Source organism: Lynx rufus, unplaced genomic scaffold (genome assembly GCF_022079265.1).
Source record: "Lynx rufus isolate CCGP_SWC_20201006 ecotype Redwood Valley unplaced genomic scaffold, mLynRuf1.p SCAF_5, whole genome shotgun sequence".
NCBI lineage: Eukaryota > Metazoa > Chordata > Mammalia > Carnivora > Felidae > Lynx > Lynx rufus.
Genome location: NW_025814867.1, coordinates 100,037,004 through 100,156,051, shown reverse-complemented (window position 1 = coordinate 100,156,051; position 119,048 = coordinate 100,037,004). Strand labels below are relative to the sequence as shown.

General features: G+C 38.6%; 1 protein-coding gene and 1 long non-coding RNA gene across 10 annotated transcripts; both read left to right on the top strand.

Annotated features, from left to right (window-relative positions):
• The first annotated feature begins 12,339 nt into the window (after positions 1-12,339).
• Positions 12,340-38,192, top strand: CD200 (CD200 molecule). 6 transcript variants are annotated; one of them, XM_047099575.1, is made up of 6 exons: positions 12,340-12,803; positions 16,046-16,130; positions 26,742-27,062; positions 29,544-29,816; positions 32,056-32,163; positions 37,113-38,192. In XM_047099575.1, the coding sequence occupies exons 1-6, from the start codon at positions 12,792-12,794 to the stop codon at positions 37,118-37,120; spliced, it is 807 nt and encodes a 268-aa protein (XP_046955531.1). In that variant the 5' UTR covers positions 12,340-12,791; the 3' UTR covers positions 37,121-38,192. The 6 variants fall into 6 exon arrangements, with proteins under 6 accessions (XP_046955531.1, XP_046955534.1, XP_046955533.1 ...); XM_047099578.1 differs by lacking the exon at positions 16,046-16,130; XM_047099577.1 differs by lacking the exon at positions 32,056-32,163.
• An 8,132-nt stretch (positions 38,193-46,324) lies between these two features.
• LOC124526918 (uncharacterized) lies at positions 46,325-61,662 on the top strand. Of its 4 annotated transcripts, none has more exons than XR_006965768.1 (5): positions 46,325-46,590; positions 48,055-48,212; positions 53,645-53,885; positions 61,250-61,432; positions 61,623-61,662. It is a non-coding gene; the product is annotated as an uncharacterized LOC124526918 (long non-coding RNA). The 4 variants fall into 4 exon arrangements; XR_006965766.1 differs by having other exon boundaries at positions 61,250-61,381; positions 61,623-61,658; XR_006965767.1 differs by lacking the exon at positions 61,623-61,662 and having other exon boundaries at positions 46,325-46,541; positions 61,250-61,568.
• Positions 61,663-119,048: the final 57,386 nt, after the last annotated feature.

Genomic DNA, 119,048 nt, shown 5'->3' with positions numbered 1-119,048 from the left:
AAACCTCAATTAATTGGGCACGAAAACATTTACATTGAATCTTATTTTCATCTTTTAAAAAATATGTCTTTTCTTCCCTTCATAGTATCTGGGAGACTTAAAAAAATATCTTTAAACTTTTTCATTCAAGTTTTTCTTTTTTTGACAATCAGGCTTATAATTTTGAATTGCTTTTATAATTTAAGATTAATTTTATAAATTAAAGTTGATTTACTTTTTTCATACCCTTCTCTTCCTGCTTTAAGAAAGTAATATCTTGTCAAATCTTGTAATTATCTTCTGTTTCTTTAATTATCTCCTCCACTGCCCACCCTTGGGACACTACCACCATTTTAATTTTATTTATGCTTCCTTTACTCAATCTTTCTCACTTTGATTACAGGTTTTATTCAAACTCTGATGAGCCCTGACTGCAGCTTTACAGATTTTTTGTGTATTTTTTTACATCAAAGAGACAGACTTTTGTTTGTAGAAAGGAGGCAGCAGAAGACTCTAAAAGCCAGAATGGAGGGGCCTATACTCAAGGTGTCTGACCCCCTACCCTAAGTATTCCTAGTCTATATTCATTATATTCAATGAATTACTTAACTATTCCTTCTCCCTCTTCCCCTTGTCGTCGTCGTCCTCCTCCTCCTCCTCCTCCTCCTCCTCCTGCTTCTTCTTCTTCTTCTTCTTGCTGAAGGATCAGAGTACCTGGCTGTCCAGAACTGAACTTTTGGATATGGAAATGGGTGCTTTTGAGTGTAAGTTTCATTCTGTGATTAATCCCTCCTTCTTTTGTCATCTGAGTTCTAATGCTGTCCAGTTTCTGTGGGGCTCTCTCTGCAGGTATAGTCTGTTCTGTGCATACATGAGCCTGCAGCTTCTCTCACCCTGCACCTTCAGAGGCCATTCCTCTATCCACTTCACATCTGTTGTAAATTTGTTTAAATCTCTTGCCAATGAAGATCATTCTTCTGTCTGCTGTTTTTCGCTGAATCAGTTTATTTTTGTTACTATAATTTTAATGGAGTCTTAGGAAGGGTAGAGGTAAATATTTTTGTTACATGTGTTTCTTGAAGCTGAAGTTAATCAGGTCCTCTTTCTGTAAAAATTCCTTAAGTCATGAGATTGGAACATGCCCATTGAATAGCATATGTATATATCTCTCATCAATCTATTGGCTGGATTATTATGGTTAATTTCACTTCTCACTAAAATGCAAATGTCTGTAAAGAAGTAACTTGTCAATTCAGAAGATAATTCTTCCTTGCTTAGCTTTGCAACAAATAGTAGGGATATAAATTCCTGATTTTTTTTTTTTTTTTTGAGAGAGAGAAAGCATGTCAGCAGGAGAGGGGCAGAGAGAAAGAGGGAGAGAATCTCAAGCAAGCTCTGCACTGAGCATGATGTGGGGGCTCGATCCCACGATCCTGAGATCATGACCTGAGCCGAAATCAAGAGTCGGACCTGCAACTGACTAAGCCACCCAGGTGCCCCCTATAAATTTCTGGTTTTACTGAAATCTCATAGAAAGCCTTTTTTTCCCCATGCTTTATTATTGCTGACTTTAGTGCTGTGTTCACATTTTAGTGCCAATTTCAGGGCTGTATTCACATTTTATGCCCATTCAGCCTTCTTTGCCCAGTTTGAATGAGCTATGTAGTATCTCATTGAAAAAGAATATAGTTAAAACTAGAACCTGAGACCAAGTGACATCTGAACAGTCAAAAATAAATAGCACAGAGTTTCTCACATGGATTTTCCTAACAGTATCAACAAAGAAGTAATCGCTAACAAAAATTTCTCAAAAAAAGGACTCAAAAACTCTACCACAAGCAGACCTAAGAATGCAAAATGCACAATAATTCATGCCATTTACTGTAAGCACAATTTCCTCACAAGGTCCATCCACAAAGTGTATTGGTTCATTTTTATATTATATCTAAGAACTAGCATTGATAATCATGATGATCTTCGGTTAAATTTAAGTTGTAATGAAAAATGTAATTATATTCAGAAGATAGAATATACATATCTATACACAGATAGAAGTGGATTTGTAAGGGGCGCCTGGGTGGCTCAGTCATTTAAGCGTCCGACTTCGGCTCAGGTCATGATTTTGCGGTCCATGAGTTTGAGCCCTGTGTCGGGCTCTGTGCTGAACGCTCAGAGCCTGGAGCTTTTTTTGGATTCTGTGTCTCCCTCTCTCTCTGACCCTCCCCCATTCATGCTCTGTTTCTCTCTGTCTCAAAAATAAATAAACGTTAAAAAAAAAAAAAGAAGTGGATTTGTAATACAATTTAGGAATACTATGGCCAAAATAGTTACTATAAAGAGTGTTGATAGGGCGCCTGGGTGGCTCAGTTGGTTAGGTATCAGACTCTTGATTTTGGCTCAGGTCATGGTCTCATGGTTTGTGAGACTGGATTCTCTCACTCCCTCTCTATCTGCCCCTCCTCTACTTGTGCTCTTTTTCTCTAAAAATGCATTTTAAAAAACTTAAAAAAAAGAACTTATCCAACTCAACACTCGAAAAACAGCTAATCCAGTTAAGAAATGGTCAGAAGACATGCATGAACAGACATTTCTCCAAAGAAGGGATACAAATGCCTAACAGACACATAAAAAAATGCTCAACATCACTCATCATCAGGTAAATACAAATCAAAACCACAATGAGATACCACCTCACACCTGTCAGAATGGCTAACATTAACAACTCAGGAATCAACAGATGTTGGCAAAGATGCAGAGAAAGGGAAACCCTCTTACACTGTTGGTAGGACTGCAAACTGGTGCAGCCACTCTGGAAAACAGTGGGGAAGTTCCTCAAAAAATTAAAAATAGATCTACCCTGTGACCCAGCAATTGCACTGCTAGGTCTTTATCCAAAGGAAACCAAAATGCTGATTTGAAGGGGCACATGCCCCATTGTTTACAGCAGCGCTATCAACAATAGCCAAATTATGGAAAGAGTCCAAGTATCCATCAACAGATGAGTGGATAAAGAAGATGTGATAAATATATAGACAAAGGAATATTACTCAGCCATCAAAAAGAATGAAGTCTTGCCATTTGTATCAATGCGGATGGAACTAGAGTGTGTTATGCTAAATGAAAAAAGTCGATCAGAGAAAGACAAATACCATATGATTTCACACGTGTGTGGTATTTAAGAAACAAAACAGATGAACATAGGGGAAGGAAAGGAAAAATAAAATAAGATAAAAACAGAGAGGGCGGCAAACCACAAGAGAGTGTTAAAAAGAGAACAAGCTGAAGGTTCCTAGAGGGGCAGTTAGTGGGGTGATGAGCTAAATGGCTGATGGGCATTAAGGAGGGCACTTGTGATGAGCACTGGGTGCTGTATGTAAGTGATGAATCACCAAATTCTATTCCTGAAACCAATACTATACTATATGTTAGCTAACTTGAATTTAAATAAAATCTTGGAAGAAAATTTAAAAAAAGTGTTGATACTCAAAGTTTTACAATATTCTTTTTCATAAGACTGCAGGCTCTGGAATCAGACAATACTGAACTTGCTTCCCAATTTTGCCACTTAACCAATATGTATCTTTGGCCAATTTTCTTAACATCTCAGAGCCTCTATTTTGCCATCTGTATCTAATAATGTACTCCCCTGGTTAATGCAAATAATCCTTATAAGATGCTTATCACATTGCTTAACACATTAATCTTAAGTACTAATTATCATTATAAATTTATTTTCTGGGGCTTTTGCAGATACATTTTAATAATTGAATAATATTTCATTGTGACTACATTATGTTTTTCTTATACATTTTCTTGTGATTGTTCTTTTGGTGGTTATATCTTTTTTTCTTATTCTTGAGTGTGGTAAAATGGTATTAAATATTATCTGTCTTCAATTTGAAAATGCGTTAGTATATTCTTTTACAAAATTGAATACGGTAAATAATATTAAAGTATCAATTTGATTATCAACAAAGCAATGGTAAATCAAAAGAGCATTGAAGATTTAAAGTACCGTGTATAGAAATGACATACAGTCACAAAGAATATGTTTCTGCTTGTGTCTTTCAGGTACTTCTGGTTCTCCTTATATTTTGTTGTATGCATTTGGTTCATTCATAATTTTTCTATGTATTGTATTTATCATTTTCCATCTTGTTCAGAGAAAGAAAAAGTAAGTTATATTACTCCCTGTCTATGATAGGGAAGGTGGGTAAAATAGGTCTAGTTTTAAATCTAAAAAAATTTTTTTTCATGGAAAAATTCATCATGGAAAGAATGATGATGGAAAACTCTTTTCCCTATATTTAATAATTCTTGCAGTCAAAGGTTTATTCTTATTAAAATGATACCCTACTTGGGATTGTTACAAAGGTAGGCTGTTAGTAATTTATGCTATGGTAAATTGAGTTTAAGATTCTTTCTTGAGGGCAGATTTTGACAGGACAGAGCATATGGACTTCAGGTGACTGGTGGGAGGGGATCCACTGAGTGGTGAAAAAGGCTGAATGTGAACAGTTTTTAGGATTCAAGAATGAACGAAAGGAGGTTTTTAAAAGAGGTGATTGCCATAGTCAAAATGGGAATCAACAGTGGTCTGGACTAGGGTGGTAGCAGTGGCAGTTGAGGGAATTAGGGATAGGTTTAGGATGACAAGATTTGCTGCTGGAGAAGATGTGGATAAAGGGTAAAAGGGGGAAATTATCTTGATGATTCTAAATGTTTTGCCATGGAGTGAAGAAGTCTTTTACAAATGGGGAATTATTAGAGGAAGAACAAATTTGGAGGGAGGATCAAGAGTTCTATTTTGAACATATTTGTTTTCACATGTTTATTTGACAACCAAGAGAATGTCAATTATCTCTATATATGAATCTGGAATTTACAGAGCAGATAAGGATCAGAGGCACAAATTTGGGAGAGTAGAAGGTATGCTCTTTAACAGGACAGATCCTAAGTTATGACTCCACTACAATAGAGTGGAAATAACCTGCAAGTTCTGTTAATGGAGTATATTTATGCTGAACTCAGCATTGAAAAGATATTTTGATCAATCTCTAAAGAGATCTGAATCTCCCTTTTTTTTTTTTTTTTAATTCATAGTGTACTCTCACAATATACTGCCATTAGGGGGAGTGTTTGGACTGTATTCTTCTAATGAATATATCAATGTCATCATACCTGTAGGTCAGAGAATGTGCCTGAAACCACACCCCAGCTGAGACATCCTGAGGGGGAGTCCTTAGTAACCCGATGTTTTCCTGCTCACAGGTAATTAAATTGTCAGGTGTGTGATTTTTGCTGTCACTGTGTATACTTCAGATTTAAGACTTAACCTTCCATATTAAATCATCCATTTGGTAGCAACAATTATCATTTAAAAAATAAATGGAAACAAAGATTTGTTTATATAATCCAGTTGCATGAACTAGTGGGTTCAAGTGAAATTGTATTAATGTTAATGACTTTGAATGTTCCTATTCATCTCCTGATTCAGGATCCCTCCAATCAACACCAATTGAATGGTTTCTTTGATTTGTGTGATTGTGTGTGTGTGTGTGTGTGTGTTTTCTGATTATTAGTAAGTATGAGAATGTCTTCATGTATTTGTTAGACATTCAGGTTTCCCCTTCTGTGAGGTTCTTGTCTACATCTTCATGTAATTCCTGGTTGTTTGTCTATATTTGCAGAAATTCTTTATATTTTAGATTCTTTGCATACTAGACATTGATTACTTCTCCCTATTTGGCACCACTGTATCTCAGTTACATCATTAAAAGAACAGAAATATTTAATGCTTTAATGTTGTTAAATTCATCAATTTTCACCTAACAGTTTGAGTTTGGGGAATTATTTAAGAAGTCATTATCCACCTAAATTCACAAAAATATGATCATATTTATTGGCTTCATATTTTTCTATTTTATGTTTAGATTTTTATTTATCTACTTATTTTTTTAAATGTTTATTTATTTTAAGAGAAAGAGCATGCACACACACAAGCTGGGGAGGGGCAGAGAGAGAGGGAGACAGAGGATCTGAAGCAAGACTCTGCACTGTTATCAGAGTTCAAACTCACACACTATGAGATCGTGACCTGAGCCACCCAGGCACCCAGAATTTCCTTCTTATTATTTAATTTTATTTTTTTAATTTTATTTTTTTTAATTTACATCCAAATTAGTTAGCATATAGTGCAACAATAATTTAAGGAGTAGATTCCTTAGTGTCCCTTACCCATTTAGCTCATCCCCCCTCCCACAACCCCTCCAGTAACCCTCAGTTTGTTCTCCGTATTTATGTGTCTCTTCTGTTTTGTCCCTCCCTGTTTTTATATTATTTTTGTTTCCCTTCCCTTATGTTCATCTGTTTTGTCTCTTAAAGTCCTCATATGAGTGAAGTCGTGTGATTTTTGTCTTTCTCTGACTGACTAATTTCACTTAGCATAATACCCTCCAGTTCCATCCATGTAGTTGCAAATGGCAAGATTTCATTCTTTTTGATTGCCGAGTAATACTCCATTGTGTATATATATCACATCTTCTTTATCCACAGAATTTCCTTTTTTTTTTAAGTTGAGTAGTATTCTGTTGTTTGTGTGTACCATATTTTCTTTATCCATTCATCTGTTGATCAACATTTAGGTTGTTTCTGCATCTTGGCTGTTGTGCACAGTGCCACAAGGAACATGGAAGTACTAATATCTCTTTGAGATTCTGATTTCACTTCTTTTCCATAAATACCCAAAAGTGGGATTGCATCATATGTACTTTTATTTTTATTTTTTGAGAGGTGGGGAGGGGTTGCGGAAGAGGGGGAGAGAGAAAAAATCTTTTTCCCTCTCTGGGTGTGGAGCCCAACACGGGGCTCGATCTTACAACCATGAGATAATGACCTGAGCTGAAATCAAGAGTTGGTTGCTTAACTGACTGAGCCACTCAAGTGCCCCTATTTTTAATTTTTAAAGAAATCTCCATACTGTTTTCCACATTGGCTGTACCATTTTGCAACTCCACCAATAGCAAGCAAGGGTTTCAATTTCTACACATCCTCATCAACCTATGCTGTCTTTTGTTTCTTGTTTTATTAGTTTTGGGTTTTTTTGTTTCTTTCTAGTTATTAGCAAGTTGTTTAATTGAAGTAAGTTAACATACAATATTATATATTAGTTTCAAGTGTACAACATAGTGATTTGATAATTATATATGTTACATATGCTCACCACAATAAATGTAGTTACTATCCGGCATGATACAAAGTTATTACCATATTATTTACCCTATTCCCTATGCTGTACTTTTCATCCCTGTGACTTAATTATTTTATAACTGGAAGTTTGTACTTCGTAATTCCCTTCATCTATTTTGTCCATTTCCCCACCTTCTTCCCCTCCGGTAACCATTAGTTTGTTCTCAGTATTTATGAGTCTTTCTGCTTTTTGTTGGTTCATTGGTTTGTTGGTTTGTTGATTTGTTTTGTTTTTTAGATTCCACATATAACGGCAATCATATGGTATTTGTCTTTCTCTGTCTGACTTATTTCACGTGGCATAATACCCTCTAGGTCTATTCATGTTGTTGTGAATGGCAAGATTTCATTCTTTCCTGTGGCTGAAAAATATATATATCTCACATCTTCTTTATCCATTCATTTAGTGGTGGATACTTAAGTTGATTCCATATCTTGGTTATTGTAAATAGTGAGCAATAAACACAGGGGTGCATATATCTTTTTGAATTAGTGTTTCCATTTTCTTTGGGTAAATACCCAGAAGTGGAATTACTTAATCATACAGTATTTCTAATTTTTAATTTTTTGAGGAACCTCCATACTGTTTTCCACAGTGGCTGCATCAGTTTACATTCCTACCAACAGTGCACATGGTTTCTCTTTTCTCCATATCCTCTCTGACACTCGTTTTATTTTTTGATACTAGCCATTCTGACAGGTGGAAGATGACATGTTAACAATATTAATTCACAAATATCCTAAATTTGGTCAGTAAATCTCCCTCATCGATAGCCCAGGTGCTTTCCAAGAGGCTGCTTCTGTGCTGGGTCTCAGACGGAGTGATATACTGTGCTGGCCCTTTGAGAGTCTCAATTTCTTATGGCTCTCTGGCTCTCCCCAAATTAAGCCCCTCTGGTTTTCAAAAGCTCCTGGAGTTAAGCCCTGATGACTTTCAAGGCCAGATGTTGTGGGGCTTTATGTTCCCTTTCCTGTTCAGGTTCCCAGAGCCAGTGGTGCCTGATATGGGTCTTGGTCCCCTTGCTCCTCAGGGAGGACCTCCGCACCTGTGATATCCCTTCTGCCTGTAGGTCACCATGTTGGAGGTTTGGTTCCTGGCTGCATCTCTGCCCTTCCTACCCTTCTCACTGGGACTTCTATTTATGTCTTCAGCTGTGAAAAATCCGTTCACCAGGCCCAAGTTTTTTTCAGAGAGAGCTGTATTACATGTACTTGTTGCCTTGGTGAGCTCATGGGAGGAGGTGAACTCAAAATCCTTCTATGCTGCCATTTTCCCCACTTTCCTGTCTCATTATCTTGATAACAGCCATCCTGGCATGTGTCAAATAATATCTCACTGAGGTACTGATTTGCATTTCCCTGACAATTAACAACATCGAGCACTTCTTCACATGCCTGTTGGCCATTTATATCTTCTTTGAGAAATATCTGTGCAGATTTCAAATCCTTAGTCTATTTTTTTTTCAGCTGGGTTATTGGGGTTTTTTTGCTATTGAGTTGCAGTTCTTTATGTGCTTTGGAGATTAACCTCTTATCAGTCACATGGTTTGAAACTATTTTTTTTCCAGAGGTCAGGTTGTCTTTTATCACTAGCACTGATTAATTTAAAAACACACCTGGAAACATGCCCTAAATAAAATGAAAACTCGTTTTAGCAACTCATTAGGCCAGATGATGTGACTGAAATTGAGAAATGGATACATTCCTAGAAACACAATAACCACCATAATGAAATCTTGAAGAAGTAGAAAAGTGTGAACAGACCTATATCTAGTACGGAGAGTAAATCAGAAATCAAAAACTTTCAACAGAGAAAAGGCCAGGACTGTTTGGCTTCACTAGTGAATTCAACCAACACTTAAGAGTTGGGGCGCCTGGGTGGCTCAGTCAGTTATGCATCCGACTTTGGCTCAGGTCATGATCTCACTGTTCCTGCTTCAGGCTCTGTGCTAACTCCTCAGAGCCTGCAGCCTGTTTCAGATTCTGTGTCTCCCTCTCTCTCTTGGCCCCTCCCCTGCTCGTGCTCTGTCTCTCTCTCTCAAAAATAAAGACAATATTTAAAAAAATTTTTAAACAAGAGTTAATGTCAATGCTTCTCAAACTCCTTTAAACAATTGAAGGGGAGGGAACACTTCCCAACTCATTTGTTGAAGCCAAGGGTACCTTGATACCAAAGTCAAAGACATCACAAGAAAACAAAAACAAAACAAAAACAAAAACAAAAACAAAACTCCCAGCCAATATTCCTACAAATATAGATGCAAAAATCTTTAACAAAATACTAGCAAACTGAATCCAGCAGCATATTAAAAGGCACACACACCATGACCAAGTGGATTTATCTCTGGGGTGCAAGGATAATTCAACATCTGCAAATTAATTAATGTGATACACCATATTAACGCAATAAAGGATAAAAGTCACATGATCATCTCAATACATGTAGAAAAAGCATTTGAAAAAATTCAAGATACTTTCACGATGAAAATTTTGAACAAAGTAGGAATAGAAGGAAAGTATCTCAACATAATAAATGTCATATTTGAAAAAACCATAGCTAACAACACCCTCAACAGTGAAACACTGAAAGCTTGACCTCTATGATCAGGAACAAAGCATGAGTGCACACTCTTAACACTTGTATCTAACATAGTACTGGAAGTCTTAGCCAGAGGAATTAATCAGGAAGAAAAAAACAAAAAGGTTAGAAATCAGTAAGGAAGAGGTAAAACTGTCCTTGTTTGCAGATGCCATGATCTTATATATACAAAATCCCACAGACGCCATAAAAAACTTAGAATAAATAAATGAATTCAGGAAAGTTACAATTTAAAAAGCCAACATACAAAAATCAGTTGTGTTTCTACACTAACAATGAACTGTCTAAAAAGGAAATTAGGGAAAGCAATTCCATTTACAGTAACACCAAAAGAAATAAAATACTTAGGAATAAAACTAACAAAGGAGGTAAAAGACTTGTATACTGATAACTATAAAACATTAATGAGGGGTGTCTGGCTGGCTCACTCAGAAGACCATGCGACTCTTGATCTCATCATGAGTTCGAGACCCACGTTGGGTGTAGAGATTACTAAAAATAAATTAATTAAAAAAACATTAATTAACAAAATTAGACAAGACAGCAAATGGGACAATATCCCAAATTCATGTACTGGAAGCCTTAATATTGTTAAAGTGTCAGTAATTAAATTTTTGTGACCAATTTGGCACTTTCAGAATTTTGTCCATTTTGTGTTTTCGAATTGATATGAATGTTCATAATATTGTCTTATTTTTTTCTATTTGTTATATCAATGCTAGTTCTCATTTTTCATTCTATATTTCTTTTTATTTTTAATTTTCTTAGCCATTTTTGCCACAGATGTGTTCAATTAATTTCTAGACAAAAGCCCTTTTTTTGTTCATTCAATTTTGTTCCTTCTAATTGATTTTTGTCTTTAGTTTTATCAGCAGGCTCCACTGTCAGAGCAGAGCCCAACACAGAACTCAATCCATGACCTTGGGATCATGACCTAAGCTGAAATCAAGAGTCAGATGCTCAACTGACACTGAGTCACCCAGGCACCCCTGTCCAAGACTTTTAAATGTCATATTTCCCTTTTTTTGCAAAATGTTAATTTTATGTAAGCACATTTCTTCTTTTCCAAAGAACTTTTAAAGCAATAGTTATGCTTCATAATGGCAGGGATTTTTTCCCCCTCATTCACTCTTCTGTGTCCTAAGTTTCTATCTTTTGTGTTTTTAACCTACTTGTATATGTTGCAGTTACTGATATATATAATAGGACATTTTTTCCATTTTATTTTTAAATTTATATTTTACTTTAGTGATAGTCTTTTTTTCTCCCATACTGTCTGTCATTGGGTTAAATATTCTTTTGTTACTTTGAGTTATATTTCATGCTTAGTCTTCTGATGTTCTTTCCTAACTTACTAAGGACAATACTTGTATTTATTTTATAATGTCAATTTCTTAAACATATACAACTTGCCATAATTCTCACCTACCTCCCATGATCTCCTTTCCTCCTTCCATGTAGGTTTGAATTATTCAATTATTTTATATAGGGAGACAAGTTGGGGGAATTTGCTTTATGGAGGCAATTCATCAATTTTTATGAATTATTTATCCTTTCTATATATCTTTCTGTTTGTCTGGAAAAATCCAGTCATTATGTTATTATTTACAGCCCTCAGATTTGCAGCCACATGGATGCTTAAGTAAAAGCTTTTTCCCAGCACCTTGTCAAAGGGTGGTCCTAGGAAAACATAAAGGCTTCAGAAGATGAACAGTTCATTGATTTCTCCCTCTCTCTCTCTCTCTCTCTCTCCCCCTAAGAGCCAAGAACTCTGGAATGTGTTAAAATAAGAAGACTCCTCATCATTAACTCAAGTGGAAAAAAAAAATCACATCATGAAAGAAGAGATCATTACAGAATTGGTTGCTTGAATATATAATTTGATACTAGATACATTGATTGCTTGAATATATAATTTGATTCTGGATAAAAAATAAATGTACAATTGTTTTTTATTTTTTTTAGTGTTTATTTATTTTTTAGAGATAGAGTGGGGGAAGGGCAGAGGGAGGGAGACACAAAATCCGAAGCAGGCTCCAGGCTCTGAGCTGTCAGCACAGAGCCAGATGCGAGGCTTGAACCCATGAGGCGGAAGACCGTGACCTGAGCTGAAGTCAGATGCTTAACCAACTGAGCCACCCAAGCACCCCATGTACATTTGTTTTTTAGTGTCTATTGGTGAAATTCAGCGACAATAGTTTTGCACGCAGTTAAATTTCAACAGAGAAACTGGCGTTCAGGTCATATGAGGACAGTGAAGTTAATAAACACATAGTAGGGGCAGTTTAATCTGACGGCAGCAAGAAAATAATAAGATAGTTATCAGAAGTGGCTCGACGGGTCAGCACCAGATTAGCATCTTTTCCCCTTATCTTCTTTGTCTACAACATACAATTACCCCTTCTTCTTTCTCATACCCCTCCCCCCTTTGCTTTCCCTACCAGAGCAACACTTTTTTGGTTTCCTGAAACCTGTGCTCCCCCGAATTGCAATTCCGAGACCCCAAATAACAAACCTTTGTTCTTTTTCAGTTTCACCTCCTTCTGTGGATTAACACCTGCTGAGCAATGCAGACAGCCATACCTCTGAGCGAGAGCTCAAACGATTGAGGTCTCCCCACCTCCCCCCATTTCCTTTTTCTCTGGGTCCTTGTAGCGTGGAAATGGAAAGAGTGCATGTTTTTCCCAACACTTTCTCAAAGTGTTTCCAAAACGGCCACCTCTGACAAATGCACCGTGTTTCAGATGGGGAATTTACCCACGAGACTGGAAACCCCAACCGCTGGCTCCCGCGAGTGGGTGTAGCGGTGAGGACTCCAGCGGGGGAGGCGGGGGGCGGCGAGGAGAGCCACTGCAGCAGCTCCTGGGGCGGGGACCGGCCGCGCCTTCTAGGCTTCTAGCTCCTTTAGCGAGAACCCTCGGGCTTTCCAGCTGAGGCCGGCCATCCCGCGCGGCAGGGAGCGACCATGCAGAGGCTGGTGAGCCGGGCCGGGCGGGACGCGGGACGGCGGGCGCGGGGTGGGCGATGCGGCGCGAGTGGCCCCGGGCTGGCGGCGGGCAGAGCTGTCTGTGGCTTCGGTGTCTGTCGGCGCTGGCCCCGCGACGCTTCACCTGGGAGGAGAGGATTTTGCCTCCGGAAGGGAGGTCTTCAGGCCGTTCCTGGCGGCCCGGGTCCCTGTCCCAGTGTCCTGGAAAAAGGATGCTGCCGGGAGACGCTTCTCCCGGGCTCTTTCGGAGGGGAGCTGGGCGGGGAGGCGCGCTGGCGGCCGGCGGGCCCTCTGGGCAGTCCGGCGGCCTGGCTTACTGGCCGGGGCTCGAGGGCGGCAGAGCGCGTTCTGTTGTACCCTGTCCCAAGGAGGGGATGGCGGTGCTGTTCTGGCTCCGTCGTGGCACCCAAAGCTGGGGTGGGGCTGCAGGATTCAGGGCTCGCTCTCTCCGGGGGAGCTCGCTCCCTCCTGGGATACACCGGCCTCTTTTTCCATCCTCCGGTCCCTTTGTCTTGAGAGCCATAAAGGATTTGCCTTGAGAGCCTATAAATCCGGGTTAAACCCCAGGATATCCAAGAGAGACAGACCCTTTGTTTATTCAGGACCTGTTTACTAACTGAATGGGAGCCTTTTTATTTACGCTGCTGTAATGAAAAGAAATAATAACAATGAATAAAACAGTTAAAATCCAAATGCAAGTAATACCTCAAGGTAATTTTTTTCAGATGTATTTTACTGGCGACACCACACAGCCAGTCATTCGGCATCTTAACAAAGGAGTATGGTGGCCTGCGAGCTAGTGTTTCCTTGCGCTGGACGCTTCTGATCTTCACAGCCTTCAGAGAAGGAATTTTACAAATAAGGAAACAAGCAGAGAGGTTAATTTTTACATGTCCATGTGACTGCATGTGATGGGATCAGGATTTGGACCCAGACACTCAGGGGAAGAGGCTCTGAGCAGTTCGTTGCCAGAGGCACAGGTCTCTGTGAACCTTGGCCTTGTCGGCAAAGAGCTCCTGGATTTCTCCATTTAATATTTGTACTCCCTGTATATGATGTGATTCGTGGACTTTTTTAGTTACCTAACATGTCTTGGTATTTACTGCATCTTAGGCGCTGTATTAAGTATTTTAAATGCTGAGTTCTTACAGCAACCCGATGAAATAATAACGATATTCATTCACCGCTGATCTGTGTCACTCACTATTCTGGGATCCTTACATGTACTACTTTGTTTAGTCTTTTTAATAAAAGAGTTCGGTGCTGTTATTTTGCGCACATCTTGGAGAGGTAGAGTCATTTGTCCTGGCTCACGCATCCTGTGTTTGTGCTAACCCGACTCATCACCCAGGATAATTATGTATATATTTAATAGCAAGGCTTCCCTCCGAATTTCCTAGTCTCAGTCACTGTGTTTTGCTTCTTAAAAACATTGTCGGCTCCCAGCTTACACACTGCGTTTTGGTGTGCATCTGTTTTCTCTGTTATCCTAAAACACAGATTTTCACTACGAGAACCAATCCATTCTGCATTTCTCATCATCTTTGCTTTTGGATTTCCACATAAGAGAGGGGCATATGGTTTTTTAAAAAAATACCATGGAATTAGAATGCCAAAGAAGACTTTTTGGTTTCAGAAGCCAAGGTGTTGATATAGCAAAAGCCTAAGCATTTGAGTTTTAAAAGCCTAAATATGCTGAAAAACCCACGACATATGTTATTCCAGATGGGAGAAACGCAGGGTGATGGAGGAACCAGCTTTCCCAACCCTAGCGGAAGTAAATGTTTTCTAGGCTACGAGAGCAAAGAGGGTCTGTCTGAAGTCTATATTCAGACACAAATTTGTGCTCTGAAAAGGTGGCCCTGTGCCTGGTGCCCATGAGTGGGGAGTTCAGGGAGGATGATAAATAGAACTTACAGGGAGGTGTTGAAATCCAAGAACAGAAAACACCTGTGCCTTGCTTTCTTGGGGGCGACTGTGGAAAGAGACTGGCCTCCCCATCATGATAAGTGAACAGTAAGACAAGAGATGGATAGGCAGAGAACACGCAGAACGTCCCTTTGCTGAACACAGGGAGAATCCAGGAGCACGGAATCAGGAGAACAAAAGAGAAGAAGAGAAGACACTGTAAGCACAAGGTTTAATTGTTTAATTGCTATGACCATGATGTCTTGAGGGGAACACGGCCATCTTAGAGAATGCCACCGTGGAGAGATGGTTGTAACCGAGGATTAGCAGCCCTGCCCCGTGGCTTGGCATTGTGTGAGCCTCTAGGAATGGAGACGCAATGCAATGCCAGAGACTGGAACAGTTGTGAAGTGCTGGGGTGGCAGGGGGCTGAATTGACAGAGATTATGTGACATTGACTGCAATGAAGTCTCTACCTCTAGTTGGAATGGCAACATGAAATAACAATGAAATTTAGTTAAAGAAAAATACAGAGAAACCCACATTTCTTATGTATCTCTATTATAGAAGAATGTAGGGAAAAGTTACATTTCTGGCCTGTACCCCTTACAATGAACACACATGTAGACCAAATGAATGGATCTATGGGGCTACTGTAGAGAGAGGTTAATCTGTCTACATCCCATCCTCTCATCTTATAGTAAAATCATACCCAGAATAACATTTCATTAAATATCACCATGTAAAATGCCAGGGGTTTCTGCCCGGTCACTTTAAGCATTGAAGAAAAAAAAAAAAGGACATTACTGTTTTTTCAAAAGGTGCGATTCATGTAAAATTTGCAGAATTCGCAGGGAAAAATACTTCAGCAAACTTCAAGGCAGTCACATCTTTCTGAAAGATGGTTACCCCTGAGTTACATTTTTAATGTTAATAGATGTGGATTATTTGGGATGTAAATGCTTTCTAACGTTTGCAGTCTCTGTGTTTTCTGTATGTATTTATGGCAGTTTTTTTTTCCCCCTGACCATCCTACGTCTTTGAGACCTTGCTGTTTACAGTAGTGGCTTTGAGAGCAAGGCCTCCAATTGCTAGGGATTGCCATAATGGATGAGCCACACGGTTGCTTTTCCCTTCCCGTATCCTGAGCACAGTCTTTTATTTCTTCCATTTATAGTCCCTGGTTCTACATCCAAAGAACCAAAGTTCTCTGGTGGTTAAAACTTCAGCTGCAGCATTTCTGGAGGTAGCAATGAGATGGAAGCTTCTTGAGCTTTTTGTCCACATCCAAATGCCCATTTCTCTGCTTTGCTTTCTGTCTTCAGGTGTTCGTTGGGCTCTTGTGTCATCTGTCTGCCTACAGACTGATTTGGTTCTTCGCAGCAGTGAGGCTCTGCAGGGCGGCCCAAGGTAAAAAGTTATGCAATTCCCCTGTGTGGAGTCTAGGAAACAAAATTTCTGGGATGGAAACATTTGGCCACTGTTGGTTGGCCTGTGCTAGTTCATTTGTCTGCGTGAATTATTTAAATGTGTAATTTGCTTGGAGGAATGGGAGTGGTTCTTTCTGCTTTCCACATTTTTGTTTTCAAAGTGGAAAAAGACATTGGATACTTACAAACTGTTTTCATAGATTATACCAGACGTAAAAAAAAATTCTTCCTAATTTAAGATGTTTTTTACCTATCAAATCGAGTAACTTCTAAATATCATTTAAACATAATTCCCTGTTTGTAAAGATAGGGAAATGCTTGGGGAGTATAAATTAATATACCCTTTTTAGAAGGTATTCTAGCAGTAAGCTTTTTAAATGGGGTTGCCCCTTTTTATAGAAAACTATGGAAAATAACGAAATATTGAGGTTCCGTAGGTTCACAGTCTGTTATGTAACACATGCTTGTGCTGTCCACTTATCTGCTGAATTTCCTGATTGGGCCAGACCTGTCTGCTCTGTTTCATAGGAAATCACACCTCACTTTGCTGCTGGCCTGTTATCACCTTCCATGTGATGTGCCTTTACGACAGCCTTTACAGCTGGGGGCAGGGCAGGTTTCACACCATCCACAGCACAGGCTTCACCAACTGACTGGGAGAATCTAAATGGAATTCTATAGAAGCATCAAAGAATCGTAAACGTTCTCACCAAATTATTTCTTCCATAGTCAAAAGAGAAAAATCACCTAAGAAGTTAAAACTCTAGCTTTGATTCCTTTTCTACTCTCCATTCTAAAAGCAGCAGTTTCTTCAAATCTCTGCTCTGCAAAATCTCAAGGAACTTTCAGAAAACCCCAATCCCAACGGCAGGTATTGCTTCTAGAACTTTTCACATCTACCAAGAATATGCCTCCCTAAAACTATATATGTATAACATCTATATTAACTCACTGCTTTTATTTTTGGGAGGCAGTGTGGGATTCTAGATATATGTGTGTATTCATTTTTCATTCTCTTGTTTCCTAATGAAATTAGGATTAAATATTTCCCTCTGAAAACTGCTTTATCAGTTTCTTTGGATTTCAATACATTATATTCTCCTTGTCACGCATAGTAATTGATTATTCTTCCTATGGTTTCTGGTGTAATTAGAGTTAAAAGAAGCATGTAAATTTCCTGTTTTATTGCATTGTGGACAGTGTTCAGGATCATAAAGTAGCAGCTTTTTTTCGTCCTTTTTTTTTTTAATTTTTAATCTTTATTCATTTTTGAGAGAGAAACAGAGTGTGAGCAGGGAAGGAGCAGAGACAGAGGGAGACACAGAATCTGAAGCAGGCTCCAGGTCCCGAGCCATCGGCACAGAGCCGGACGCGGGGCTCAAACCCACAAACTGTGAGATCATGACCTGAGCTGAAGTCGGATGCTCAACCGACTGACCACCCAGGCGCCCCATTTTGCGTCCTTTTTCAAGTTCAATTTTGGGGAATGTTTGTAGAGATTGTATGTTCTCTTTATTTTTTCTTAAATATTTATTTTTGAGAGAGAGAGAGAGAGAGAAACAGAGCGCACACAAGTGGGGGAGGGGCAAAGAGAGAGGGGGACAGAGGATCTTAAGTAGGCTCTACACTGACCACAGCAAGCCTGATGTGGGGCTCAAACTTGTGAACCATGAGATCATGACCTGAGCCGAAGTCGGATGCTCAACTGACTGAGCTACCCAGCTGCCCCTATATGTTCTATTTGGATAAAAGTTTATAAATACATACCTATATGCATATACATATATAATTTATATATAATGATTCATATATAAATATTCAGTTTTCAAATCGTCTCTATCCATATATATATATATATATATATACATATATATATATACACATATATATATATATATAAACTTTATTCAAGAGAGACAGAGAGAGTAAATGGGGGAGGGGCAGAGAGAGAGGGAGAGAGAGAATCCCAAGCAGGCTCCGCACTGCCAGCACAGAGTCCAATGTGGGGCTCGAACTCACGAAACTGTGACATCATGACCTGAGCTGAAACCAAGAGTCTGACGCTTAACCGACTGAGCACCCAGGTGTCCCTTCTCTATCCTTATATTTGACTTTTTTGCTTTATATATATTTTTTAATATATGGAAGTGAAACTCTCCCATTATCTCTGTGGGTTTAAAATTTTTTCTTTGCGGTTCTATTGGCTTTTGTATGTGTTGCTTATGTTGTTAGGCATATAAAGGTTTATAATTAATATATCTTATTTTAGATTGCTCCTTTTGTCATTTTGAAATGTCCCTTACAGTGTTTTTATCTTCTATTCTTTCTTTTCCCCTTTTTTTAAAGTTTTGATGGACTACCGGTGAAACATTCTAGGTCTTTGAATTTTTCTTTAATTTTTCCCATATCTTTATCCCTTTGTGCTATATTCTGAAAGAATTTCATTATCTGGTCTTCCTACTTAACTAATTGACTCTTCAGCAATGTCCGTTTTGCTAAGTGAGCCAAGTTAAGATTTTATAGATGTCATTTGCTACACCTCTAATTTCTACTATTTACAATGCTGGCTTCTTTTTACACGTAAGATATGACATTTATTCACGTCAAAGTGTTTCTTGATTTATGATATCTTTATTCGTTTGGTAGGAGGTCTTAGGTTTTATAGAGTTCATTTTCCTTCTTTCATTGTGTCAGCTTTCTCACACCTGTGCCTGTTTGTTTTTATATTGCAGTTTCCTATGGAATCATCTATCATATCAACATGAGTAGCCAGCATTGTGGGGGAAGAAGTTATTGTCATGCCTTATGCTCTGCATTGCATTAAGTAAAAATGTGGGGGTGTGTAGATTCTTATTTGGCTGCCAAAGCCATCTGTTACGATGCAGCCTCCTGAAGCACTGTCCTGAATATTTCTCTACCTTACGTTCCCGTATTCAGCACTCCTTTCTGGAGGCAGACGCCACTGTTGCTGCCCCTTCTTTTGCAGGGTGTGTGTGTGTGGAATGTGTGGGGCTGCTGTATCTTCTTCACTTAAACTCATCACTCTGCCAGTTGTCCGTTGGCCCTTTCCCTGCTTCTGCCTCTCTGGGCATGAACACATTCTATTCTATTCTGACAGTGTTTATCTTCAACCTCATTCTACCTACTTTCAGTTTCCAGGGATTCTTTACACAATATTTGTTCAGTGGGAGTTTGCTTCCTTGTTTTTCTACTCTGTTACTCTTAAAGATTGAATATACGTATTTGAACGTATATTTCTCTAACAGCATCAGGCATGTACATAAATGTTTTCTTTGCATTTTTCTCTATTTTTTCTTTTTTTTCACTAGTAAAAGAATTTTACGTATTATTTATTTATTTATTTAATTCAATTTAATTTAAATTCAGGAGAGTTAACATACAGTGTACTCTTGGCTTCAGGAGTAGAACCCAGTGATTCATCTCTTACATATGACACCCGGTGCTCGCCCCAAAAAGTGCCCTCCTTAATGTCCATCAACCATTTAGCCCATCCCCCCACTGCCCTCCCCTCCAGCAACCCTCAGTTTGTTCTCTGTATTTAAGAGTCTCTCACGGTTTGCCTCCCTCTTTGTTTTAATCTTATTTTTCCCTCCCTTCCCCTATGTTCATCTGTTGTGTTTCTCAAATTCCACATATGAGTGAGATCATATGATATCTTTCTCTGACTGACTTATTTCACTTAGCATAATACACTCTAGTTCCATCCACATTGTTGCAAATGGCAAGATTTCATTATTTTGATTGCCAAGTAATATTCCATTGCATATATATACAACATCTTCTGTATCTATTCATCAGTCGATGGACATTTTTGCTCTTTCTATAATTTGGTTATTGTAGATAGTGCTGCTATAAACATTGGGGTGCATGTATCCCTTCGAAATAGCACACCTGTATCCCGTGGATAAATGCCTAGTAGTGCAATTGCTGGATCATAGGGTAGTTCTGTTTTTAACTTTTTGAGGAACCTCCCTACTGTTTTCCAGAGTGGCTGCACCAGTTTGCATTCCCGCCAACAGTGCAAAAGGGTTCTCCTTTCTCCACATCCTCACCAACATCTGTTGTTTGCTGACTGGTTAATGTTAGCCATTCTGAAAGGTATGAAGTGGTATCTCATTGTGGTTTTGATTTGTGTTTCCCTGATGATGAGTGATGTTGAGCATCTTTTCATGTGTCAGCCATCTGGATGCCTTCTTTGGAAAAGTGTCTATTCATGTCTTCTTCTCATTTCTTCACTGGATTATTATTATTATTATTATTATTATGTGTTGGGGGGTGTTGAGTTTGGTAAGTTCTTTATAGATTTTGGATATGAATCCTTTATCTGATATGCCACTTACAAATATCCTCTCCCATTCCATCGGTTGCCTTTTAGTTTTGCTGACAGTTTCCTTCACTGTGCAGAAGATTTTTATCTTGATGAGGTCCCAATAGTTCAGTTTTGCTTTTATTTCCTTTGCCTCCAGAGTCATGTCTAGTAAGAAGTTGCTGTGGCTGAGGTCAAAAAGGTTGCTGCCTGTTTTCTCCTGTAGGATTTTGATGGTTTCCTGCCTCACCTTTAGGTCTTTCATCCATTTTGAATTTATTTTTGTCTATGGTGTAAGAAAATGGTCCAGTTTCATTCTTCGGTGTGTCGCTGTCCAGTTTTCCCAGCACATTTGCTGAAGAGATGTCTTTTTGCCATTGGATAATCTTTCCTACTTTGTCAAAAAATAGTTGGCCGTATATTTGTGGGTTAATTTTGGGTTCTCTATTCTATTCCATCGACCTATGTGTCTGTTTTTGTGCCTGTACTATACTGTCTTGATGATTACAGCTTTGTAATACAGCTTAAAGTCCGAAATTGTGATGCCTTCACCTCTGGTTTTCTCTTCCAAATTAATTTGAGTTTTAGAGCTCTTTTCTGGTTCCATACAAATTTTAGGATTGTTTCTTCTAGCTCTGTGAGGAGTACTGCTGTTATTTTGATAAGGATTCCATTGAATGTTGTAGATTGCTTTGGGTAGTATCAACATTTTAACAATATTTGTTATTCCAATCCATGAGCATGGAATGTTTTTCCATTTCTTTGTGTCTGCTTCAATTTCCTTCGTAGGCTTTCTATAGTTTTCAATTGCTTTCATAAGCTTTCTATAGTTTTCTATAGCATACAGTTCTTTTCCTATTAGGTTAGATTTATTCCTAGGTATCTTATGGTTTTTGGTGCAATTGTCAATGGGCTCAATTCCTTGATTTCTCTTTCTGCTTTTTCATTATTGATGTATAGAAATGCAACCAATTTCTGTACATTGACTTTATATCCTATAACTTTGCTGAATTCATGTATCAGTTCTAGCAGTTTTTTTTGGTGGAATCTTTTGGGTTTTCCACGTAGAGTATCTTATATATCATCTATGAAGAGTGAAAGTTTGACTTTTAACTTGTCAGTTTGGATGCCTTTTATTTCTTTGTGTTGTCTGATAGCTGAGGCTAGGACTTCCAGGGCTATGTTGAACAATAGTGGTGACAGTGAACATCCCTGTCATGTTTCTGGTCTTAGGGGGAAATCTCTCAGTGCTTTCCCATTCAGGATGATATTAGTGGTGGGCCTTTCATATATGGCTTTTATGATGTTAAGGTATGATCCTTCTATCCCTACTTTCTTGAGGGTTTGTATCAAGAAAGGATGCTGTATTTTGTCAAATGCTTTCTCTGCATCCATTGAAGGGATCTTATCCTCTCTTTTATTAATGTGGTGTATCACATTGATGGATTTGTGAATATTGAACGAGCCTTGCAACCCAGGAATGAATCCCACTTGATCATGGTAAATAATTATTTTAATGTACTGTTGGATTCGATTTACCAGTATCTCTTGAGAAATTTTGCATCCAGGTTCATCAAGGATATTGATCTGTAATTCTTTTTAGTGCTGTCTTTGTCTTGTTTTGGAATCAAGGTTTTGCTGGCTCCAAGAATGAGTTTGGAAGCTTTCTTTCCCTTTGTATTTTTAGAACAGTTTGAGGAGAATAGGTATTAACTCTTCTTTAAATGTCTAATAGAATTCCCCTGGGAAGTTATCTGGCCCAGAACTCTTGTTTTTTGGGAGCTTTTTGATTATAGATTTGATTTCTTTACTGGTTATGGGCCTGTTCAAATTTTCTATTTCTTCCTGTTTCAGTTTTGGTAGCGTGTGTCTAGGAATTTGTCCATTTCTTCCAGACAGTCCAGTTTTACGGCATATGATTTTCATAGTATTATCTTATAATTGCATTTCTGTGGTGTTGGTTGTGATCGTTCCTCTTTCATTCATGATTTTATCTCTGTGGGTCCTCTCTCATTTATTTTTGAGAGGTCTTGCTAGGGGTTTATCAATTTTGTTTATTCTTTCAAAAGACCAGCTCTTAGTTTCATTGATCTGTTCTACTGTATTTTTTTTTATGTTTTATTTATTTTTGAGAGCAAGAGAGAGAGAGAGAGCACAAGCGGGGAAGGAGCAGAAAGAGAGGAAGACACAGAATCTGAAGCAGGCTCCAGGCACTGAAGTTGTCAGCTCAGAGCCCGATGCAGGGCTGGAACTCACAGACCTCGAGATCATGACCTGAGCCGAAGTCGGACACGTAATCGACTGAGCCACCAGGCGCCCATCTACTGGATTTTTTTATTCTATATTGTTTATTTCTGCTGTAGGATTTATTATTTCCCTTCTTTTGTTAGCTTTGGGCTTTATTTGGTGCTCCTTTTCTAACTCCTATAGGTATAAGTTTAGGTTGTTTATTTGGGACCTTTCTACCTTTCTTGCTTCTTAAGATAACCCTGAATTGCAATGTATTTTCCTTTTAGGACTGCCTTTCGTGCATCCCAAAAGGTTTGGACTGTTGTGTTTCATTTTAATTTGCTTCCATGTATTTTTTAACTTTGTCTTTAATTTTCTGGTCATCCCATTCGTTCTTTAGTAGGATGTTCTCTACCCTCCATGTATTTGAGGGCATTCCACCTTTTCTTTTATGGTTGATTTCAAGTTTGATAGTGTGATCTGAAAATATGCATGATATTATCTCAGTCTTTTGGTACCTGATGAGGACTGATTTGTGACCCAATATGTGATCTATTCTGGAGAATGTTCCATGTGCACTCTAGAAGAATGTGTATTCTGCTGCTTTAGGATGAGATGTTCTGAACTTCTCTGTTAAGTCCATCTGGTCAGTGTGTCATTCAGAACCTTTGTTCCCTTGTTGATTTTCTGCTTAAATGATCTGTCCATTGTTGTAAATGGAGTACTAAAGTCTCCTACTATTATGGTATTAGCAGTGAGTTTGCTTAGGTTGTGATTAATTGATTTATATATTTGGGTGCTTTTATGTTGGGTGCTACAATTGTTAGCTCTTCTTGTTGGATATACCCCTTAAATATAATATAATGACCTTCTTCATGTCTTGTTACAGTCTTTGTTTTAAAATCTAGTTGGTCTGTTATAAGTGTGGTACTCTGGCTTTCTTTTGATATCCATTGGCATGATAGATGGTTCTCCATCTCTTCACTTTCTTTTTTTTTTTTAATTTTTTTAATGTTTATTTATTTTTGACAGAGACAGCAAGCAAGGGAGAGGCAGAGAGAGAGGGAGACAGAGAATTGAAGCAAACTGTGCACTATCAGCACAAAGTCCAATGTGGGGGTCAAACTCACAACTGTGAGATTTTGACCCGAGCTAAAGTCAGATGCTCAACTGACTGAGACACCCAGGCGCCCCTCCATCCCCTCACTTTCAATCTGCAGGTGTCCTCAGGTCTAAAATGAGTCTGTTGTAGGCAGCATATAGATGTATCTTGTTGTTTGTTGTTTTTTTTTTTATCCATTCTGATACTCTATGTCTTTATAGTAGGACATTTAATTCATTTACATTCGGAGTGCTTATTGAAAGATACGAACTTAGGGCCATTGTGTTACCTGTAGATTTTGTGTTTCTGGTAATGTTCTCTGGTCCTTTGTAGTCTTTGCTGCTTTCTACTCAGAGAGTCCCCCTTAGAATTTTTGCTGGACTGGTTTAGTGGTCACAATTTCCCTTAGTTTTTGTTTGCCTGGGAAACTTTATCTCTCTTTCTATTCTGAATGACAGCCTCATTGGATAAAGGATTCTTGACTGCATATTTTTCTTATTTAGCACATTGAATATTTCCTGCCATTCTCTTCTGGTCTGTCAAGTTTCAATGGACAGGTCTGCCTCTAACCTTATGTGTCTACCCTCGTAGGTTAAGGACCTTTTGTCCCTAGCTCCTTTCAGAATTCTTTCTTTGCCTTTGTATTTTGCAAGTTACTTTATGATATGTCATGGTGTTGACCTGTTTTTGTTGATTTTGAAGGGAGTTCTCTGTGCTCTTGGACTTGGATGCCTGTTTCCTTCCCCAGATTAGGGAAGTTCTCAGCTATAATTTATTTAAATAAGCCTTTGCCCCTTTTCTTGCTCTTCTTCTGGGACTCAATGATATGGATATTATTTCATTTTATAGAATTACTTAGTTCTCTAATTCTCCCCTCATGGTCTAGTAATTTCCTTTCCCTCTTTTTCAGCTTCATTATATTCCATCATTTTATCTTCTATTTCACCTATTCTCTCCTTGGCCTCTTCGGTCCTCACTGTCACTATATCTAGTTTATTTTGTGTCTCATCTATAGCATTCTTTAAAATTCATCTCGGCGAGTTCTCAGGTCTTTGATCTCTACAGCAAGGGTTTCTCTGGTGTTTTCTATGCTTTTTTCAAGCCCAGCTATTAGGCTTATGACTATTGTTCTGAATATATTTATATTGTTTATATCTGTTTGGAGCAAGTCTCTGGCTCTGATTTCTTCTTGATCTTTCCTTTGGAGAGAATTCCTCCATCTTGTCATTTTGGCTAAGTTTCTGTCTTTTGTGTATTTTAAAAGCATATTATGTGTCCTATACCTAAGAGTAATGCTATATTAAAAAAGGGTCATACACTGTTGAGGGCCTGGCACTCTGGGAAGTGTTTCTGGTGTTTTGTTGAGTGTACTCTCCTCTTGCATTTTGGCTGCTTTATGCCACTGGTCAGTCCTCCGCAGAGCTCCTCCTTGCTTGTAGTGGGGAGTGTTTGAACCTTTAACTAGGTGTGCTTTGATTTGTTTGTTGAAGCAACCCTGGGGGAAGAAAGGAAGGGGAGGGGAGCCGGATCCCATTAAAAGAGAAAAAAGAAAGGGGAGAAAAGAAAACCAAATAGAAAATCAAAAACTATAAGGCCGATTCCAAGGAAAGTGAAAGGAAAAGAAATTGGGGGGGGGGGGGGGGTGGGAGGGGAGGAAAGCAGAAGGAAAAAAAAGGATTTAAAAAAACAAATAAAAAAATATGTAATAAGAAATGACAAAAAACAAATCAGAAAGTCTGAGCCTGATTCCAAAAGAAAAAAAGAAGAGGGATGAAAAAAATGAAAAAAGAAACCAGAGTTGTCTGTTGGTGTGTGTTTGGGGGGTGGCTGTGCTGGTCTGGAAGCAAGGCCGGCTGTGTTGGGTCAGTCTTGTTTCAGTAAATAAGCAGTTGCTAGGCATGGAGAGGAGGGGTTAGGTGTAAGTGTGTCCAGCCTCCACTGGGGGCAGCTGTGCTGCTCTCTGAAGTCCCACCGCATTGTTGTTAGGGGGGAAAAAGGGACGTCCTCCCAATCTAGGGGTCTCAGATTGGGATCTCAGCTAGGGATCTCAACCCACGCTGTTCAGGCAGTCCTCACAGAATAGCGAGGGCAGTCAGCTTGCCCTGCGCCACAATTCTCCTGTGCCTTCTCCTTGGCACTCAGTTGGGATTCAAAACCCAAAGTCTTAAAGGACTGGCATGACAGTGATCTGCTCTCCTGCTCCAGAGTAGAGCCTTTCCACCCGGCTGATGAAAGACCTTTGGCTCACACCTGCGGGGTCTTTTGTCCTTGCGGAGGCAATAAACTCTCTTTCTAAAGTAGTCCAGGAAGGGGATTGTTCTCTTCCATTGTGCCCCAAAGATCACTACATCATGCTGTGCACTCTGGGACCAGCTCCCTCCTCCCCGGGATTGCATGCCACAGCTCTGCTCCAAAGAAACTCGTGCACTTCTAGAACCTGAGAGTTTCAGCTCCAAAGACTGCAAAAATAAATTAGTACACTCAGTACTTTTCGCTCCCTAGTCCATGGTCCAGAGAGGTTTTCCTCTTGTGCTAACTCACTGCTGTGCTTTCACAACCCCTCTTTGTTTCCCTTTTGTCTCTTCACAGAAGGGGTTCCCACTTCTCCATAACAGTACTATTTTATCTCCCACAACTCACACACACATGCATCTCAATCCTGCCAGGCTGTCTCCTTCCAACCATGGAGATCCTTCTGTCGCTCCGCAGATCTATTTCCTGGGTGTTCCAAGTATTCTGACCTCAATAAGGCTATGTTTGAAGGACAAGGAAAATCCAGATCCCCCTTCTTCTCCACTATCCCCCTTCCTCCAGCATTTTCCCCTATGTTTTCTATATTTAACTTTGAACATGCATTTTTAATCAGAAAAATGTGTACTTGTATGTATTAAATTTTAAAATATAAATGTTCTTTTATGATTCTATGATAAAAGTGGTGACCCAAGATGAAGAAGAGCTGCTGAACACACCTGCTTCCTTAAGATGCTCTCTGCAAAATTCCGAGGAAGTCTTGATTGTGACATGGCAGAAAATCAAGGCTGAAAGCCCAGAAAACATGGTCACCTTCAGCAAGAACCATGGGGTTGTAGTCCAGCCTGCCTATAAGGACAAGATAAACATCACCCAGCTGGAACTCAAGAACTCAACCATTACGTTCTGGAATACCACCCTGGAGGATGAAGGGTGTTACAAGTGCCTCTTCAATACTTTTGGTTCCGGGAAGATCTCAGGAAAAGCCTGCCTCACCCTCTCTGGTGAGAATCTCTGATAATACATTGTCTCTGGCTAGAAATGTTGTTTTCAAGAATGTTTGGAACATGGTGGTGGTGCCTAGTTTTTCAGGATCTTAACCTCAGAAAGGTTTATGAGAAGATGCTTAGCCTCTCATGTCTACCATAACTTAGTTATGGTTATTGGAAGAGTTCGTGGGGCCACATTGAATCTCTGCCTGGAGTTATCTTTGCTCTGAGGAATTGTGTTGTCAGCAAGGGTAAATTAAGGACGATGGTGAGGATAATGGGGTTCTCCTAAGTAGTGATACGATTCTGACCTGGCTTTGCCATTAGCAATCATGTGACCCTGGAAGAGTCCCGTCCACTCTTTGAAGCAGAGTTTATTTATCTACACAATAAGTATAAAATAGATTATCTGTAAAGTCCCTAACAGCATAAACATTTTTGGATCTAAGGAAAGAGCCAGATTGGGATAACCTGAAGCCAGTTATGTGGTACCTCTCATTTTGGTTTAATGTAGTTCTCTCGGGATTGAAAGGGGATGTACCATAAAGGCCTTTCATACCTGAGGCCAACTAGAGATTTAACTGGATAATAAGCATTCTTTTACAATCCAATAGGGTTAGTTTGACAAGATTCCTCTCCTTTTAACTGACACATAACTGAGATCAAGAATTAAGAAGTGGGAATGAGGCATAACTTTGAAGCATAGCACAGTTGGTGGTAGGTTTAGAAGGGAAAAGACAAATTTAGACATAGTTATCAGGAATGTTAAAGTGAGAGTTTGAACACACTAAGAATATTGGACCTGGGGTAAGAGGATGCTCAGTAGACAAGAGTGCGAGGGACATATGGCAACACCAAAAAAAAATATATATATATATATATATATATATATTTCTTTCACTTATTTTTGCCTATAGTGAATCCTCTCTGCAGAATCTTATGTCAGATTTTCTTCTTGATTCTATGTCTTCTGTTCTGTCTCTTTGTATCCTTTTTTTCTCTCCCCCTGCCTCCAATCTTTCTTCCTTCTTTCCTTTCCTTTTTCTCTCTCTCCTTCCCTTCTTCCTTCCTTCTTTCCCCCTTCCTCACCACTTTTCATCTTTTTCCTTCTTGTGTCATTCTCATTTCTGTTACTTTTTCTTGTTCCCCTTCTCCCTCCATCCTACTCCTTCTCCTCCCCCTGCCACTTCTTCCTCCTCCTCACCTCCTCCTCCTCCTCCTTCTTCCTTCTTCTTCCCTCTTCCTTCTTCCTTCTTCTCCTCCTCTTCCTCCTCCTCCTTCTTCTTCTTCTTCTTCTCCTCCTCCTCCTCCTTCTTCTTCTTCCCCCCATACTTTACCCTTAATATTTTGTAATAGTTTTTGCCTGAAAACCACACTCCCCTGAGTCTTCCGGGTAGTAACCCCATTCTTTTCCATTCTGACCCTTTCTAGCTACACCTTACAGCCTTCATCTAAGTCATCCTTGGATATACCAGAGCACCTTGCCACCCAGTCTCACCATGTCAACCCTACTCATCTTCCCTCACTTTTATCTGTCTTCCCCCAGTGCCCCTTGACATTAGTATCTGGGTACTCTTTGGAAAAAGCCACAGCCTTTGGCCCCATTTCCTCCAGCCCACTGTCACCCTCCCACCTCTTGAACCTCTAAGCACAGACCAGGCTTTCATTTAGTTACTGCCCTTTAATTATCTTGAGGGCTCTGAAGCAACCACAGGAAAGCAAAACTGCATTTGCTCAGCAGAGATAAACTGCACATTGAAAAATATACGATGGCAATGAATTCATCAGTCAAGGGACTTTTGGAAGGGAACAGGATTACAGCTGGACTAAAATAATATCCTTTTCTCATTAACTAGTTGTTTTAACTCCCTTCAGGTGATCTCCAAGGTCTTTCCAACTGTCATTCTGTGATTTTCTAGTTCTGGGCATGTGAATTTCTAATTTACATTTTTTATGGATATTCCAAGCAGGGACTTTCCAAGTCTCCTCCATGCATCTCATTCCCTGGTCCAGCTCCAAGCAGAGAAAGGCCATCCCTAAGCAGCAGCCCCTCTACGGGCTCTCTGTTCTGAAACTGCCCTGGTACTTCTGAGAAGTGCAAGCTACCTGTATGGAAGTGCTGATTGGTGACTATTGTCAGACTATGAGAGGGATACCCAGAAGAAGGCAGAGGTGCTGCATTGCCCATGGAAAAAGAGAACAGAATAATTAAGCTCTGGACTGTACGGGAAAGAAGATGCCCTTTATCCATTCAGCTAATTCCCCTGCAGAGAAACGACAGAGAGGATTTTTCTTGTTGCAGGGTTGTACTAGGCCAGTTTCCATCCTGCCAGCCAGAGAATTAGACACAGGAAGAACTGAGATGCCCCAGTTTGGGTTGGGTGTGCCATCTTATGTCTTGAGCCCCCAGTGTCTTTCTGTACAGATCTTCCTTCATCCTCTGAGGAGAATGTAGTGCTTAACTGATGGCAGACCATCATTTTTTTTTTGTCCCAGTACAGCCCACAGTGTTCCTTCACTATAAATTTTTCGAAGACCACGTAAATATCACTTGCTCTGCCAATGCCCGCCCAGCCCCTGTGATCTCCTGGAAGGTCTCTGGGTCAGGGATTGAAAACAGTACTGAGATTCTCTCACACCCCAATGGGACCACGTCTGTCACGAGTGTCCTCCAGGTCAAAGACCCCAAGAGCCAGGTGGGGAAGGAGGTAATCTGCCAGGTGCTACACCTGGGGACTATGACCAGCGTCAGGCAAACTTTGGACAAAGGTAAGAGAAGGTGGGCAAAGATGTGTCACACACCTGGAAGGTGGTGAATGTTTTGTGAGCCTGTTGGTTTCTTAGCAAAGGAGCTAGTAGGAGAGAGAATGTCATAAGTGGGGAAAGAAAAACAGGGTTGAGGAAGCCAATAAAGCCAATTTTACTTTGGTAAATGTGGTGTGTTGCCCACATACCAAATGCTTTTGCTGAGATCCATCCATTCATTTATTTTTCCACACTGCTGACATTTACTGAGTATCTGTTCTGTGCCAGGCTTTGGGACTGTTGAAATGTGACAGTAAGCAAGGCTCAGTCCCTTTGCTCAGAAAGCTTCTGGTTTACTGGGAATACAGAATGGGCAGTTACAAAACTGTGTGTTAAATGCTTCAATAAGAAAGCTACGGTGCACCCTGAGAGGATTGAGGGCGGGGAGGAGGGACGTCAGCTCAATCTGGAGGGATCAAGGAGATTTCCTGGAAGAAGTGACCTCTCCAATAAAGGCTTTGGTAATCTACGCTGTGGAAAAGGGGCAACAGAGGTTTTAAGAAAGAGGCCTATCGGAAGGTGTTTACCTCACCCCTTTGAAACAAACTGCCTCCTGTTCAAAACCCCTTTTGCTTTCTTGTGTTTTTCTCTAAACTGCTATCTCTGGGTCTCATGGATACAAGAAGTAAAGGTTCTGGGTGGGAGAATGAAGGGAGTGGCCGTTTTAGAGGCAAGACACTTTGCGAATAGTCACGGTTTTCTTTCTGTCTGTGGTTCTGAGGCACCAACTCTGGATGAGGCTGTCTGTAATAAGCCTCCTAAAAAGGTATTGATGGGTTTTGATTTTTTTTTTCTGGGAGGATTTTAAGCAACAGAGCTTGGAAAAGCTTTTTCCTGTGTATGCCTTATTGGCGTGGTGGCCTCTAAGCAAAATTTCCTGTAGTCATTTTTGGGGTCCTTGTAAAAAACAGACGAATCAAAAAGTCGACATTTAGGTAAATTTGATCAAAAGATATGCAGTGTTAGATTTGGATACTTGTGAAGAGATCCTCATTTTCAGCCAAGGCAAAGGTTCAATTTCCCTGAAAAACAAGAAGTTGAAAAGGAACTGGTCTTCTTTCCTAAGAATGCTAAAATCGACTTATGTCATGTATAATGTGTGAACATCATCTTTGTAATGTTTGTTTGTTCTGTGAATGCTTACTAAAAGTCTCCCGCGCTTTGAGCATGTGTCAAGCACAGAAACTGTTGAACTTAGACACATCTCTGTCTGAAGGTGCCCGATTCAATTATGATGTAACAAATCCCTTTACGGAGGTATGGGGAAGATGCTGGAAACTCCCAAATCAGGAGGCTCTTCCTCCCGTCTTTGTATTGCAGAGCGATGCAGAGGAACTTTGTTTGTTGGGCAGTGGAAAGAGCTTTAATAACAAAGATGCAGATTAGAAGACCTACAGTAAAAGCATTGAGATGAGTTACTCCTGGGATCGGAATCATGAGATGAATGATTTTTTTTTTCTTTCTATTACTCTGTATTTTCCAAAGCGCCCTCAATAAATATATGACTTTCACGGGCTGTAAGGCAAAGAATATGCACTTTATTTATTTATTTATTTTTTTTTTAATTTTTTTTCAACGTTTATTTATTTTTGGGACAGAGAGAGACAGAGCATGAACGGGGGAGGGGCAGAGAGAGAGGGAGACACAGAATCGGAAACAGGCTCCAGGCTCCGAGCCATCAGCCCAGAGCCCGACGCGGGGCTCGAACTCACGGACCGCGAGATCGTGACCTGGCTGAAGTCGGACGCTTAACTGACTGTGCCACCCAGGCGCCCAAGAATATGCACTTTAGAGGCAAACCAAACTCTGACCAAGCCCTGGTTCTGCTGCTTACTACTCTGATTCTGGGCTTGCTTAACTTCTCTCAGCCTCAGTTTTTTGTTCTATTGTTGTTGTTTGTATATGTGAGATAATAATAATAATACCTAACTCTTGGGCTGTTTTGAGGACTAAATGAAACCACACATTCAAAGGTCTTAAGAGATAGCAACCACATGAACCGTGTCGTTAGATTATTATTAACTAAATGCTATCGAAATAATATAAAGCCATGAATGTAAACTTCAATAGGTATATATTTAAGGGTAGTTTTCATTTTAAGCTCAGTTCTAGGAAAAACTAATCACAACTGTTTCTCTATCCTTTTTTGCCTCAACAGCTTCTTATGACTTTGTGTCTCCTTTTTCCCCCTCAACATCTATAGGCTTTTGGTTTTCAGTTCCACTATTGTTAAGTATTGTTTCCCTGGTCATTCTCCTGGTCTTAATCTCAATCTTATTATACTGGAAACGTCGTCGGAACCAAGACCGAGGTGAGTGATCACGAGAAATACACAGAAGGAAACAAATGACTTTTTAATAGCAATTTGGGGGGGGTCGCGTGAAGACGTAAATAAGGGGTGGCAACAATGTGTTTTGTTCGCTGTTTCCAAAATACCTAAATGTTTCTGGTATTTTAGAACACGTCAGCGTCATTTTCTTGCAATTGGACGTTAAAACTGGATGCTTCTGCTTTTTGTTTCCTAAGATCATTTAGTGGCTAATTATTTGTAACTTGAGAGTAAGTGTTGATGAGAGGAAATGTGGAAAATGTTGATCCAACCATTGTTGAATCAGCTGATGGCAAAACCAGGGAGAGAAGTCTCAGCGTCCACACTGTGTTCTTCCACTTATTACTGAGAAGGACAATCTCTTTTCTTTTTACAGCGCTCCCCAGGGCCAGCTACTCCATGTAACAGACTCTGAAATTATCCAATATACTCACTAATTAAATAGTATTTTCTCTGTTATACTCTTACTATGTCTCAAACACTATAGGCAACATGTAGGCAATCTTCTAACTACATTATGTCATTCTGTCCTTATAGACTGCACATTTTCTCTCTGTCCCCTACAACATCTATCACATCTTATGTATATTATTAGGTGCTCAATAGTTGTTCATTGAAATAGTGAATGAATCAATGGATGAATGGATGGGTGGATGGCCGGCTGGCTGGATGGAAGGATAGATTTTGAAACTGATGTTTTCAATTCTCCTTTTCTTATTGTAATTTCAGTACCTCATGAATGCTGAGTCTAAAGCATTGTGAGATATTATAAAATGAGACGCTGTAAAACGAGGAGTCAGCTAGAGAGAATTAAATTTTTTTGTTTTCTGAAGACAGTGCATAATTTATTAAAGTTAATGCAAAGCTGCAGTTTATGGCATGTTGATGGGGATTTCCAAGGGTGAAAGGCTGATATGGGAGTTTTCACCATCTCAGATAACTGTAAGGGAAGGAAGAAAATGTTGGTTTAGAGTGTTGTTTTAAATTTCTATTAAAAACTTCACTTAAGCGCTACTTTTCCCCCTTTTTCTTTTATGTCTCATGAGCTATCTCTCATGTGCTAGGTTTTTCAAACACTTAATTCTGCATAAACCTTATATAAACACCAGATTAATGTCGTTTTATAAAAAACAACAAATCTTCAGTGCCAGTGACCCCTTTGCAAAAGTAGTCAAAAGAATGTGTTCTGTGGGGAGAGGGGATTACATATCAGATAATTTTATTGCATATAAACATAAACCCATAGAATTCATTAGTGCTCTGCAGAATGTCAAAGGCAGAAGGCTGTTTGACTCTATCCAAACGTTTCGTTTTTCCAGTTAGGAACTGAAGCCAGAGAGGGAAATTGACTTTTTTCCTAAGGTCACACAGCTAGTTAACAACAGGTTTAGGACGAGAACCATGGCCTTGGTCCCCTGACCTCTGCCAGAATGTTCTTCCAGCTGTGATACCCTGGAGTTCTGACTTGAAAGGCACTATTGGGTTGCATTTATTTTAGTCTTAGCTTGCTGTTACTGCTGTATTCTTTTGGAAAGTACGAAGAAAAAAAGTATGAAGTGTTCAAATTTGTTTTAAAAAGTCCCTGTTGGACAAGAATCTTACAATGCAATCTATTCAAGCCCAAGGTAAATTCCACTAGAATGGGGCATTTGAAGAATAATTGTCCTTTGTTCATTAACTCTTAGGTTTTCTGGGAAAAAGAATTGTTCAAGGCCTTTTCCAATTCCTGAAGCAAAGGGAGTCAGCTTATCTTTGTACCCAGGCTTTTCTCATTTATGAAATAAACACTTGCACCTCTCTAGGATCTTGTAAGCACTAGAATTGCTATTTACTGATGATATCTTCATGACATATGGCCAACTCAGTTAATTACACTGAATGTGAAGTGGCATATTTTGGGTGGCTGAATTGTTTTGTGGGTTTCAAAAATGTTAGTAGGTCCCATACACTGAAATAGCTAGTAAAACCAAGTGTTTGTTATGCTGGAGACTTAAACACTCAGGACCAAAACTTAGTTATACAAAAAGTTGGCAGAAAGGGATGAAAACCATCGGAAATACTGACGTTTAAAATTTCTTTAAGTAACAAATTTTGATTATCAATTTGTGATGAAAGTGAACAGGCCTACTACATTTGCTTCCTACTTTTTCCCTACCCTTGCTTTGGGTTTTCCTTTTCTCTTCTCTTTGCTTTCCATCATCTGAAAACATAAAACTTTTGGATGGGCAGGGGAACATGATGATCAGTCAAAAATGACACCAAATTTCTGGACCTGGTTACTGGAAAAAATGGCAACTGTTCAGAAATAAGGAAGTGAAGAGGGGGAACTAAATGTGTGTGTGTGTGTGTGTGTGTGTGTGTGTGTATGTGTGTGTTCATAGTTCATGGAGAAAGAAAGAGGAAAGAAAGGATGAATTAATTCTTGCACTAGTTGAATGTGGGCAAAGAAATCATCTCTGAGAAGCTGCTGGGTGGTAAGACAAATCTAGTTAAGTAAGGGTTTGACTCTTTGTTAGGTCCATAACAAACGCAACAAAAAAGCTTATTTTAGACCAAAATCACTTATTCATTGCTCACAAAAGCACAGCAAACTTACAGTTTCAGGATAGAGGGGTAATCTGTAATGATGATGTTATTTTTGTACAAATTAGGATCTATTTTTCTTGTGATCCTGTTTAACACCAGAGAGAATGTTGTTCTTTTCACCAGGAAAGGTGTCCTCTGGAGGAAGGTATGGTGAGTTAGAGGCAGTTTCTCTTTGTTGCATTCCTGATAGGATCAGATCACAGTTACTTCCCATGAGACTACAACAACCAGATAATAATAGATTGATAGGTTTTCAAAAAAAAATCCCTTTTATTTTCTTTCATGAATGTAGTGCTTTATTACTGAAATAGAAAGTGAAAAAAAATAAAATTTCCTAGGGAAAATTTCCCCTATTCTATAATATTCTATTAAAACCCAATTGAGGTCATAAATTTTTCCCTTCCACATATACTACAATGAAGTTAAATTTGGGATTGAAAATAACCTCTTATTTCTCGTTAGTCAACCCACCAATGATTACGTGCTTCTCAGTAACAAAAACCTCACGTGGGGGCAGATCTGAACAGATAATCATCTCACTTTTTGAAATGTTTGAGTAGCAGTTTTCTTTTGTTTAATTGAGTCAAAGTATAAGTGGAAAACAGTAAAAAATTTACACAACCGTAGGAAATGCCTGTTCCAAACTTCACTTTTCCTTCAAATCATCCAGCTATTTTGTAACAAAGTGGTTTTTCCTTCACCAACATTATCTGTATAATTACCTTGAATTCTTTCACTTCACTTCATAATAACCTGACCTTTAAATGGGCTGTCTTTTCATTGATAACAATGGAGGTGTTGATAAAACACTGTGTCCTCAGTGGAATCATGTCACTTTCTCTTATTTTAAGCTTAGTACTATGTCAAATACCAGAAGTGCTCAATAATTTTGATGGTGAAATAGTGATTAGTTGTAAGGGCAATACAAAAAAATATTTGTTTCCAAAAACAAATGCAAATCTTTGCTTTGCGTAATAATTGTACCTATGTCTCCCTAATGCAGAGTGGTTGTGGGGGCGGGGGTGGTCCTTACCCCTACTCCAGTTTCCTCAGAGCTCCAAGCAGAAGAGATGTGGCACTTTTTTATGAGAGAAGTGTTAAGCAACCTTTACTGAACTGCTTAGGTCAATACCGCCGGGAGAAATCTTGCCTTCCAACTGATTTTTCTACAAAAGTTTACACTCCAATGGGTGCAGATGCCATCCATCATCTCAAAATGGCAGGGCATGATCTGATTACAGAGTCATTGGCCAACAGAATCTTAAGCCCGGGCATTCTTGCCTGAGCTGCTTTATGTCTTTTACCACAGATAGTGGATACTGGGCATCTTGGCAAGTTTAAAACATTGCAGTTTCTGGTGAAGAGTTACTTACGATACTTACGATTTACATAGAGAATGAGAGGTGGCACCGAGATAAAATCCTAGGCCTTTTACTTCACTAACTACACGCCTTGAGGGGAGGCCCACATCCTTTCAGTTTATGTTCTAGAAATCTGATAGCCCTTGAAAGGCCCTCCATGTGTCTTCTTTGTGACACATGAATGCCACCCAATATCTAGCAAGTTAATATCCACAGGAAGCAAAGCTCAAGGTCTTATAAATAAAATACACATAGATCATTTAAAATTCTTTAAAAAAAAAAGTTTTTTTTCTATGTTTATTTATTTTTGAGAAAGAGAGAGAGAGACAGAGCTTGAGTGGGGGAGGGCAGAGAGAGAGGGAGACTGAGAGTCCGAAGCAGGCCCCAGGCTCTGAGCTGTCAGCACAGAGCCCAACATGGGGCTCAAACTCACGAACTGAGAGATCATGACCTGAGCTGAAGTCAGACGCCTAACCAACTGAGCCACCCAGGTGCCCCAGATCATTTGGAATTCTTTAATGTTTTTTTCACTTGTAGTCTTAAGTGATTCTGCAGAACATTTTTTCCTAGAATTACCTGTCCTTTTATTTTTAAGCAATTACATTTTTTTTTAATGTTTATTTTTGAGAGAGAGTGGGGGAAGGGCATGGAGAGAGAGGTGGACAGAGGATCTGAAGCTGGCTCTATTCTGACAGCAGAGAGACCGATACGAGGCTCAAATGCATGAACTGTAAGATCATGACCTGAACCAAAGTCAGTCACTTAACCGACTGAGCCTCCCAGGAGTCCCTACCTATGTCCTTTTAAAGAGTCACAGTGTCCTTGTGTCACATTGGATCAAGAAATGTCCTTATCTTTGCCAATTAAATATGCACAGGAGTATTCTGTGTTTAGTGACCCTTTTGTTATTTATAGAAATACATACCACTATGTATAGAAATTATACATGTTTGAAGTTAATATCTTGTTCTTTCTTTTATCTAGAGCCCTAGAAGACTCACACAGAACCCTGAATATTATGTCCTGGTCTACTTGAATCTGATTCATGAGAAAGGCAGGAGGAAAAGGGTCATTCTCCAAGAACAAAAGAGGTAGGGGTAAAAGACCTAAGAATTTCAAGATTTCCTTCTGCCGTGTAAGCGACCCAGTGCTGGTGAGTGTTCCAAAAGGAAGTCATTTCACCTCTCAAGTCTGTTGTAGGACTTGATTTTGTGAAGTAGGGCAGTGTTGTCCTGTTGAATGGACTCTGGATCAGTAGCCACAACTCAGAGACTGACTCTGGCTCCAGCTGATGGCAGCCCCACGTTCATCACTTTATCTCAATGAGCTTCCACATCTGCATCCAGAAAATTAAGAAGTTGGACCAGATAATTTGCCATTCTGCTCTAAAAACTGATGTAATTCCAGGAAAGAAAATGAATAATGAAATGAAAAAGAGAAAGGAGAATACAGAAAGGTGTTGAGGACCAAAGAACTTTTCTGAGACTACCTTTAACCTTTCTGTTGATGTTCCTTCTCTTCTTCCATATTGTTCTTGGGTCCATGAGTCTGTTTTTTCATGTGTTTCTTCACTGCATTGTTAATAGCTGGTCTTTCTAAAGTCCTTGGTTTCACTGCTATATTTCATGTTCTTTTGTGACGTTTACCACAATGAATGTGGGACTGAATTTATTGCAAAATAACATCGGCAACCTTAACTTTACTTATCTATTTTTATAGAAGAATAAGTATTGTTAGTCCAACAGCTCGCATATTTAAAAAAGTTTGCATTTCCTGTCCCATTTGACTCATAAGATGTCAGTCCTATTTTAGTCGTTGTGAATTCAAACTTGTGTAATGAAAACATAGGATAAGAATAGGCATTTAGGAAGTTTTGTAAATAACAGTCAGTCAATTCAAATGCTTTTCTCTCCTGTCTTCTTTTCTCATGAGTTAACTTCTCATAATAGCAGAGAAGGCATGTATGGGTTTATAGATCCCTTTGGTCTAAATATATTTCCCTTTCCTTTCCTTTCCTTTCCTTTTTATTTATTTATTTTGAGGGGGGATGGGACAGAGAGAGAGACAGAGAGAGAGAGAGAGAGAGAGAGAGAGAGAGAAACTCAAGCAGGCTTCATGCCCACCACCCTAGGATCATGACCCAAGCTGAAATCAAGAGTCAGACACTCAACCAACTGAGCCACCCACGTGACCCCTAAATAGATTTTTCGAACTAGTGGAACAATTTTGAACTCTTATTACTCACAAGACCAAATTAGTGACTTTTTCAGTATTGCCTGCTTCCTTCTCTCTACTCCGTGACTAAAACTTAACTTGTTTTCACTGTTGAATTGGATATTTGTATATTTAAGCCTTTCATATGTTATTTAATTCTGTATTATTTCATATATTTGTATTAAAATACTGAATGATTAAAAGTAAAAGTGTCAAGGCTAAATATTTGGTTCATGATACTCTTTTGGGGAATGTGGTAGACATTAGTGATAATCTTTATACTTTCCCTCTGTGTGTGAAACCCTCCCCTCCCATCTATCTCTCACCCACTAGAAGATGCCACTAACATTTCTGATTAGTCACAAAGTCACAAATCAGATATCCCTGATCTAGCCAGAGGGAGCTCTGTCAGTTTGGTAACTGTGTCCATTTGATGTGATATGGTCAATTTTGGAGCACTTCCTTGCATGTGCTCTTTTGATGTTGCTTTTTGACACCAACCTTTGCAAACTGATTAGCTTACACAGTTTTGAATTGAATAGGAGCCACCACCCTGCCTCTCGTTTTGTTGCTTTACTGTATCTTTGTATCTCAACTGCCAGATCAGGCAGGATAGCTAAAGCAGCAGTTCTCAAAAGTTCAGAACATCCCTAAAAACATTATTGAGGACTCCAAAGAACTTTCTGGTAAAGAGAAGTGTTTGCCAATATTTACCACATTTGAAATTAAAACTTACATATTTGAAAAAAATATACAAGCATGTATTCTATTAGCCATCAGAATGATGTCAACATTACACATCGTGTAGCTTCTGGAAAATTCCACAGCACATTTGAGAGAATGAAAGTGAAATCGGCAAATGATGTTTTTGTATGATGGTGACAATAGTTTTGACCTTGTGGGCCCCCTGAAATGGTCTCAGGGACAATATTAAAGACTGATCCTGTAAAGTATATGCAAAGACGGAGACCACCTGATGAGAAGATTCTGTGAGTCCTTCCCAAGGAAACTCCTTGTTAAACAGGTATCTTCACAGTGCCTAAACATTTCATAATTTCATCCTAACTTAGTGCAGAGAACCCTAGGACGAATCCTTCTTTGTCACTAATCCAGGAGTACCTCAGAGATATTGTGGTTTGGTTTCAGACCTCTGCAAAAAAGCAAATATCATTAAAAAAGGGCTCAGATGAATTTCTTGTTTTCCCAGTACCTATAAAAGTTACGTTGACACTATACTGTAATCTATTAAGTGTGCATTAACGTTATGTCTGAAAAACAATGTGCATATCTCAGTTAAAGAATACTTTATTGCTAAAAAGTGCTGACCATCCTCTGAGCTTTCATCGAGTCATACTCACTGATCACAGATCACCTAACAAATAGAATAATAATGAAAACGTTTGAAATATTGCAAGAATTACCACAATGTGACACAGACACACGAATGACAAAATGCTTCTGGAAAAAAGACACCCATGGACTTGCGTGAGGAAGGGTTGCCCCAAACTGTCAATTTGTAAAAAAAAACACAGTATCTGTGAAGTGAAATAAAGCAAGGTACCCATGTAATTCAATTAAATTGGCTTATAAAGTGGCTTATCAGTTACCTTGGAGGATATTGAGGGACTTGGACTTAGACTAGTAGGCTGTGATGGAAAAAACCCCGGGAAGGTCATAGCCAATGAAGACAGGAGGAGGAAGGGGTAGCCCAGAGCACACGGCTGAGAAGGCCGATGCATGTGGAACACCTGTCTTGCCCTCTGATTCCTGCCTGGTCACCCCTGGGAGGAGCTCTCCAACATCCCATACTTATCCTGAAAGTTTCAATTAGGAGTGCTTTTTCTGAATTTGTGAATTGGAAAGAGGCAGCTTGGGCTTTGTATGCTTAAGTAATGCTGGGAAAGTTGTCAGCACTTGAGTCATTTAGAATAACTCAGTCACATAGTTCTCTTGTTGGTAAAAATTTAGAAAAATTCCAAGGTGGTGATAAACCTGGTCAGAGATAGGGGAAAGCAAAACAAGCCTTTTGGGTTTAAAATAAAACTAAAACTGAAGATGAGAATTTGGGGGAGGATGTAAAAATGTATTAATCACCAACGAGGTAACATTTATAAATACAGGTTCAAAGAGTACAAAATCCATACAGTAACTAGGGATCATAAAGCTTTGGTTAAAACAGCTTCCTTGAGGGGTGCCTGGGTGGCTCAGTCGGTTAAGCGTCCGACTTTGGCTCAGGTCATGATCTCACGGTTTGTGAGTTCGAGCCCCGCGTCGGGCTCTGTGCTGACAGCTTGGAACCTGCTTCAGATTCTGCGTCTCCCTCTCTCTCTGCCCTTTGCCCCGCTTGTGCTCTCTCAAAACTGAATACGCATTAAAAAAAATTAAATCAGAAAACCCTTATGAGTTAAAAAAAAACAACAGTTTCCTTGAACAGACTTTCTTCTTTGGCTATCCTTAGCCTACCAAGAAAGAGATTTAACTTTTTAAAAGTAAACATCCCTAAATTAATTCCTCACAACTGTAATATCTCTTGGGTTTGGGTTTTTGTAGTTGCTCCCAAGATATTTCAGATTTGACCACAGCCTCCCACCACAGTTGCTCAGGCTAATGAACTTGCATGAGGTCACACAGAACTGTGATTCATTTCTAAGAAAGTCTGCTTTTGCACAGATGTCACATACACTTGAGACTCCTGTGGTCAAGAAGGAGCTAAAGCCATTGTTCTAGAGGTGAAAAATGAGGCCCCAAGCTTTTCAGTGACTTTCCTCAGGTAACATTGTAAATGTGAGATGGACTGAAACTCAACTGAGAAGGCCAGGCTTCTTGCCCAGTGCCCTCTCTCCCCTCCTCTCACCCCGTGATCCAGCCCACACTCTATCAGCATATTCTGTTTATTCTACCAAGACATTCAGAGTCCAACTCCTACCATCTGGCCCCAAACCACCACTGTCTCCTAGACTGTTGTTGTAGCTTTCTTGTTAGTCTCCTTGCTCTGCTCTCTCCCCTGTTCAGTCTATTCTCAGAACTGTTTGAAAATAGGGGTCAATACAAATCATGTCATTCTGCACAAAATGTCCAAATACTTCCGGTGTTATTTAGAGTAGAAGCCAAGGTCTTTACGTGGGCTATAAGGCTGTCCATGATTGGCCCCCCTGATAACTCCCTGAAATCATCTACCCTCTTTCTCCTGATAATGTCCTGCCAGCTACACTAGCCTCCTTACTATTTCACCACTGTTCAGGCATGCTTCTGCCACAGGACTCTGGCACTTACTCTTTTTTTCTGCCTGGAATGTTCTTCCGAAGATTGCCACAATCTGAAGATTTCCCCAACAAATGCTCTTTATCTCCTTTTTATTTGTCTCCATTGCACACACCTCCATCTGGCACACGCTGGGCTTTATTTATTTCATTTATTATCCGTCTTCTCCCATTACATGGTAAGCTTCGTGATGGTGAGCGGAGATTTTTATCTGCTTGCTTGCTTGCTTGCTCTTTTCTAGCACCTAGTACAGACAGGTGGTCGACAAATAGTTTTTGGACAAATTAACTTTATGCTAATATATTTTGGGAGGGAGGAGTAGTTCAAACGACTTTGCACTGGAACATCCCTCCTGCCCTATGGGAAAGCATGATTGGCCAAGACAGCAGAAAAAGCCCTTTTAGAAATTGGCGGTCATGAAGCCTGGGGACAAGCATAATGGATTTAGAGCCGATGGACGGAGTATATCTGAACGGTGTCTGATCTGCCTCACTGACAAACCCTGTCATTCCCAAGAGGCTGTCACTAGTTGGCTAAGTGCTGTGGGCCTCTTAATCTTAAATGTCACCACAGAACCATCGTGCCCCACCACCTTTAAATGAATACGATTCTTGTTCTCAGTCTTGGCTACTTCCTGGGCTTTTTGTTGGCCGTGCTGAGCACTGGAGTCTCCTCAGCTGCCACTGCACAAAAGAGGTACCAGATTCACACTGCATAAGCACACAAATTGGACCGGGAGCAGCAGAAGGAGGTGGCGGTGGTGGAGGAGGGAAGGGGTGTTGGCTTTCTGACTACAGTTTTTCCATCTTGCTCCAGGGTATTAACAGCCAGGACCCTCCATCAGAGATGGTAAAGAGCCCCCCTAAACGCATACAGAGGATGCCCAGATTGACATCCCTGAATTGCCCCCCTAGACTTAATGTTCCTTCACCAGATCTGCTACTGTGTCGTGACAGAAGGACCTTGCCAGCACTTGCAAGGTTCCAGAGAACTCACATAGCTTAAAAGAGATCCTAGAATTGTATTCCCTCTTTCCATTTGTCCCCATGGGTTTCTGAGAAACCAAGCCGGTTCCACAGTGACCTAGACATGGTAGGAACCGCCTGGGGAGAGAAGATGCTTCTCTCTGCTTCATCTTAAAGCTAGCTTTAATTTACAAAGGCAGAACGTAGTCCCCAAGGGAACTCCATGCCTGTCAAGTTGTGTTTGAATATTTTTGACTTGGCCAGGTTCTAGCGCCAAGGTATCATCGGAAGCCACCAACTTGTATAAAAAATAACAACAGTTTGAGACCTAACGTCTCAGGAGTTGATTGGCATATGCTTCCCGGTGAGTTGAAACTTCTTGCCGTATGCAAAGGGACACAGCATCCTGTGAGTCTCTGTACAAAAGACTGAGTAGGAATCACAAAAAGTCAGTATTAGAAGTGATTTCAGAGATGGGGAAACTGAGGCCTGGAGATTTCAAGTGGCTCACTGAAACTTCTTAAGACTCATTCCTTTATCAGGAGAGAGGAAAGAAAGAGGGAGTAGAAATTCCCAACATAGCTCAGGCAAGAGCCTTCTGGGGCCTGATAGAAGCTGGTTAGGGGCACTGACTCAGCCAAGAAAAGACATTTCCTAAGTTTAAATATAGCTTCAGGAGGTCAGGGCTTTACTGGAACCCAAAATTTTCCTGAACTGCCTCTTTCTGCATGTGGTTCAAAGCTGTTCCTATCACTGGTTTTTGATGTACTTCCAATTTCTCTCACAGTGAACAGGTAAACATCTGGCTTGATAGATATTACACACAGTTCTGATTTTACACTTAAATTCTGGAGAATTCTTTCCCTTGGCTGACACAGTCTGAATTGCTTTCAGCAAACATATTTTTTGCCTTGGATCTTGACAATGGTGGGAGGGTGGCACATTCTTGGGTAGGGAGAGGAAAGTTTATATATATCAGGTTAAAAACAAACAAAGAGGGGCGCCTGAGTGGCTCAGTCGGCTAAGCGTCCGACTTCGGCTCAGGTCACGATCTCACAATTCATGAGTTCAACGAGCCCCGTGTTGGGCTCTGTGCTGACAACTCAGAGCCCGGAGCCTGCTTTGGATTCTGTGTCTCCCTCTCTCTCTGCCCCTCCCTCGCTCATTCTGTGTCTCTCTCTGTCTCTCCAAAATGAATAAACGTTAAAACAAAGAAAACCAAGAGTCACTTATGAAGTGAACACTTACAAGCCAGACTTGAATTTACATTCACTTTCATCAAGTTTCAAAAGGTAAATGTTTCAGAGAGAACATTTCAACAGCGGTGAAAGATGAATAGAAAGAAAACGAATGATTTCACATTCAAGCGCTTGGCTTGGCATTTTGAAGAAAGGGATGGAGGTAATGATGTCATTGGACGAAGTTCATGATAATAGGTTTTTAGAACAATTAAGTGTAGAATACGTTCTCTCTTTTTTAAGTTTATTTTGAGAAAGAGAGAGAAAGCGCGTGGGCACGAGTGGGGGAGGGGCAGAGAGAGAAAGAGGATCCCAAGGGGGCTCAGCACTGTCAGTGTAAAGCCTACCTCAAGGCTGGATCTCACAACCTTGAGATCATGACCTGAGCTAAAATCAAGAGCCGGACACTTAACTGAGCCACCCAGGCGCTCCAAGTATAGATTACTTTCTGACCATACAATTATTAGGAAGTGGCATTGCATTTCTTTTTATTATTTTACATACTTCCTTCTGCTAGTTGCGTTTCTGGTGATCAGCACGTATCTCAAAGCGGGTAGCATTTATCAAGTACCGTTCCAGCTGCTCCGCTGCACTGGGTCCTGAGAGATAGTTACAGAGGGAGGCACCAATAAAACCCTTTTTCTGGAGGAATTTAACCCTTAATGACAGGAAAATGAACCTATCTGTGTGTATTAAAAGCAACTTGTGAAGGGGCGCCTGGGTGGCTCAGTCGGTTGAGTGTCCGACTTCAGCTCAGGTCACAATCTCACGGTCCGTGAGTTCGAGCCCCGCGTTGGGCTCTGGGCTGATGGCTCGGAGCCTGGAGCCTGCTTCTGATTCTGTGTCTCCCTCTCTCTCTGCCCCTCCCCTGTTCATGCTCTGTCTCTCTCTGTCTCAAAAATAAATAAACGTAAAAAAAATTTTTTTTAAAAATAAAAAATAAATAAAATAAAAGCAACTTGTGAAATATGAAGTAATGTCACGAAGGGGAAATAAAATTTTAGAAATGCACTTATTATAATTCAGTTTATATTTTGATTACATATGTAATGGCAGGATGTCTTGGATATGGACGAGAGGGAACGAGATTGGCCGCATGTTGGTCAGTGTTGAAACTGAGGTTCGTTACAGTCTTCTCTCTAGTTTTGCGTATTTGAAAATCTCTTAATCCAAACTTTAAAACAAAGAACTGAGCTCCAACTTTGCGATTAACTGGCTGCTTGAGGGTGGGTGGCCTTTCATATAAGTGAGAACATTCTCTCTTCTATGTTCACAATCTAGTCATCTCCTGCCTCCTTTTCATGCGTCTTCCAAATAAAATCTTTCTTCAGTCAATAACCTTGAATTCCATTACTCTAGGCCTTTATCAACAAAAATATAATCCTAATACAGTATTATTACAAAACTTTAAACACATATTTTATCATCCTCAGATAGTCAAAGCTGTTACAGCCAGCTCGGAGCACACTTCCAAACTCAGTGCTGATGAACCAGATCCAGGAATCATGCCTTTCTACTTGCTCATGGGCTCATTTCACAGCGATCTTTAGGAGTAATTGACTAAGGACACATAGTTCGTTTACTGGGCATGTCTTCTCAGACCACATAATCTTAGGCCATTACAATATCACAGCTTCTGCTGTTTTTGAACAAGGCTGCAAGAAGCATTTTCAGGAATTTGTGAGAAATGAGGGCATTGTATGACCTAGTGTTTTGAGTAAAAGCCAGTACTAGAAAAACTATTACTTTCCCCGAAGGAATTGACCTACTACCTCCTCTCGGATTCTAATTATCTAAATGACTGATTTCCCCTTTTTACCTTGACTATCAAGAAGGCAAAGTCCAATTAAGAAGTCACTTTCCAATTATGAAAATAATAAATATTACATGCCCATGATAGAAAAGTTGTAAAATACCCAAGGAGCAAAAACAAGGAAAAGAGAGACATAAAAAAATTAACCCATGATCCCGTCATCCAGAAAAGCCACTGTTAATGTTTTTTGTAAGAGACAAATATGAGACTCAGTTAATGGAATTAAATTTACCATTAGGGTTGATATGAGTGCTTACCTTTTACTTGGTTCTGATTTTCTCAATTTCCTACCTTTTAAGCATATGCATGTTGAAACTGTTTCAAGCCATTTGGGGGAAGAAGAGGTGCCAACAAAAATTTATCCTTAAACTAATATGGTGGCAATATGAGGCAACTATTGTCAAGTTTGGGTCTCCTGATACAATACCTGCTTATTATGGGATTATGAGGACAAGTGAGTCACCGGTTACACATTGAAAATTCCAAAGTACTATAAAATAATGATAATAAAACGAGCTAACACTATTTGAGTTCTTTGCTATGTTTCCCGGCACAACAACCCTACAAAATGGTACTGTTTTAGCATTTCAGTCTTTGGTGTTATTAAATACTTCACTTCACTCTTTTGTAGAGTAATGAGGTATAAACCTTAATCCCTATAACCTCAGAATGTTATCTTCTCTGAAAATAAGTCTGTGCAGATGTAATTTAAAATAATGACATTGAGGTGAAATCATCCTGGATTTCCACAGGATGCCCTAAGTCCAATGAAAAGTGTCTTTATAAGACACACCTCAGAGGAAAAGTAATGTGACCATGGAAGAAAAGATATGAGTGCTGTGACATCAAGCCAAGGAAGGCCTGGAGCCACCAAAAACTAGACAAGGCAAATGACCAATTGCCCATAAAGCCTTCAGAGGGGGTAAGCCATGTGGACAACCTTGATTTTGGACTTCTATCTTCCAGAACTGGTAAAGAATATGTTTCTGTTGTTTAAAGCCATAAAATTTGTGGTAACTTTTTACGATGGCCCTAGGAAGATAATACAGAGATCCAGAAAGCAGAACCAGAATAAGTTGAAAGTTTAAAACAAAACAAAAAAAAGAACTTTCTAATTATTGGAATTGTTCGAGATTGTGAGAGGCTAAGTTATGAAATCATGGGCCTCTGGAAATTGGAGTAGTGGTTTCGAGGTTGAATGGCCAGGAGGGAAGGGTTTAAGACTCCTTTACACTTTGTTTCCCTCAGATTTACATATTTCTGATTACAGTTTTCTGGAATCACTTCTCAGAAATCCCCAGATTTTATTCACATCATTGGCCAAAATCCCTGGTTGGGTTAAAAATAATACAGTTAGATCCAAACAGGAAGGTTAGTTTCCAGGGCAGGAAGAAGCCAATGTTGACCATGCCTGGCAAATAGATTGGGAATACCTGGCAGAGCTTCATAACTGTGCAACCATGTACCTGAAGTGGATTCATCTGATGCTTTCCTCATTTGCAGAGGAACAGACTTTCCCATAGGCTCTAGCACAAAATGGTGAATGATGCCTGCAGGCAGATTAGGTCTCACCCTCTTAGAGTGTGCCTCTCCTGGCATATGCTACAGTATACTTCCAGAATGCTCTTTAATTTGTCATTTCTTTGGCCAAGTCTACTGTCTCCTGGGTTTCCACTTGGAGGATTGCTAGTGGGGCTACAATTAGGTAGCCAACAACAAGATAATTCCACATAAACAAAATATTTCTCCCACAATTCCAAGACTGGGAAAAGTGGTAAAGTGCTGTTCATGTAATCCCAAACCCTGTAATTTGGAACAACCATTTGGAACAGAATATAAGTCTTCACGGTATATTTTCTTTGTCTAAACAAATCCTGCTTCCCCTTCAAGACACAGTTTAAGTGCTCCGCTCCTCTTGAAGAATGTTCTCAGATTTCCCAGACTAAGATCCCAGAGCACTTTTATAGATTTATATTTTAGTTTTTAGTATAGTAATTGATATTTTTTCTTCACTGTCCTGTGGAACAAAATTTACATCTTATTTTTCTCATCTCCAGTGGCCATCAGAACTAGGCACATAGAAGGTGCTCAGTAAATGTTTGTGAAATACATTAAAGTTGCTTCACATTTGGGATCATGAAATGGACTTAAGTTGTTTCTCTTTGAAACAATGGGGGCAAAAAAGGAAATTGTTAGAATGTATCACATGTGATAAGGCTAAATGCTCATGGGTCTGAATTCTGGGTCAGGGCGTTAGATGTATTTCTTCTTGTGTGTTAATTGAAAATGTGAAAAACTTGAATTAAAGTATGATTGAGTTATTAATACCCACACAACTCAGCAGATATTTTTTAGCATATATTTTGGTAATTTTTTGGTTAAAAATCCAAGTGTGCCTGTTATTTTTTGACCAATACAGCTATCCTTCTCCCTAGGAAATTTCAGATAACTTGCTGAGATCCTCCTGTGACCAGGTGATTATATGGACACGATCAACTTCTGGGGGCTAATGAAGACAAACACATGGCGGCTGAGATCAATGAGACAAAAGTCACTCCTCTTTCTTAGTAGCAGAGCTGGGATACAAACCCAGGTGAGCAGGCTCCAAAGCCCAAGCTCATTTTTCTGTCTTGTTATGGAAATGACTCCCTGCAGAAGCAGAAGCTTTCCTGAGAGCTGCCAGTCAGAGCCTTGTGAGCAATGATGCTGAATATCCATCCTCAGGGATCAAGAGGAAGTCCTAAACATTTATGTACTCCTCACAGGACCTCACGCCCCACATTTCTCAAGAACACGATCTTTGTCACCACTACCTAACTTGTCTTTATCCCTGTTTATGGCAGTCACTACAAGAAGCCCAGGAAAGAGCTCATTCCTCCAGGCACTGTGGTCCCCTTTCCTGACTCTGTCTCCCACCAACCCCTAAATCCTGAAATCCTTCACCTCTATTCCCTGGAATTCAGGGCCAGTCATCAGCAAACTCCCCTGTGTTCACACCTTTTTCTTTCTATCTTTTTTTTTTACATTGATTTATTGCTTGGAGTATAATTTATAAACAATATTATATTAGTTTCAGGTGCACAACATATTGATTCAACAATTCTATACATTACTCAGTGCTCACCATGCTTAAGTGTGGTTACCATATAATGTTATTACAGTGTTAATGACTATATTCTTTATGGTGGACTTTTCACCCGTGACTTACCTATTTTATAACTGCAGGTTTGTATCTTTTAATTCCCTTTATCTATTTGAACATTTTTTCTAAATGTTTCCGTTCATCTTTGCGATAACTGAACCCATGCCCCCCTGAGGACAGAGTCCTGCAGCCCCTGCAGGGGGTTGGCTGTACCTAGTTATGGCATGAGGAGGCACTTTTTTTGCCCCTCTATGACACTTCTAGGCCATTTTCCTTTCTGACTCCATGAAAAGCCCTTTCTTTGAATCTCAAATCTTCAAATAATTTACTGTCCCCTCCTCTTTCTTACAGTCACCCAGCTTCCCAGGTCTTTATTTCTTGACAATGTTAGTCCTGACTAACTGCTATCATCTCCAAAACTACTTCTGTCATAATTTTTGGTGATATGTGCATAGATGGTGTTTCAATTCCTTTGCCTCTTCCCCTCCACTAACCTAATCCTAGTCCTCACCCTACCTCACGCACTTACTTCTATGCCCATGTTCTAATTGTTGTTCTCACAGAAACTTCTACTCATTCATGATCTCATTTCACACTTTTCACTGCTGTAAGGCAACCTCCCTATTTTTCCTGTTTATTTCCTCAAGTACTCCAACTCCAGCTAACCTTTACCTGTGGTTTTCTTTAGTCTCTACCTGTTGTTCTGGACCAAAGGCAATTTTGACCCTCAACCCCAACCCTAGGAGACACATGGAAATGTTTGAAGACATGTATGGTTGTCACAGCTGGATGCTAAATGCTATTAACATTTACCAGATAGAAGCCAGGATTTCTGCCAAATATTCTACAATGCACAAGACAGCCCTCCGCAGCCAAACATTATCCAGTCCCCACTGTCAATAGTGCCAAGGTTGAGAAACTCTGCGTAACGTGAACAGGATCCTCAATATATTGATTCTTCCATGGCTTATGGTTTGAATTGTTTCTTTGTAAAAAGGGAATATTGAAATCCTAACCTCCAGTTCCTCAGAATGTGAACTTGTTTGGAGATAAAGTCATTGCAGGTATAATTAGTTAAGAAGGGGTCATGCCGGAGCAGGATGGGCCTCTCTAATCTAACGACTGGTATTCTTATAAAGAGAATGCCATGTGTGGATAGATACAGAAACACAGGGAGAATTCCACGTGAGGATGGAATGATACACCTACAAGTCATTGAATGCCAAAGATGGCCAGGAAACCAGCAGAAATTAGGAAGAGTCAAGGAAGGATCCTTCCCTAAAGGTGTCAGAGACAGCATGACTCTGCTGACACCTTGATTTTGGACTTTGAGCCTTCAGAACTGTGATACAAATAAGCAGCCCAGTTTGTGATACTTTGTTATGGCAGTCCTAGGAGGCTAATACTTATGCTTTCACTGAACTGTACTCCATTAATATCCTCACTTGCTGCCTTGCCCAGTTAAAATAATGGTGATCGCTAAAGCAATGGAATATACGATCTCGCACAACTATATTTATTTCAATCAGGAAGTAAAGAGATTGAAATCTGGGTATATGTTCCAGTATTTATCTATCCAAATTGAGTAATAAAATGTTGCAGGCAGGTACGATAAAAAGTTTGGGTAAGGATGAAACTGGAAAGAAGTCGAGGACTTATATGATTCACTAAATTGACATACCAGTGGGTTCTCCATTGACATAGCAGAACTCTTGAAAAGGGCCTTACCCTGTACACCTGAGCTGACTCTTCTTGGGGTATGCTTTGTACTGGTTCACATAATCCAGGTTTTAATTCCTTGAGCAAAGACCAAGAACCTCAAATCCACAGCATTGGTGTCAAATCTCTGGCCAAGAACTCCAAGTGTATAATCTCAGCTATTGTGCTGGGTCTGAAATAGTGATTTTCTTTTACTTTGTTGATTAAATGATTTTGCAAACCTGAGACTGTACCAAAAAAAAAAAAAACAATAATAATAAACACAGATATAATGAAAAAATAGATATGGGTTTTTGGTATGAATTTATTTTTATGCAAATATAACAATTTTAAAGATAATCTTACTGCTTTATATATTCGTTATGTTAAAGACATTTGAGAGAAACTAACATAGTAAACAAATTATTTTAACTGAAATACTTGGGGTGTTTATCCATTTATACACATTTCCAGTCAATTTTCAATACTTAATGTAATCTTATTTACTAAATTTATGAGTTTGAGGTTTAAAATATTTTTAAATTATTTTTTTGAGGTATAATTGACACACCATGTTGTATTACGTTTCAAGTGTACAACATATTGATTTGGCAAGTCTGTGCATTACTTAGTGCTCGTGATAAGTGTAGTCACCATCTGTCAGTATTATATTACAATAGTACTGACTACATTCCCTATGCTGTACTTTGCCATCTCTGTGGCTTATTTATTTTATGACTGAAGTTCGTGCCTCCTAATGTCCTCTATCTCTTTCATCCATCCCCCAACCCGCTTTCCCTCTGGCAACCACCAGTTCATTCTCTGTGTTTAAGAGTTGTTTGCTTTTTGTGGTTCATTTGCTTTGGTTTTTAAATTGTACGGATAAGTGACATCATATGGTATTTGTCTTTCTCTGACTTGTTTCACTTAGCGTAATACCCTCTAGGCCTCCATGTTGTTGCAAGTGGCAAAATCTCATTATTTTTTAGTGGCTGAGTAATATTCTACTCTATATAGAATATTATATATATTATATATATACCACAACTTGCTTGTCCATTCATCTATCAATGGGCACTTAGGTTGCTTCTGTATCGTGGCTGTTGTAAATTAATGCTGCAATTAACATAGGGGTGCATATATCTTTTCAGATTAGCATTTTTTCCTTTTTTGGGTAAATGCCCAATAATTTTTGAAGAATCTCCAACCCACAATGGCTGTACAAGTTTACATTCCTACCAACAATGCACAAGATTTTCTTTTTCTCCACATTCTCTCAACACTTGTTGTTTCTTGTCCTTTTGACACTAGTCATTCCGATTGATGTCAGGTAATATCTCACTGTGGTTTTGTCTTCATTTCCCTGATTAGCCTTGTTGAGCACCTTCTTGCGTGTCTGTTGGCCATCTGTCTTTGGAAAAATGTTTGTTCAGGTCTTCTGCCAATTTTTGAATCAAAATTTTTTTTTTGGTGTTGAGTTGTTTACTTTATATATCTGTGTGTATATATATATTCACTAGGTTGCCTTTCTGTTGTTGATGGTTTCCTTTGCTATGCAGATTTTTTTTTTTTTATTTTGTGTAGTCCCAATAATTTAATTTGCTTTGTTTCTCTTGCCAACATATCGATAAATATGTTGCTAAGACTGACATCCAAGAGATCACTGCCTATGTTTTCTTTTAGGGGTTTTATGGTTTCAGGTCTCACATGTAGGTGTTTAATCCATTTTGAATTTAGTTTTGTGTATGGTGTAAGAAAGTAGTCCAGTTTTATTCTTTTGCATGTAACTGTCTAGTTTTCCCAACATCATTTGTTAAAAAGACGTCTTTTCCCCATTGTATATTCTTTCCTCCTTTGTCATGGATTAATTGAACATACAAGCATGGGTTTATTTCTGGGTTTTCTATTCTGTTCTATTGTCTATGTGTCTATTTTTATGCTAGTATCATACTGTTTTGATTACTAAGCTTTTTGTATATCTTGAAATCTGGGATTGCTGATAGCTCCAGCTTTGTTCTTCTTTCTCAAGATTACTTTGGTGAGTTTAGCTTTTTTTTTTTTAATTTTTAAAAATTTATATCCAAATTAGTTACCATATAGTGCAACAATGATTTCAGGAGTAGATTCCTTAGTGCCTCTGGTGAGTTTAGCTTTTAAGAAGCTAAAATACTTAAGAGAATTATATGTAAATATGAAAGTTTTAAATTTAGCTTTATTAAAGTTGTGTATGTGCTTATGGAGGTTTGTTTATGGGGTTTGTATGTCTGTTTTCTTAAGTGCTTGAGATTCTTGAGGAAATACATTATATGAAATATGACTGCAGCTGGAAAATTCACAAGAATGTAAGTAACCAGGTCTGTAAAATGTGTTTAAATATGTAAGAACGTTCAAATTATCGGATTCACACGTTCATTTATTGAATTATATACATTTAAAGTATGAGATAGTTTTATATATAGCATCTAAAGGATTATGCAAATTTTGTTAAAGTATAAGCTAACCTAACAATAAGTACAAACTGCATTTAATTTCAAACTAAAAATTCTTAGTTTACTATATTTCTGCAATTGTGTTTAAAAGCTCAGAAAAAATAAGTTTTTCAATTTATAACTGTAGGCGATTGAATGTCAGTGATAACACAGGCTACTGTAAGCATTGTTTTCTGTACACAAAAGCCTCTATGAGATTTAAAAAAAAAAAAAAAAAAAAGCCCAACTGATGTCAGCCTGGGACGGATCTGAGAAATCTTTCTGATGAAAGTAACTCTGAGGCTGGAAATAAGGAATCTGGAAAAGTTAGCCAGGAGAGAGGAATAACAATGTGTAGGGGAACACAGAATTTCAGTCTTACTGGAAATAAAGGATCAAAGAGGAATCCCTAGGGAGGCAGATGTCACAACTCCTTATTTGGAAAACTATCCAAGGGGCAGCTAAAAACAGTTCTGCAAAGTGCTTCCCACTTCTAAAGCACCATCGACATACTTGGTATGGTAATAATGAATCTAACTGCCTATTCCAGAACTCTCTGCTGTGAAGAGGCCGTGGTGGGCAATGCCAATTGGAAAACAAGGCTGTGGTTTGTGCCGCCTTCAGCAGAACCTGGTGCCAGCTCTGTGGCTCCGGAAACAGAGCTCAATTGTATCTTCCACTCCTCTCTCTTTTTAACCTAATAAACTTTTCTGACAGGCAATGGCACCACTCAGGCCTCACTGCCCGGTAGCCATATGATCTCCATCTGCACTGAGGTCAGCACATAGGCATAAATGGAAGGAAGCAGAAAGTGTATCAGGAGGAAACACATGAATGGAATAAAACGTAAACCAGACTTCTGTCCTGCCGTTGGCCCTCCCAGGCTACCAGAGACTCTTCCTCCTGGCTGACCTCTTCTACAGAGCCTTCTCCTACATTCGCTGGGGATCAACCAGAGGTAGCTGACAGCTTCCGCGCATCTGTGCATTCCCAACTCAGGGCCTTCATTCACATTAGCTGTTTCCTCTACCGGAATATGAACCTTTTCTGTCTTGTCTACTCCTATGCTTCCAGTGCCCAGAACAACATCTTCACATAATAGCCTCTCAGAGAACATGTGTGGGTGCCTGAATGGAGAATAGGAAGTACGAGAACACTCTTTCAATGGCCTCTTTAGCATTTTCTGTTTCTGTTCACCTTCAGAGCAGAAAGGGCACCTCTGGGCAGCACTAGATTTGCTCTCTGTTCTCCTTTAGGCAGCCTTTTGGAAAACTAACAGAGCAAAGTCTTAAGGGCACAGATGGACTGTGTGTACTCAGTCTTTTTTCATACTGGCTATTCTAAGTCCTGCTCAGCCCCTGGGAATAAGAGACCAAATAAAGTGTAACCAAACCCAAGTACATCTGCACTATGTGTATGTAGCAAAGCCAATCATTGAGACGTCAGGTTTGCAGCAAGGAGAGTTTATTGGAGAGGCAGGCAAAACAAGGAGAGGAGATGGGAGGACAAGCCTCAAATCTGCCTCCCTGACGGGGGACAGAACAAGTTTTTTTTTATAATCATAGGGGTTGAGAATACAAACATATTGATGAAGAGGGCAGGGAAACTTATGACTATTCGTGAGGAAAGATGGAGAATATACATTTAACAAACACGTAAAACATACATCCTGTGTTAACTTTGGGGTACAGACTTAGCATCAGAATGAGGCAAAATTCAGCCCCTGACATCTGGAGGTTGCTTTAGGATGTCCTGAGAGCCAGTATAAACTGGATGGAGTCTTAGGCTCATTACCTCAGGTAAGGAAAGCAGTCTTGCTTGTTCATAGGTTAGAACCCTTATCAGTTGACCTTGAGTCCTGGTTTTTGCAGAGACAGCTAGTGGATTTGTTAGTGGGGTCTGAAAAAACATAATAGCTGATTAGGGAGAAACAGTTCTCTGAGAAACAAGCTTTAAACAAGCTTTCAGTCTTACTAACCTTATGGGGCCTGGTTTCAAAAAAAGTACAAGGTGCGAGAGTTTTGGGTTGACACTGTCTCTTCTATTTACTTGCTCTGTGACCTCGAGCAATTCATCAATTTTCTCTGTACATCTGCATAAAATGAGTTAAGACAATACTTGGCTCATATGGTTGCAGTGAGGAACAAAGAAGATAATTTTTGCAAAGATTTAGTAAAGTTCCTTAAGAGGTGTTAACTGCATTGCTAACATATGTATATATTATATATGTATTGTAATATAATAAATGTATTGTGATTTTTTTATTACGTTATTATTAGTTACAAAATGAAGGAAAGTATCATTTGGTGGGTTTCAAGCTATTTTAGATAACTGAAGATTTCTTACAGGCACTTCAGGTTCTGCAAATGTTTAATTCTATTTTTTAATAAACTTTTTACTTTATAGTTGTTTTTTTTTTTTTTTTAATAGACTTTAGTTTGGAGCACCTATGTGTCTCAGTCAATTAAGCATCTGACTCTTGATTTCCGCTCAGGTCGTGATCTCACAATTCATGAGATTGAGCCCTGAGTCTGGCTCTGTGCTGACAATGCAGAGCCTGCTTGGTATTCTCTCTCTGTCTCTACCCCTCCCACACTCATTCAAGCATCATGTCTCTCTCCCTCTCTATCTCTGTCAAAATAAATAAATGGTCTTCTGACTTTGTTCTTCTCCTTCAATATTGTGTTGGCTATTTTGAGTCTTTTGCCAATTAATATACACTTTAGAATCCATTTATTGATACCCACAAAATAAATTGTTGAAATTTTGATTGGAATTGCATTGCATCTATAGATAGAGTCGAGAATAATTAACATCTTGACAATGAGTTTCCCTATCCATGGTCATGGGATATCTCCTCATTTAGTTCTTTTTTGATTTCTTTCATAAGAGTTTTATAGGTTTCCTCATATAGACCTTATATATATTCTGTTATATTTATACCTAAGAATTTTATTTTGGAGGGTAATAACATAAATCTTATTCTGCTTTGAATTGCAAATTTCACTTGCTCATTGCTGGTGTATAAAAAAGTGATTGACTTTCATATATTAATCTTGAATACTGTAATCTTGTTATAATCACTTCTTTAGTCAAGTTTTCTTGGCAATTGTATCTGATTTTCTACATAATTATGTTATCTGTGAGCAAAGACAGTTTTATTTCTTCCTTCTCAATCTACATACCTTCTGTTTCCTTACTTGTCTTATTGCATTAGCTAGGACTTCTAGTACAATGTTGAAAAGGAGTGGTGAGAGGGGACATTCTTGCTGTTTTCCTGATCTTAGAAAAATCCTAGCTTTTCACCATTAAATATCATGTTAGGTAAAATCTATTTTTTTTTTTAATTTTTTTTTTTCAACGTTTATTTATTTTTGGGACAGAGAGAGACAGAGCATGAACGGGGGAGGGGCAGAGAGAGAGGGAGACACAGAATCGGAAACAGGCTCCAGGTTCTGAGCCATCAGCCCAGAGCCCGACGCAGGGCTCGAACTCACGGACCGCGAGATCGTGACCTGGCTGAAGTCGGACGCCTAACCGACTGCGCCACCCAGGCGCCCGGTAAAATCTATTTTTAAAAGTACTTTTTAAGATGTTATAAATTTGAATAGAAAATAACAGTCAAGTAAGTTTGCATGCTTAATTTTAAATAAGTGCAGACAATTAAGGTTCCAAGTGGGCTTGGAAAAAAGCCCACTCCTGCATCCCTGATATTCTAATAATACTGTCATTGATTAGGAACACTTGAGGTCTGGAGTGGTTTTCACTTCCTTGGAAGACAATGCTGAACTTTCTCAGGGGTGCCCCTGGTGAAGATGCCAGTAGATTAATGGACAATAGCTGACTTGATCAAATTTTGATCAAACTACAGAAAACTTTGACATGGAAATTCAGACCCAGTTCACTAATAGATAGTTTAAACATTGAGAAAGGATCATCTCCTTAGTGCAGACCCTGTGGTTCTCAGTACTGAATTCAATGGCAGATATAAACCAGGTTAAAGTGGCTCCATAACATCTTCTGTAGAGTCAAGTTAGTGTCATGGGTTTTACATGGCATTCTTTAAAAAAATGTGTTTTATCATATGTTCAGACTTTTTACAAAATTTCGTTATGGATAGAAAAACAGACAAATGAACTGATTAGTAAAACCCTCCCGAATGCCAGCAGAATGGACTCCATAATGTTCCTAGACCTTCTGCATAGGAGGGCTCATTCTCCTTCAACTTCAGCTTCAGCTATAATCTTTCCCTAACTCTAGAGATTGGCAGGGGACAAAGCAATGAGTTGTTTTTTTTTTTTTAATTCATCTTATTTTTACTTATTTTCAACTAATTTATTAAGAAAGGATTTATAAGGGAACTCCTGTGTGGCTCAGTCGGTTAAGCATCTGACTTTGGCTCAGGTCATGCCTCATGGTTCGTGAGTTTGAGCCCCGTGTCGGGCTCTGTGCTAAAACTCAGAGCCTGGAGCCTGCCTCAGATTCTGTGTCTCCCTTTTCCTCTGCCCCTCTTCTGCTTGCAGTCTTTTTTTCTCTCTCTCTCTCAAAAATAAAAAAAAACATTAAATTTTTTTAAATATAAAAAATTTAAAAAGGATTTATAAGGAATAAAAGATGATAAAATAAGCATGTAATGTGACCCCACAAATTTGAAGAAATAGATCATTGTCAATTACGAACATTGTTTAAACTCAAAGGCGGGCAAGCTTAATATTTATTTCTTTTTTTAAATTATTGGAGCTTTGTTTTTTCTTAATTGTCTTTGAAAGTAATAAAATTATATGTGGGAAGCAGATGCCTGCTTATTGTGCCATCAAGCGCTATGTTGACTGCCAAACAAGGACACTTGTCAGACGACTTTGAGTCATTTAGTCATTCATTCAATAAACATTTATTGAGCTTCTATTATATGGCAGGTGCTTGTGTTTTACTTAGCATCCTGTGATGGTGTTCTTAATTTGAATTGAGATGATTCCCATAGCTCATGCTGTGTCCCATACTGTCAGTCTTGGGGTTCTTTCAATTCCACCTCTGGGCAACACTTGTATCTTCGTCCCTCTCCGAGGTAAATGGATCCCCCTTGTTCTTGCTTATACCTATTTACTCGTTATAATTGCTAACCATCTTCCCCGGATTTTCAGGGGCACGTCAGTGTTCAAACTTTTTACTCATAAAATATGCTAATTACAGTTATATGTAAATAACTTCCTTGTTCTTGGCTTTGTTGAGAATATAACATGCATATTTGTCATATAAGGGAAGGCACTCTATAAGTACTTGTTGAGTAAATTGATAAATATGTCTTCATTGGCCAAATTTATTAAAAGAAAAAAATGTATCACACTCAGTTTTCAGCTAGATTGGTGTACCTTTTTTAAAAAGAATGTTTATTTGTTCATTTTGATTGATTGACGGGGGGGGGGCACAAGTGGGGGAGGGGCAGAGAGAGAAGGAGAGAGAGAATCCTAAGCAGGCTCCATGCTGTTAGCACAGAGCCCGATGAGGGGTAAGATCTCATGAACCCAGAGACTATGACCTGAGCTGAAATCAAAAGTCAGATCTTAACTAACTGAGCCAGCCAGCTACCCCTAGTTTGGAGTACTTTTAAGGAGAAAATAAGATCCTTATCACCTCAAGCTTGTACTTCTGCCCATCTCTGCCTCAAAAGTCTCTGTTACAACCTTTTATATTGCTGTGTTTGTGCTCATATGTACACTTTTCTGACTAGGGTGAATTGTCCCTCCACTTCACTTCTGCTCCGCTTGTGTAAATCTTTCCCACACTTCAAAGGTGATTCCTCCACAAAATTTATCCAGGTTCAGTCTCTATGCTTCCATTGACCAGTCACTAGACATCTAAAGACCTAGGGATAAAAAGAGAAAAATTCAGATGATTTTTTCTAAGCTTTTGATTCCTATTATTTCCTAACTTCTAAAAAAATAAGAGATGAGAGTACGTAGATTCCTTTTCTCCATATTTTTTTCAATAATACAAGTACATATCATATCTTAAATATAACAAACTAAATTGTTTACATCAGCAAAGTGTTACATAATAGATTTTCATGTCCCCAGACAATGTAAGTTTAGATTTGTTCAAGTCACAAAAGGCAAAGAGCTTTGTATACTTTTCCTTAAAAAAAAAAAAAAAATCATTTCTAGCCTCACTCTCCTAAGTTATAGCTTTTGATGCACATTTGAAAATTAATCATGTACTGCCTCATGACATGATCTATATCATATTAATGTCTGTAGAGTTGTTTAATAGTTCATTAATTAAGCAACATGGTAAGGGTGACAAGAACAAAGTAAGCTCCCCAGAAATCTTGGAAGGAGAGGAACTACTTTGGGACTGGTTAAAGTTTTGAGGCACTGGAATTGAGATTCCTGAGTGAAAAGAAAAGAAAAAAAAAAAAAAAGAAAGGAATGGAGATAAAGTTTGTTTATGCCTCTAGAGTGGAAACTGCAATCTCAGATGCCTATACAAGTCAAGGGAGGTAAATTAAAATAAATGATTTAATAAGAATAGGGAGTTTTAGGCTCAGTGTCAAATATCAGCTCAAGCACTGGGTAGAAATAAAATGGCTAGGAAGCTAGGGACCTGCTCTTGTAACATTGAAATATTAGTTCGTGACTCATGAAAATTAATATTTTTAGGTATAAATCTTGCTGGGATTGCTTATATGTCTTCGAATTCCCTTTGAGCCCAGGATAATTTGCTGTTTCTCAGTGGAGTATCCAACTCGACTTGAGGTTCTTGAGACTCATTCCCCTCCATCCCACTTGGAATTGAGTTTTTAAAATTTTATTTATTTATTTTATTATATAGAGAGAAAGAGAGCAAGAGTGGAGGAAGAGGGGTAGAAAGAGGGAGAGAGAAACAATCCTTTTTTTTGAATTAGTTTAATGTGTATTTATTTTTGAGAGAGAGAGCACAAGTGGGGGTGGGGCAGAGAGAGGGAGACACAGAATCCTTAGCAGGCTCCAGGCTCTGAGCTATCACTACAGAGCCTGATGCAGGGCTCGAACTCATGAACCATGAGATCATGACCTGAGCCGAAGTTGGGTGCTTAACTGACTGAGCCACCCAGGTGCCTCAAGAGAAAGAAATAATCTTAAGCAGGTCCCATGCTCAGCGTGGAGCCCAAAGTGGGGCTCAATCTCATGACCCTGGGATCATGACCTAAGCCGAAATCAAGAGTCAGATGTCCAGCCAACTAAGCCACCTAGGTGCCCCTGAAATTGATTTTTTTAAATTTTTTTTTAACATTTATTTATTTTTAGACAGAGAGAGACAGAGCATGAACGGGGGGAGGGCCAGAGAGAGAGGGAGACACAGAATCTGAAGCAGGCTCCAGGCTCTGAGCTGTCAGCACAGAGCCTGATGCAGGGCTCGAACTCACGGACTGTGAGATCGTGACCTGAGCGAAGTCGGACGCTCAACCGACTGAGCCACCCAGGCGCCCCTGAAATTGATATTTTTAAGTGAAGAATAAAGAGATTAGAACAAAGTTGGTGCCCTTGGACTTCTAAAAAAGGGTTTTGTATCTCGGGTGCTTTAAAAAATTCCTCATGCTCCTTGTAGGCACTTCTAGGCTAGCCCTTGCCTTTCTCTTCACCTTGGTCCTGGTCTCTTGGCCTTAGAGTTGATTTTCTCCTATGGCTCATCCCTTTGCCCTTTAGAAAAATTTCTATATTTGTGCCACTTGACTCCCAACTTCACTTTCCCCAAGATTCTGGCCTCCAGTTTCCCCTTTGCTCTACAATCTATTCCTCTGTGAAGTTTCATGTTATTATCAAACTCAGTGCAAGTTTTCAGAACCTCAGCCAAGAGCAAAGCCCTCAGGTCCCTATCTGCCAAGGAAAGGAATTTGGACATGAATAATGTCTCAAGAAAATTAAGGTAATTAAGAGGAAATGTTACCCAAGCCAAGGAAGAGCTTCCATTTGAGTGGATAAGTGAACAGAGAGCCTTCTCCCATTGGCAGAGATGGCAGCCAGCAGGACTGGTTTTTGCCGTTAGGCTTTCCAGGTAGCAGCAAGGTTCCTGCATCCACAGTACAAACAGTCTGGTTGTGTTTGAACTTCTCATTACATATGGTCATAACAAGCGAGGGGAGAGGGGTAGCATATCTCCAGGATGAGAAAGCCCAAATACCTACCACGGTGAATATAAAACACTCCGTAGACTCTCAGTGGAGAGGAGGAAGGAAACGGTGGGAGGACAACTCTTGAAATTGTTAGTGTAAGGAAACCACTGTCAAAGATAACTGAGAAAGCATGTAAACTCTTTGTTGCCCTTCTCCTGATGCTCTGCCCCCAGGAAGAAGAAGCTACAGATGTTTCCTCAACAAAGCACTCTGAACAGAGCAGAGTAATGCAGCTATTCTGGACTTGGAACCAGAAGACCCAGCTTCACATTCTGACAAAAGCACTGCCATGCCATGTCCTACAAGTCAGTCACCTCTCTAAATCTTGACTTCTCCATTTTTTAAAAAGAGATGATGTAAGAATATTCATCGTATACTGTTGAGAGAAATGTAAGGGGTAATGTATGTAAAAGAACTTTGAAATACTAAAGGATCCCACTAACTTGAGGTTGTATTATGACTTGCCATGTTTTAGTACTTAATAGTGTTCATACCAAGTATTTGTGATTTATTTTTTATTATTTTTTTAATGTCTGTTTTTGAAAGAGAGAGAGAAAATGCACCCACAAGCAGGGGAGGGGCAGAGAGAGAGAGACACAGAAGCCAAAGCAGCCTCCAGGCTCTGAGTTGTCAGCAAGAGCCCGACGTGGAACTCGAACCCATGAACTGCGAGATCATGGCCTGAGCCGAAGCTGGATTGTCAACCTACTGAGCTACACAGGTGCCCCAAGTATTTGAGATTTAAATGATACAGGTTAAAAATAAAATTTGGATTTTTAATCCAAAAAAAAAGTATGAGTATTAAAAGAGACTTCTAGCAGTAGTATAATAGCATGATGGGTTGTGGAGTCAAATTCCTGCAAATTCAAGATTTGCAACAGACTACATAATCATAGGTATCAACTTTTCATGCCACATGTCCTCATCTGTGAATAATTCTTTGCACTGTTTTCCAGGGTTAAATGAGAAGGCATAGCAGAACATCGTGTTTGTTTTCTTTCCTTTCTTTTCCTCTACTTTTTGACATGCTTTCTCTGTTTCCCAAGCTCATTAAAACCTGAAAAAGGAAAATTACCTTAGTGGATCCAAGCAAGAGATACTGGCATGGGAATATCATGGAGCCAGGAGGAGAATGAATTTTTCTTGTATGGCAGACAATGTTAAACTCTGCTTCTGCACCAACAGTCTGGGGTATCATTTGTACTCTCACAAGTCCACAATGCTTAGTTTAAAGAAGTTTTGGGTGATGCAAGATTGACTTGACAGTATGCAGTTGCCATTATAAAGAGGGATGCAGGGCTACATAGGAAAACAATATGTCCATGACTCACTGCGATTTTAAAGGTTTGTTTTTTCCTGAGCTGACACTTACAAAGATGTGCCTCATGAGCTCATGCCCTACAATTTGAGGAATGTATTATTAAGTAAACTGGTTGTCTTGTTTATGCCTATTTATGGTTATGGTGCCTTATTTATGAGTCTGTGGTATGAATACTTAAGCTTCCATCAATGATAGTAGTTAGGCTGAGAGACTAAAGCAATGACACACTTGCCCAGCAAATATAAATGGGTACTACAAAATTTTTATACACACATAGTGGGAGGATGTCTGGAAAGGCAGAATCTTGTACGTTTCTAACTCACACGTGTGTTGAAGGAACAAATTCCTTGAAACGCAGGCCTATTTTGCCATGTAAAAGTTATCATTGGATGTAACTCTCCCAGGAAAGAGTAAGTTATTATTATTTTTTCCTTTCAGTGTATACCTTGAGAAACTACTACAGGACAAACAGGTTGGCAAGAAACAATGAATGCAACTGTCTGACTCTGTGGGAGCAGTAAGGTTGAGTGATCCTCTTCTCCCTCAAGAAGTTCTTGGCATCAGGGCTGACAACTGGAAATGAATGGAAACAAAGTGCTTTAAGGGCCCCAGTGATAGCAATAGCCCAGTGTTCTTCAGAGTCATAGATGCTTTGTTTAAAGATTTCCCAGAGGAGCATCAGTGCCAGGAGGAAAACAGGATCAACCCAAAGAATCTTCTGTACATGGCCAGGGTTATTGCATAGCAGCTGGGGCAACATCAGTGAGGGGAGAATTTCATTGAAAATAGCCTTCCCTAGGGGCACTTGGGCAGCTCAGTCATTTAAGTGTTCAACTTTGACTCAGGTCATGATCTTGCAGTTCATGAGTTCAAACCCGACGTTGGGTTCTGTGCTGACAGCTCAGAGCCTGGAGCCTGTTTCAGGTTTTGTGTCTCCCTCTCTCTCTCTCTGCCCTTTCCCCACTCTCACTCTGTCTCTTTCTCTCTCTTTAAATAAGCACAAAAAAAAAAAAAAAAAGAAAGAAAAGAAAAAGAAAAAGGAAAAGAAAAGAAAAGAAAATAGCCTTCACTTTCGGCCATAAAGCATGACCCAGCAGAGCGAATTTATGGAGGTAGTTTTGACAAACTCCAGTTTCAAGGTGAAGCTCTTCCTTACAGGATATGATGAATATGTGTAAGCCCTCTGGGCAATTAGGATTACCATAAAGAAGACTACAAGGGAGGAGAGAAGCTTATTATCAGGAAGGGCAGGTCAGTATGAAGCCTTAATCTGGTTTTGATTTGAATAACATAGGACCTTACTTGTTCCCTTCTTTGAAGTGGGTTAAAGGGATTATGCTACTAGGTGTGATTAAGAATATAGTGAGATGAATCTTAAACTATTAGCTCAGATGTGCAAGATACCATATTTCTTTTATTTAAGAAAAATCAACTTATCCTACTTTGTCCCTGGTTTCCAAATCAAAACTTATTTTGTTACACAGAGGAAAAGAGTCTGCTTTGGAGAGAAAATTGAACTTGGGTCACCTTGAACTCTAAGAAAATATGATCATAATGCTACAAAGAAATAAAACACCATACATATGCTAAATTGTAGTCACTCTTGTCACTCAACATATTAGCCCCTAATAATAATATTGAAGAATGCATACAAGGTAGGCTACTGATTTTTAAAAATAATCATACTGGGTGTCTCGGTTAAGCATTGACTTCGGCTCAGGTCATGATCTCGTGGTTCATGAGTTTGAGCCCTGTGTTGGGCTTTGTGCTGACAGCTCAGAGCCTGAAGCCTGCTTTGGATTCTGTGTCTCCCTCTCTCTCTGCACCTCCCTCCCACTCTGTCTCTCTCTCTCTCTCTCTCTCTCTCTTTCTCTCTCTCTCAAAAATAAATAAACATTTTAGCCACTCTGACCAGTGTGAGGCTGTATCTCAGTGCAGCTTTTATTTGTATTTCCCTGATGATGAGTGATGTTCAGCATCTTTTCATGTGTTTGTTGGCTGTCTGAATGTCTTCCTCGGAAAAGTGTCTATTCATGTCTTCTGCTCATTTCTTCACTGGATAATTTATTTTACAGATGTTGAGTTTGGTAAATTCTTTATAGATTTTTGATACTAACCTTTTTTCTGATATGTCATTTGCAAATATCTTTTCAAATTCCATCAGTTGCCTTTTAGTTTTGTTGATTATTTCCTTTGCAGTTTCCTCTGCAAGCTTTTAATCTTGAGGAAGTCCCAAGAGTTCATTTTTGCTTTTAGTTCCCTTTCTTTTGGAGATGTGTTGAGCAAGAAATTGCTGCAGCTGAGGCCAAAGAGATTGTTGCCTGCTTTCTCCTCTAAGGTTTTGATGGCTTCCAGTTAGGTCTGTCATCCATTTTGAGTTTATTTTTGTGTATGGTGTAAGAAAGTGGTCTGGTTTCATTCTTCTGCCTGTTGCTATCCAGTTCTCCCAGCACCATTGGCTAAAGAGACTGTCTTTTCCATTGGATTCTCTTTCCTGCTTTGTCAAAGATTAGTTGACCATATATTTGTGGGTCCAGTTCTGGGTTTTCTATTCTATTCCATTGGTCTATGTGCCTGTATTTGTGCCAGTACCATACTGTCTTCATGCTTACAGCTTTGTAGTAGAGGCTAAAGTCTAGATTGTGATGCCTCCCACTTTGGTTTTCTTCTTCAATATTACTTTGGCTATTTGGGGTCTGTTGTGGTTCCATACAAATTTCCAGATTGTTTATTCTAGCTTTGAGAAGAATGCCAGTGCAATTTTGTTGGGATTGCATTGGATGTGTAGATTGCTTTGGATAGTATTGACATTTTAACAATATTTATTCTCCCAATCAATGAGCATGGAATGTTTTTTTTTTCCATTTCTTTGTGTCTTCTTCAATTTCCTTCATAAGCTTTCTATAATTTTCAGCTTATAGATCTTTTACATCTTGGTTAGGTTTATTCCTAGCTATTTTATGGCTCTTGGTGCAATTGTAAATGGGATCAGTTTTTTAATTATGTTTCTGTTGCTTCATTATGGGTGTATAAAAATGCAACCGATTTCTGTACATTGATTTTGTACCCTGCGACTTTGCTGAATTCATGTATCAGTTCTAACAGTCTTTGGGTGGAGTCTTGTAGGTTTTCCATGTATAGTATCATGTCATCTGTGAAGAGGGAAAGTTTGACTTCTTCCTTGCTGATTTGGATACGTTTTATTTCATTTTGTTGTCTTATTGCTGAAGCTAGGACTTCCAACACTCTGTTAAACAACAGTGGTGAGAGTGGACATCCCTGTTGTGTTCCTCATTTCAGGGGGAAAGCTGTCAGTGATATTAGCTATGGGATTTTCATATATGGCTTTTATGATGTTTAAATATGTTCCTTCTTTCCTGACTTTCTTGAGGGTTTTTATTAAGAAAGGATGCTGGTATTTTGTCCATTCTTTTTCTGCATCTATTGACAGGATCATATGGTTCTTATCCTTTGTTTTATTTATGTGATGTATCCCATTGATTGATTTGTGAATATTGAACCAGCTCTGCAGTCCAGGAATGAATCTAACTTGATCATGGTGAATAATTATTTTTCTATACTGTTGAATTTGATTTGCTAGTATCTTGTTGAGAATTTTTGCATCCATGTTCATCAGGGATATTGGCCTGTAATTCTACTTTTTTGTGGGGTCTCTGTCTGGTTTGGGAATCAAGGTAATGCTGGCTTCATAGAATGAGTCTGGAAGTTTGCCTTCCATTTCTATTTTTTTTTGAAAAACTTAAGAAGGATAGGTATTAACTGCTTTAAATGTCTGGTAAAATTCTCCAGGGAAGCCATCTGGTCTTGGACTCGTATTTGTTGGGAGATTTTTGATAAGTGATTCCATTTCTTCATTAATTATGGGTTTGTTCAAATTTTCAATTTCTTCCTGTTTGAGTTTTGGTAGTGTATAGGTGTCCAGGAATTTGTCCATTTCTTCTAGGTTGTCCAGTTTGTTGGCATATAATTTTTCATAGTATTCTCTGATACTTGCTTATATTTCTGAGGGATTGGTTGTGATAAATCCATTTTCATTCATGATTTTATCTATTTGGGTCTTCTCTCTTTTCCTTTTGAGAAGTCTGGCTAGGGGTTTATCAATTTTGTTTATTTTTTCAGAAAACCAACTCTTCATTTCGTTGATCTGTTCTACTGTTTTTTTTTTTTTTAAATTCTATATTGTTCATTTGTGCTCTGATCTTTATTATCTATTTTCTTCTGCTGGGTTTGGGGTTTCCTTGTGTTCTGCTTCTAGTTCCTTTATGTGTGCTGTTAGATTTTGTATTTGGGATTTTTGATGCTGGCGAGGATGCGGAGAAACAGGAATGCTCTTGCACTGTTGGTGGGAATGCAAACTGGTGCAGCCACTCTGGAAAACAGTATGGAGGTTCCTCAAAAAATTACAAATAGAACTACCCTATGACCCAGCAATAGCACTACTAGGAATTTACCCAAAGGATACAAGAGTTCTGATTCATAGGGGCACATGTGCCCCAATGTTTATAGCAGCACTGTCAACAATAGCCAAATTATGGAAGGAGCCTAAATGCCCATCAACTGATGAATGGATAAAGAAGATGTGGTTTATATATACAATGGAATACTACTTGGCAATAAGAAAGAATGAAAACATGCCATTTGCAGCAACATGGATGGAAATGGAAGGTATTATGCTGAGTGAAATAAGTCAATCAGAGAAGGACAGATATCATATGTTTTCACTCATATGTGGATTTTGAGAAACTTAACAGAAGACCACGGGGGAAGAAAAGAGGGAAAAATTACTAACAGGGAGGAAGTTACTAACAGGGAGGAAGGGAAGCAAACCATAAGAGACTCTTAAATACAGAGAACAAACTGAAGGTTGGTGGGGGTGGGGGAGAGGGGAAGGTGGATGATAGGCATTGAGGAGGGCACTTGTTGGGATGAGCACTGGGTGTTGTATGTAAGCCAATTTGACAATAAATTATATTAAATAAATAAGCATTAAAAAATAATCATTATCATACTGATTAAGGCCACTGTTTGAGCAACTCAAAATGTAGCTTGAGTTGATTTGGGACTTTCCCCATTTTGAACTGCTGAAGCCCAGTAAATTGTAGATAGTGGTTTTCAATTACTATTTATTGGATGAATGAATAAATACAAAAAGTTTTTAGAACTTTCCACTTTGAGTGAACTTGTTACTCTTGAACTTTGACTTAGTAATTTCCTTTCTTCTTGTCAAGCACCACAGGAGAAATAGTTCTTGTCTTTCAAATTTCTCCGGAAATCTACAAGGCCTGAGTTTCTTTAAAGAAACTGTAGTAGAAAAGTAAATGAGTTCTAGGGTATTAGAAATAAGTTCTAATCCATGTTTTGACAGAGCTGTTCAACTTACTAAATTATAAAGTTTGTCAACACAAGCTAAACTTTTAAATTCTGAAGTTAACAATATAATACTGAACTACATTGTTTTGGTTTTATTATGAAAAATAAGAGGAAAACCCAACATGTGCAAATCAGTTTAAAATATATACATACTTAAAATCCAGTTTGTTAATTAGAAATGTATCTGTTATTGCTACGCATCTCATTATACTTGTCTTGCATTTGTTACTTTGGAAGGAATAAATGGGATTAAGAGTTTCTTTAGAGGAAGAATTTTCGAAAGAGTGAGGAGGGCCTAGGCACAGATGAGAATCAGTCACTGAGCAGCTCTGACCAGCCAGGAATGAAGGAAGAGGAGCTGAGGAGACAGAAATCATGGTGTCATGTATGACAATATTTTTGTGATGGAAAACAAAGAATAAATTTGGGCAAAGCCTGGAGGTAAATTCTCAGAATAATCTCTCCTAAAGGGCCAATCAATCAAATCTTAGCAAAAGATTGAGAGGACTCATTCAGGGAGGGAAAACAAACAAATAAAACTTGAGTTTTAGTGATAAAGATAGAAGAATGTCTCACTTTATTTTTTTTTTTAATTTTTTTTTTCAATGTTTATTTATTTTTGAGACAGAGCATGAACGGGGGAGGGGCAGAGAGAGAGGGAGACACAGAATCAGAAACAGGCTCCAGGCTCCAGGCTCTGAGCCATCAGCCCAGAGCCTGACGCGGGGCTCGAACTCACGGACCGCCAGATCGTGACCTGGCTGAAGTCGGACGCTTAACCGACTGCGCCACCCAAGCGCCGCAAGAATGTCTCATTTTATATGTGCTTTTCTAAACATCTCTGTAATAATAATTTGTTTTGCATAATTATATATGCATTAAGTTTTAATCAATAAATATCAGTAAATAAAGAAGCTTTATTTTGCTTACTTAAGGGAGAATGTCTACTTTTAAATTTTGCTCCTTTACCCTGACTGGTCATCCATACTCACCTGGTATATTAATAGAAAATTTTCATGAGAGAACTCAACAGGTTGAATGTGAATAGCCTTTTCTGTGTCACAATATCTCAAAACTGGACATATAAGTAACAGTCACCTGTTACAGGCATCTATCTGATGGTAAAGTCAGATGAGGAAGTCTTTTCAAGAGATTGGTAAAAGGCTGTTGGGAATTCTAGATAGGATTAGTAAATCTGGGTCTTGGTGGAGGCTATTGTAAGCAAATGCAGCAAGTGTGTTTTTACAGGAACCACTCTGTAAGTCTTGGTAAAAGGTCATTGGGAATTATAGACAGGATTAGTAAATTTGGGTGGGGGGGTGCTATTGTAAGCAAACGCAGCGTGTTTGTTTTTTTTTTTAATTTTTTTTTTCAACGTTTATTTATTTTTGGGACAGAGAGAGACAGAGCATGAACGGGGGAGGGGCAGAGAGAGAGGGAGACACAGAATCGGAAACAGGCTTCAGGCTCTGAGCCGTCAGCCCAGAGCCTGACGCAGGGCTCGAACTCCCGGACCGCGAGATCGTGACCTGGCTGAAGTCAGATGCTCAACCGACTGCGCCACCCAGGCGCCCCAAACGCAGCGTGTTTTGAAGGAACCACTCGGATTTAGAATTCCATCTACTGTAGCTCACTTCCTCATTACCTCATGGTGACTCGGAGAGAGCATTAATTCTGAAATAATGTAAGACCCGGGAAGACAATAGTGTTCTCTTACATGATTAATGGTGTCTTTACATCAAAGCGCTTTCATATATTTGATTACATTTATTGTCAATTTATACATTAGGAAACGGAGGGTCACAGATGACACTAAACTGACTCAGTGTCTCAAAACTAGTTAGTAGCAAAGCCAGGACGGTGCCCTTTCCAGTATGTCCTGCCTGAGAGACTATCAGATAGATGACAAAATTAAATTACATTTTCTGTCACATTAGTGTGGGGAGAGACATCCTGACTCACTGGCTGAATTGATAGAAAAGAGAGTGACTTTAATCCAGGGCCAGCACACTGATGCGGGAGCCCGAACAGAAAAGTCCTTCATCTTGGGCCTTTTCCTATTGCTTTGTCCTTGCTCATTTGTTTGTCATACTTTTCAAAGATTGACAAAAGGAAAGGAACTGCTAAAATAGGAAGTATATAAAGGGAACTATTTTCATAATATGTGCTCAAACTGATCAAGCAACATTAGACAATAGATCTGTCACTCACTTCACCTATTTAATGTCTACTCTCATGTCAAATCCACTTGACGCTTAAAGTAATTGAAAACCTGTCATTTATCTCATCTCTATATAGTTTATATGTTAGAAACTATGTTCTCAAATATGAACACAAGCTGTATTTTAAATTCTGGGATCCCCAGAGCTTAGAACAGAGCCTGGCACACACTTGATACTTAATGAATGTTTGTTGAATGAATGAATGAATGAATGAGTGAATTATGCCTTGGTGATGGAAGGCGGAGAGGAATAATGAAAGAAAGGAAGAAAAGTCAACTGTCACAGATATGACCTTCCTTCTATTGTGTGCCTGGATGCTGGCAACAAAATATGACCCAACGTTGGCAACAGTAGAAACTTCATTGGGAAATTTTTTGGTCTTTCAGAAATGGGATGCTTCTTTTCCAAGGAAGTCAAAGAACAAAGTTTACTGAATATAGTTTCCTTGTGCATTCAAGTGTTATTAACAATGGAACTCATAAAGACATTTCTATTGTATATCAAAAGCAAAAACTGTAAGGAAATGATCTACTTCCTACAAATATTTTTCTTGAGTTATTTGAGTGCAGGGTTTCTCAATCTGTAGTGTGCCTGTAAATCACCTGGTGAACTTACCAAAATATGGGGCTTACAGGTTATGATTCAATGAGTCCACAACTGGGAACTGAGATTCTGCTTTGCTAACAGCTCCCAAATAAAGGCAACGCTGCAGATGTGTAGGTCACACGTTGAGTAGCATGTGTTTTGTAACTTTTGGAAGGGATTCCATGTTTTCCTTTATCTTCACTCAAAACCTTACAATGTCAACATTGATATATACTCATAAAAGTCAGTAATACCCTCTAGGCGCATCCTTGGATTGATTCTTTATTCTTCCTGTATCACCGATTATATTTAGGTCACTGTGTCAGGCTGTTGATGTGACATATTGTGATTAGTCAATCTTATTATCATGGTTTTTTTCATTATTGAGAAATCCAAATTAATTGCTTTAGGAAACTACCTACATCACACCTGAGTATGACTGATTGCTTTGCAATAAATATAGCTTCATTAACAGGCTATCCAGTCATCAGAAAAATTTCTCTTTATTTCCAATTTTTACAGTTTCTTTCTTTCTTTTTTTAAACTTTATTTGAGACGGAGAGAGAGAGAATGGAGAGAATGCAAGTGGGGAAGGGACAGAGAGAGAGGGAGAGAGAATCCCAAACAGGTTCCCTGCTGTCAGCACAGAGCCTGAAGTGCGGCTCGAACCCATGAACTGTGAGATCATGACCTGAGATGAAACCAAGAGTCGAATGCTTAACTGACTGAGCCACTCAGGTGCCCCTTCTCAGTTTATTTCTATTACTGAGGCTATGAGCTGGATCATTCCTCTCTGCAAAGTAAAGCTGAGAAACTATGCTCAATCATGATCCCTTTAAGTTGTGAAGTATTTCAAAAATAATTATGTGGTAGCACTGAATATAATAAAGCAGTGAAATTGGCAAACAATATTTAAAAATTATAGTCCATTCAAGGTTATCTCTCTACCAAGAGTTCTCAGACTTGTGGATCACTAAGAATCATCTGGAAGACTTCTGAAACCACAAATGCCGCGGCTCTCTCTTGGTTTCTGTTTCATTAAGTCTGGATGATGTGCACCTCTAACAAATACCCAGGTAATATTCTATGCCACAGTTTCTCAACCTCACACTATTGACCTTTCAGGATGGATAAATCTTTGTTGTGAGGGCTGTCCTCAGCGTCATAGGATGTTTAGCAGAATCTTTGGGCCCTTCCCACTAAACGTCAGTAATGCTCCCACTCCCTGCAGTTGTGATGATCAAAATGTTTTCAGGCATTGAGGGGCACCTGGATGGCTCAGTTAAGCGACCGACTTAGGCTCAGGTCATGATCTCGTGGTTTGTGGGTTTGAGCCCTGCATCGGGCTCTGTGCTGACAGCCTGGAGCCTGCTTCGGATTCTGTGTTTTCCTCTCTCTCTCTGCCCTTCCCCAACTTGTGCTCTCTCTCTCTCAAAATTAAATAAACATAAAAGAAAAATTGTTAAAAATTTTAAAAATGTTTTCATGTATTGACAAATGTACCCTGAAGATGAATCTACCCTTCACTGAGAACCACTGTTCTAAGCTATGTCATTCTCATCAATTTGTATTTTAATATGCTTCATTAAGTGGAAGACTAAGGATGTGCCAACTCTGGTATAACAGTAGGCCTGTGTGGTAAGTGTGCACAACATTTCCCATGAGTGTTTCCATGGAGGAACTGGTTGAGGTCACTGCTATCCTAATCAACATTGTTCCAACATCTAAACAAAACACAAATGAACATTTGGAACACAATCCATTCTTCTGCCAGGGCAATCTCTAGGTATCAAGTAGGGTGTCTAGAAAATACATGTGATTACTGTAAGATCATATTCTGTCTCTCTGTCTTCCTGTCTTTTTTGCTATCTGTTTCTCTTTCACTGAACTGTGCTTTCTCCATGTTTGGACAGTATTTTTTGAATCTTCCTTCATATCTCACATTAAGATGTTATCTTTGTATCTGAGAAGCATTATGCAATCTTTGTGTCTTCATTGATTGTGTAGTTCATTTAATTCACTGAATTACTTCTCAGGAGAAAAATTTTACAAAGACTCATGGATAACCCAATGAATAACGATGTTATTCATATTGATAAAGGGTAACTTTTTCCTGTTTCACTCTAGTTCTCATGTTGACCCAGAATTCTTACTGAGAGATTTCTCAAAACCTATTTTTGTTCATTTACTGAAAGACATCCATTGACATTGGATTCAGATTTCCCCTGAAGCAGAAAAAAGAAACATTAATTTAGAAACTGTGATCCAAAGACACAAAACAAGTTCCGGAAGTTTCATACAGTGAAAACTAATAGAAGGCTAAAGAAAAAAAGAGGGTGGATTTTCTTCAGATAAATCTTCTATTCCCTTCTTCTTGCCCCCATCTCAAACATCCCTACAAGCCCTACCAGGCCCTCTTGTACACAGTTCCAATATCCAATTATTCACTCCTCTCGTCTTCTTTTGCTCTCCCTACCACACCCCTACTAAAGAAAAAAGGTTGAGTAAGGACTAAGATGTTATCTAATATGGGAGAATCACTCCCCTAAAAGAGAAGTTTTAGATTATGAACAGGACAGTGCAGAAAAAAGGTAAGTAAAATTCCTGCAATTTAAGACTAGAGCGAAGAAGAGCTCTAGGAGTGAAGCACGAGACAATACTACTGGTACTCAAGGGAATCAGCTCTGTCAGAGGCAAACATCAGAAGATGCTGTGGGGCTAAAGGAATTGACTTTGAGGGAAGTGGAAGACCTTTCAAAACTAATAATTTCCATTAGAATAAGGTATATTGAACACTTATAAGTTCACGATTTACTTGATTCTGTGTAATGTGTATATAAATTGTGGCATTTGAAGTATCTTATATATTTAGCTATTTGTGTTTAATTTTTTAATGTTTACTTATTTTTGAGAGAGAGACACAGACAGAGTGTGAGCGGGGAGGGGCAGAGAGAGAGGCACAGAATCTGAAGCAGGCTCTAGGCTCTGAGCTGTCAGCACAGAGTCCAATGTGGGACTGGAACCCATGAGACGGGAGATCATGACCTGAGCCGAAGTTGAACGCTTAACCGACTGAGCCACCCAGGCACCCCGCTATATTTTTTGTTTTTTGTTTTTTTATGAATTCTGATCAAGTGTTTAAATAAAATTGAAACTTATAAATACCGGAACAAACTCCTTAATACTGGCATTATAATTTTTCTCCAGTATTATGCTTACTTATTCAACATGTCTAAAACTGAAGTGATACTTGTCCCCCAAATACTTCCTCCCTATCAGAATCTTCAATAAAAAGAATTCCTTTTTAAACATTCAAACCCTGGGTGTAATCATTGATGCCTCCTTATTCAGTCCCCCTCTCCAAACTATTAACAAATCTCATAAGTTCTACCTTTTAAATATTTCTAGAATTCCATGGATGAGAGAATTTGGACAAATCGAGTCTTCCAAATGAAGCATACAGCACAACATTGGAAACAAAGAAAAATATGACTTTGGACACATTGGAGAGACTGGGAGAAACTTTGCCAGTGCGACCCGTCCCACTGAGACTACACAAGATAGTGCTGAACTATCTAGGGTGACTTCTTCATAAGGGAAAAAGATAGCGGAGTAGGTGCCTGGCTACTCAGTTGTGTGGGACATTGGAGAAAGCTACTTTTCTCCAGAAGCACCCACAGTACTGAGGCAGGACCTCTGTGACTGGCGGGAGGGAGAAAATTGGGAAAGAAACATAGAAGACTCTCAAAGGGCAATCCAGAGACTTGGTTCCTGCTGACTGCTCTCAAGACTTCTGCAGGAAGTCTGCTCACAAGTCTTTGGGAGAACCTCATCCAAAGATCCTCCCAGCAGATTGCAGTCAACCCAACACTCCAAGTGTCAAATCCATACCTCTCCCCACTCTGTGACCAGCTCCTCTAACTCCCAAGTGTAGTGGTAAGTGAGCTCTACTAAACAGAGTATCAAACTAGTCTTTGGGCAAGGGGAACCACAAACTGGAACTGTAGCACCACCTGCTGGAAAACAAAAGAGAGGTTTTTAGCAGCCAGCCTGGTGAGTTGTAACAACCATAGAAGAAATAAAAGCTTAAGATTTTGTCATGAGAAACATCGAGGAGTGTGGAGCAGGTCACAGAAAACTCCAGATATAACAGGACCAATGCATAGTACATCCCAAATGAAGGTAGCCAGTTAAGATTTGAGAAGGAGTTTGCTACTTCAATTGTGAAAGCAACAATGCAAAATTGCAAAAACACATGAAGAATCAAGAAAACACTTTATTCCCCAAAGATAACAATATTCCTACAATACCTGAACTCAAAAGCATGGAAATTTGTGAGTTAGCTGATAATTAAAAATAGCTTTTCCTCTTTTGAGGAAACTCAACATGCTACAAGGAATACAAAATGACAATTCAACAAAATAAGGAAAACAATACATAAATAAAATGAGAAATTTAACAAAGAAATAGAAATCATAAAGAACCAAACAAAAACTCCAGAGTTAAAAAATTCAGTGAATGAAATGAAAAACACAGTAGCATCTATAGCAGAGTAGACCAAATGGAAGATAGAATCAATGATCTAGAGGATAAGAACTTTGAAATGACCTAATCAAAGAAGAAAAAGAAAAAAGAATGAAAAGGAGCAAAGAAAATCTATGAGGTCTATGAGACTCTATAAAATATTAGAATAATTGGGGTTTCAGAAGGACTCAGAGAGGGAGAAGGAGGCAGAAAGTTTATTTAAAGAAATAAAAGCTCAGAACTTCCCAAACCTGGGGAAAGTCATGAACATCCAAGTTCATGTACTTATTAGATCACCCTATTACCTTAGTGCAAAAGGAGCTTCTCTATGACACATTATAATGAAATTGTCAAAAATCAAAGACAAAGAGAAAATCCTGAAAGCAGCCAGAGGAAAAAACCTACAAAGGAACTCTCATTAAGCTATAAGCAGATTTCTCAACAGATACTCTCTGCTGGGTAGAGGGAGAAGAATTACATATTCAGAGTGTTGAAATCATAAAATTGCTAATCAAAAATAATTTATCTAGGAAAGTTATCATTCAGATATGAAGGAGAAATAAAGGCTTCCCAGGCAAGCAAAAGCTGAGAGAGTTCATTCCACTATACCCGCCTTGTGGGAAATGCTGAAAGAAGACCTTTAAGCTAAAATGAAAAGATGCTAACTAAGGATATGAAAACATGTGAAAGTATATGACACACTGGTAAAGATAAATAGATTTAGAAAACTGTAGAATGGTGTGTTAACCACTTTATATAGTATAAAAGTTAAAGGAAAAGTATTAAAATAACTATAACTATGGTTTTTGTTAATAATTTATTAATAAATACACAATATAACAGGACGGGAGTAAAAGGGTGGCACTCTCACATACCATAAAAGCTAAGTTGCTATAAGCTTAAAAATGGACTGTTTTATCTTTGTTTTATATGAACCTCATGGTAACTACAAAAAAAAAAAATCTAGATTAGAGTAACAAAAAAAAATTTAAAGGATAAACAAAGCATACCACTACAGAAAATCACCTATTTACAAAGGTAGGCAGAAAAAAAGGAAAAAAGAAACAATGGAACTACCAAACATTCCGAAAGCAACAAGATGGCATTAGTAAATCATTACATGTCAATAATTACTCTAAATACAAGTGGATTTAATTCACTAATCAAAAGGCACAGAGCGTCTAAATGGATTAAAGACACAATACCCAATGATATGTTGTCTACAAGAACTCATTTTAGATTTAAGGATACACAAAGAGCCAAAGTGAAGAAACAAAAAAAGGTGTTTCAGACAAGTGGAAAGCAAAAGAAAGTAAGGGTAGCTATAATTATATCAGACAAAATAGCCTTTAAGCCAAAAACAGTAATAAGAGATGAAGAAGGCCGTTTTGTAATCATAAAGGGGTCAATTCATCAAGAAGACATAATGAACATAAATATAGACACACTGGAGTTCCTAAATATATTAAGCACATAATAACAGATCTGAAAGGAGAAAGAGACAAGAATCCAATAATAGTAGGGGATTTCAAAACCTCTTTCAGCAATGGGTAGATCATCTAGAGTGAAAATCTGGACTTGGGGCACCTGGGTGGCTCAGTCAGTTAAGCATCCGACTTTGGCTCAGGTCATGATGTCGCAGCTCCTGGGTTTGAGCCCTTCATCGGGCTCTGTGCTGACAGCTTAGAGCCTGGAGTCTGCTTAGGATTCTGTGTCTCCCTCCCTCTCTGCCCCTTTCCTGCTTGCACTCTGTCTCTCTCTCTCTCAAAAACAAAGAAACATTAAAAAAATAAAAAATATGGACTTGAAACATACATTACACCAAATGAACTCAACAGATATTTATGAACATTTTATTTAATAGCAGAAGAATACACATTATTCTGAAGTGCACACGGAACATCTTCCAGGATGAATCATATGATATGCCACAAAATAACTTAGCAAATCTAATAAGACTGAAATAATGCCAAATATATTCTTGAAACATATAAAACTGGAAACACAATACACAAACCTATGGGATGCTGCAAAAGCAATTCTGAGAGGAAGATTTCTAGCAATAAATGCATATATTAAAAAAATAGAATGATCTCAAATAAACAACCTAACTTTACACTTTAAGAAACTAGACAATTAACCAAAAAATGAAATAACAAAGATCAGAGTGGAAATAAATGAAAAATAAAGACTGCAGTACACAATAGAAATGATTAATAAAAAAAGAGATGGTTTTTTGAAATGGTAAACATAATTGAAAAAGTCTTAATGTTATAATTAATAATAAATTAAAATTAATTAACTAGTTAAAAGTGCTCACCTAGACAAAGAGAGAGAGAGAGTGAAGACTCAAATAAACAATACCAGAAATGAAAGAAAAGACATTACAACTGATACTAGAGAATACACAGGTTCATAAGAAACTACTATGGACAATTATATGTCAGCAAATTGGACAACCTAGAAGAAATGGATAAAGTCCTAAAAACATAAAATCTACCAAGATGAATAATGAAGAAATGGAAAATCTGGACAGACGGATAATGACTAAGGAGATTGAAGCAGTCATTAAAACCCTCCCAATACAGAAAAGCCTAGAACCAGATGGCTTCTCTGGTAAATTCTACCAAACATGTAAAGAAGAATTAATGCCAATCCTTCCAAAAAACGTGAGTTGTCAGACTCACTTTACAGGGTCCGTATTATCCTGATATCAAAACCAAATAAAGACATAACAGAAAAAGAAAACTATAGCACAATATTCCTGATTAATATAGATACAAAAATTCTCAACAAATTGTTAGTGAACCAAGTTCAACAACACGTTTAAAGAATCATACACCATGACCAAATAGGATTTATCCCTGGAATGCAAGGATGATTCAACATATGTAAATCAATAAATGTGACACATCACATTAATAGAATGAAAGATAAAACTCTTATAATCATCTCAATAGATGCAGGAAAAGCATTTGACAAAATACAGCATTGTTTCATAGTGAAAACCCATAAGAAATTGGGTACAGAAGGAATATACTTTAAATAGTCAATGCCATATACCACAAACCTATAGCTAACATCATACACAACGGGGAAATCAAAAAATTTTCCACTAAGATCAATAACAGGAAAAGGGTGCCTACTCTCATTTTATTCAACATAGTACTGGAAGTCCTAGTCAGAGCAACTAAGGAAGACAAATAAATAAAAGCTATCCAAATCAGAAAGAAAGAAATAAAACTGTTATTTGCAGATGATATAATCTTATATATAGAAAATTTTGAGGACAACGAAAATACTCCTGGAACTAATCAATGAATTCAGTAAAGTTGCAGAATATAAAAACAACATACAGAAATTAGTTGTGTTTCTATACACTAACAACACAAATGTGAAGAAAAAAGCAATCCCATATTCACAATAGCATCAAAAACAATAAAATACTTAGAAATAAATTTTAGCAAAGGAAATGAAAGATCTGTACGATGAACACTATAAGACTTTGATGAAAGAAATTGAAGAAGACATAAACAAATGGAAGTATAGCCTGTGTTCATGAGTCATAAGAATTATTGTTGAGATGTCCATACTATCCAAAGCCATCTACAGATTAGATGTAATCCCTATCAAAATTCCACTGAAATGTTTGACAGAAATAGAAAAGCAATTCTAATATTTGTATGGAACCACAACAGACTCCAAATAGTCAAAGCAAACCTGAGAAAGAAGAACAAATAAGAAGCATCATACTTTTTGACTTCAAACTATACTACAAAGCCACAGTAATTAAAATAGTATGATACTGGCATTAAAAACAACCACATATACATATGGAAAGAATAATGAACCCAGAAATAAACCCCCGCATCTATGGTCAACTAATATGTGACAAGGAACCCAAGAACATTCAAGGAGAAATGTTAGTCTCTTCAACAAATGGTGTAGGGAAAACTGGAAAACCACATACAGAAAAATAAAATTGGACTTTTATCTTACACAACTCACAAAAATTAACTTGAAACAGATTAAAGGCTTAAACATAAGATCTGATACAATAAAACTCCCCAAAATAAAACATAAAAATATGGAAGAAGATCCTTGACATGTGTCTTGGCAATTACTTTTTTGGATATAACACCAAAAGCAAAGATCAACAAGTAGGACTACATCAAGCCAAAAAGCTTCTGTACAGCAAAAGAAACAATTGACAAAAAGAAAAGGCAATCTACGGAATGGGTAAAAATATTTGCAAACCACATATTGCATAAGGGTTGAATAGCCAAAATAAATAAATAACTCATACAACCCAATAACAAGCAAACAAAAACAATCCATCTAAAAAATGGGATGAAGAACATGAAAGAAATAGAGAATCGATTCTGGATGTCCAACAATAGACTAAAAGGAATTTTTTAAATAGTGAGTTTACAGAAATCATCACAGGAGGGAATTGTAAAGAGTATATATAAAGAGAAGATAATTCCCACACGTGAAGGGTAACACTGAAAGGTACCACTGAATGGCAAGGACAATAAATGAAATGAAAACCCACATATATCCATGGAAGTTCAGAAGACCAGAGAGGGGGGAAAAAACAAAACCAAATTACCTACCAATGAACAAGAATCAGAGGGCATCAGATTTCTTATGGATCTTCAGGATTCTTGAATTATAAGGCAGTGCTGGAGTTCAGAACATAAGCAGTTACATCTGAGGGAAATAAGAAAAAAAGTAAATTAAATACAGAAATAAGCCATACGAGATTTCCATGGAGTCAATGACAGTAATTCCTATTTTTTTTAATATTAGGCTAAAATATGAATAACACACTTATTTTAAATTCCTTTTCTTAGATTTTCAGATGCTCCTGAGCTGGTCTCCTATGCCCCCTAACAAACCCTCCAGTATAAAAAACAAGTTAAGGTTACTTTTTCAACTACACCCTCATAATTAAAATTTTTTTTAATGTTTATTTTTGAGAAAGAGAGAGACAAAGTGCAAGTGGCGGAGGAGCAGAGAGAAAGGGAGACACAGAATCCAAAGCAGGCTCCAGGCTCCGAGCTGTCAGCACAGAGCCTAATGTGGGGCTTGAATTCACGAACCACGAGATCATGGCCAGAGCCAAAGGTGGACGCTTAACCAACTGAACCACCAAGGTGCCCCCCAATTTTTGTTTCTTAAACGTTCATATGTTTGAAACAGAATCGGTGTATTTCCCTACTGTCACTTTTTCATCCTTCTCCTCCTTTATATTTTCTCTTTTTTCATTTCTTCTGCTACTTTGCAAAAGTCAGAGTCTCTTTATAATGCTTACCCATATTAATGCATTGTCTGCTGGGAAAGAAAAAGTAGTAAGGAAATGATACAGAAGTACCTGTTTCATGGTCACTGTGCCTCTTAACCCAGGCTGGTCTCAGCTCTCTTGTCCATAGCACGAAAGTCATGGACTATTTAAGTCCAATTGGTCTTCCAGCTTTAATGTACCTTCTCTGAGTACAATCCCTGAAAGGTCAAGGCCCAGGATTTCTGCCACAGCAATTTGTTCCCCCTGGAAAATATCAGATTCTGAGAATAGTAGATATGCCCGTTCTCCATGGTTGCTATGTAGAAACACAGTAAGGGGACATTTGTAACAAGCTTAATCCTAAGAAATCACTTCTTAAATGGCTCTGAAATGCTTTTGATGTTTTGCAATGCAATCAATCTCAATATGGTTGCAGAATCCCCCCCCCCATATTTATATTATAAATGTATCATTTTTATTTAAGAGTCTACTCTCTTGCCAGGACATTCATCTACTGACCTGGTCAAATTGCAGAAAAGGATTGCATTCACTCCCAGCACATAGGGAAAACCTAAAAATAAAACCTCTAATTTACAGGGAGCCACATATTTCTATCGCTCTCTGGACTTAGCCACATTCTAACACTTACTCTTGTGCGTCATAATTATCTTTGTCCAGGTCTCTCTTCTAGGGTTGTCAGATAAAAATAGAACTCAGTTAAATTTGAATTTTAGATCATCAGCAAAGGTTTTTAGTCTGTTCCAAATACTCCATGAACATTCATACTAAACATTTAGTTGCTTATCTGAAATTCAAATTTAACTGGATGTCCTGCATTTTTATTTACTAAATCTGGCATCCCTACTCTCTTTCCACATAGACTACAAGATCCTTAAGGGAAGGGCCTCTATTTTCACTTCTGTGTCCACCCTCCATGCACAATATCTTCACAGAGTAGATACTCAATTTTTGCTGAATTAACAAGTAAAAATATAAATGAAACAACTATAAAATAGGTAGTGTTAGCAAATTTTATTTGTACCTTAGTAGCTCATAAGTTGAATGAATCATTCAACTAGGCTAAGCACAGTGTATGATTAGAGCAGAGCAGGTCACAGTATGACTGCATACACATTTTGAGTATTTAAACAAATCTGAGAGGAATTACTGTGATGTCTCGTTCAAACCATTTCTGAACCCCTCGACTTCTCTTTTTTTACATTTTTTTAAATGTTTTTATTTATCTTTGAGACAGAGAGAGACAGAACATGAGCAGGGGAGGGGCAGAGAGAGAGGGAGACACAGAGCCTGACCCAGGGCTCGAACTCACAGACCAAGAGATCATGACCTGAGCCGAAGTCCCACGATTAACCGACTGAGCCACCCAGGCGCCCCTGAACCCCTCAACTTCTGACACAATGTTAAGACTAGGAGTAGCTCCAACATAGTGAGTACACCATTTCTAAGAGAGGGAAAATACTAAGTAAGATGGTCATGGAAACTCAACTGAACTGAGAAGAATTTTTACTTCCTTTAGTAATATTTTCCCTTGACACCTGGGACTAGTAATCAAGGACGTAAATAAGTTAATATACTAGTAATAAAACCATTTTCCACAGGAAATTATAAATTAAAAAGAAAAAATTTGCAGTCAGTATCAAAGGAATGTTTTGGAGACATTATTCCATGAAAAACATGTAAATCAGATTTTTACAGAAAAACAAAACAAAATAAATCTAAAATTGCTTCTGTCTATCACACTTGATTTTGTTCATTTTCATTTTTTCTTATTTCTCCCCTTTTCTCTGACTCTCATTCTAAAGTTGAGGAAATTTGGCTTCTAACTTTTAATAAATTCCTGCTGACTATCTGCTACAGACTGGTATTCTAAGGACTAGTTTTTATAAAAAGTGGTACACTCAATTTGTCACCAAAGACTTATGTCCATCTGCCGCTTTGCAGAATATGCTCTTGTGCCAGTCCCTTCTGAGTTTCTGTTTACTCCACTGCAAGATGGAGACCAGGATTCCTGTCTCACATGGTAACCATGTTGTAACAATCCAATGAGAACATACATGTTGAAGCACCTCCGCTAGACACTACAGATATATTGGTTTCCATGTGTTATGAGTGTGGTCTGAGTGGGGGGAAGACAAAAGATAGACACCTGTACAGGAAAGAGAAAATTACTTGGATTCAACTTGGAAGCTGCCACGAGAGCACTTCTCTCATAAATAGCCTGACATTCCATGAAAAAGAATGACTGACCCACTCGATTATATTTAATCCATATCTACAACCACTTTTTGAGAATCTTCTGCGGTAGAAACTAGAAATACCGAGATAAAAGAGATATGGGTCCAGCCTAAAAGGAGCCCTGTGTGAATTTCCTTGGAACTTCGCTCATTCACTTGATTCATTCCTGTAACAAATGTTTGCTGGGTTTGTTGAGTTGACAGAGCCTGTGCTAAGTACTATCACTACAACAAAGAACAGGGCACTTTTCATCTTTGACAATCTTGTGGTGTATACCAAAACAAAATTCTCTCTCAGCCTCTTCATCTATTATGAAAAATAACTACTGATGGCCTAGATTCCACCAAGTACTTGTCTCCAATTGTTTTCAATTAGTCTTATAGATCAACTACATATATAAAAAGATTATTAAATACACACACACACACGCACACGCACATGTACATCTTGAGATATTGTGTTTTCAGTTCTAGACCACCATAATAAAGGGAATATTACAGTAAAGTGTCTGAAATAAATTTTTTGGCTTCCCACCCAGTCCATATAAAAGTTATGTTTACACTATACTGTAGTGTATCAAATATGAGATAATGTTATGTTTAAAAACACAATGTACATACTTTGGTTAAAAAATATTTTACTGCCGGGGGACCTGGGTGGCTTAGTTGGTTAAGCGTCTGACTCTTGGCTTCAGCTCAGATCATGATCTCCTGATTTCATGAGTTTGAGCCCTGAGTAGGTCTCTCTGCACTGTCCACACAGAGCCTGCTTGGGATTCTCTGTCTCCCTTCCTCTTTGCCCCTCTCCTGCTCACACTCTCTCTGTCTCTCTCAAACTAACAACTAACTAACTAACTAACTAACCAACTATTTATTGCTTAGAAATCCTTGGGGTGCCTGGGTGGCTCATTTGGTTGAGTGCCCAACTTGCTCAGGTCATGATCTCACCCGACTTCACCTCAGGTCATAATCTCATGGTTAATGAGTTTGAACCCCACATCAGGCTTGCTGTTGTCAGCTCAGAGCCCGCTTTGGATCCTCTGTCTCTCTCTCTCTCTGCCCCTCCTCTATTTGCCCTCTCTCTCAAAAATAAACTTAAAAAAAAAAAGAAGAAGAAATGCTGCCCATTATCTGAGCTTTCAGCAAGTCATACTCTTTTTGCTGGTGGAGGGTCTTGCCTTAAAGTTGATGGCTGCTGGCTGATCACAGTGACAGTTGCTGAAGGTTGGGGCGGTAGTGGCAACATTTTAAAATAAGACAGCAATGAAATTTGCCATTTTGATTGACTCTTTCTTTCATGAATGGTTTCTCTGGAGCATATGATACTGTTTGACAGCACTAAATCCTATGTCGTCATTTCAATAATCATCACAGCATCTTCAGCAGGAGTAGCTTCCATCTCAAGAAACCATTTTCTTTGCTTATTTGAAATAAATAACTCCTCTCTCATTAAAGTTTTATGCGATTGCAGCAATCCAGTCCTATCTTCAGGTTCCACTTCTCATTCCAGTTCTCCTGCTATTTCCACCACATCTGCAGTTACTGCCTCCACTCAAGTCTTGGACTCCTCAAAGTCATCCATGAGGATTGGAATGAACTTCCTTCAAACTCCTGTTAATGTTTTAGGCACTTCCAGCTAAATACTTTAATTTGCATGGAATGAACTAGATTTCAGTATTTAGAGTTTTTTCTTTTTATGTAAAATTTGTATGCAATTAAATGTACAAAGCTCACAGGTAAATTTGCTGAGTTTTGAAAAATGCATATATCTGGCTAACTCAAATGCCTATCACAATATGAGCATTACTATCATCTCAGAAAATCCCTTCATGCCCTCTCCAAGTCCTAGATACAACTGCTGTTTTGATTTTTCCACCATAGATATTATTAAATAATATATACCTGGGTTTAAAAAAGGATTTTCTATCTAAATGGAGTAATAGAACTTAATTGTTTTTGATGTGTTGATTTATTTGATTGAGCTATTCTTTACCTTACCTTATATTTCATATTTTTTATTTAGTCTACTTCAGTTGTTTTTTTTTTCCCATTTTCCTGCCTTTTTTCTCCCCCTTTTCCCTCGACTTATTTGAATGTTTGGTATTCTCATTCTATTCTATAAAGGTTGATTTTTTTTGTCCCATGTAATTAATACATATTTTTCTAACAATCTAGGCTTAATGAGTGCCTATATTGTTCAACTGGACAAGAAAATTGGTACATTTAAGAGTTTCTCTGCTCACTTTCAAAGCCTCTCCATATCCTTATTCCATGTTTTATTACATGAAAGTTTCTGTTTAACAAATCAATACATGTTTACAATAAGCTTTAGTAATTTCTTTGGTTATCATTGCTCCTTGAATTCCATGGATTCAATGGTTCATTGAATTCAATGATGTTTTTCTCACTAATTTACATCCTCAAGAAATATATCATTTTTTTTGAGAGAGAGAGAAAGAGAGCAAGTGGGGGAGAGGGGCAGAGGAAAAGAGGGAGGGAGAGAGAGAGAGAGAGAGAGAGAATCTTAAGCAGGCTTCACACTCAGAATGACTCTGGGGTCATGTCCCAAGCCAAAATCAAGAGATCAAGAGTTGGACACTCAACTGACAGAGCCACCCAGGTCCCTCATCCTCAAGAAATTCTTGTGGTAAGAGTTTTGTTGGTAAATATTTTCAGTTCTTCCATGTATAAAATATTTTTATTTTATCTACAAAATTTGGCTAAGATTGGAATTCTAGGCTCAAAATTGCCTTCTTTTGAAACTTTGAAGATAATAGTTCATGATCTTATCACTCCCACTGTTATTTATCAGAAGACTGATGTCAATTAATTTTTATTCATTTGTAGATAATTGTTGTTTTTGTCTTGTGGAAGCTTTAAGGGTTTTCTACCTAATCTTTAGTGTTTTGAAACTTACACTATAGGTGGTCTAGTCTTTTCTTTTTCTTTTTTTGGCTTTCAGTAAGATTTTTGACCTTGGGACTCATGTGTTTCTCAGTTTAGATTAAATATTCTCTGTCATTTGTTTAAATATCATCTCTCCTCCATTTGGCCTATTCTTACTCTTGGGGACTACTATGAAGTGGTTATTTAAAATCTGGATGTATTCATCAGCTGTGTGTGCTTTACTTTACAGACTATCTCTTGAAGCTTTCATTTCAACATCCAAATATTTAATTTTTGTGCTCTGTAATTGGTTATTTTTATGACTGTGATAGCTTTTTTTTCATCACTCCTGAGCTTTATTATTTTTTTGAAAGATTTATTTAGCTCGTTCTATTAACTGTTTCTCCATTGTTGGTTCTTCCATTCATTGAGCTTGCTTTCTCTCTGATGTATTGGTTTTCTCAAATATCTAATTATTCTGGGTTGTTTGTTCTTCTTTGTAGCAGAGGTTTTATTTTTGATTATCTGGTTATAAGTGTTTCTGCAGCCTGCCAGAACACTGTCACACTGAAAGTTTGGGGAAGGTCTACCATGCTGACAGGATGTTGATATTTTGGACTCTTCCCATGAATCACAAATGTTATTAATGGTATCTAGAATAGTGAATCCTTTCCAGAAGGTTTTCAATTTACTTTCCCCAGATCCATCAGAAGAATCACTTATGGCAGCAACAGCCTTATGAAATGTATTTCTTAAATAGTAAGACTTGAAAGTCAAAATGACTCCTTGATCCATGGGCCACAGAATGGATGTGGTGTTAGCAGGAAACTTGGAGAACACACTAAAAGCCACTTAATCATACACTTTCAAATGGTGAATTTTATGTTATGTGAATTATATCCCAACAAAGTGACCAAAATGAATAAAATCTTTAAGATGCTGAGGGCAGAATCTAGGTAATGGGTACCTAGGTGCTAACTTTAAAATCGTTTTAATGTTTCTATATATTTGAAAATGCAAAGTGTTGTGAAAAAAATTATGGGCCTGACTTTCCTGATATTATTCCCCATTTCACGGTCTGGATTTTAATAGACCTTTCTTGCTTAACAAAACTTTGAATCTGATCACACCATGACTTACTCAACTCACTTTATTAAGCACTTGACAGGCAGGCGTGAAGAGACACACAAACATGGCATGCAAACTGCTTTTAAGAAGCACATAGCAAATTAAGATGGTCCACAGTGGAGCACAGAGTCTGAAGATTCAGAGTTTGATAGTTCCTGGTGGTGCTCTGGTGAGGAAACAGGGAGAATCCCCAGGAGCAAGCAGTGTGGTCTGAGAAGTCTGTGTGCCACATGGGGAGAAGCAATTCTCCTGGTGGAAGAGCATTTGGTAGAGGCCATATTGCTTCCCCATGGGCAAGGATCCCAGAGGACCCCAGAGGGCAGCCCATGAGCAAAGGTCCCAGAGGACCCCAGAGGGCAGCCACGTTTCCTGGTATTGGGACGAAGACACCTGAGTGAAGTGAAACCTGGTGCCACCTGTGTGTTGTGATTTGCCATAATCTCTGAACCTCTGCTCTATGCTATTGCACGAACATTTTCTGGGCAAGCTGGCACCTAGCCACTGCTCAGTGAGACCCTCCCCCAGAGAGTTGGAGCAGGTCCTAGCTGCAGGGGTCTCTGAAGTGTGGGGTTTTGAAACACAACCCCTCTGACATAAAACTCTGGAGGAAGGCACCACCTGGCAAGTGGGCAGCTTGGAGAAGGACAAAGTAGAGGTGGGGAGTTGACAGAGGCCTGAGACAAAGGAGGGGTGCTTGATTGTAGGTCGGTGAGAGTGCAAAGCTCCTGCACCAGGGACTAGGGAGCTGGGTGAAACCATTTCACCTCTACCAAACAGGTGCATGTGCCCACACCCACATTTCCATGCCAAGAAGCTAAGCAGCGCCGCCTAGTGGAGAATGGAGCCATTACACCAAGCTTCCCCCAACTGCACCCTCTAGTCCCATCACTCAAAAGACCAACACAAATCCCTCCACCTGCTTAGTATGATTCAAAGTTTGGGTTCTAGGGGAAACTAGATGTAACTTCATTCAGGTTTCATTCTGTTTCTGGTTTGTTTATTTGTTCATTTCCTTTGCTTCTGTTTTTGCTTAAATTGTCCTCTTTTTTCTTTCTTTTCTTTCTCTTCCTTGGATACACAAAGAGCAAATTCTTTTTTTTTAATTTTTTTGTAAGATTGTTTATTCTTTTTTATTTTCCTTATTTTATTCTATTTTATCATTTTATTATTTTAATTTTTAAATATTTTCTTAACTTTTTTTTCTTTCCTTTCCATTTTTTTTCTCTATTCTATCAAGCTTCTTTCAATAAGCAGACTTAAACACATCTGGGATCTAGCTTCCTTTATTTGATTTTTTGTTTTGTTTCTGATTTTTTAATTTTAACTTTTTGCTTATTAATTCTTTTCCTTCCTCCAAAATGACAAGACAGAAGAATTCACCCTAAAATAAAGAATAGGAAGAAGTGATGGCTAGGTATTTAATAAACACAGATATCAGTAAGATGTCTGAACTAGAATTTAAAAGCACAATTATAAAAATACTAGCCAGGATTGAAAAACTATAGAAGACACCAGAGAATCCTTTTCTGTGGAGATAAAAGAACTAAAGTCTAATCAAGCCAAAGTTAAAAATTCTATAACTGAGATGCAATCTCAAATGGATGCCATGATGGCAATGATGGACAAAACAAAGCAGTGAATCAGCGACATAGAAGATAAAATTATGGAGAATAATGAAGCAGAAAAAAAGAGAAACAAAGGCAAAAGGTCATGACACAAGACTTAGAGAACTCAGTGACTTATTAAAAAGGAATAACATCTGAATCATAGGAGTCCCAGAAGATGAAGAGAGAGAAAAAGGGACAGAAGGTTTATGTGGGAAAATTGTAACAGAAAACTTTCCTAATCTGGGGTAGGATACTGATATCAAAATCCAAGAAGCACAGAGATCTCCCATTAGATTCAATAAAAACTGACCATCACCAAGGCATATCATAGTCAAATTCACAAAATACACAGACAAGGAAAGAATTATGAAAGCAGCAAGGGAAGAAAGGTCCTTAGCCTACAAGGGAAGACAGATCGAGTTCACAGCAGACCTATCCACAAAAACTTGGCAGGCCAGAAAGGAGCGGCAGGATAGTCAACAGAATCAGAAAAATATGTAGCCAAGAATTCTTTATCCAGCAATGCTGTCATTCAAAATAGAAGGAGAGATAAAGAGTTTCCCAGACAAACAAAAACAAAAGGAGTTTCTGACCATAAATCAGCCTTGCAAGAAATTTTAAGGAGAAGTGGAGAAAAGACAAAACGAAAAGACCAAAGACAACAAAGATAAGAAAGGAACAGTGAACATCACCAGAAACACCAATTCTACAGACAACACAATAGCACTAAATTTATATCTTTCAATAATCATTCTAAATATAAATGGACTAAATGCTCCAATCAAAAGACATAGGGTATCAGAATGGATAAGAAAACAAGACCCATCTATATGCTACCTACAAGAGACTCATTTTAGACCCTAACGGCACCTATAGGTGTGCAGGATGGTTTAGTGTTGATCTGGCTGCATTTCATGGACACAGACGCAAAAAAAACTTCCATGCTGTTCTGCCATCTTGGCTCCTTTTCCTAAAGACACCTACAGATTAAAAATAAGGAGATGGAGAACCATCTATCATGCTAATGGACATCAAAAGGAAGCTGCAACAGCCATATTTATATCAGACAAATCAGATTTTAAAACAGACTATAACAAGGTATGAAGAAGGGCATTATATCATAATTAAGGAGTCTATCCACCAAGAAAATCTAACAATTATAAATATTTATGCCCCTGATGTGGAAGCACCCAAATATATAAATCGATTAATCACAAACATAAAGAAACTCATCGATAATAATACCATAATATTAGGGGACTTCAACACCCACTTACAGCAATAAACAGATCATCTAAGCAGAAAATGAACAAGGAAACAATGGCTTTGAATGACACACTGGACTGGATAGACTTAACAGATATATTCAGAACATTTCATCCTAAAGCAGCAGAATATACATTCTTCTAGAGTGCATATGGAACGTTCTCCAGAATAGATCATATACTTGGTCACAAATCAGACCTCAACAAGTACAGAAAAGATCAATATCATGTCATGCATATTTTCAGACCACAACACTATGAAACTTGAAATCAACCACAAGAAAACAATTGGAAAAGCCACGAATATTCAGAGATTAAAGAACATCCTATTAGGGATGCCTGGGTGGCTCAGTCAATTAAGTGTCCAACTCTTGATTTTGACTCAGGTCGTGACCTCATGGTTTGTGAGTTTAAGCCCCACATCAGGCTCTGCACTGATAGCCCAAAAACTGCTTGAGATTTTCTCTCTCCCTCTCTCCACCCCTCCACTGTGTTCCCTCTCTCTCCCAGAAAATAAATAACTAAAAAATAAAAAAGAACATCCTACTAACAAATGAATGAGTTAACCAAGAAATTAAAGAGGAATTTAAAAAGTACATGGAAGTCAATGAAAATGAAAGCACAACAGTCCAAAACCTCTGGGATGCAACAGAGCTGGTCTTCAGAGGGAAGTATATAGCAATCTAGGCCTTCCTAAAGAAGGAAGAAAGGTCTCAAATACACAACCTAACCTTACATCTAAAGGAGCTGGAAAAAGAACAGCAAATAAAGCCCAAAACCAGCAGAAGAAGGGAAATAATAAACATTAGAACAGAAATCAATGATAAAACAAACAAACAAACAAACAAACAGTAGAACAGATCACAGATCAAGGAAGCCAGGAGTTGATTCTTTGAAACAATTAGCAAAATTGATAAACCCCTAGCCAGATTGATCGAAAAGAATAAATAAAATCACGAATGAAAGAGGAGAGATCACAACCAACACTGAAGAAATACAAATAATAATAAGAGAATATTATGAGCCAACAAATATTATATGCCAACAAATTGAGCAATATGGAAGAAATGGACAAATTGCTATAAACATAAACTACCAAAACTGAAACAGAAAGAAATAGAAATTTTGAGCACACCCATAGCCAGTGAAGAAATTGAATCAGTAGAGGTGCGTGGGTGGCTGAATTGGCTAAGCGTCCTACTTTGGCTCAGGTCATGATCTCATAGCTCGTGAGTTTGTCAGGTTCTGTGCTGATAGCTCGGAGCCTGGAGCCTGCTTCAGATTCTGTGTCTCCCTCTCTCTCTGTTCCTACCCCGCTCACACTCTGTCTCTCTCCTCTCTTTTAAGAATAGATTAACATTAAAAAACATTAAACATTAAAAAAAAGAAGAGGAAGAAATTGAATCAGTAATCAAAAGTCTCCCAAGAAACAAGAGTCCAGGGCCAGATGGTTTTCTGGGAGAATTCTATGAAACATTTAAAGAAGACTTAACACCTATTATTTTGAAGCTGTTCCAAAAAAACAGAAGTGAAAGGAAAACTTCTAAACTTATTCTATAAAGTTAGCATTGCCTTGATTCCAAAACCAAACAAAGATCTCAATAAAAAGGAGAACTACAGACCAATTTTTCTGATGGACATAGATGCAAAAATTCTCAACAAGATACTAGCAAACTGGATCCAACAATACACTAAAAGAGTCATTCACCATGATAAAGTGGGATTTATTCCCGGGATGCAGAGCTGGTTCAATATTCACAAATCAATCAATGTGATACATCACATTAATAAAAGAAAGGATAAGAACCACATGATCCTCTGAATAGATGTTGGAAAAGTATTTGACAAAATACAGCATCCTTTCTTGATAAAAACCCTCAAGAAAATAGAGATAGAACATACCTCAAAATCATAAAGGCCATATGTGAAAGACCCACAGCTATTATCATCCTCAATGGGGAAAAACTGAGAGCTTTCCCTTTATAATCAGGAACACGACAGGGATATCCACTCTCACCACTGTCATTCAACATAGGACTGTAAGTCCTAGCCCTCAGCAATCAGACAACAAAAAGAAATAAAAGGCATCTAAATCAGTAAGGAAGAAGTCAAACTTTCAGTCTTCGCAGATGGCATGATACTCTAAGTGCAAAACCCAAAGACCCCACCAAAAAACTACTAGAACTAATACATGAATTAAGCAAAGTTGCAGGATATAAAATTAACATACAGAAATCAGATGCATTTCTATACACCAATAATGAGGCAGCAGAAAGAGAAATCAAGGAATTGATTCCATTTACAATTACACCAAAACCCATAAAATACCTAGGAATAAACTTAACCAAGGAGGTAAAATATCTATACACTGAAAACTATAGAAAAGTTATGAAAGAAACTGAAGGAGAAAGAAATGGAAAAACATTCCATGCTCATGGTTTGGAAGAAGAAATATTGTTAAAATGTCAATACTACTCAAAGCAATCTACATATTCAATGAAATCCCGATCAAAATAACACCAGCATTCTTCACAGAGCTAGAACAAACAATTCTAAAATTTTTATGGAACCACAAAAGACCCCGAATAGCCAAAGTAATGTTGAAAAGAAAAACAAAGCTGGAGGCACCACAATTCCGGACTTCAAATTGTACTACAAAGCTGTAATCATCAAGACAGCATGGTATTGGCACATATAAAATAGACACTCAGATCAATGGAACAGAATAGAGAACCCAGAAGTGGACCCACAAATGTATGTCCAACTAATCTTTGACTAAGCAGGAAAGAATATCCAATGGAATAAAGAAAGTTTCTTCAGAAAATAGTGTTGGGAAAGTTGGACAACAACATGTAGAAGAATGAAACTGGATCACTTTCTTACACCATACACAAAAAATAAACTGAAAATGGCTGAAAGACATAAATGTATGATAGGAAGCAGTCAAAATACTAGAGGAGAAAGCAGGCAACAACCTCTTCAACCTCGGCCACAGCAACTTCTTACTTGACATGGGAGGCAAGGGAAATAAAAGCAAAAATGAACTATTGGAACCTCATCAAGATAAAAAGCTTTTGCACAGTGAAGGAAACAATCAGAAAAACTAATAGGCAACTGAGAGAATGAGAAGTGACATATAAGATAAAGCATTAATATCCAAAATCAATAAAGAACTTATCAAATTTAACACCCAGAAAACAAATAATCCAGTGAAGAAATGAGCAGAAGACACGAGTAGATACTTCTCCAAAGAAGACACCCAGATGGCTAACAGATACATGAAAAGATGTTCAACATCACTCATCATCAGGGAAATACAAATTAAAACGGAATGAGATACCACCTCACACCTGTCAGAATGGCTAAAATGAACTCAGACAACAACAGATGTTGATGAGGATGTGGGTAAAGGGGAATCCTGTGGCACTGCTGGTGGGAATGCAAACTGGTGCAGCCTCTCTGGAAAATAGTATGGAGGTTCCTCAAAAAATTAAAAATAGAACTACCCTACGACCCAGCAATTGCACCACTAGATATTTATCCAAAGGATACCAAAACGCTGATTCAAAGGGGCACATGCACTCCAATATTTATAGCAACACTATTGACAATAGTCAAATTATGGAAAGAGACCAAATGTCCGTTGACTGACGAATGGATAAAGAAGATGTGGTATATATGTACAATAGAATATTCCTCGGTGATTAAAAAGAAGGAAATTTTGTTACTTGCAACATGAGTGGAAACAGAATGTATTATGCTAAGTGAAATAAGTCAGTGAGTGAAAGACAAATATCATATGATTTCACTCATATGTGGAATTTAAGAAATAAAACAGATGAATATAAGGGAAGGGAAGCAAAAATAAGATAAAAACAGAGAGGGAGGCAAACCATAAAAGACTCTTAAATACAGAGAACAAACTGAGGTTTGCTGGAGGGGAAGTGAGTGGGGGGATGGGCTAAATGGGTGATGGGCATTAAGGAGGGCACTTGGGATGAGCACTGGGTGTTGCATGTAAGTGATTGATCATTAAAATCTACTCCTAAAATCATTATTACATTTTATGTTAACTTACTTGATTTAAATTAAGGGGAAAAAAGAAAGAAACACCTAGCACCAGTAGCTTGGGAGAACAGACACCTAACTATAATAATGTACCTTCTACTGCCCGGAAGAGGAGACTGCAGGAAATGGGAATCCAGTGAAGGGCTCTGAACCAGAAGGAGGCAAAACACAGTGAAGGAGGAATGAAAGTAGCTCCAAGGGTTATCATCCAGCCTTGAGACTTTGACACTGAGCCCAACTTGTGCCTCAGTCTAGGATTTTAAAATTGTTTCCTATGAAAATAGACCCTATTCTCCAAATGTGATCGCCTTAGGACCCAGAGAAAAGGGAGGCTCTCCAAATGGAAAGTGGGAGCCATGAGAGAAGGTATTCCTATGCTCATAAATTTTGTTCTCTCATAGAATAAAAACTCATAAGGGCAAGAGTATCCTGTGTCTCCACCACGGTGTAAGTGTCTCAAGGGATGCAGACAACTTCACATGGTTAAGATACATTAATGTGAAATTCACGTATTTTGGAGCTTAGATATGATCCACTTCCTGAGTTCCTATGAAGACATGCCTAACCTCTGGAAGCTTACAACACCCAGAGTGGCATTCTTCCTGTGTGTTTAATCTATCAGATATAATTGGAATGTTAATTATTTCCTCAAACATTTTTCACTTCCATCTATGATGGCAGGTTCCTCTACATTTAGTGTTGAATGGATTCTGTTAATAGAAGTTCCTAGAAAAGAGGGAAACATTAGAAAGAAGAAAATACTTGTACTTGAAGCGAGTGATTGCATAAGGTTTTGAAAATCTCCACTGGAAAGATATTTAATGGGTAGTGTCAGAACATGGGGCTACCCATAGATTACCTTCTTCCTTTCTCCATTGATTTGGGCAGTTAGACAATTAGAGTCATAGCTAGACTGATAAATATTAAAATATAATAAATTAGAACCAAAAGTTGGATTGGAGTATATAGCTTAAATATGCAGCCACAATGAGTTTCTTAGTATGTCACTACAGACTTAAACTGATCCTCTCACATGGTTAATCTTTCCCACGGAGTCCAGGCCTGCTCCACCAGCAGGCAGATCCAAAATTCAATTTCATCTCACGAATTCACTAGGTCGATACGTCACTCATTTTCTTGTAGGAAGGTATGTAGAGAATTCGAAGTGTTTTGTACAGAACATTCCCTGTTGATTGGAGTGGAGTAAAAATTCTCCATTTTCGTAAATATAAGAATCAGAGATAGTGTTCCCCCACTGGATATCCGTCTGTCCAAAATGAATTCTTATAATAGTGTGCATTTTATGACATTTTGTCACTTACAATTGACTTTCTCATGATTATCTCATTTGGCTCTTATAGGATTCTTCTGGGAATTGGTGGGCTCAAAACAGGAATTCTGTAAGTAACTATGAGTCCTGCAATTCTAAGAACTACACATAGATTCCCATGATACTACTGTTCTAAGATTTGGGATTATAACCAATGTCACATTTATTATAATATTTCAGGACCATTTAACTTCAATTTAGGACAATATGGCCCAAAAATAAAAGAGGCATTAAAAGGAGAGGATGAGGGGTGTCTGGGTGCCTCAGTCAGTTAAGCATCTGATTCTTGGTTTCCCCTCAGGTCATGATCCCAGGGTCATGGGATCGAGCCTCAAGTTAGGCTCTGTGTTGAGTGTGGAGCTTGCTCAAGATTCTCTCTCTTCCTTTCCCTTGGCCCCTCTCCTCCACTTGCTCTCTCTCTCTCTCTAAAATTAAATACATATATTTGGAAAATAGTTAAGTGGAATTATGTAGGCACAAATAACCAAATGAATTATCATCCTTGATATTCTTCTTTTCCATTAGCACTGATAATCACTCCACAGAGCCTGGGAATCCTCTCTCTTTCTTCCTGATCCCTCTAACCAAGTTTTGACAAGTCTTCCTCCATTCTCTCCCTCACTTATTACCTCCCCTTCCATGCCTACCACCATATTTTCAGTCTCAGCCTTCACCCCCTACTCTGCAACAGCCTACCCACTGATTTCCCTGGCTCCAGAACCCTGCCTTATCTTGCCCATCTTCTACTCTATAGAAACAATGACCTTCCAAATACATAAATCTGTTTACCACCTCTCTTCACTCTCAGTGAGAGATGCTGTTAATGGGGTAAATCTACACAGAGTTCAACTCCCCTTTTCCTTTGCAATCCCAGCTCAAGCGGTGATTGAGTTCTCTCATCTGCCTTGAACCTAGTAAGAGCCATCGTGTTTATCCATGTCACCAGCTATAGGGAATTCAATTGAATGACTTGCGGGAAAGTTTCACAATTTTAATAAAGGGCATCTATGCAGTAAATCCTCCCAACACCAGCCAGTGCTAGCTCAGAGAGAGAGCTGAGAATATTATTCTCTTGCTCTGAAATGCTCTAACAGACATAGTATGATTATACTCTTCTTTAATACTGTGATTCCTTTGCAAGTGCCCTTTCCTTCTTTTATGATCTCTCACTGATTCCAATCATTACCTTTCTGACACACACTGCCCTCCGTGGTTGAATTATTTGGCTCAGCAGATGTGCCATTTATCCATATAGCTGTTAAGAACAGCCATAATGGTCATGGGTACTTAAAATTTTTCCTTCAGCTTAATTGAGGTATAATTGACCTATAACATTGTGTAAGGTAAATGTGTACAACGTAATGATTTGATATATGCATATATTGCAAAATGATTACCACAATAAGGTTAGTTAATATGTTTACCCCTTCACATAGTTACAATTTTTGTGTGTGCATGAGAACTTTTAATATATACTCTCCTACAAGTTTCAAATCTACAGTATTGTTAACTATAGTCACCATGCTATATTATTCCACATTATTCCTCTGGAACTTATTCATCTTGTAACCGGAAGTTTGTACCCTTTGACTACCTTCATCCATTTCCCTACCCTCCTCAAACCCCTGACTCCTGGCAACCATCAATCTGATCTTTATTTCTATGAGTTTGATTTTTTTAGATTCCACATATGTGTGAGATCATACAGTATTTGTCTTTCTCCATCAGACTTATTTCACTTAACATAATGCCTTCAACATAATGCTTTCAAGTTTCATCCATGTTGTTATGAATGGCAGGATTTACTTCTTTTTGGCTAAATAATATTTCATTGTGTGTATCTACCACATCTTCTTTATCCATTTATTTATTAGTGGACACTTAGGTTGTTTCCATATCTGGGATATTGCAAATAATGCTGCAGTGAACAAGGAAGGTAGTGAAGATATCTCTTTAAGATAGTAATTTCGGTTCCTTTGGATATATACTCAGGAGTAGAATTTCTGGATCATATGGTAGCTCTACTTTTAATTTTCTGAGGGACCTCATGCTATTTTCCAAAATGACTGAACCAATTTACATTCCCACCAACAGTGCACGAGGGTTGCCTTTTCTCCACATTCTTACCAGCACTTGTCATGTCTTCTCTTTTGGTAATAGCAATTCTGATAGATGTGAGGGGATATCTCATTGTGGTTTTGTTTTTCATTTCCCTGATGATTAGTGATGCTGAGCACTTTTTGTGTACTGCTGGTCATTCATATATTTTCTTTGTAAAACATCTTTTCAGGTTTTTTGTCGTTTTAAAAATATCTGATTTTTTTTTTTTTTTTTTTTTGCTATTGAGTTGTATGAGTTGCTTATATATTTTAGATATTGAGGTCACTGTTTAAACTCCCTGGTTATGTGGGACCAGAGGTTACACTTAACAGTTGGACAGTACTGCCGGCCTGGCTCCCTGCTTAAGCACACCTGTAGGATGAGCTCTACAGCTGCTCAGATTCCTTGGTCAGCCTTTCGGGTCAAGTGGGCCTAGAGGCTATACTCAGCAATTGGGCAGGGCTGCAAATTTGCTCCCCTGACTGGTTGGGACTATAGAATGGGCTCATTGCTTGCATGGTTTGTTGACTGGAGACCAGAATTATGCAGAACTGCCCACCGAGCTCCCTGAGCAGATGTGGCCACTGGCTTGACTCTGGGCAGAGCTGCTGGCTGGGATCTCTTCCCAGGGCACTGCTGCAAGGAAGAACGTGATTCTCCAAGATCTGAGTGCTGTTGCTGTAAACCTTGCCCCACATTCTCTCTCTCTATCTAATCCTCAGTGATCAAGTCTTGAAGATTCCCCCAGTGATCCCCATGAGGCGAGATCTTAGTGGGCCTCCCAAGAAGTGTCCCACAACTCTGAGGGAGCTATATGTCCACCTCAGGCTCTCTTTTATCCACTGGGTAAAATGTAGGCCCAAAGGGGCCCTCTTGGTGCAGCACAGAGCTGGTCTGGAGGAGGGGAGATGTGGTCAGTGTATAGCCAATCCTCTTGCCCTTCTAATGCAGTCCTTCAGGGTCTCTGTGGTAGGGGGAAGATGCTTCAGCCTCACCCTGGGTTCTGGGGTTTCCTCAATGGAAATGTCTTGGAAATTGAATTTCTGGACTATGGATAGTTGTTAGTCTTCTTGTGAGAGAGACTGAAGTCTGTAATGATTTATGTCACTGTTATGCCCAGAATTTGTGATCCCCAAAGACCACCAGGGAGCTGAGTCCGATGCAAAAGCAAAGAGCCTTTATTCGAGCTAGCTTGAGCTCAATCGCCTACCTGCACTGACGCAGCAGTGAGATACTGGAGAGAGAGAGCGGGTTTCAAAAGCACAAAGCTTTTATAGGGATCATGGCCTTAGCCGATTGGCTGGGGAAGGGTCATGGCCTCAGCCAATTGGCTGGGGAAGGATAGAACAATGGCTGCCCAGATCAGCAATTATCAGTGTCACCTGGAACTTGTTAAAAATGCAAATGTTGGGCCTGGTGGTCACAGATCCACTGAATCAGAAACTCTGGGGGTGGGGCTCAGCAATCTGTGTTTGAACAAGTCTTCCAGGAGATTCTGATGCACCTGAAGTTTAAGAACCACTGTGTCTGAGGATCTCTAACATGTTTGGCCTCGGTGTATACAGAACCTTTCTCACTGGTCACCTATTAACCATTGGCTGTCAGCCTTGCTGTGCTATATAAATACCTAGCACCAAACACCATCCCCAGAGACTCTGGTTTAATTGGTTTGGAGAGGGGTAAAATGCTCCCAGGTCATTCTAAGCCTGGACAGGGTTGAGGGCTCCTGCCTCTGGCCCCTACCTGAGGGAAGCTCTCCCTCTTCTACTTACACTTTCCACGCCTCTCACACTCCCCTTCCTCCCACCTTAGACTTCGGAAGAACACATCAATCCGTAGCCTGCTTTCTTAGAAAACATAAGTTACTCAAGGGGAGGAGGTGTGGTCTGAGCTTTGAGCAGGAACTTCTTTCTGCGGCCATGTCGGGGACATAGTCACTAGTCGGCGGCCTAGGTCTGCTCTTTCAGTCACCAACTTCTTGACCTCCATTCCTAATGTCATATTTGAAAGGTAAAGAAACATAGGACTAGTTCTGCTGCTTGGAGATGGAATTATATTTATAGTTAGGCAAAATTTGGTTACATAAATTGAACTTATGATCTACTCACGAGTATCTTCAGGAATACGTACTGTCAAAGTTATATTGTGTCTTATTCATTTATATCACCTTTCTTGGGAACATATAAATTTAAATCCAGGCCTGGTATGCACGGAAAACTTCTGTGAGATGGGAAAGGTATAAGGTACTGCTTTACATTCTTTCTATCCATCATTTGCATCTCCAGATCCAGAAATAGAACCACTTGAGTCCTCATTTTACTTCCTGTCATATTCAATCATTTGAATAACAATCCAGCTCTTAAAATCTTTTTTTCAGCAGCTTTTGTGAAACAAGGGTTTCAGACGCCATGACAGGTTTGTAATGGAACCACTGCTCTAAGAGCGAAAAGAAGTGTGGTAGAGCCATGCAATGTTGATTTTCTTTGTTCATTTCTGTACATTGGTAGAAGAAAAACATGTACCAGAAAAAATATATTCAACTGAACCATACTGATGGATAATTTGCTCTTCTGAGCCTGAATTATATTTTCTGAGGGTACTTCTGGGTTACAGGATAAGCAAACCCATTATAGTACAGTCTCAATCCCAGTTAAAACCATTTGTAGCCCACTATGGGACTACCAGTAAAGGTAGAATGCAATCCACTAGCCAACTACGCACAGACTTTTGCCTTCAAGCAATCTTACTCAACCGGTTTCAAAGGATTTGTTCCTTGTAGACAAAGGTATAGTTTCTTTACCTTTACCTTTCATTTCTTTAACTTTTTTCATTAGTCAGCAGTTACTAAGGGAATGTGTCATCTGTAAGCCCAAAAATGCACGACCTGAGTCCCTCCATGCCTATTCATTTTGCCCAGGTAGCTTCAAGGTAGGGATATGACTAAAAAACAGTGGCCTGCTCTCCCAATTCCCTTCTGAGCCAGCAACTGGGGTTTTTGATGAGCAGCTACATTACTCACTTTAATTTTTCCTCTAAATTTCCACAGGGGATTCTAAATCTGAGTTCCACATACAGGGGTATTCCTTTTGTTCAGTCACCTAGGCCTCATTCGCCTGACCATATAGCAGGGCCACTGGCTGTAGCTACAGAGATTCTAAGCATCCAAACCACTACCAGAGGGTAGGAGCTTTACTCCCCTTTCAGTGTTAAATAGACAACCCTCAGCTCTCTGCCCATTGTACAGATTTGTGTTGCCTTCTTCCTTTAAGGCTAACCCTCTTTAGCATGCTGCTGATTTCCATACAGCAACATGACCCTCAGTCCAAGAACTCCAATTAGTGAACAGTGAACAAAGCCAGCAACCCCAGGCCTTTCTTCAGCTGGGATAAAAATCATAAGGTTCAGACAGCAATTGGGCTAGGGAGTCCTCAGAGACCTCTATCAAATTCCCTACAGGCAATAAATCAGCTTGCTCCTATATGTGTGGGACACCCCTGGACATCTCCCTTTGGCATGCTCTTGAGTATATCACTTCCGCTTTAGGAGAGTCTACTGTGCTTGTTCTTTTTGTGCATGTGTGTGATTTTTTTTTTAATTTAACCAACATACAGTGTATACAGTGTGTTCTTGGTTTTGGGGGTAGATCCCATGATTCATTGCTTATATACAACACCCAGTGCTCATCCCAACAAGTGCCCTCCTGGACAGTCTCTTTGGCATTACCCAAGACATGGTTCACATTACTGGCCCCAAATCAGTTGGTGCCTTTCTATGGTGAGGGTAGTTTTGACCAAGGCCAAGAAACAAGCTAGCAATTGTTTTTCACATGGGCAGTTTTTGAGAACAAAACTTGAGAGGTGTCCATTGAGTAATGTATTGCATTTCTGCCAAAAGCTCCAATCCTGTGTATGTTGTGGTTGTACTTATTTCTAATGTCATCTGAGGAGTTGGTTCATAGAACAGAATAAGACTGCCTGTGCCACTGTCCTTTGTACATTTTTTAACACTTGTTTCTGCTCAAAAACTCATTGAAATACAAATTTCTTTGGAGGAATTAAGTCCAACAAGATTTCTAGGTGAGGAGTGTGACTTCTTCCCAAACATGAGTAGCCAGTCCTCCTGGCCTCTGATATACTTGTTTATTGGCAGGATCTCCAAGAGATAATTGACTTCTCACAGTTTGAGGAATGTTTCTAGTTTTTCCAGCGCACATGATCCCCAGATTGGGCTGGGCCTTGAATTTTAGCAGCAGTTATTGGCCCCCATTTTCTTATCATAATATTCCAAAGGCCCTTAGGCCTCCTCCTGAGCATCCTTTCAGGAATGTCTGGAGTGTGGTACTTTCCCTTGTTCTTAATGGTGATCAGGCCTAATCTCATCTCATTAGATTGTGACATTATGTCATCACATTCAAATTTGCTGTGCCCAAACAGTAAATGCATACTGGGTTTATTCCATGGGAATACCAATGTACTTACTTAGCTGGACTCAGAAATTGTTTCAGAAAAGAAATCACCAGGAAGACCTAAAATGGCATCCTAATCTCCTTTAGCTTTTCTACATAGTCTTTACCATATCGGATATTGCTAAAGCTATCAGTGAAATCAGTTTATTTTCATCCTCCACAGTCTACTGTTAACCTCTGGGAGACATCTGCCTTATGTACTGGGGCCAGACAGGACTCTTAAGGGAGCTAGTAGGAATCAAAACTCCCACTTCAATTATTTCCATCAGAGCAGTTATTTTTTTATGCTTCCTGGAATTCTGCATTTATGAATATTTACTAGAAAGGAGGGCTAAGATAATTCCAAAGATTCTCATGCGGCATGGCCAATTAAAATTGGGCAAAGGTTGAGGACATCAGGCTTCATTCATGTATAATATCATCCCATTTACATATTCAGGTTAAGGTGATGATGACCAAATAACTCTCCAGCCACATTTTTTCAATGGGCAACATTCCCCCGTCTTAGTTCTCTTCATCTGTGGCATCTGCATGTCCTCCCAATTTTACCTTCAGGCCTTTGGGGGCATCTTCTTGGTCTCCCAGGTTTATCAGGGGATTTTCCCTGCCTATCTTATTTCTTTCTTGGGAGTTCACCAGTAAAGCAATATGGGTTGCAGACCCACTGCTTAATCATTTCCTTCCCAAGCACCATTCATCACCTGCTCCCCTGCCTAGCTTACATCTCTCTAAGACAAATGAAGTACATAACCACCATTTATGAGATTAGTTGGATTAGATTAGATTTTCTAGGAGGGGAGCTTCAGAAATGGATTTTTATAGACAAGTTTTATTGAGGGAGTAGTCTTCAGAACAAATCTCTAAGACAGAATGTGAAGCAGAAGAGGGAAGTAGAGAGAGGTAATCAGGATGTGACTTCAGGTACAAAATAGTCTGGGTTGGTTCCTTGGGGGTGGGGGTGCGCTGGAGCATAAGTTGCACCACAGAGTTGTTCCCCTTTGAGATAAGGGGTTGATCTATCATACCTAGTATGAACTAGTCACTGATTGCTTATAGGCTATGGTGAGGGAGTTGGCAGTCTCCCAGAGAGGTGACAACCATCATCCAAGGAAGTGGGTGGATAGGTAGCTGTGAGTCATTGGCAGTCCACACTTCCAACAGTTTGGGAATTTGTATAACTGCCGGTAAATGCAATTGGGAAGAGGTAACAATGCCATCAATACACATGCCCTATTCCACCTATTTGACTTGAGATAATTGACTTGAAAACTCTAAAAATGTATTAAAGAGGAAACAGAAAAGAGTTTAGAAATGTTGTTGATGAAGTGACAGATGTACATGTAACATTAGTGAAGTTGATAGTATGCTTTGTGAAATGAAATAGACTGCACTGGGGTTCCCTTCAGACATGTGGATACATACAGATTCAGTAGAGGTAAAAATACTGATAAGTATGGGAGCTTACCAGTTAGGGCAGAATTTACAAAATTTTGATGGCAGGAAACTTGTCATTAAAAAATTGTATACAATTTGAAATTTTTAGCAGGCATTCCTTTTGAAAACCATTACCTGTGCCCAATCAGAGGTGATTTTTTTTGTAATGTTTTTTATTTGAGTATGGTTGCCACACAATGTTACATTAGTTTCGGGTGTACAACTTAGTGATTCACTTTCTCTTTACATTACACTATGCTCACCATGAGATGTGATTTTGGAATAAATTCATGGGTAGCATTTCTTTATTTCTTTATAAAGATGAGAAAACTGATCTTCAATCTATACATTTGTATTATATTATATATATATTATTGTTATAAATTATAAGTGTGTATATATATATATATATATATATATATATGGAGAGAGAGAGAGAGAGAGAGAGAGAGAGAGATTGATTGATTTTAAGGAATTAGCTTACATATGAAGGCTGGCAAGTCCAAAATCTACAGGGGGAGCTGACAGGCTGGAGACCCAGGGAGGAGCTGATGTTGTAGTTCTAGTCCAAAGGCCATCTGGTAGTGGAATCCTTCTTCTGGGAAGGTCAGTCTTTTTCTATCAAGGCCTTCAACTGATTGGATGAGGCCCACCCTCAAATTATGGAGGACAATGTGCTTAGCTCAAAATCTACTGATTTAAATATTGATCTTGGGGTGTCTGGGTGGCTTTGTCAGTTAAGCATTCAACTCTTGATTTTGGCTCAAGTCATGATCTCACACTTCGCGAGATAAAGTCCCACATGGGGCTCTTTGCTGACAGCACAGAGCCTGCTTGGGATTCTTTTTCTCCCTCTCTTTCTCTGCCCCTCCCCCACTCATTCTTTCTCTCTTTCTCTCTCACTCTCAAAAGTAAATAAACATTTAAAAATATAAATATTGATCTCATTTAGAAAATACCTTCACGGAAACTTCTAAAACAACATTTGACCAAATATTTTGGTACTTTGGCCTAGAGAAATTGACACATGAAATTAATCATCATATTGCCCAATCCTTTACAAACTTCTAGAGTATTCAGCTCCTTTTCTTCTCTTATATTTCATAGTATAACTTCTCCTATGCTGAGCCTTGTGCATTTATTCACCAGGTTATTCTTAAATTTTCTATTCTTAAATTTTCCTGGTTCAATGTATTTCACACATCAATCACATCCTCCCCTGAATTAGTTGGAAAGTATAATGTTCTACACTTTTTTAAAGTTTATTTATTTTGAAAGAGACGGAGATAGTTTAAATTTAGCTTTTTAAGTGTATTCATTTTGAGAGAGATGAATGGGGGGAAGGGCAGAGAGACAGGGTGAGAGAAAATCCCAAGCAGGCTCTGCACTGTCAGCACAGGGTCCAATGCAGAGCTCGAACCCACAAAGCCATGAGATCATTACCTGAGCCAAAATCAAGAGTTGAATGCTTAATCGACGGAGCCACTGAGGCGCCCCAGAATGTTTTGTACTTTTGCCCCCTCTGCAATAACTATTTGGGGAGTTGTGTTTTAAGAATGCTGCGGTTAAGGGGCGCCTGGGTGGCGCAGTCGGTTAAGCGTCCGACTTCAGCCAGGTCACGATCTCGCGGTGCGTGAGTTCGAGCCCCGCGTCGGGCTCTGGGCTGATGGCTCAGAGCCTGGAGCCTGTTTCCGATTCTGTGTTTCCCTCTCTCTCTGCCCCTCCCCCGTTTATGCTCTGTCTCTCTCTGTCCCAAAAATAAATAAACGTTGAAAAAAAAAATTAAAAAAAAAAAAAAGAATGCTGCGGTTAAGGTCATAGCAAGGAAAAGCAAAATCAACTCATCTGACATTGCAAATACATGAGTCACAAGATAAAGCTCACAGCACAGGTAACACAAGGGAAGTAGTCAGAAAATTTTTTGGTGTATAATTTCAATGTTTTTCCCATCCCAAGAGTTCATTTTGAGCAGGCAGCATTGGTTTAAGGGTTTGGAATTCTTTTAAAATATGTAAAGAAAATAAATGATTTAGGAAAATGGGCATTTCTATTACATTAAACTGTCCACCAAAACAACGCAAATAATGAACTGTGAACATTCTCTGAGCTCTCTTGCTTCACATCTTTGGTTATTCTTCCCCTTAACCTGAACTTCCACCAGACAAATTCCAACTCCCTCCATCAAGACATTAAGAAGAAGAAGAAGAAGAAGAAGAAGAAGAAGAAGAAGAAGAAAGAAAATAAGATAGAAAGAAAGAAAGAAAGAAAGAAAGAAAGAAAGAAAAGAAGGTAGAAAGAAAGAAAGAAAGAAAGAAAGAAAGAAAGAAAGAAAGAAAGAAAAAAGGAGAAAGGAAAGAAAAAAAGGAAAGAAAGAAAAAGCCTCACTTCCAGGTTCTGAGATTTTCACAAAAGTATTCTTGTCTGTGGATAGTTGCTATTTGGTTTTCTGGGGAGGAGCGGATTTCATTTTATTTTATTTTTGTTTGTTTGTTTTTGTGAAGGGAAAAATAGTGTCAAGAACCTCTCATTCTGCCATATTTATTGATATCACTGTCAGAATTCTATTATTGTTTTTATAAGAACACTTAACTAAGCAGAATCCTGTAAGATTTATTATATTAAGTCTACTCCTGGAAGAGAGTCTATGTTTCATCAAGCTAAAATTTTATATGGACCATGGGAGTCAATTAAAGAACAGTTAATGATTCAGAATAGGGACAACTTAAGATTTTGGTCACTGTTAGCTCTTCGAGTTACTATTTTAGTCACTATTATCTCTGGAAGAGCAACCATAGTTTTTCATATTATTGGCTATGGTTAAAATCCAAGACTATCCCATATTTTTATTAAATGTTATTTTTGTTATTAGGGGTTTTTTCTTCAAACTCCTGCTATATGGTATCCTGTGTTAATTAGGAGTGATAAACTTGGATGAGATACTGTAATAAATTTGGGGATTTGTTTCAAGTTAAGAGCTATTCATGTATACTCATGTACAATGCTTGGATTGCTTAGTTATATTCCTTTATGGCTACTGAAGAGTTTCCAAATGCTTTATGGCTGAAGCAGAGCTATTTGGAGAACTGTGTTTTTAAGTTTAATTTTAGAGATTTCTTATTTAAGTTATTCAATCATTATAAGAGATTAAAACCATATTGTAGCATGATTTAGAGGATTTAGAAACTTGGGTAGTTTTTGATGGTGAAGAAATCTGCTTCATTTGGTGATTATGCTGTTCGGTTTCTAATGCGTGGGTGTGGTGATTAATTACCAGTATTTTCAAGTCAAGTGGTTTGTCAGTGTTTGGTATTTTTTTACATTACTATGATCACTGAGAATCCAAAAGACCAGAATTGGGAAAATGCGGGAATAAAATTCATTAAGTACTTTCAAGTGTCATTTGTAATTACGTAACTGGATTGATTAGGGCAAGGTGCATAAGCTAGATTTTCCGTTTTTTGTTTTTTTGTTTTTTTGTTTTTTTTTTACAATATAATTTATTCTAAAATTGGCTAACATGCAGTGTGTGTAAAGTGTGCTCTTGGTTTTTGGGGTAGATTCCCTTAGCTCATTGCTTACATACCACACCAAGTGCTTATCCCAACAAGTGCCTTCCTCAATGCCCATCACCCATTTTCCCCTCTCCACCAGTCCCCAACAACCCTTAGTTTTTTGTCTGTATTTAAGAGTCTCCTATGGTTTGCCTCCCTCACTCTCTGTTTGTAACTTTTTTCCCCTTCCCTTCCCCCATGGTCTTCTGTTAATTTTCTCAAGATCCACATATGAGTGAAAACATATGATATTTGTCTTTCTCTGACTGACTTATTTCACTCAGCATAATACCTTCCAGTTCCATCCATGTTGCTGCAAATGGCAAGATTTCATTCTTTCTCATTGCCAAGTAGTATTCCATTGTATATACAAACAACATCTTTGTTACCCATTCATCAGTTGATGGACTTTTAGGCTCTTTCCATAATTTGGCTATTGTTGATAGTGCTGCTATAAAACATTGGGGTACATGTGCCCCTATGAATCAGCACTCCTGTATCCCTTGGATAAATTCCTAGCAGTGCTAGTACTGTGTCATGGAGTAGTTCTATTTGTAATTTTTTGAGGAAACTCCACACTGTTTTCCAGAGTGGCTGCACCAGTTTGCATTCCTACCAACAGTGCAAGAGGGTTCCCATTTCTCCACATCCTCGTCAACATCTGTAGTTTCCTCATTTGTTCATTTAGCCACTCTGACCAGTGTGAGGTGGTCTCTCAGTGTGGTTTTGATGTGTATTTCCCTAATGATGGGTGACATTGAGCATTTCTTCATGTGTCTATTGGCCATCTGGATGTCTTCTTTGGAAAAGTGTCTACTCATGTCTTCTGTCCATTTCTTCACTGGATTATTCGTTTTTTGGGTGTGGAGTTTGGTAAGTTCTTTACAGATTTGGACACTAACCCTTTTTCTGGTATGTCATTTGCAAATATCTTTTCCCATTTCATCAGTTGCCTTTTAGTTTTGTCGATTGTTTCCTTGGCAGTGCAAAAGCTTTTTATCTTGGTGAGGTCCAATAGTTCATTTTTGCTTTAATTTTCTTGCCTTTGGAGATGTGTTGAGTAAGAAATTGCTGCAGCTGAGGTCAAAGATGTTGTTTCCTGATTTCTACTCTAGGGTATTGATGGCTTCCTATCTCACATTTAGGTCTTTCATCTATTTCGAGTTTATTTTTGTGAATGGTGTAAGAAAGTAGTCTGGTTTCATTCTTCTGCAAATCACTGTCCAGTTCTCCCAGCACCTTTGCTGAAGAGACTTTTTTCCATTGGATACTCTTTCCTGCTTTGTCAAAGATTAGTTGGCCATACATTTGGAGGTCCTTTTCTGGGTTCTTTATTTGGTTCCATTGATCTAAATGTTCTTGTGCCAGTACCATACTGTCTTGATGATTATAGCTTTGTAGTACAGCTTGAAGTCCAGGATTGTGATGCTTCCTGCTTTGGTTTTCTTTTTCAAGATTGCTTTGGCTATTTGGGGTCTATTTTGGTTCCATACAAATTTTAGGATTGTTTGTTGTAGCTTTGAGAAAAATGCCAGTGCAATTTTGATTGGGATTGCATTGGATGTGTATATTGCTTTGGGTAGTATTGACATTTTGACAATATTTATTCTTCCAATCCATGAGCATGGAATGTTTTTCCATTTCTTTGTGTCTTCTTCAATTTCCTTCATAAGCTTTCTATAAATTTTCAGTATACAGATCTTTTACATCTTTGGTTAGGTTTATTCCTAGAAATTTTATGGTTATTGATGCATTTGTAAATGGGATCAGTTTCTTGATTTCTCTTTCTGTTGCTTCATTATTGTGTATAGAAATGCAACTGATTTCTGTACATTGATTTTTTACCCTGTGACTTTGCTAAATTCATGTATCAGTTCCAGCAGTCTTTTGATGGAGGCTTTTGGGTTTTACATGAGGAGTATCATGTTGTCTGCGAAAAGGGAAAGTTTGGCTTATTCTTTGCCTGGGTGGCTCAGTCGGTTAAGGGGCCAACTTCAGCTCAGGTCATGATGTCCCAGTCTGTGAGTTTGAGCCCTGTGAGCCCTGTGTTAGGCTCTGTGCTGACAGCCCAGAGCCTGGAGCCTACCTCTGATTCTGTGTCTCCCTCTCTCTCTGCCCATTTTCTTGCTTGCTCTCTGTCTCTGTCTCACTCAAAAATAATAAACATTAAAAAAAATTAAACCCTGATGTCTTAAAGAGTCCCGCCCCATGTGCCCCTGTTTTGAGGAAGTGCTACCAGTTTCAGGGAAGTGCCACTCTGCACTGCCAGATATATTGCCTCTGGCTGGCAGGCGCAGGCAGTCTTTGTCCTTTGAAAGGTTATATACCTTCTTCCCACAGCACTCCAGGGAGGGGATTGTTTTCTCCTATTGCAGACTGTGCCTCTGAACTAGTCACCAAGCCCAGGGCTGGCTCCCCTCCTCCCCTGGTGTGGGAACAGGGCAGCCAGCCCCAGTCCGAAGAAAGCCCTGCAGTTAGAGATTGTATCTTTCTCTAACCTGGTCTGTGATTTCTCTCTTGTCCAGATACAGTCCTATACTTCCCCTAACCTCTCTTTCTCTTCCCTTTATCTTTCCGCAGGAGGGGATCCTTCCCTTCCATTCCTCCACCACCCATTTTATCTCTCCCAGTTCACAATCACACACCTATGGCCTGCCAGGTCATCCCGGTAGGTGGCTGGAGGTGTCTCTGTCACTTTGTCGCCCAGACTCTTGGAGTTCAAAGTCCTTTGGCCTCAACACTACTGTGTTTGAGGGATGAGGGCACTTCGGATCCCCCTACTTCTCTGTCATGTTGGATCTCTCTCCTAGATTTTCCAGTTTTCAAAAATTGGAATTGTAATAACTATTCTTTGATGTGCTAGTTCAATTTTCAGTAGCAAATGTGTATGTAGAGGATCTTATTAAAACTGAGAGTTATTTGAATACCTTAAACCATTTTTTTTGTGTGATCAATTTTTAACTGTTTTGCACTAAGTATGAAAGTTGGTATATAATCATTGGAAGATATCCAAGTAGGTAAGAGAATCTATTTTGGAGCTCTGAATGTGAAACCAAGAATGTTCAAAGCAGGGGATGTTTAAGTAATCTCAGATGGTTGTGGGTGTGTATTGGCCAATGTTAGAATAATATTTTGAATAAGAACACTGCAAAAATGCTTCTGCTATATGATTTGGTTTATAAAGTAATGCGTGGTTCTAATAAAAGTAACATTGGAAATTGTGACTGACTCGCACAGTTTCTCTAATGCTGTCAAAAAGGTTATTTTTAAATAGTTTGCCAAGTTTTTTCTAATTCTTCTCAGTAGGAGTGTGTTAGCCTGATTTACCCAGATCTCCTTTAATAGAAACAGAACATACAGTTCACTTTTCAACGATGCCAAGTATTTGTGTTATTTCTAGAATCAATGATCTAGTCTAAAATTTTAAATTACTAACTTGCATGATTTGTCAAGGAAGAGAATAGTGTTGAAATGTTTTTTCTTAATTTCCAAATTTTAAAATTTTGGGTCCAGTGTAAATAGACTATTTACACAGAGTGGGTCCACTCTATAAACAGAATGCGGTAAACAGATATGGCAATTAAAGTGAGTAATTGGGTACAGATGTTAATATGTGCTTGTGGCTTCCAGGTTAAATATTTAGAATACAAATGTGCAAGGAATAGTGTTCTTATTAACACTAAACTTCCAATTAATAATGACGTGGTAAGTAACTCATCTGAAAACCCTCTTTTTTTTTTAATGTTTTTATTTATTTTTGATACAGAGAGAGACACAGTATGAGCAGGGAAGGGGCAGAGAGAGGGGGAGACACAGCATGTGAAGCAGGCTCCAGGCTCTGAGCTGTCAGCACAGAGCCCGACACGGGTCTAGAACTCAGGAATTGTGAGATCATGACCTGAGCCGAAGTCCAATGCTTAACCGACCAAGCCACCCAGGCACCCCTGAAAGCCTTCTTTTTAATGAGATATCTTGTTCATAATTTAAGTTGTGAATAACGAATCCTGAATATACGAGTAACAGTTATGAAGAGTGCTTTAATGTAGATATATAAAAACGATAAATGTCAGTGGTTAATTCTTATTGTACTATCACTAGTCCCAAATGACTGGAAGTTGAGAAAGTCATAATTTTTATGCCAATTTATGATAAAGCATAGACAGCAGGAAATTGTATTGCTATGGGAGTGAGAATGATGTCATGGCTTGGACAATAGCATTGTTTTGCAGTGTAGGGTAAAAATCCAACTAGTAGGAAATCTCTTACTATTATGCTTAGCTGAGAATAATGCTCTAACAGGAATTAGATCATCTATGAAGAAAGGAAATCATGAATGGAGGCCAACTTCAGCTGGTTTTATGGATGTTATTATAATTAATCTTAATAAAGTTAAATTGCTAGAAGAATTTAATATAAAATGAATTTATGGCTATCTTGGTTATGATGAAAAATATCTGTAATATAAGTAGCATTGAGATAAAAGTTTTTGTTTTCAAGTTTTTTTTTTTAATATTTATTTATTTTTGAGAGACAGAGTGAGACAAAGTGAGTCTGGGGGAGGGGCAGAGAGAGAGGGAGACACAGGATTGGAAACAGGCTCCAGGCTCTGAGCTGTCAGCACAGAGCCTGACGCGGGGCTCGAACCCACAGACTGTGAGATCATGACCTGAGCCGAAGTCGGACGCTCAACCGACTGAGCCACCCAGGCGCCCCTGTTTTCAAGTTTTTAATAGACTAGATTAACTATTGAGAAGGAGATTGAAGATAAAACTTAAAATCTATGAGAAATAGAGACTTATTTCAAATAATTTTTATTTTTATTTTTTTCAAATAATTTTTAAATAAAGGCTATTTAAGCTAATTATGAAGCTATATAAATTATAGTTAATATAAAACTTAAGTTTTTTGACAGATCATTTATTGTTAGTAATATGAGTGTGGGTATAAAAATAATTAACATTGAAGTAGAATAGTATATTGGGCATATGAGACTGTATGTATTTGACACTATTACTAAGAATGCCAAACCTACATTGGAATCTCAAGCTACAAATGCTAATAAAATGAGTGGTATTAAAACCAATGATGTTAAATATTTGTTTAGGGTAAGCAAAGTTATATAGAGATAATGCTATGCACTCTAAATTTAATAGTGAAGATATTATTTGGGACTGGTAAATGAAAAGTCACAGTACAGCCACAATGAAACTAGTGAGAAGTTCATTTAAATGGTGTGGGGGGTGCATTGGCATGAAGGAATGAGTGAGTCATAATCTAATGAGTCAGTATTATTTGCATATTGCTACACTATTCATTTGAGTCTTTTGAGGAACAAGCTCTTAATATTATAAGAACAAATGGCAGAGCAAGCACAATTTGTAGATCATATATTCAGTATACTCAAGATAGTGATAATAAAGAGGCAGTCTCTGGGTTAAAGGGCTGGAGGGTGATAGCTACTGGGAAAAATTTTGTTGGAAATAAATGTGTAGATTCTCAACAAGTCTATATTCAGACTGGTTTTTCTGTATATGCATTTAATTGTCATATCATAATACAACAATAATTAATATGAAAGTTAATATTTCATGAGTACTAGTGATGCCATTTGTAAGTTTATTCTTCCACATTAGACTGAAAATAACTAATTGGAAGCTTGCTATTAGTCAGGGTTCTCCAGAGCAATAGAACCAATAGGATATTACATATATGTACAATATATATAATATATACTATCTTATAAGATATATATACTACATATATCTATATATCTGTATAAGATATCTATTTAGATATAATCTAGATTTAATATTTATTTATGTTATTTACTTATTATTTAGCGTAAGGAATAAGCTCACATAAGTACAGAGCCTGGTAAGTCACAGAGTCAACTATAGATCCAGGAGTCCTGATGGGTCAGCTCCAGTCTGGGTCTGAAGGCCTAAGAAATGGGAGAGCCAAAGCCATAGTTCTAGTATGAAGGTGGCAACTTCGAGACCCAGGAAGAGTCAGTATTTCAGTTTGAATCTGAAGGGAGGACAAAAGCCAATGTCTCAGTCTGAAGGCCTTCAGGAAGAATTGCCTCCTACCTAAGGGAGAATCAGGCCTTTAACTGATTGGATGAGGCCCACCCTCACTGAGGAGGGCAAACTGCTTTACTCAGTCTACAAGTCTTTACTCAGTCTAAGTGTTAACCTCATTCAAAACCACCCTCACAGAAACAACCAGAATAATGTTTCACCAAATATCTAAGAGCCCTGTGGCCCAGTCAAATTGACACATAAAATTAACCATGACAACATCATAGCTCTACTAAACAAGACAAATATAATCTTACCAATAAATTAATGTGAATGAAATCCTCAAAATGTCAATATTAAATGGCAACTTCTAGTCTAAAATGGTACGTATAACAGATATATTCACACATATACGTAAATGTTAATTGTAGTACATGAATTTAATTATTTTAATTATTTAAGGAATAACTGGAAATGTTGTTCCTATTACATATAAATCACAAAATTCCATCTCTCAAAAAATGTTGAGTCATATCCACTATTGGAAGGTGAAAGTGTCTTGAGTATTCATATATTTGTACCAGCATTAAACCTCTAGGAGAGCGATGGAAATAATTAATGTCTTTTCATTATTCAGACATTGTAAATACATTGCTTGATATTCCTACTATTAGTAAACCTGATATATTAATTTAACTTTATCAAAGTCTAGCCCAGAATTTACCACCACAGTACGCCGTGGGGGTGTGGTTGAGCTAGGTGTGGTAAACCACTTCAGTGAGGGTATGAGGCCAGCTCCATCTGATCTTTTGTAAACCCAAAGGTATTTTTAAAGGCGATGGGCATTGAAAAGTCATAAGGTTACTAATAAAAGGGCCAAGACCAGGCTCTGTGTTTATGGGTATAAAACAGCATTTTCAGCACTTAGATTCAGATTAAACTATATAACTCATTTTTTTAAATTGTGAAAAGTCCTTCTTATGAGGGCTTTCAGGAGTGCTATGGCAACACTGATAAAATAAAAAACTTAATCTATATGCATTCAAAAATGTTTTGGAAAAAAAGTCCAAGCTATCGAAATAGAAAAAAAAAATTTAATGATGAAATTTGAATAACTGTCATGGAAAAGAAGTATTATATTACTTATATAACTCCCTAAGATTATCAAGTGCTAGTAAGTAATAGTCATATTTGGGATGTAAATTGTAATATTTAAGTGTCAGGAAAACATGTCTTATTATGCCTTTCGTTTTTAATTTGTGAATGCTATCTTAAAGATTTGACAGCCTGGAAAAATCCGGTTGGTACTTAAATTTATAAATATAAATTTATTTTTAAAGTATACTAATAATTAAATTTATAATTATCTACTTGTTTATTATTACATGTGCATGTATATATATTTATAAGGGTATATGTGTATTAACTTGTGTATGTGAGTGTATACATGTGTAAATGTGTACATGTAAGTGTAACATTATATCTAAGATTATTATTACATGTGTATTTGCATGTGTTTGTATTATATATGAACAGGAATAATGATATGTGTGCATGTGTATTATTGGATAAAATTTATACACAAAATTCTTGTGTTCACTAGGCATTAAATAATATCTTACAGCAAATGCTGCTAATAGCAAAAGTTTAATTAAAGTCTAGCAACAGCTGTTTAACTGTTAAGGCCTTTGACAGCCATAGCTGTGATTGCCCACCCTAAGTTTAAACATATCAAATGAAAGCCATTACAGTTAAATGTGATCATATGCTGATGGTCATTAGTCTAGGATTATGTCATAGTTAAGAGAAAAAAGTAGGAAACTTTAAATGAGAAGTTTCTGAAGGACAAACCAGATACCACTTTTTGTTATAGGATCGTGGAGAAGGGTCAAGGAGTTGCTGGTTTCTTGATGCTTAGTTAGTGAACAATTACATTGGAGATAATATGCATAATGGTGAGGATTTTATGGTATAATGATATGTATAATTAAAGATTTAATCCTATGTAATTAAAAAATGACTGCTTTGAAAGCTGAACCAGACCACATGTGACTTCAGGTCCCTGAGACCTCACAGCTTAATCCTCCTATTCCTCTGGGGCCTGAAAATCCAGTGGGCCCTCTGATGCTCTAGGACCTGTGTCTCAGGCTGTGTAGCACAGCAGAGCCAATTTACTTCTGGAATTTAGAAACCATTTTATTTATTTAAAAAAAAATTTTTTTAATGTTTATTTATTTTTGAGAGAGACAGAGACAGAATGCGAGTGGGTTGGGACAGAGAGAGAGGGAGATGAATCTGAAACAGACTCCAGGCTCTGAGCTGTCAGCACAGAGCCGGACGCGGGGCTCGAACTTACAAGCTGCGAGATCATGACCTGAGCTGAAGTCAGACGCTCAACCGACTTAGCCACCCAGGCGCCCCTAGAAACCATTTTAAATAGCAAAGAATATCAGAAACAAAATTACAAAGATTAAATCAAAATTATAAAACAAGAAATGAAATTGTAACAATGTCAGCTCTCTTAATCTATGAATGCAATTAATTAACTAATAAAAATAGTAATAGGTTTCAGAGTGGCGATATTTGTGTTTTTATAAATTCTTTGTGTGTTATTTTTAAAGCTGATCAAAATTTGTTGAAGTATATATTAATCCAATCAAAACATAATACAAATAGTTAATTCTAGCAGATGCAATGAAAAGGAAACATATTCATGAGGATTATATTTAAATTAACTACATTCAAAAACAGTATTTTATAAAATGTAATTCTGTCACAATTCAATAAGAGCAGCTGTAGAATCAATTAAGTAACTACAGCTAAATTTTGTTTCTGTTTAGAGAATGAGTGGGGGAGAGGGGCAAAGGGAGATGGAGAGAGAGAATCTTAAGCAGGCTCCATGCTCAGTGTGAAGATTGACAAGGGGTTTGATCCCATGACCCTGGAATCATGACCTGAGCCAAAATCAAGACTCTGATGCTCAACCAACTGAGCTTTTACATTTTTACAAAATAAAAATCAAACTTTTAAACTTGCAATTGTCCTGCTGCGGTTTGGGGTTTTGGGGTTTGACTGCTTTGAAAGCCGAACCAGACCACATGTGACTTCAGGTCCCTGAGACCTCACAGCTTAATCCTCCTATTCCTCTGGGGCCTGAAAATCCAGTGGGCCCTCTGATGCTCTAGGACCTGTGTCTCAGGCTGTGTAGCACAGCAGAGCCAAAAAGACCACTCGGGAAAAAGTAGAATTTAAATTCACTTCAGTCGTTTTTGTTTGTTGTGACCATTTTTTTAGTGCATTGAACTTTTTCTCAGTCAACAGAGCTGTCAAAAGGAAATTTTCTAAAGCTTTTTCTCTCATGGGAGATAATCTAGCTTTGATAAAAAGGAGTAGATTTTTCTAATTCTTTTTCAAGGTCCTTTATTCCAGGATATTTGTATAGCAAACAGCCTTGGAAGAAAGAGATAATGTCTGCCTCCAGAGCAAATGGCAGGCATGCTTACTAACCAGTTAAAAGATCAGGTTACTTAAGTTTGGAGTTCCTGTCCTGCAACCCACTGTTTGTGCAGGCATCCATCTGGGCATATCTGCATCATCCTTGTGGGACTTGAGGGGCAAGGGCAATGGACACAAATAGGCTGATGCTCATGTTGTTTGCTGTGCCATGAATGAAAACATCCTTTTCTCTGGTCCAAGGATCTCATGTCTTCTCCCAGAACCCATGAAATTGTGGCAGGTTAACTTGTCAGCTTGCAAGTAAGGTAAAATCTCAGACCTTTTACAGTTCTTGCCATTAAACTTAAATTTATATACTGTGTGATTCTATTTATGTCAAGTTCAAAAGCATTAAAGCTAATATATGGTGTTAGAAGTCAGGATAGTTTCATTGGAGAGCAGAGGCATGGCTTGGAGAAAGCATTAGTGGAGCTTCTGCTGTGCTGGCCATGTTCTGTCTCTTGCTCTGAAAATGTGCTGATTGCATAAACTTATTCAATTCAAGTTCAGCAATCTTTGTACTTATCATTTTTGCTTTCCTCCCCTTTATGAATGTTTTACTTCTATAAAAGTTCAACTTAAAATTTAAGAAAAATAAAAAAAATAAAAATCAAAGACAGTGACCAGGATAGCCACATCAATGAAGTAAAAAAAAAAAAAAAGTGGAACTGGGGTACCTGGGTGGCTCAGTTGGTTAAGCATCCAACTCTTGATCTCACTATCAAGTCCCGAATTGAGCTCAGCACTGGCTGTGGAGCCTGTTTAAGATTCTCTCCCTCTCCCACTGCCCTTTGCCTATTCATTCTCTCTCTCCCTTTCTCTTTCTCTCTCTCCTTTCTCTTAAAAAAAAAAAAGGTGGAACTAATTATCCATAACTCAAAGAAAGAGAAAAAGAACTGAACATTATTAGCTAAAAGGTAAAGAAAATGGAGGAGAGATCCAAGAAGAAAAATACACTTTAGTTGAGATTTCAGAAGTAGAGACGAATCAAGGAAGACACACATTTGGATATATGCTATTTGATATTCAGAATTTCAAGGATAGAAAAATAATCTCTGTAACTGTCTAGTCAGAAAAAAGAAAGACAAGCAAGTTACCTAACATGGAAAAAAATTATATTTACAACAGACTTTGTTTCCATAATATTCAATGTCAGAACCAAATAAAACAGTACCTGCATCATTCTGGGGTTGGGGGGTGGGTGGGGAAGTTATCCAAGAATACCACGTTACCATCTATATATGTGGCAAGAGAAATATACTCTCAGATGTAGATGGAATCAAAAACTACACCATTTATTTACCTTACTGGAAAAAAATATTGGAAGAAATATTTCAGCTGCCGGAGAAACAAATCTAAATGGACATCCAAAAACCAGGAAGACATAGTGCAGAAGAGAAAACTACCACTAAAAGAGCATTGAATGCTTTTAATAGGCTTATAAATTACCCAGAGATGGTTACGTTACCTATGGGACAACGTAACAGTCTTCCTGCCTCTCAGGCCCCCAAATGGCCCTACGGTGGCATACAGCTGTAGAGATTATGCCCATTCTGGGTGAGAAATCTACAAAGATGGAGAAGGAATCTTTGCTGTTGTTGGAGCTGTTAAGCCAGGAGTAGGCCAAAGACCCTCCTGGTACCCTCTCCTGCCTGACTTCTCTGAGGTCTCCAGCTTATCCCCCTACCCACTCACCATATATAAACAATTTGGGATATAAAGCAACCCCAAGACATTTCCATCAGGCGGAACCAAGACCAATTTCTGAGACTCCTCCTTTAAGTTCAGACATTAAGTTTTGTCTGAAGTCCAATCCTTCACTTAAACATCACTCTGACATATTTAGCTATCAGATTCAGATGAAACCAACCATTCCCTTCCCCCATGTGCCCAGCAGGAACACTAAAGGTACAGATGGATGGCAGTTTATATACACGAAGCCACCTTCTTCTACCATCCCACAGCTGAATATTCGGATAGATATTAATGTGAAAGCCCAGTAGAAGGCTCTGGCGAGGCTCCTAGAGCAGCCTAAATCAAATACATCAATCAGAGTGAGTTTATTTCCTATCCAGGCTTACAAAACACAACTCTTTTAACTGATCATTTTCACTTCCCTGTTTAAATGGTTTACTGAGACAGAGGGTCATCTGTCACTTCCTGTTTTTGAATATGTACATTTTAATGGGGCTAGGAGTTTTATCTTATATGAAATGTCCTTGTTTTGGTGTAGTCAAGCTGCTATAACAAAATCCCATAAACTGGGTGGTTTATAAGCAATGAACATTTATTTCTCACAGTTCTGGAAGCTGGAAGAAAGATCAGGGTGCCAGCATAGTCAGGTGAGGACTTTTTTCAGGGTGCAGACTACCCATTGTATCCTCATATGGTGGGAAAGGCTGTAGATTTCTCTGAGGTCTCTCTTGTAAGTCATTACTCTCATTCATGAAGGCTCCACCCTCATGATCTAATCACTTTCCCAAAGCCCCACCTATTAATATTACCAAAGCCCCACCTATTAATATTACCTTTGCAGTGAGGGTTTTAACTTATGATTTTGGAGGGACAGAAATATTCAGACTATAGCAATTCTCAGAGGATTGAAGTAAATGTCATGTTCACAAACCATTCAATGGCTTTCCCGATCTCTATTAAATATATTCCAAATCTGACAACCTAGCAGACCCACAATGCCTTTCCTAGTGCTAGGGATACACAAAGGCCAATGATATCTTAGTCTTTATTTTCATGCATAAGGACTTCATTTATTTTCTACCTATGTGCTTTCTCTTCTATTCCATTGATCTGTGGGCTCTTCCAGGGGTTCTCAACTGATATTTAAGGTTGCAGATTTTTCAACTACTGCCCTAAATCTGTCAGGTTTTGTTTCATGTGTTTTGAAGCTCTACTAACTAATAAGTTCAAACACATTTAGTATTGTCCTTTTCCTTGAGAGGTTGACACTGTGAAGTGTCCTTTATCTCTGACAAACTCTTTGTCTTCAGTTGTACATTCAACAATCATACAGCCTTTTCAGC

Coding starts and splice junctions, on each gene's coding strand:
- CD200 (XM_047099575.1), top strand. Junction 27,063..29,543: donor AGCCTGCCTCACCCTCTCTG/GTGAGAATCTCT, acceptor TTTTTGTCCCAG/TACAGCCCACAGTGTTCCTT. Junction 29,817..32,055: donor CAGGCAAACTTTGGACAAAG/GTAAGAGAAGGT, acceptor CAACATCTATAG/GCTTTTGGTTTTCAGTTCCA.